The sequence below is a fragment of the Musca domestica genome, unplaced genomic scaffold (genome assembly GCF_030504385.1).
Source record: "Musca domestica strain aabys unplaced genomic scaffold, Musca_domestica.polishedcontigs.V.1.1 2, whole genome shotgun sequence".
Lineage (NCBI taxonomy): Eukaryota > Metazoa > Arthropoda > Insecta > Diptera > Muscidae > Musca > Musca domestica.
The window spans coordinates 26,504,838-26,645,872 of record NW_026712249.1 but is presented as its reverse complement, the minus strand read 5'-3'; the positions used below and the strand labels follow the sequence as shown (position 1 = coordinate 26,645,872).

The following is a 141,035-nucleotide window of genomic DNA, read 5'->3' as shown; positions in this document are numbered from 1 at the left end:
CCACTTTAATTGTTTCAATATTTATAAAAAGTCACTGGGAATAGCGAGTGAGCGATCATAAAAAGGGTAAGCATTCGTGGTTCACTTTAAAAATAAACAAATTTGAAAAAAACACAGTAAATTACTTGGCATGATACGATACGAGGGTTGTTATTTCAGTTGTGGAATTATTGCAAATTATCTTGCAAATTGAGTTTTAAAGAAATGTTTTAATCTGTGTTAATATAAAACCAGTAAAGAAAGTCTTAAAATCGGGCGGGGCCGACTTTATGATACCCTACACCACTTTGCTAATTTAGTAGAGCTCCACATAACAATTAAAAGTTTTTATGGGAGAATTCGATCATACACGCTATGATTATAATTATAATTTAAAGTTCAAAGGACTAAATATGCCGAAGCATTTGCATCTTTTAAATTCGGAATTGTATTGCCCATTTGGTGAACAATTAATTTGAAATCGGATAAAGATATATATGGGAGCTATATCCAAATCTGAACCAATCTCGATAAAATTTGGCAAAGATTTTTCTGAGTTGTATTTGATATATTTCCCTGAATATCGTTGTTACGGAGTGCATATTACGGTTGTGGGTAACAAATATAACAAATCGGACGAATAATATATATGGAAGCTATAGATATATCTGAACCGATCTTCACCAAATTTGACATACTAGCTTCTAGACTCAATTCGGTCGTAAGTGCCAAATTCCATCCGATTTGGACAAATATTAGACGTTTGGTGCACAATAAAAAGTAAATCGGACGAAGATATATATGGGAGCTATATCCAAATCTGAACCGATCTCAATAAAATTTGGCAAAGGTATTTCTGAGCTGTATTTGATATATTTCCCCAAATATTGTTGTTGCAGAGTGCATATTACGGCGGCGGTGGACAAAAATAACAAATCGGATGAACAATATATATGGGAGCTATAGCTATATCTGAACCGATTTCCATCAAATTTGGCATACATATTTTCAGGCATAATTTGGGTCTATATGCAAAATTCCATACAATTCGGGCTGATATTACACGTCTGGTGCACAATAAAAGGCAAATCGGACGAAGATATATATGGGAGCTATATCTAAATTTTGACCGATTATCTGCAATTTCAATAGGGTTCGTCCTTGAGCCAAACAAATGATCTGTGCAAAATTTCATCTGGATCGGGCAATAAATACGACCTGTACTTTGTTTACAAAAATACATGGACAGACGGACAGACGGACGGACGGACATGCATAAATCGAATCAGAATGTGATTCTATGCAGATCATCAAAAGGAACTATGGGTCTATCTCGTTTCCTTCTGCCTGTTACAAACAAATGCACAAAGACATAATACCCTGACCACCTTGTGGTGTAGCGTATAAAAATATAGCGATTGACTAACCACTTTATGACTGACTGACGTTCGTACTAGAATGGCATGAAAAGTACTAAAAGGTACCTTTTTAATTGACGAACCAGTAGAGCTAGAACTGTTAAATTTGGAATTAGGATCCCTGATGGAATGTAGAATGGATGTACCGAAGGGGAATTCACACTATAAGAAAAATTACTACTACTGAGTAGTAGGGTCGATGAAGGGAGCTATAATTGGAAGGGTGTAATCATGTTCAGGAAAAGTACTAAACGGTACTAAATTTGGTTCAATTTGAATTTGGTGGAATGGATGAAGCTGGATTCCTAAAATAACATTACTGGCGGAGTGTAGGATTGGGATATGGAGGTAGTTTTCGAAATTTGTACTAATGTGCACTAATAGTACTAAATGGTACTAATGATACGATATAGCTGGAATGCAGAAATTTGGACATAAACTTACATTCGCATTGTAGTGTTTTTAGCTTAGTACAGGAATGATAAAAAACCGCAACAAAGTCAAACGCCACAATTTTTAAATATACCCTAAACCACATAGTGGTAAGGGTATTATGTCTTTGTGCATTTGTTTGTAACATGGAGAAGGAAACAAGATAGACCCATACTTCCTCTTGGTGATCAGCATAGAATCACATTTTGAGTCAATTTATGCATGTCCGTCCGTCTGTCCATGTATTTTTGTAAACAAAATGCAGTCGCATTTATTATTCGATGGAGTTGAAATTTTCTAAACAACATTTATTTGGCTCAAGGATGAACCCTATTGAAATTTGTGAAAATCGATCCAAATTTAGATGTAGCTCCCACATATATCTTCATACGATTTTAGGTTTATTGGGCACCAAATGTCTAATATCAGGTGTGAATTTTGCTACATCCGACCGAATTCAGCCAACAAGCATGTGCTTCAAATTTGGTGAAAATTGGTTTAGATGTAGTTATAGCTCCATATAGCATATCTTTTATTCGATTTGGTTTTTAAGTCCTCCATATGCGTAATATGCATTCGACTACAATGATATTTGGTACCAGATATCTTATACAGCTCGGAAATACCTCTGTCAAATTTTATCAAGATTGGATTAGATTTGGATATAGCTGTCATATATATCTTCAACTGATTTCGGGTAAATTGTGCGCCAAATGGGCAATATCAGTCCTAATTACCTGAATTTTGGTACATCCGACCGAATTCAGTCTACAAGCAAGTACATTAAATTTGGAGAAAATCGATTCAGATATTGCTATAGCTGCCATATATATGTTTCATCCGATTTGGTGTTTAAGTCCCTCATATTCGTAATATGTATTCAACAACCATGATATTTGGTACAAGATATCTTATAGAGGTCAGAAATACTTTTGCTAAATTTTATCGAGAACGACTAAGATTTGGATATAGCTCGCATATATATCCTTAATCCTATTTCAGGTTTGTTGTGCAAATAATGGCTAATATCAGCCAAAATGGGGTGAATTTCGGTACGTACGTTTTGTTACGGGAGCTCTACTAAATATGCATAGTGGTGTAGGGTATCATATAGTCGGCCCTGTCCGACTTTTGATTTTTTATTTTTAATTTTATTTAATAAAAGCAAAAAATAGTTGGAAATAGCATAAAAATTTAGAATAAGTTTAGATTTGGTCGAATTGGTCACCATTGGCATGAATTATGGCCTTCAAATAACCAATGAAACCGTCACAAGCTGCCCGAATGTTGCTCTGCGGTATTTTGGCCCTTTCCCGGCTAAGCGCTTGCTTGAGGTGATTGAGACTTTGATATTTTTTAGTGTCAACCTTGTCTTCCAAAATACTCCAGACACAATAGTTCAACGGATTGGTATCCGGAGACTTTGGTGGCCATCGTGCGTTGGAAATTAAGCGAGGAACCTCATTTTGCAACCATTCTGAGTGTTGAGTCCTGTTAGAATGTCCGAATGTTTGCGGCCAAAATGATTGCCTGCCCAAAGCTTTAATACACCCTCCAGAATATTTTCGCAATAATATTCGGTATTTATTCTGATGCCACGGTCGATTAATACGAGCGGAAAACGATTATCGGCAGTTATGGGGGCCCACACCATCATCATGGCCGGCGCTTGAGTTCTGGTGGCCAACCGAAGGTGCACATTTTCAGCTGACCTCTTTGGCAAGTAAACACGATAATTTTGTTTGTTTACCAGCTGCTGGACAACGAATGTTTTCTCATCGGAAAAAACCAAATTTGGCAGTTCACCACTTTCGGCCAAGCGAAGCAACTCTTTAGCTCTTTTGAATCTATTTTCTTTCTGTTGCAGTGTAAATTCTTGCACTTTTTGGAATTTCAATGGCTTCATCCCGAGCTTATTTTTCAATATTTGCGAATGGAATATTGCGATATGTTCAGCTTACGAGCCATTTTTCGGCCATATAATAAAATAATTTGAACAGCTGTCGGACGATTGGCTTAGAAATGACAGCAGCATGAAGTTGGTTGCAGTTTTTTCATCTCACCCTGTATATATCATATATCATAACAGAAATGTTTGTATGTATTTAGGAAATTGGAAGATAATTGGGTGCTTATTTCGATGTCTTTGAACGATTTGTTTTTCAAAATTTTGAACCCTATGTGGGGGAGATTCCAGAAGGAATGGTCCAATCTTTACCATCTTTATAACAGATCTTGTGTTGAAAGAAATATTAAGATGTGCCAAGTTAGATTTGAATCGAATTTTCATTTCGCGTTTTTTATTGTCCATTTTCGCACCTGACAAATATTAAGATTTGCAAAGTTGTAGCAAGATCGAATTATCCTTTCTGTTTCTGTGCAGTAAAATCTTTTTTTTTTTTTTGAAAATTTCGACCTGTTGTTGGTGAGGTACCAGAAGGAGGAGACCGATATTGCTCATCTCCGAACTTGATCTAAGTTCGACAAAAATATTACGATGTACCAAGCTTTGACCAAATCGGATACTTCCTTCGTGCGCACCAGCCATACCGATATCCCTAAATGTCCTGAAATGGATTCGGTCCAAAGAGACCTAGGGTCTAATATGGTTATTTAGATGAGACACGATTTTGACGTATAAAATGATATATACCGTGATATGATATGATATATAACCCCGAGGTTTTTCGAAAGACACTATATACCTTAAATGCATGGATTCCAAGGAGTCTTAACTCAAATATTTTCCAAAAATTTAAAAATGGTCGCAACTACCCCGCCCAAGTTTAGTTACCTCCTCTTTCCAATATAAACTTTCAAAACGCCAATTCACATGCCTCATATTTTTAGCTCTACTTTTACAATCGACCTGGCATTCCTGATAATCATTTTTTTGTTACACAGTGTTATCATAAAAGTTAAAGAAATCACAATTTACATATATACAAATGTGTGTATACACAAATATGCAATTCGAGATAAATATATATTTAGTTTATATCGCAAAGCCAAACAATCCAAACAAGCAAATCAGAAATATTTCGCAAATCATTCAATTGGTCAGCTAGCAACGGAATCTCGAATTACACAACGAGAAGATATGTTGCCTAATACAAAAAGAAAATAACAACAACACCTGAGTGGAGATATGTTATTGTATTAATACATACTGACGAAATTTCTTGCCTCTATATAATTTTAGCATTAATATTGATTTTTGCAAATGGGATTATTAATTTTGCCTATATTTGAATATTTTTTGCCACCAGTCTGTAGATAAGAGATTTGCGCACGCGCTTCACATGTTGAAATTTTGTAGAACTGTTTATAAGATCCCATTGATTACGGGCTTTGTTCTATGTGGCGGGTTTAAGTAGATAAATTTGCTTGACAGGCTTGACTTCTTTTGTTATTTAAACAAAACTTGTATTTGTTTACATACATTTTGGTTTCGAATTTTGTTTGTGGGTATAATTTTAAAACCGCAAGCGAACAAAAAATGGCTGTCTGAATTTAAGAGATGTCAAAATTTGAATTTTTCTATTTGTTTTTTTTTTTTACTTGTCAACCCTTTTTTTAAGAGTGCGGGTCTTGCTAGAAAACAACCCTGTACGAAGCTATAAAGGAACCTTAATATAGGATGCGAAAATAGGGTAAAAATCCTTAAAAAGGTATCGAAGCAAGTCAAAATATTCTGCAAATTTGTTAGTTATAAAATGTAACTATAAGTTCGGGTTAAAGCCGTACTACGTGTGAGTTTAAGCAACAAATCTCGTTCAAATCATCATTTGAAAATGCTAATACCAAAGGCAATCCTTTTCGTCATCAAATTGTAGGGTAGATGTACCAAAGGATTTTTTGAAAATTCAAACTTTAGCAATGCGAAAAGTTCTAAAATGGTACTAAACTTTTAAAATTAAACTTGGCATGAGAATTAAGGTTGGAATGTAAGTTGGATATATGAAGATGATTTTGGGAGATGTACTAAGTGTTGAAATTGTACCACATGGTACTGAATTCGGAAAAGTTTGGTATATAGTGAACGGATGAAACTGGAATTTTCAAAATTGTTGGTGGGGTCCATGTACTACAAGTGCAAGTATAGTACTAAATAGTACTATATTTGGTACAATTTGGTATTGAATAAATATTTCATCTGAAATTTGTTGTTATTTACCTCCATGGAAATAAGAATGTGGTTTCGAAAATGTGTACCATAATTGTACGGTAGGTACTTAATGGTACTATATATTTGGTATTTGGCAAAAGGACAGAAATAAAATTCTGCGATTACTGACCGTGTGAGTCCGATATTTGTACGAAAAGTACTAAATGTTACTGATTTTGGTATTGTGTGAAGGAATACGGCTGTAATCCTCAAATTTTATGCTGAGGTCTTTATTGGTATCTGGAATTGAGATATGGATGCGATATCGGACATGTGTGCTATCTTTGTACGAAAAATACTAAATTTGTGTGAAATATAATAGATGTGTGAAATATTAAGAGAATCGTATGCTCATTTCGGATTTTATAATCATTTTGGTTATTTAAAACTTTGTCCTTTGAAAGGGAGGTACCAGAAGAAATGGTCCGATCTCTACCATTTTTATAAAAGATTTTGTGTGAAAGAAATATTGAGATTTGTTAAATCTGAATGGAATCGAATGTTAATTTTCCGTTTTATGAGCTTCATGGATACTCAAAATGTAGACCCTTAGTGGGGGAGGTACCAGAAGGAGTGAACCGATATTGCCCATCTCCGAACTCGATCTAAGTTTAACAACAATATTACAATGTACCAAGTTTGGATCAAATCGGATACACCCTTGGAGAGGGTTAATAAACCTTTGCTTAATAAAAATATCGTGATGTGTGAAGCTTGAAGAGAATCGGATATCTACCATCTGTATAACAGATATTGTGTTTATGGAAATAATGAGATGTGTCAAGTCTGAATAAAATCGGATGTTAATTTTGTGTGTTATGAGTTTGACGAATATATGACCCTTTGTGGGAGAGGTACCAGAAGGAGTGGACCGATATATCCCATCTTCACAGCATATCTTATTGTAATGAGTGTAATTTGAATATAATCGGACTCTAACATCAGATTTTATAAGAGATATAATTATTCAAATTGTTGACCTTTTGTGGGGGAGGTACTTAATTGAGTGGACCGATATTGCTCATTTTCGCACCTGACCTAGCACTGATGCAAATATTAAGATTTTCAATGTTGGAGCAAAATCGGATTATCCTCTCTCTTTCTGTGCAGTAAAATATTTCTTTGAAAATTTCGACCTTTTGTGGGAGAGGCACCAGAAGGAGTGGACCGATATTGCCCATCTCCGAACTCGATCTAAATTTTGCAATAATATCACGATGTACCAAGTTTGGATTAAATCGGATACTCCCTTCGAGATCGTGAGCACCAGCCTGTCTGTCTGGCGGGTCTAAACCGCTATTTCGATGAGCCACGTTTTGGCCGTATCAAATGATATATACCCTCTCTAGCCATATGGCTGAGGGTATAATATATATATAATTTAAGATAGGAAGCCAAAATTTTGCACAGATCCGTCTTTTGTCTGCATGCGGGTCAAGTTCGATATCATATATATAGCTCCCATATAACGGTACCCCCGATTGTTTGCCAAATTTGGTATTCTTGATTGTAGCCAAATTTGTCAACGGAATTAAAAATCCACAAAAGAAGTTCTTTCTAAGTACTCCCTGGAAGAGTATTGTATGTATAGGTCCACGATATCGTATAGCCCCCATACAACGGTATCTCCCTATATTCGATATTTTAATGATATAAGAGACATTATTCCGCGGAGTTATTCAAAATTGCGTATTTAGAGTTCGTAATGGGTACTACAGCCTACAACATAAAATTGCGTATGCAGGCCCACGTCTTCGTATAACCCCAATATAACGGTACCTCCCATATTCGGTATTTTGATTATTTTAGCGAAATTGTTCGCCGTAATTGTTTCAAGTTTCGTATTTAGTGTTCCAAATAAGAACTAAAGAACTGTGAAATGAAATTGTCTATAGCCCCCATACATCGATACTTCCCTATATCGGTATTTTTACGATTTTATGTGCAATATTCAACGGAATTGTTTCAAATTTCGTATTTGAACTTCGTAATGGGTTCTACAGCCTGTGACAGAATATTGTACGCAGGTACAAGTCTTTGTATAGCGCCCATATATCGGTACCACCCTACCTTTAGCTTCTTTATACACCAGATTTTATTTGACGTTTTGTATATTGTAATGGTCTATGACAAAACCTATGCCTATGCAGGTCCACGTCTTCGTATAGACCACAATATAACAGTTATATTTGGCCTTTTTAAGATTTTTACAGAATTTTTAAAGGATTTTTTTTTTTTTTTTGAAAATTTCCAAATTCGTTCCAAAAGCTGGAGGTTATTCAGTTCTATTGACATTATTTATTTCTGTTGCACAGTGAAAATATTTATTAATATTGAATAAACTTATTGTTGGATTTAGTGATAGATAGATAGTTAAACACATTGCAAAAAACCTTATTACCAAATTATTGATTTATTTCATACAATTTTGTACCAGTAACTACTGCTAAACATAGAGATGCCATATACAGCACGTAATTTTCAAATGCCACCCTGTGCCAATCAATAAGTTATTTTGCCCTTTAAACTTTTATGGGAACAATTCATAATTTTTTAACTTATTGGAAATGCAGATGGTATGTACTTCCCTTTTTTATCAAATTTTACTTCCAGAAAAAAATTATTTCGAAATTTTATGTTTATTCACAATTTCTTAGAGAAGTACCAACTGCACGAGAAGCTTTTTCTAATTTTGTATTTACCCAGAAAGTACTCAAATGACAATTCCAACATCAAAAAGCAAAAAAAAAAAAACATGTAAAAATTGCACAATTGACAACGATCATGATATTGTTGTTGTTGTTGATGATACTTTATTATGTTCCCAAATAAATAATACAAAACAGGCGGCAATAAATTGTGGCCATCAGATGGGGGGATCATCATCATTATAATTCACAGCATCAACAACGCTTGGTGATCAGTAACATGTGGACATAAAATAAATAGGGAAAGCGACAATGAGAAGACAACACTCAACAAAAATATGTCAATTGCGGGGAAAAACCACACAATGAGAAATGTTCTGGAAATAGAATTTGATGCCATGTGAAAGAAAAAAAATGGAATTCTTATTCGATAGAAGCTGCGATGGGATATTGACAGCTGGACATTAACGGGAATTTCATATGGTCTAACCCAAAAGATTCCCAACGAACATAGGAAAAATAAGCATGTTACGCTGTATTGAAGTTAATATGAGGACATGGACTTATTTGCAGAATTATAGGAAAAAACAACTAGATTATAAAATATGAACTAAAAATATTAGACACGTATTGGGAATTTGAAAGCTAATGTCGGTATGTTGCCTAAATGAGCGGTGACGTTTCACCCATTTTGAAATTTTTAAAAATATTTGAAATTAACCAGCATAGTGTGTCAGTCAATGTCAGAAAATCGCAAGTTCAGCCCCTACAGATTGAACTCTTGTGTATGAAAAACGATCGTCTGTTTTTTATACCCTTAGACATATGGCTAGATAGGGTATATAATTTGATACGGCCAAACCGTGTCTCATCGAAATAATAAATTGTTAGACCCTCCCTTTGGGCCAAATCCGTTTCAGGAGATTTGGAGTCCATATAGCATCCGTCCATCTGTCTGGCTTGCTGGTGCGCACGATAACTCCCAAAGGAAGTATCCGTTTTGGTCCAAACTTGGTACATCGTAATATTATTAACAAATTTAGATCGAGGTCGAAATTTCAAAAAAAAAGTACTGCACAGAAAGAGGAAAGATAATCTGATTTTGCTCCAACTTTGCAAATCCTTATATTTACGTCTGTGCTAGGTTAGGTGCGAAAATGGACGATATCGGTCCACTCCATCAAGTACCTCTCCTACAACGGGTCAAAATTTTAAATAATTATAAGTCTTATAAAATGTGATGTAGGATTTAGATTGTCTTCAAATTACACCCGACACTATGTTTTTGTTAAGAAGATAGAATATATCAGTCCACTCAATCTGGTACTTTCCCCACAAAGACTCGAAGACTCGAAATTAACATCCCATTCCATTCGGACTTGGCACATCTCACTACTTCTATCATCACAACATCTGTTATAAGGATGGTAGAGATCGGACCATTCCATCTCCCATACAAAGGGTCAATGATTTGTATAACCAAAACGATTATAAAATCCAAAATAAGGATTCGGTTACCTTCATACTTCACACATTCTATTATTTCTACTAACACAAAATCTGATGTGGAGATGGGATATATCTGAGAATCCCTTCTGGTATCTCTCCCACAAAGGGTCAAAAGTTTGAATAACCATGAAGTTCATAAATTTGTCACATTTCAATATTTCCATCAACGCAAGATCGGTCATAAAGATGGTAGAGATCAGACCATTCCTTCTGGTACCTCCCACACAAAGGGTCAAAGTTTTGAATAACCAAAACGATTATAAAATCCGAAATAATCATCCGGTTGTCTTCATACCTCACTCGTCCCATTATTTCCATTAACACAAAATCTGCTGTGAATATGGGGTATATCGGCCCACTCCTTCTGGTACCTTCCCCACAAAGGGTCAAAATTTTCAATATCCATGAAGCTCATAAAATGCGGAATTTGCATCTAATTCCATTCAAACTTGGCACATCTTAATATTTCTATCAACACAAGTTCTGTTCTAAAGATGGTAGAGATCGGTCCATTCCTTCTGGTACCTCCCACACAAAGGGTCAAAGTTTTGAATAACCAAAACGAACATAAAATCCGATATAAGCATTCAGTTCTCCTCAAATTTCACACATTGCATGACTTCCTCTAACACAAAATCTGGTGTGAAGATGGGATATATCTGTTCGTTGCTCTTGGTATCTCCCCCACATAGGGTTCAACATTTTGAAAAACAAAACGCTCATAAAACTCAAAATAAGCACCCAACTCTCTTCAAATTTCACACATTCAAACATTTTTGCTAACACAAGATCTGTTTTGAAGATGATATATATATATCTGCAAACCCCTTTTGGTAGCTCTCTCAAAAGGGTCACGAATTTCAACACTTTTATCTGTTATAACTTGCGTAAGAATTCAGCCATTCTTTCCAACTTACTATATCTAACCAGAAACCTGGGATGACCTAGTATTTGGTAATGAGTTTTTTTACTGGAATGTGCCCACCTTCCAATCAAAGTCCACATGCTGACTCTTATTGGCAGTTAGATGCGTAATTAGTTCTTATGACATGTCCCTGTTAAAATTAGGAGCATTAAACGTGATTAAAGAATACATTATTCGGTAAGGAGATTTCTGGCTGGCCTAAAGTCAACTTTTTTTGCAAGTCAAAACAAAGTACACTTTTCACTTTTTTAAGTGTACGAAAAACATTATGAAACACACCCAAAAAAGGAAGGTATTTTTAATTGCCTTGACATTCAAAAACCATTGCATACAGGTTATTCATAAAAAAACAACAAGAGAAAAATAAAATGGATTATGAATGAAATGAACAAATTTATTATGTTTTATAAAACTGACGACAAACCCTATTTTAGAATGAGGAAATTTTTTCCCGCAAATGTCAAGTTATCATATTAAAAAATCCAAAAAATGGGGGTTTCGCTGTATGATAGCTTTTAAAATAAATTTCATCTCCCCAAAAGTAGTTTGCAATCATTGTATTTGAATAATAGAGTGGGTAAGACCAATGGAAATAAATAATAAATGTTATTTTTTTCGGTTTTGAAATTGTAGAACCAAACCTTAAACCTTAGGCAAAAAAGTTAAGGCCTAAAAAAACACTTATAATCGGTTGTTAAAGTAGATTATATAAGGATCGACAGGCAACGTCTTCGAATTCTAGACTTTTCGAACCCAAAATTCGAGTTACTTATCCCCAATTTATATTGTTCTGTTCCTCTAGTTCCGACTCTGACTCTATAGACAGAAATTTCAAATGTCAGGAATGAGTTGGGAAGCCCTGGCAAGGTAATTGAATATTTTCCAATCAAACATCAGTTGCAGGGTTACTATCAATTATCATAATAACTTAAAAGGAATAATTATCATTGCATCATAATGCATTTTGGTCATGGGCTTAACAAACCGGACATATAATTGTAGGATGAGATAAAAAACTACAACAATAAAAAAAAAATAAATAAAACAAACGCTATAATTTTTATTTTTTTTCCAATTTTATTGAATGAAAGCAAAAAATGTCGAAAAAAGCATCAAATGTTAAAATAAGTTTAGATTTGTTCGAATTCCCCACCTTTGGCACGAATTCTGGCCTTCAAACGGCCAATGAAACCGTCACACGCTGCTCGAATGTTGCTCTGCGGTATTTTGGCCCATTGGTTTCCAAAATACTCCAGACACAATAGTCCAATGAATTGGTATCCGCGGATTTTGGTGGCCATTTGGGCTGGAAATGAAGTGAGGATCCTCATTTTGTAACCATTCTTGGGTGGTGCGTGCTGGGTGCGATGGTGCTGAATCCTTATGGAATGTCCAAGGTCTGCGGCCAAAATGTTTGCGTGCCCAAGACTTTAATACACCCTCCAGAGTATTTTCGAGATAATATTCGGCATTTATTTTAATGCCAAGCGGAGAGCGACCATCGGCTGTTATGGCGGCCCTGAGTTCTGGAGGCCAACCGAAGGTGCACATTTTCAGCTGACCTCTTTGGTTACTTCCTAAAGTGGTCAGCACGATCATTTTGTTTGTTTACAAACTGCTGGACAACGAATGTTTTCTCATCGGAGAAAACCAAATTCGGCAGTACACCACTTTCGGCCAAGCGAAGCAACTTTTTAGCTCTTTTGGGTCTATTTTCTATAAGTTCTTGCACTTTTTGGAATTTCAATGGCTTTACCCTGAGCTCATTTTTCAATGTTTGCCGAATGGAATATTGCGATATGTTCAGCTCACGAGCCATTTTTCGGCCACTGCGACGCGGGTTTCGATAAAGTCGTTTCTTTACTTTTCGAACCATTTCTACTGAGTTGCTTTTTTCTTCCTCCTTGACGTCGGGCTACGCTACAATGGTACGAGACACAAAAGATTTATTCTCATTTAAATGCTGGGGTGCTCTAACGATAGCCACTTGTGGGTTTCCAGTTAAATATATAGAAATCACACTATCACGCTTGAATTTCATCACGAATAACTTTTTTTCTGGAAATTTCTCACTAAAATGTAATGAGCTGTCATTGGAATAATTTTAACAGTTGTCGGACGAGTGGCTTAGAAATGGCAGCAGTCTAAGGTTGGTTGCAGTTTTTTCATCTCACCCTGATAATAACTTATAATAAAAGTAAGGAATGTTTCAGTGGGTTTTAGGTCTAACTTTTTTGGGATCCTGATATAGACTGAATCATATACAAAGTGATATTTTGAGCTAAATTTTGCAATATTTAATATAGAGCATTTTCATTTCATAGAGAGCTTCGGATTACATCAACAATCATTTGTGTAAAAAATAGCTCAACAAACGAACTACTTCCTTATCTAGTTCCGTGGATTTCCGGTCGTTTGTATGAAAACTCTGCGTATGAGTGATACGACAATTTATGAAATCACTCATACGTTAAGAACTGGAACTAGTGTACTGGACTATACACCATATTGACTCAAAACTCTAATTTTTAAATATGTTGGTAGCAGTTATATACCTCATTACTTCCTATGGCATGTCGACGGCAAGACAGAAGATTTGTTGTTATTATTTTTGGAGGGCATATTAAGTTTGTCATTACATTTGTAACACCTCCAAATATACATTTTAGACCCCACAAAGTATATATATTCTTGATCAGCATAAAATTCTATGTCGATTTATCAATGTCCGTCCGTCTATCCGTCTGTCCGTCTGTGGAAATCACTCTAGCTTCCGAACGAAATGAAGTAGGTTGATAAAAATTTACTCAAATGTGTATTATGTCTGCAGGACTTTTGGTATTGAAAATGGGCTATGTAGGTCCACGTATTCGCATAGCACCCATATAACTGTACCCCCCGATATTCGGTATTTTGATGATTTTAGCGACATCATTTAACGGAATTGTTTCAAAATTGGTATTTGAAGTTCCTAATGAATACTACAGCCTCAGATAGAAAATGAGCTATGTAGGTCCACGTCTTCGTATAGCCCCCATATAACGGTACCCTCCGATATTCTGTATTTTGATGATTTTAGCGACATTATTTACCGGATTTGTTTCAAATTTGGTATTTGAAGTTCGTAATGGATACTACATCCCAAGACAGGAAATGTAGGTCCAAGTCTTCGTATAGCCCCCATATTACGGTACCCCCGATATTCGGTATTGATGATTTTAGATACATTATTTACCGGAACTATTTCAAATTAAGTATTTGAAGTTCGTAATGAATACTACAGCCTATGACAGAAAATTGTCTGTGCAGGTCCACGTTTTATAATCCCCATGTTACCATCCTATATTCGGTATTTTGATGATTTTAGCTACATTATAAACAGATTTCAATATATTGTAATAGCTTGTGACAAAACGGCTACATTCGGTATTTTTAAGATTTTAACAGAATTTTCAAGGGATTTAATTTTTTTTTTTTTGAAAATTGCCAAATTTGTACCAAATGGTGGAGGGTATTCAAAGTTCGGCCCGGTCGAACTTACAGCTTTTTTATTTGTTAAAGTGACTTGACTTAAACCCTGATTAAACGTTTACCTCCTCAAAACGATTTCCAGAATTTTTAGGAATGCATTTTTAATATATCCTTTATTGCACTGTGAAGGGTATCACAAGGCACAAGGCTTGTACTTTTTAATCGGTTGTAGTTCTAAATGCCGAACGTTAAAAATGTCACACTTTTGAAAATATTTAAGTATACAAAGCATATATTAAAATTCAAAAACTTACCGATGGATGAATAAGTACCTAAAAATAAGAATAAAAAACATCAATTAATTTGGCAATTTGTAAAGGTATTTTGGTACAACTGAATTCATTTTTAATAATGTCACCATTTTTATACAGAGTAGGAAATAATTTAAACCCTATAGGGTTTATATGGTAGAAGGTATACCTTCTTCACATACCTCATCAGTCAATTCTAGCACACAGAAAATCAAAATATTTTTACCCCATCGAATATATCTCCCATGATTAAAAGCCGCCCAACACCCATTTTATTTCATGTCATCCCATTATGATGTCGGAGGGTGTATAAAATGTATCATTAAATAATTGTGGCTATGAATTTGAAAGACTATGACGGCGTGTAGCTGACGATGATGATCGCGATGATGTTGATGATAATGGATCAAATTTAATTCAATATAATTTTAAACAAAAAAACAACAACAACGTAACGACGATCAGCTTCATAGCGTCATAGTCAGTGACAGGAACAACAGCAGTAACAACGATATCAACAAATTGACCTTTACATGACGGCAACGGCACGCAGTCGGAGTTTGGTGAGCTTTTGTTTACTAAAAAAAAATACAAATCAAAATAATCTGAATCGAAAATAAAAACAAAGTACAAAAACTGCGACAACAACAAAGATAGAGAAAAAACAACAACAGAGAGTTTGTTTACAATTTGTTCGTGTTTCCGTTACATTGGAAACTCATTTGAATGAAATTGAAAACAAATTCAAATCGAAGATAGAGTTGTACTGATGACATTGTGAAAGTTAGAAAAATGGGAACAGACCGCGAGATCGTAAAATAGGTAGACTGAAATATTTTCTCATGGGCGACAAATAGGCTCTTTTATGGAAGAGCAATAGAACATCTCATAGAAGACCAAGAGGTCTTCTCATAAAAAATGAAGAAGGTTAAGAGGTCTTCTCAATGAAGGTCCTTATCTTCTTACAGGTCTCCTTTTAAAGATAGTAGGCTAAGAGGTAAGAGCAATAGGTCTTCTTTGGAAGAGCAGTAGGTCTTCTTTAAAAGACAAAGAGGTCTTCGCATAGAAGACCAAGAGATCTTCGCATAGAAGACCAAGAGGTCTTCGCATAGAGGACCAAGAGGTCTTGGCATAGAAGACCAAGAGGTCTTCTCATAGAAGACCAAGAGGTCTTCTCATAGAAGACCAAGAGGTCTTCTCATAGAAGACCATTCCAGTGACAGCTCATTATATTGTTTACAAGTATACAAAAGCTTTTTGGTGAGAATTTTCCAGGAAAAAAGTTATTCGTGATGGAATTCAAGCGTGATAGTGTGATTTCTTTTTATTTGACTGGAAAACCACAAATGGCTATCGTTGGAGCACTCCAGCATTTAAATGTGAATAAGTCTTGCGTGTCTCGTACAATCGCCCGTTACAGTAATACTGGTAGCGTAGCCCGACGTCAAGGAAGTGGACGAAAGAAAACAGCAACATCAGCAGAAATTGTTCGAAAAGTAAAGATGCCGACAAATGGCTCGTGAGCTGAACATATCGCAATATTCCATTCGGCAAATACTGAAAATTGAGCTCGGGGTGAAGCTATGGAAATTCCAAAAATGCAAGAATTTACACCGCAACGGAAAGAAAATAGACTCAAAAGAGCTAAAGAGTTGCTTCGCTTGGCCGAAAGTGGTGAACTTTGTCCAGCAGTTTGTAAACTAACGAAATGATCGTGTTTACTTGCCAACGAGGTCAGCTGAAAATGCGCACCTTCGGTTGGCCACCAGAACTCAAGCGCCGGCCAAGGTGATGGTGTGGGCCGCCATAACAGCCGATGGTCGCTCTCCGCTTGTATTAATCGACCATGGCATTAGAATAAATGCCAAATATTATCGCAAAAATATTCTGGAGGGTGTATTAAAGCCTTGGGCACGCAAACATTTTGGCCGCAGACCTTGGACATTTCAACAGGATTCAACAAGCAAGAATGGTTACAAAATGAGGTCCCTCGCTTCATTTCCAGCGCACAATGACCACCAAAAATTCCGGATACCAATCCGTTGGACTATATATTATATATATATATTTTGGAAAGCAAGGCAGTAAAAAACAAACAAGGCAGTGTCGATCACCTCAAGCAAGCGCTTTGCCGGGAATGGGCAAAAATACCGCAGAGCAATATTGGGGCAGCGTGCGACAGTTTCATTGGCCGTTTGAAAGCCATAATTCGTGCCAAAGGTGACAAATTCGAACAAATCTAAACTTATTCAAACATTTTATGCTATTTCCGACATTTTTTGCTTTCATTCTATAAAATAAAAAAAAGCGAAAATTATGACATTTGACTTTGTTGCATTTTTTTATCTCACCCTGTACTCATAGAATACCAATAGATCTCTCATAGAACAAATTAATATATTTTATAAATATTAGTAATTAATTTGTATTTAATAATTATTTTTTTAGGCATCGCATGGCAACTTCCACTATATTCTCGTCTCGAACTGTTATCAGTAAAATTAAATTACGAAATAACAACAACAAATGAATTACATAGTTTATTGTTTTTCTTACTCAGCTTTTAAAGAAAATATATGAATGTAATAAGAAGAAAAAAAAAAAAACAAAACAAAATAAAACAGCTGCTTAGCACTGATCTCAAAACACACTTTTTCAGTGTATGACGAACTGATAAACAGGGCGAGTCAGCCAGTGTTCAACGTCTGGATTGGAAAATCAGCAGTTTGAAGGGAAAGGGCTTGGCTGGAAATGTGATTTGAAAAAATGACGTTGAATTATTTTCTTTAGTATCTAAATCATGGGTACAACTACAAGTTGTAACGATAACATACCTCAGCATTACCATCGCTCCACTTTTAATTACAATTGTCATTATTTTTGGCCTCCTGGTAATGAAAAAGGTATGTAATCGTTATTATTTGCAAGTCATTAAAAATTAAAAAAAAATCTTCAGAGGCCCAAATCAAGACCGATAATAATATCAAGCAGATGGTATGAGAAGTTCGAAAGAACTATATCGAATAGCCCCAAAATGTCTTCGAATTAACCACCTCTGAAAATGGAATGAGGATAAATTTAACCACAGGGGCTCCCAAAATATTATTCTTCAACCTAATATTTTAATTTAACCAATTCCCATATTTAAACTGTTCGCCTCATGCTTTGGCGGGAAAGAAAACTACACTTAAAGTGTACTGCAGGTTATTCAACTTCATTCATACTTGAAAAAAATGGCCACTAACTAAATCGGTCATTCAAAACGCTCTAAAGAAACCGAAAGAGAGAGAGAGAGAGAGAGGGAGAGAGTTTATTCTGTCCATTTTCATTCATTCGTCCATTCATAATGGGTCAGCGCTTCATTGAGGTCACCAGCCGGAATGTTAAATAAACGCCACCAACATTAAATTTTTAAATTAAATGTTCAACTCAACATTGCAGTCAACCTAAAAAAGAACAACAACAAATGAAACTCTTTGCAGTAACAACAATAACAATACTTGGGAAAGTCAATCAATTACTGCTGTTGTAAAAAAATCACTCTTAACCCATAAACCCGGGGCGATAATTGAGATTTTTTCTTCTGAGAGAGTGAGAGAAAAGATGAAGTTTAAAAACGACTAGTTTTCTTTGAATCAAGAAAGTGCAAATAAAAAAATTGTCTCTATAGAGTTTCCGGCTACCGATAGGTTAAGGGAACCTACAAATATTTTAATTGGGTTTTGTAGAGGATCAAAGAAAACCAAGCCGATCACAAGTTTAACAATAATTGGCTATTGAGTTAGTAAATATGGGCAGAAATTTTATTTGGAAAGATCTTATGGGAGCTATGACCGCACATTCTTTACAGACTTTTTCAAGGACTATTAGAACTCACAATCACTTACAGGGTGATATAAAAAAACTGCAACAAAGTCAAACGCAATCATTTTTAAATTTTATTGAATGAAAGCAAACAAGTAAAAAAGCTGTACTTTCGGCCGGGCAGAGCTTTGAATACTCTCCACCATTTGAAACTAATTTGGCAATTCTCAAAAACAATAAAATCCGTTAAAAATGTTGTTAAAATCTTAAAAATACCGAACGTAGCTGCTATATTGGGATCTATACGACGACATTGACCTGCATAGGTAACATTTGTCATAAGCCATTACAATATTCAAATGCGAAACTTAAAAAAAATTCAAAACTTAAAAAAAGTCGGTAATAATATAGCTAACATAATCAAAATACCGAATATCGTGAGGTACCGTTATATGGGGGCTCTAAGAAAACGTTGACTTGCACAATCAATTTTCTGTCATAGGTTGAAGCATCTATTAAGAACTTCAAATACCAAATTTGAAACAATTCCGGTGAAAAATGTCAATAAAATGATTAAAATACCGAGAATCGGGAGGTACCGTTATATGGGGGCTATACGAAGATGTGAACCTGCACAGACAATTTTTTTTTGTCTTAGAATGTTGCATCCTATTATGAACTTCAAATATCAAATTTAAAACAGTTCAGGTGAATAATATCGCTAAAATCAACAAAATACCGAATATCGGGAGGTATCGTTATATGGGGGCTATACGAAGATGTGGACCTGCAGAGACGATTTTCTGTCTTAAGCTGTAGTATCCATTACGAACTTCAAATGCCAAATTTGAAACAATTCCGGTGAATACTGTCGCTACAATCATCAAACTACCGAATATCGGGAAGCACCGTTATATGGGGGCTATACGAAAACGTGGACCTACATGGTCCATTTTCAACACCAAAAGTCCTGCGGACTGCAAAATTTTATCAATCTACTTCAATTCGTTCGGAAGCTAGAGCGATTTCTACAGACAGACAGACGGATAGAAGGACAGGCAGACGGACATCGCTAAATCGACATAGAATTTTATGCTGATCAAATATATATATATATATATATATATATATATATATATGTATATATATATATATATATATATATATATATATATATATATATATATATTTGATCAGCATAAAATTTTCATTTTAGACCCCACAAAGTATATATATATATATATATATATACAAAGTATATATATATAATGGCAAACTTAATATACCCTCCATACTATGGTGGAGGGTATACAAATGTCGGAAATAGCATCAAATTTTAGAATAAGATTAGATTTGTTCGAATTGGTCACCTTTGGCACGAATTATGGCCTTTAAACGGCCAATGAAAGCGTCACACGCTGCCCGAATGTTGCACTGCGGTATTTTGGTCCATTCCCGGCTAAGCGCTTGCTTGAAATGATCGGTGATCGACACTTTGGTAATTTTTAGTGCCAACCTTGCTTTCCAAAATACTTCAGAAACAATAGTCCAACGGATTGGTATCCGGAGATTTTGGTGGCCATTGTGCGCTGGAAATGAAGAGAGGAACCTCATTTTGTAACCATTCTTTGGTGGCGCGTGCTCCAAGATCTGCGGCCAAAATGTTTGCGTACCCAAGGCTTTAGTACACCCTCAAGAATATTTTCGCAATAATATTCGGCATTTATTCTGATGCCACGGTCGATTAATACGAGCGGAGAGCGACCATCGGCTGTTATGTCGGCCCACACCATCACCATGGCCGGCGCTTGAGTTCTGGTGGCCAACCGAAGGGGCACATTTTCAGCTGACCTCTTTGGCAAGTAAACACGATCATTCTGGTTGTTTACAAACCAAATTCGGCAGCTCACAACATTCGGCCAAGCGAAGCAACTTTTTAGCACTTTTGAGTCTATTTTCTTTCTGTTGCTGTGTAAATTCTTGAACTTTTTGGAATTTCAACGTGCTCATTTTTCAATATTTGCCGAATGAAATATTGCGATATGTTCAGCTCTCGAGCCATTTTTCGGCCATTGCGACGCGGGTTTCGATCAAGTCGCTTCTTTACTTTTCGAACCATTTCTGCGGATGTTGCTGTTTTTTTACGTCCACTTTCTTGACGTCGGGCTACGCTACCAGTATCACGGTAACGAGCGATGGTACGTGACACAAAAGATTTATTCACATTTAAATGCTGGAGTGCCATAACGATAGCCATTTGTGGTTTTCCAGCCAAATATAAAGAAATCACTCGATCACGCTAGAATTCCATCACGAATAACTTTTTTTCTGGAAAATTCTCACCAAAATGCTTTTGTATAATGAGCTGTCACTGGAATAATTTTAACAGCTGTCGGACGAAAAATGGCTTAGAAATGACAGCAGTCTGAAGTTGATTGCAGTTTTTTCATCTCACCGTTTAAATTATGACCTTTATACGGTGGCTATACGAAGGCGTGACCTGCACCAGTAATTTCTTATTAAGGGCTCATTAAAATCTTCAAATACGAAATTTGGAACAATTCGGTTGGATGATGTCGCTAAGATCATCAAAATACCTAATATCGGGAGGTACCGTTATATGAGGACTATACGAAGACGTCGACCTGCGTACGAAATTTTTAGAATTTTACGCTGTTCCAGAATATATATGCTTTGTAGGGTCTACCGTAAATATTTCAACCAGTTACAAATGGATTGACAATGCTAATATATCCTCCACAGAATGGTGGAGGGCATGAGAACGACTTGTATATTCCGAAACATACAAGTTCCAGAAAATAACTTATCTGTATATAGCTTTCTGGTTCCTAATGGGTTAAAGGAACCTACAAGTATTTCCATTAAATATTTAAATTGAGTTTTGTAGAGGATCAAAGAAAATCAAGCCGATCACAAGTTTAACAATCATGGCTATTGAGTTAGCAAATATGAGCGGAAATTTAATTTGGAAAGATTTTATGGGAGCTATAACCGCGGTATCTTAGAAGATATTTCAAGGACTATTAGAATACACAATCACTTATATTACAGTCAAATCTTCAAACACAGAGGGCCCGGTCCATTTCGTTTTTCTTTACGTTACGGATGTAGAAGACAAATTGCTAGTCTATCAGACTGACGAAACGATGATTCATTGTTATGACGAAACGTCTGGTACTTTTTAAATAGTGAACTTCAATACAATGACTATATAACAATTTTGTCGTCAATTCAAAATTCCAGATTTTTTTCTATTTTCGTTGTTTCTACGAAAACACTTGGTCGTCACCGAAATGACGATAACAATAAACTTAATTACGGGATTTTATTGCAGTTTCAGTTGAAAAATGGAAGAAAATAATTTTATTTAAAACAAACCGCAAAGTGATGACTAAAAATAGCCCAGCACGAAAAGTGGTAATTTAACACGTTAACTAATTATGTCAATAGGAAATCGCATAAATGAAGATGAAGCGTAAAAAGGTTGGGAGAATTAGATGAAATTGATTTTAAGATGCAGTAAAGATAACCACATCTATTGCTAGGCTTGAGAATAACAGGTTTTTTAACTTTGCGGCAAGTTTTAAATAAGTAAAATCTACGTTAAATTCGCTTGAGCCGAATTGTTATACTCTCCACCATGTGAGAAATTGACTTATGGCCAAATTGGTTATGCTAAAAATGCCTAAAATATGAAAGTTCCATTATAATGGACCAATCTATAACAATATTGAATATTTTTTGAGAGAAGTTAAAATATCAACTGAAATTAGATTTTTTCGAAATATGGGGCTCCGTTATATAGGGGCAGTAACAAAATGTGAAATTAAATTGGACACTTTTTAGAGGAGTTAAACTAACCAATGAGAACTCAAATAACATAGAAGTTAGAAATTGGGACAAAAATCTTACCACCACTGGAAACCAAAAATGTAAAACAATACCTGATTTTGGCAGAAATTAATAACGAAATACCGAATATCGCAGATACCTACATACCAAAAGTAGACATTCTTTAGATATTTTTGTCGAACCTTCAAAATACAGAAAATCAAAATGTACCATTTTGTGTGGGTTTATATCTAAATGTGTATTGATATAGTCTATCTTGAATACCATACATTTGGGAGTATAACAAAAATTGATACAAAATTTCCTTCATATATCTGAAAACGTGCCTTATCGAAATAACAGTTTTAGACCCTAGGTCTCTTTGGACCAAATCCGTTTCAGGACATTAGGAGTCGATCTGGCGATGTCTGTCCGTCCGTCTGTCTGTCTGCCTAGCTGGTGCGCACGATAACTCTCGATGGGAGTTTCCGATTTAGTCCAAACTTTGTATATCGCAATATTATTATCAAACTTAGATCGAGTTTCGACATGGGCAATATCGGCCCACACCTCCTGGTACCTCCCCCACAAAATGTCGACATTTTCAAAGAAAATTTTTACGTCATAGAAAGTGAAATGATAATCCGATTTTGCTTCATCTTTGCAAATCCTAGTACCTCCCGCACAATGGGTCAAAATTTTGAATAATTATCACTCTTATAAAATGTGAAATAAAAATCCGATTGTTTTCAAATTTTATTAACCCAAGATCTGTTGTGAAGATGGTAGAGGTGGGACCACTCCTTCTGGTACCTCTCCACAAAGGACCAACTTTTTTAATAGCCGTGGAGCACATAAAACGCGAACTTATTATTATTTATTTCTCAACACAAGATCTGTTGTGAAGATTGTAGAGATCGGACCACTCCTTCATAAAATTCAATATAAGCATCCAATTCTCTTCAAATTTCACACTTTCTCTTCATATTTCCCATATTCCATTATTTCTACTAAAACAAGATATGCTGTGAAGATAGGGTATATCGGTCCATTCCATTTGGTACTTCCCACACAAAGGGTCAAAATTTTGAATAATTGTAACTCTTATAAAATATGTTATAAAAGTCCGATTACCTTCAATTTACACACATTTCAATATTTGTATTAACCCAAGGTCTGTTAAATTATGTAAGTCCATTCCTTCTGGTACCTCCCCCCACAAAGGGGAAATTAACATCCGATTCCATTTAGATTTGGTACATCTCAATATTCCTATCACCACAAGATCTGTTATAAAGATGGTAGAGATCGGAGCCAAAAAGGGTCACAACAAGTCAGAGACTCCTGACAACTTGCTTTATCTAAAGTTTTTCTCTCAGAAACCTAAGAATTTATGATTTCGCATAAAATTAGTCCGAACACTCCTTTTGGTACCTCCCCCACAGCCGGTCATTTTTATTTAATTTTTTTACAAAGGGGACGCATATTGGAAATAACCGTTCGATTTTCTTTACATTTCGCATATCCCGATATTTTTATCAGTATAAAATATTACACTTCGATCTACTTTATCTGGTATCTCACGCAAATTTCAACGTTTTCCAAAAATTACCTTATATCTTATATAAAGTGAAGGAAGTAGTCGAGTCCAACTTTGGCGCTTTGTAATATTTATATCAGACTTATTTCAAATACGAAATGGACAATATTGGAACACTCCTTCGGAACCCCCACCATAAAGGGTTGAATAATCATAACGGAAGTCAAAATATATTTTAAAAATGGGCGGAGTGCACACATCTGTCGGCAAAACCGATTGATACTTTTAACTTGTCAAATTAGGAAGTAAAAGTTCTTTCTCGAACTAAAAATGCGATTTTCTCGAAATTGAATTTTTTTTCGATATGAAATTCAAATTACCCTTCTATTATACTTTTTATGTTTGAATCGCAAAGTAACCTAAATAGTGGGTGGGGGAGGGGAACATCCCCCACCATTGAAATTTTCGAAATAAGATTTTTTGGAATCCTTTAATTTTATGTGTATGATGTCTTCGATAATATTACATATAGCAACGTGAGGATTATTTTGGTTGGAAATTTAAAAACTCAGGCGACTTGAGGCAGATTCCGGACATTTTGTCGGAAATAATTTATTTTTTATAAACCAAAATTGATGATATTTAGGGGTTGAAATGGACCAAAAACAGAAAAAATACTTGATTTTGCAGTTGCTCTACAGGCCATAATTATAGACGGCGCGAAATTTTGCAGGGAGTTAGAGTCAAGGACTATGCAGAAGCGTACAAATTTGGATGGTCATCGGACCACATTTAGTGGGTAAAATAGACCATAACTTTTTTTTGTAAAAAATACGAAATTTTCCATTAAACCGCGAATGTTTTTAATCCTGGCGAAATCACAAATACACGAAAATGTCACTTCTGACCGTTACATTGATGCTTTTAAAGATATTTGTAATTTTGTGGAATATTTTGACTTTTAACAATCCTGTTTTAAGAGAGTAAAAATATTTGATCAAAATAATGATATTGCCAAAGACACTATATACGTTAAATGGACGGATTTCAAGTAATATTTACCCGAAAACGTCAAAAATGTGGAAGAGGGGTCATATTTAGGTTGTTTTGCGATGTAAGCTTTCAAAAGAGGCGATACACGTTTCTTCTATTTTTGGTTCAACTTCTTTAAACTTCTGGATTTTCCCGTTAGGGTCATTGGTGTTTTACAACGCTACTTATTGACTAACTGACAATGCATATGGCATGTGGTTGTATTTTAGCATATTTAGTAATGCTAAAATACGTCTAAGAAATTTTTGCTTTTAATATTTCTTGTAAAACCCGATAAAATCCAAGTCCTTTCACTGGCAATGTCGTTAATTATAAAACAAACACGCTACTAGAGGTGGACATTTAAAGTTCATAAGAATAAATATATTGTTAACACCATGGCAAGATCTGTAATATTTCACTTATTTGTTAATGGATAAAGTAAATATAAACTGTCTTCTAAATATATATTTAAATTTCAAAATTCCCAGTCTCCTAACGGTGTTACAGAGAAATGTACATTCGCACATTTCACTTTTTTCAAACGTCTAAATGCGTAGTTGTCATTTCCCAACTCACAAAGCAAAACTTAGTTAATACGAAAAATTCTCAACTAATTCACATGTCTACATTTCATTAAAGTGCTAACTTATTAATTTCGTAATAGTTTTCGAAACGTTCCTTTTTGCTCTTGTCTGAAATCAATTAACACTAAAATTAACAACATAAATGATAATCATTAGAATGAGTGTTGAAAACTGCGTTCAACAACCTATGTATGATTGTAATTGTTTTTTTTTTTTTCTTTTTTTGGTTTCTAACATTCGCAACCCCATGGTGCCCATAGACAGATCAAACATTCAAATGTACAACATTCCCACGATGCACAAACATTAATAACAATGACCCAGGCCGCCTAGCGTTTTCATGCAACACCAACAACAACGAGAACATGAACATTTATTAATTTTCGCCGACAAATTTCAAGATTCTTTTGTTTTTGCGCCGACCCCAAACAACGATCCATGAAAAAAAAACACAGAGAGAGAAGAGCAAAAAGAATAACATTCGACAAACGAGCATTTTCTTTGTCAGTTGGAGGTTTGTAGTTAATCAGTTAGAGGTGATGAATATGTAATTGTAGGTTGGTATTTTTTATACTACATTTATACCTCCACTGTAAAAAACATGACGTATTTTACTTATCTCCCGATGTAAACTTTCAAAACGTCGATATAAACATCTCCTATTTTTTTTAATATTAATTTAGAAAAAATTGTGAATTTTGCTGCACAGTGTTATTTTTTCCGCGCATTTTTTTAACCTCTACCTTAAAAAGGAGGATATATTAACTTTGTCAATCCGTTTGTAACATTCCTTAATATTTGTCGTAGACCCCATAAATTATTTATATTCATGATCAGCATAAAATTATGTTGAAATTACGATACAGCTCACATTATTTGACGCTTCAATATTTGGCACAACAGTTTGTATTGTGTCTAGGATGGTTGGTATTGAAAATTAGATACATCGGTCCACATTTTCGTATAGCCCATATAAAACGGTACCCCTTGATATTCGGTATTTTGATCATTTTTGCCACCATTAGGAACTAACTAATGGGTTCCAGCTCCGGTCGCGGAACATTGCAGATGTAGGTCTAGGTTTTCGTATAGCCCCGTTTTCGTATAGCCCCCATATAACGGTACCTCCCGATTTCGATATTTCGATGATTTTTGCCACATTTTTCCAAAGATTTGTCGAAAAATTGATACTTGTAGTTTATAATGGGTTCTAGCTCCGGTGGCAGAACATTAAATATATAGGTCCACGTTTTCCTATAGAGCACACCCACCGACACTCTGTATTTTTATAATCACATTTACCAACGACATTTTTTCAAATTTGGTACTTAGATTTGCAACAGATAACCATCCTTGTAGTATGAAATTATCTATACAGGATGAAATGAAAAAACTGCAATCAACTTCAGACTGCTGTCATTTCTAAGTCTCTCGTCCGAAAGCTGTTAAAATTGGTCCAGTGACAGCTCATTATCTTGTACACAAGCGTACAATAGCATTTTTGTGAGAATTTTCCAGAAAAAAAGTTATTCGTGATGGAATTCAAGCGTGATAGTGTGATTTTTTATATTTGGTTGGCAAACGACAAGTGGCTATCGTTAGAGCACTCCAGCATTTAAAAGTAAATAAATATTTTGTGTCTCGCACCATCGCTCGTTACCGTGATACTAGTAGTGTAGCCCGACGTCAAGGAAGTGGACGGAAGAAAACAGCTACATCAGATGAAATGGTTCGAAAAGTAAAGAAGCGACTTGATCGAAACCCGCGTCGCAGTGGCCGAAAAATGGCTCGTGAGCTGAACATATCGCAATATTCCATTCGGCAAATATTGAAAAATGAGCTCGAGGTAAAGCCATTGAAATTCCAAATAGTGCAAGAACTTACACCGCATCAGGAAGAAAATAGACTCAAAAGAGCCAAAGAGTTGCTTCGCTTGGCCGAAAGTGGTGAACTGCTGAATTTGATTTTCTCCGATGAGAATACATTCGTTATCCAGCAGTTCGTAAACAAACGAAATGATCGTGTTGACTTGCAAAGAGGTTGGCTGAAAGTGTGCACCTTCGGTTGGCCACCAGAACTCAAGCGCCGGCTATGGTAAGGTGTGGGCCGCCAAAACAGCCGATCGTCGCTATCCGCTCGTATTAATCGACCGTGGCATCAGAATAAATGCCGAATATTATCGCGAAAATATTCTGGAGGATGTATTAAAGCCATAAACATTCCAACAGGACTCAGCACCATCGCACTCAGCACGCGCCATCAAAGAATGATTACAAAATGAGGTTACTAGCTTCATTCCCAGCGCACAATGGTCACCAAAACCTCCGGATACCAATTCGTTGGACTATTGTGTCTGGAGCATTTTGGAAAGCAAGGTTAACACTAAAAACTACCAAAGTGTCGATCACCTCAAGCAAGCATTTCGCCGAGAATGGGTCAAAACACCGCAGAGCAACATTCGGATAGCGTGTGACGCTTTCATTGGCCATTTGAAGGCCATAACTCGTGCCAAAGGTGACCAATTCCAAGAAATCTATACTTATTTTAAAATTTAATGCTATTTCCGACATTTTTAGGTTTCATTCAATAACATTTAAAAAAATGTTAAAATTATGGCGCTTGTCTTTGTTGCAGTTTTTTCTGATCTCACCCTGTACATTTATATTTATATATATATATATATATATTTATATTTATATTTATATTTATATTTATATTTATATTTATATTTATATTTATATTTATATTTATATTTATATTTATATTTATATTTATATTTATATTTATATTTATATTTATATTTATATTTATATTTATATTTATATTTATATTTATATTTATATTTATATTTATATTTATATTTATATTTATATTTATATTTATATTTATATTTATATTTATATTTATATTTATATTTATATTTATATTTACATTTATATTTATATTACGGTGAGTACCGTATTCTGTCTTTTGATAATCCTAGTCACATTTACCAACTAATTTTTGTCAAATTTTGTATTTAAGAAAATTTGAAAGATGGTAATCCTTGATGAAATTATCTGTAGAGTCTCCCGCTTTGGTATGGCCCCCATGTAAAGGCCTCACCCACTTTATTTTTTTTTTGAAAAGTTGAACAGCATTATCCATACGATCTTACTAGTATTTGTAGTTTAAAGTGGAACATATTTCAATACAGATACTTTTGTGTTAAGATGTTTTCTTTACCCAAAGGTGAAGAGTGTTAAGAGTTCTGTCCGGCCGAACTTAGCTGCTTTCTTACTTGCTCTTTTTTATTTTTATTCCCTTCTCAAACTGCACATATACTGCCCTTTCATAAGAGTAAGCCGGTCGCGTTCTTTTGGAATTTTTTAGTTAATTCTCTTCGTCTTCTTAACTGACCATGACTTCCACGAATACCACCAACCACTGACAATGAGAAGAAACGATTTGCATAATGTTTTATGTTCTATAGCTTTTCGCATTCCCCTGCAACATTTTTTGCCATGTGTTCCTTTCTTTCATCCACGTTGTTGTTGTGTGTACATTGAATGCTGCAGATTATTATCTTTAAAATTTATAGCATTTTTTTTATTTTGAGAAACACATACATCACGTTTTTGTTGAGCTGGTTTCGGAAAAAAGTTAGTTTTTCTTAAAAAATAAAAAAATCTAGAGAGAAAATCAAGAAAGTGAATTGATTTTGAAAATTTAAAAACATGAGTATTTGAAAAATTTAACACAATTTAAACGAGAAGGAGTATTTAATTTAAAAAAATGCGAATAAAAAAAGCTTTTTCATACTCTTATTCCTAATAGGGTAACACTTGTATTTAAGTCTGTCTTTTTTTGTGACACTATTTTATTGACCGTTTGGCTCCTTGGTGAAAAAAACTACTCATTAAACATATCTTGAATATGTAAATTTTTGTTTGTTTAGTATTTCTGGTACTTTTTGAATGATTATTAAGTTTTTCATAATTCTTATTACAATTACATTTTATTTTTTGGAATATCGAAAAAAATACTATATTATTTATATTCCTTAGTACCAAGGCAAATTTTAAATTTTTTGGCCCATTTGAACCCTCAATGTACATCTTCAAAAGCAATATGCTTTAATTCTAACCCTACCCCATGCGTAATTTCGTGAGGATCGGACGATTATTGCGACCTGTATATAAACCCCCAGCACATAGTGTTGCGGGGTGTAGAAAAACTTTAGAAAATGTACAATTCAAAATTGTAAGTCAACTTGAAAAAATTGCATGCGATAAAAAATATAACAAATATTAAAAGAAAAGTGTAACACAAAATGTTAGACTCCATGAAAAATCAGGAAAATTTTCTGTTTTTGGTCCATTTCAACCCCTTAATACTTTGCGATCAGCTCCAGAAACAGCTTTTATTCTGACCCTAACCCCACTTCCATTTTCAATTTCGGGAGGTTCAGGCCATAATTGCTACCTGTAACGTGATTACAAATTAACATGGGCAGACGGCCACATATATATAGAACGACTTAGCTGGGTGTGATTCATATATACAGGCTGAGATAAGAAAAACTGCAACAAAGTCAAACGACATAATTTTTACATTTTTTTCAAATTTTATTATTATGAAAGCAAAAAATGTCGGAAATAGCATCAAATTTTAGAATACGTTTAGATTTGTTCGAATTGGTCACCTTTGGCATGAATTGTGGCCTTTAAACGGCCAATGAAACCGTCACACCCTGCCCGAATGTTGCTCTATGGTATTTTGTCCCATTCCCGGCGAAGCTATTGCTGGAGGTGATCGACACTTTTGTTATTTTTAGTGCCAACCTTGCTTTCCAAAATACTCCAGACACAATAGTCCAACGAATTGGTATCCGGATATTTTGGTGGTCATTGTGCGCTGGAAATGAAGCGAGGAACCTCATTTTGTAACCATTCTTGGGTGGCACGTGCTGAGTGCGATGGTGCTGAGTCCTGTTGGAATGTCCAAGGTCTGCGGCCAAAGGTCTGACCAAGGCTTTAATACACCCTCCAGAATATTTAATATTTTAATATTCGGCATTTATTCTGATGCCACGGTCGATTAATACGAGCGGAGAGCCACCATCGGCTGTTATGGCGGCCCACACCATCACATTGGCCGGCGCTTGAGTTCAGGTGGCCAACCGAAGGTGCACATTTTCAGCTGACCTCTTTGGCAAGATAACACGATCATTTTTTTTTTTTTTTGTTTACAAACTGCTGGACAACGAATGTTTTCTCATCGAAGAAAACCAAATTCGCCAGTTCACCACTTTCGGCCAAGCGAAACAACTCTTTAGCTCTATTGAATCTATTTTCTTTCCGCTGTGGTGTAAGTTCTTGCACTTTTTGGAATTCAATGGCCTTACCCTGAATTCATTTTTCAATATTTGCCGAATGAAATATTGCGATATGTTAAGCTCATGATCCATTTTTCGTCCACTGCGACGCGGGTTTCGATCAAGTTGCTTCTTTACTGTTCGAACCATTTATGCTGATGTTGCTGTTTTCTTCCGTCCACTTCCATGATGTCGGGATACGCTACCAGCATCACGGTAACAAGCGATGGCACGAGACACAAAAGATTTATTCACATTTAAATGCTGGAGTGCTCTAACGATAGCCACTTGTGGTTTTCCAGCCAAATATGAAGAAATCACGCTTGAATTCCATCACGTATAACTTTTTTCTGGCAAATTCTCACCAAAATGCTTTTGTATGCTTGCAAACAATAAAATGAATTATCACTGGAATAATTTTTCACAGCTGCTGGAAGAGTGGCTTGGTAATGACAGTAGTCTGTAATTTTTTCATTTCACCCTGTACAATTGCTAGGACACTATTTTAGCTATCACTACGGTGTATGACTACTTTTTATTAACTACCAATGTTTGAGCTATGATAAGGTACAACGAGCTGAAGCTCCAGCGGAACTATGAGCCGAAACTCCTGTCGGACAACGGGCCAAAGATTCATGTGAAACAGCGAGCCGAAGCCCCCGTGCAAATGAATTACCGACCACGCAATTTAATTGGAGCCAAAAGTATTCCAGCTAACGATTCTAATAGTACCCTTTGACAAGCCTCCTACAGTAGCAAGCTTATCCAATCATAACCAAGTGACTGAGAATTGGTTGCCTTATGCGGTAAACGGCATATTACCGTAAGCTGAATTATCAGTTACGCGGCTAACAAATACTGACGTGGTTGGTTGATGCTGCTCTCATTTCTATCACTCATTGCTGATCCCGTGCTTTTGCAGTTGTTGTTACTATTGATGCCATGGGTGCGGTTGTATGTGCAGACTAAGGAATGATCTGTAGTTTGTGATACTATTAGGCAGAAAACATTCAAACTTCTCTGGCCGTAATTGTCTTTTGAATGGCACCGATAAGCGATAAGCGATATTCTCGGCCGATCGCCTTGGTCGACTTTTATATGGCCTCTTCGGATTAAAAAGAGCCTTACCAGTCGAAAATTGTTCGTATAAACGCTTAATGGTGTTCTTAGAAGGCGCACTTCTCACATTTTTTAATGTTTTAAAAGCACGTTGAGTTTTCACAATTGACTTCTTCTGTTGAATGTAAATTTCAACTATTTCGCGTGGCGTGTATTGGTTAATGGTAAAAATCTGCTTGGACTGACGCTTCAAACGCAGTATGTCATTAAGCGATGTGACATCTCTGTCAAAAGTTATGGCGTTGCCAGATGGGTCCGTTGAATATGGACAAAACAGCATTTTGGCAACCCTCTTTGAAAACGTTGTCTTTTCGTGTCAACTTTATAGTTATAACTAAGTATATATGATACGATCCTCTTAACACCACTGTACCTCTCTTAAAATATTTGGACTACCGTTTCAATAAATCCGACACATGACAAATATTTGCCTATAATTTACACAACGATAAATGTGATCAAGAGGTTCTATTTGTTAACTTTAAACGCTTTCAATGAAGGCAAACACAAGTCTCAAAGACCATTTCACTGGTCTTAAAATAATTTCGTTTTTTCGGGTTTCCTATAAAATTATACAAATTTTAAAAGTAAATATTTATAAATATATAAAGTAAATAAGACAAACTTAAATTTTTTTTGGAAGCAGTCACAATTATAAGAGCGATCGGATCAACAGCAAAAAACAATAAGCATAATCCCTCATTTAACACCATGTGCCAGTAAAAGCTTGCAATGCTTTATGAGCCGTCTCCAATTTATGTTTGAACAGTTTACTTGAATGGGGGTACCCATGGATTTCGTTGACTACAATGAGCCTCTGTTTATGCAATGCCATTTGTCAGTGTTGTGTTAAGTGCTTTTTGTGTGGCGTTTATCTTGTATTTTTTTTAAAGTTTGAATGTGGTAATATGTCAAATGTATTTTTTCTTTTTGCTGTTATTGTAAAATAGCTTGTAATATTTGGAAATGATATTTACAAAAACTTGCATTGCTACAATTGTAAAAAAGACATGTGCTTGCAATTAGCTTCACGTTAAGTGAAATCATATTTGTAAGTAACAAAGTTTTTTTATAGTAAAGTCTATTTGCTTTATTGTCGTCACTAAAAAGTTGACTCTAAAGTAGAAAGATGCCTAAAATTATAAAGAGTCGGAAAAGGTCTCCATAAAAAGATGCGGGACATTTTATGAAACCAACAAAATGCATTACAAACAATACCAAAAATGTCCTTAAAAATTCTATATTAAAGTTCTCGATTATGACTCTGATAGTCAAATTCTTTATAAAAATCCACAATTTGAAACATAGTAGTCCTTAAAGAAATTCTTTATAATAATCCACTTTAAAACTCTGATATTACTCCAACAAATTCTCAATAAAAATCCGTGACGATGGCTCTGATATGCTTTATAAAAATCCACATTTATGGCTCTGATAATCATTGAACAAATGTTTTATAAAAATCCACATTTATGGCTCTGATAATCTTTGAACAAATGTTTTATAAAAATCCACGTTTAGGGCTCTGATAGTCCTTGAACCTATTCTTAATCAAAAACCAAGCTTAGGGCTCTGATAGTCCTTGAACCTATTCTTAATCAAAATCCACGTTTAAGACTCTAATAGTCCTTGAAAAAATTCTTAATAAAAATCCACGTTTAGGGTTCTGACAGTCCTTGAACAAATTCTTCATAAACATCCACGTTTAAGGCTCTGATAGTCCTTGACAATTTTCTTTATATAAATCCACGTTTAAAGCTTGATAGTCTTTTAACCAATTCTTTATTAAAGTCCCCGCTTAGGGTTAAAAAATCTACGTTTAAGACTCTAATAGTCCTTGAACAAATTCTTTATAAAAATCCACGTTTATGGCTTTGATAGTCCTTGAACCAATTCTTTATAAAAATCTACGTTTAAGGCTCTGATAGTCCTTGAAAAAAATTCTTTTTAAAAATCCACGCTCATGGCTCTGCTACTCCTTAGAAAGACTCTGATAGTCCTTGAACAGATTATTTTTAAAAAATCCACGATAAAGGCTCTGCTAGTCCTTGAACCAATTCTTTTTAAAAATCCTCTTTTAGGGCTCTGATAGTCCTTGAACCAATTCTTTATAAAAATCCACAGTTAAGGCACTGATAGTCCTTGAACAAATTCTTTATAAAAATCCACGTTTAGGGCTCTGATAGTCCTTAAACCAATTCTTTATAAAAATCCACGTTTAAGACTCTGATAGTCCTTAAACCAATTCTTTATAAAAATCCAAGTTTCTGGCTCGGCCATACATTGAACAAATTCTTTATAAAAATCCACGTTTAAGGCTATAATAATCCTTGAACAAATTCTGTATAAAAATCCATGTTTCAGGCTCGGCCATACATTGAACAAATTCTTTATAAAAATCTACGTTTAAGGCTATAATAATCCTTGAACAAATTCTTTATAAAAATCCAAGTTACAGGCTCGGCTATACATTGAACAAATTCTTTATTACAATAAACGTTTAAAACTCTGATAGTCCTCGAACAAATTCCTTATTAAAATACACGATGATGACTGTAAGGGTCTATGAACAAATCATTTATAATTTGTTCTCTCAGACATAGCAGGGTTTAGCCTAATCCATTTTTTTTTTTTAATTTATTTCCTTAAATTGTACAAACAAGTTAACACATGATCAATTAAAAAATATTGTCAATAAAAACTCTCCTTATTTTAATTATTTTCGAAATACTTGTTTTAAATTAAAATTTCAAAAAATCACAATATTCAAAATTTACAATTAAAACCGGTTATATATTTCATTTTTAATTAATCATAATTGAAATATTTTTTTTTTATTTTTAACTGAAACACTTTCAAATAACTCATTACCAACCTTTCATATTTCAAGTCAGTCAACAAACAACAAAAACTTAAACTATATCATGTGGTTACAAATCAATAACAAAAAAAAGACTGCAACGAAAATTCCCACATTGACATATATTCGAATTTAAACGGATACAATAAATAAACAAATACACACTATGTTAAGGTTAGTTTTATTTTTGGGGACACCATTAGCCAGGTACCTTAAAACAGGTTAAAATGCAATAAAACACTTTTAATTGCCAGCTAAAACATTGATTTATAACCGCCTCAAAGATATAGATTGTAATGACTAGAAGGGTATCAGAATTATTTGTTGATTTTAACACATTATCTAAACAAATACAAACCAGTAAGGAAAGGTCAAATGTCGGGCGGGGCAGACTATATGATACCCTACACCACTATGTGTATTTAATAGAGCTCCCGTAACAAAAAAGTTATTTTAGGAATCATACCAACTATGAACCTTATTTGAATGGGTATCATGACTTTAGAGTAGTCACAATTTGGGAACTACAAGGTGAGATGAAAAAACTGCAACCAACTTCAAACTGCTGTCATTTTTAAACTGTTAAAATTCTTCCAGTGATAGCTCATTATATTGTTTACAAGCGTACAAAAGTATTTTGCTGAGAGTTTTCCAAAAATAAGTTATTCGTGATGGAATTCAAGCGTGATAGTGTGGATGCTTTAAATTTTGGCTGGAAACCCACAAGTGGCTATCGTTAGAGCACTGCAACATTTAAATGTGAATAAATTATTTTTGTGTCTCGTACCATCGCTCGCTACCGTGGTACTGGCAGCGGAGCCCGACGTCAAGGAGGAGGACTGAAGAAAACAGCAACATCAGCAGAAATGAAGCGACTTGATCGAAACCCGCGACGCAGTGGCCGAAAATGGTTCTTGAGCTGAACATATCCCAATATTCCATTCGGCAAATATTGAAAAATGAGCTCAGGGTAAAGCCATTGCAAGAACCAAAAAGCCAAAAAGTGCAAGAACTTACACCACAACAGAAAGAAAATAGACTCAAAAGATCTAAAGAGTTGTTTCGCTTGGCCGAAAGTGGTGAACTACCGAATTTGGTTTTATCCGATGAGAAAACATTCGTTGTCCAGCAGTTTGACAACAAACAAAATGATCGTGTTTACTTGCCAAAGAGGTCAGCTGAAAATGTGCACCCTCGGTTGGCCACCAGATTTAAAGCGCCAGCCATGGTGATGGTGTGGGCCGCCATAACAGTCGATGTTTGCTCTCTGCTCGTATTTATCGACCATGGCATCAAAATAAATGTCTAATATTATCTCGAAAATATTCTATATATAGGGGTATTTAAGCCTTGGGCACGCAAACATTTTGTCCGCAGAACTTCGACATTCCAACAGGACTCAGCACGCGCCACCCCAGAATAGTTACAAATGAGGTTCATTTCCAACACACAATGGCCACCAAAATCTCCGGATACCAATCCGTTGGACTATTGTGTCAGGAGTATTTTGGAAAGCAAGGTTGGCACAAAAAATACCAAAGTGTCGACCACCTCAAGCAAGCGCTTCGCCGGGAATGGGCCAAAATACTGCAGAGCAACATTCGGGCAGCGCGTGATGGTTTCATTGGCCGTCATAATTCGTGCCAAAGGTGACCAATTCGAACAAATCTAAACTTATTCTAAAATTTGATGCTATTTCCGACTTTTTTTGCTTTCAATCAATAAAATTTAAAACAAAATGTAAAAATTATGACGCTTGACTTTTTTGCAGTTTTTTATCTCACCCTGTATATATGAAAGCTATAGCTATATCTGAGTCGATTTTCACCAAATTTGATGTACGTGCTTCTAGACTGAATTCGGTGGGATGTACCAAAATTCAGGACTTTTGGACAGATGTTGGCTATTTGGTGCACAATTAACCCGAAATCGGTTGAAGATATATATGGGAGCTATATCGAAATCTCAACCGATCTTGATAAAATTTGGCAGAGGTATTCTCGAGCTCTATAAGATATCTGGTACCAAACATCATTCTTGTGGGGTGCATTTTACAAATGTGGAGTATTTAGACACCAAGTTGGATGAAACATATATATGGAAGATATAGCTATATCTCAGCCAATTTTCACCAAATTTGATGAACTTTCTTCTAGACTGAATTCGGTCGGATGTACCAAAATTCAGGGCTTTTGGACAGATGTTGGCTATTTGGTGCACAATTAACCCGAAATCGGTTGAAGATATATATGGGAGCTATATCGAAGTCTGAACCGATCTTGATAAAATTTGACAAAAGTATTACCGAGCTCTATAAGATATGTGCTACCAAATGTCATTGTTGTCGAATGCACATTGCGCTATAGTTATATCTGAACAAATTTTCACAAAATTTGATGTACTTGCTTCTACACTGAATTCGGTCGAATATGCCAAAATTCAGGTCATTTGGACTGATATTGTTTATTTAGTGCACAATTAACCCGAAATCAGTTGAAGATGTATATGGGAGTTATATCTAAATTTGAACTGATTCTCACCAATTTCGATAGAGTTCGTCTTTGGGCCAAACAAATATTGTTTGGAAAATTTCATCTCAATCGGATAATAAATGCTACCTTAATTTTGTTCACAAAAATACATGGACAGACGGACTGACATGCATCAATCGACTCAGAAAGTGATTTTATGAGAATTCTCAAAAGTAACTATGGGTCTATCTCGTTTCCTTCTCCATGTTACAAACAAATGCTTAAAGACATAATACCTTACCACCATGTGGTGTGGTGCCGAACTTTTAGTACCCTCCACCTCTGGGTAAAGGAAACATTAGAACCCATTATGAACCACAAATACCAATTTTTAGACATATTCGTGGGAAAATGTGGCAAAAATCATCAAAATATCGAATATATGGGAGCTTATATCAAAACGTGTACCTATACATACAATGTTTCGCCACCCCAGGCAGAACCCATTATGACCAACAAATACCAATTTTTAGACCAATCTGTGAAAAAATGTGGCAAAAATCATCAAAATACCAAAAATCGGGAGTACCGTTATATGGGAGCTATACCAAAACGTGGACCGATATATCTCATTTTCAATACCAACCATCCTAGACACAATACAAATTGTTCTGCTAAATTTTGACGCTCTACGTCAAATAATGTGGGCTGTATCGTGATTATAACAGACAGACGGAAAGACAGACAGACGGACATCGTTAAATCGACGTAGAATATCTAGGACGAATATCTAGGGATGTTACAAACGGAATGACAAAGTATACACTCTCCTTTCCAAGGTGGAGGGTATAAACATCACAATAAGCCGCAAAGGGGTGTTCAGGGAAATACCAAAGATCATGTGAATCATAATTGAATAATGATTTCTTGTAATTATCACACTAACATTTCCTTAATACCTGCAATGGCTTTAATGTATGGCAGGGAAATGGATTATTGTCTGCCTGCCTTGAAATGTTCGAATCACGCACATGTCACATCACGTTTGTGTCTTAAGTCTTTTGTTTTGACTGTATATTTTGCCTTGAGTTGGATGTGAATGCAAAGGTATGTCGGTTTCAGGTTGCTGCTGTCTTGGTTTAGTTTCTTGTTCCACATACAAAAATGCATTGAAATGGCTGTGATTAATACATCATTTGGGGAAATCACACAGCGATGATGGTGATGATTCATTTTGATGGGGAATTGAAGCAATTTTGGGTCGGCAATTAGTTGATGTTGTTGAAGTTTATTTAACAATTTTTTAAAATTGTAATAAATAAGTCGTTCGAAATTCGTAAAATAAAAATACGCATATCTCAATATTATCCACTGATCTATAAAACTTCAAATTTACTGCACACCAGAATCAAATAACCCTCAATTCTATATATTATTGTCGTCACCTAATATGTCAACTATATTACCAATTTTTAATTATTTTGCAATGTATCCATACCATTTTTTTTTTTTTTTGCATAATTCCCCATCTAACAAAGCGAGAGTGCAACAATGTGTGTTGTAATTCAATAACAGCGTAGCAGTGTTGCAGCAACACGTGAGACACGCAATTTGCAAATAAATTATTAAATAATCTCTTAAGATTTTTATGCCACTCACTGATAGTGGGGAAAATTTATAACTTTATAAAGTGGCAAATATCGGCGGAGCGCTGCAAAGACAACACTACTTATTTTATTTTATGCCGCCAAGGAGAGGTGGAGAGAGACTGAGACTTTCAAACAAAGTAGGCAACCTGACATTGATCTTATTAACCTTTTTTCCTGTGTTTCTTCTTTTCGGTGTCGCGGCAAACATTTCAATGTCTGGACACAAATGAATATAAAAAAGAAATTTTATGTTTTTTCGCAAACCTTTGCTGTTGGATTGCTTTAATGTGCTGCTTTTTGTTTGCTGGTAGCATGCCGCCAATGGTGTTGCAATGCACAGTGGGTCCAACAACCAACTATCATTTAAAATTTATAGATCAGAACTAATAAATGGCAGGTTTCTATCGATTTTTTGACGGAGGCATTTGTGGGAGCTATAGCCCATAGATATATCTGAACCGATTTGTACGAAATTTGATATACTTGTTTCTATTCTCAATTTGGTCGGACGTGCCAAATTCCATCCTATTTGGCTTAATATTGCACATTTGGTGCAGAATGTGATTTTGTGCAGATCGTCAAAAGGAGTTGTGGGTCTAACTCGCTTTCTTCTCATAAAAGACGTTAAGTCATTCAGACAAAGACGTAGGAGAGAAGGGAGAGGTCTGCTTATAAAAGAGAGCAAAGTTCAAATGGGCTTCTCATAGAAGCCCAAATGTGTATTTTTATAAAGAAATTATTCAAGGACTATCAGAGCCTTTATAAAGAAATTATTCAAGGACTATCAGAGCCTTCAATGTGGATTTTATAAAGGACTATCACTTTTATAAGGACTATCAGAGCCATAGTTGTTTCTAGGCCTATCAAATCTTTAAACGTGGATTTTTATAAAGAGTTGGTTCAAGGACTATCAGAGCCTTAAACGTGGAGTTTCATAAAGAGTTGGTTCAATGACTATCAGGGCCTTAAACGTGGATTTTCATAAACAATTGGTTCAAGAACTATCAGAGCCTTAAACGTGGAGTTTCATAAAGAGTTAGTTGAAGGACTATCAGGGCCTTAAACGTGGATTTTTATAAAAAAAAATGGTTCAAGGACTATCAGAGCCCTAAACGAGGATTTTCATAAAAAATTGGTTCAAGGACTATCAGAGCCCTAAACGAGGATTTTCATAAAAAATTGGTTCAAGGCCTATCAGAGCTCTAAACGTGGATTTTTATAAAGAGTTGGTCCAAATACTATCAGAGCCATAAACGTGAAATTGTATAAAGAGTTGGTCCAAGAACTATCAGAGCCGAAAACGTGGATTTTTATTAAGAGTTGGTCCAAGGACTATCAGAGCCATAAACGCGGATTTTATAAAGAGTTGGTCCAAGGACTATCCGAGCCATTAACGTGGATTTTTATAAAGAATTTGTTCAAGGACTGTCAGAGCTATAAACGTGGATTTTAATAAAGAATTTGTTTAAGGACTATCAGAGCTATAAACGTGGATTTTTATAAAGAATTTGTTTAAGGACTATCAGAGCTATAAACGTGGATTTTTATAAAGAATTTGTTTAAGGACTATCAGAGCTATAAACGTGGATTTTTATAAAGAATTTTTTAAAGGACTATCCAAGCTCTAAACGTGGATTTTTATAAAGAATTTTTTAAAGGACTATCAGAGCCCTAAACGTGGATTTTTACAAAGAATTTTTTAAAGGACTATCCAAGCTCTAAACGTGGATTTTCATAAAAAAATCGTTCAGGGACTATCAGAGCCCTAAACGTGGATTTTCATAAAAAAATCGTTCAGGGACTATCAGAGCCCTAAACGTGGATTTTCATAAAAAAATCGTTCAGGGACTATCAGAGCCCTAAACGTGGATTTTCATAAAAAAATCGTTCAGGGACTATCAGAGCCCTAAACGTGGATTTTCATAAAAAAAATCGTTCAGGGACTATCAGAGCCCTAAACGTGGATTTTCATAAAAAAATCGTTCAGGGACTATCAGAGCCCTAAACGTGGATTTTCATAAAAAAATCGTTCAGGGACTATCAGAGCCCTAAACGTGGATTTTCATAAAAAAAATCGTTCAGGGACTATCAGAGCCCTAAACGTGGATTTTCATAAAAAAATCGTTCAGGGACTATCAGAGCCCTAAACGTGGATTTTCATAAAAAAAATCGTTCAGGGACTATCAGAGCCCTAAACGTGGATTTTTATAACGAATTGGTTCAATGACTATTAGAGCCTTAAACGTGGATTTTCATAAAAAATTCGTTCAAGGACTATCAAAGCTCTAAACGTGGATTTTCATAAAAAATTCGTTCAAGGACAATTAAAGCTCGAAACGTGGATTTTTATAACGAATTGGTTCAAAGACTATTAGAGCCTTAAACAAGGATTTTCATAAAAAAATCGATCAAAACTTTAAATGTAGTTTTTTATAAAGAGTTGGTTCAAGGACTATCAGAGCCCTAAACTTGGATTTTTATAAAGAAATTGTTGAAGGACTATCAGAGCTCTAAGCGTGGATTTTTATAACGATTGGATTCAAGGACTATCAGATCCCTAAACCAGATTTTTTATAAAGAATTTGTTCAAGGACTATCAGAGCCATAAACGTGGATTTTTATAAAGAATTTGTTCAAGGACAATCAGAACAACAATCGTGGATTTCAAAAATGTTCCAGGGCTATCAGAGCCATAGTCGTGGATTTTTATAAAGAATTTGATTAAGGACAATCAGATCCACAATCGTGGATTTAAAAAAATGCTCCAGGGCTATCAGAGCCATTATCGTGAATTTAAAAAAGTAAAAGTAAAAATTTGTTTCAGGACTTTCAGAGGCATAATCGTTGATTTTTGAAATATTTGTTCAAGGACTATTCGAGCTATTAAAGTGGATTTTTTAAAAAAAATACTGTTATAGGAATATCAGAGCCATAGTCGTGGATTTTTAAAAAATATTGTTCTAAGAATATCAGAGCCATAATTGTGGATTAAAAAAATGGATTACTAGGGTCATAATCGTGGGTTTTTATGAAGAATTTGTTAAAGGACTATCAGAGCCAAAATTGTGGATTTTCGAAAGTGTTCTAGGAATATCGGAGCCTTATATGTTGATTATTATAAAGAATTTGTTCAAGACTGTCGGAACCCTAAATGTGGATTTTAAAGGACTTTTGGAGCTTTAAACGTGGATTTTTATTAAGAATTTGGTCAAGGACAATCAGAGCAATAATCGTGAACTTCTCAAAGAAGACCAGAGGTCTTTTCACAGAAGACACAGGAGGTCTTCTCTGAGGGAAGAACAAGAGGTCGTCTTAAAGAAGGCCAGCAAGTCTTCTCAAAGAAGACCAAGAGGTCTTCTCACAGAAGACACAGGAGGTCTTCTCTAATTGAAGAACTAGAGGTCGTCTCCAAGAAGGCCATCAGCTCTTCTCTAATTGAAGAACAAGAGGTCGTCTCCAAGAAGACCATCAGGTCTTCTCACAGAAGACCTACTGGTCTGATAGATAGACCTGATAGATAGAAGATAGATAAAAGACCAAACGATCTTCTCTGATAGAAGACTAAGAGGTCTTCCCTGTTAGAAGACTAAGAGGTCTTCTCTGATAGAAGACCAAGACGTCTTCTCTGATAAAAGACCAAGACGTCTTCTCTGGTGGAAGACAGAGAGGTCTTTTCTGGTAGAAGACCAAGATGTCTTCCCTAATAGAAGATCATGCGGCCTTCTTCAATAGAAGACCAAACGGTCTTGTCTAATAGAAGATAAAGATGTCTTCTATGATAGATTACTAAGAGGTCTTCCCTGATAGAAGATCAAGCGGTCTTCTTTGATAGAAGACCAAGCGGTCTTCTCTGATAGAAGAGCAAGAGGTCTCCTGTGGTAGAAGACCAAGAAGTCTTCTCTGGTAGAAGACCAAGAGGTCTTCCCTGATAGAAGGCCACGAGGTCTTCTCTGATAGAAGACCAGGAGATCCTCTCATAAAGAATACCAGAAGGCCCTCTCATAGACGATCACGAGTCGTTCATATAAAAGATGTCGAGTTCTTCCCATATAATACCAAGAAGTCTCCTCATAGAAGACAATTTATGTTCAATAGAAAGTATCTATGCTTTTTTTCATTATTTGTAAATTATTTTTCTTTTTAATTTTTTACCACTGTGTCCCAATCAGGGGACATGTATTTGACCGCAGCATATATTTTTTGTTGTAAGTCTATATTTCTCAACTGGTTAGCCAGCAGTAAGTAAAATACCAAATATATTTATATACATCAATGGATTCTTGTATATGTATGTATGTGTGTACACATATATGAATATATGGATTGCCGGTATCTACACACACTTGCGATAAATGATTAATTTATGGCAATAACCGAAAGCTGAGACAAAACAAGTTGCTGTGGTCGTTGTTGTTTTTTGTTGCTGGTAACAACCATTTCAAACCGAAGTTGTTAAATTTGTCCATAAATGGCGTTTCGAATTAGACTATAAAAAAGCGCACAGACAAGACGATAGTCAAGATTAAACTTCAACGAAAATCGATATGGATGTAAACTGAAAAAAGAGCTTCAGATCTATAAAGTAGTTGGACGAACTAACTTTTTAGTGTGCATAGAAGCGGTATTCATGTGGGTGCCTAGCATGACGCATCCATGGGTCGTGGTCAGGCATTAACTCTGCGTCTGACTGGTATTTATCTTTGGTTATGGGCCAATTTCTCAATGATTCTTAACTTCAAATGTTAACATGCCTACTTCGTATTTTTCGCTGCTAAGCTAATGTCTCTAAAGGGGTTTTTGGTATTCACTGCCGGTTTCATGTTCTTCAAAGATTATGCTCCTCGAGGAAAAAAACACATCCAGTCCGTCCAAGGAGTTGAATGTTCGGCAAGATTCAAAAAAAAAAAAAAATACCAACATCATATGTTTGTTGGCTTGCATTTGTCTGTCTGTCCGTCTGCCTCTTCAAGTGGGGAATGTAAAAAGACAAAACAAGAACAAAAAACACAGAAACAGAAAAAAGACAACTAGGCGGATACACAGCTTAAACAAACATGACAAACGTGCCACACAACACAAACAGATTGTGGAAACCAGTTTGGTTAGATTTGCTGGCTGTTTTTTTTGTTTTTCTCCGCCACTTCGTATGAAATATGCAATCGAACAACATCTTCTCAAGACACAGCTACTAACAGCCAATATTTCGAATTGGCTGCTGGTTTGTCTCTTTGCATTCTTTAAACGATAAATAAGTAGTAGAGGCTGCTAACTGGCTCCATTAAACAAAAGACTTTAGACACATACCTGATTTTTTCATTGAGTCTCTTTCTTTACGAGGTGCCGAAGAAGAAAGGCAATTCTAATCGAATTGGACATTTTTTTCAAATAATTAAAATGTTACGGCTGAAGATTATCGAATAAAGATTTTCGGAAATAGGAGAATTAATGGTGGTGGTATGATTTTCATAGTTTATTGAAAAATGAAAAAATGGGTGACAAGTTCGAGTAGATGGATATTTTTGAGAATTGCCATTTGTGAGAGGATTAACTTTTCACCTTCGAAAAAGAAAAACAATTTTTCAATTTATGGGGGGCTGGAATACCTCAGTTCTAAACCAACAAAAAATTAAATTCACTAAAAATATAAAAAAATGCAATTTCGGAGGAGACCCGGACCACTTGGGCCCTACCTTATTTCTTGAAAAATGGGCCAAAAATACTGCAATGAATTTTCCGACAAAAAAAAAATCAACTATTCCCCCAAACGAAAAAAGCTGTGAGTTTGAGTTTGGCTTTTTTGTCACTATCCATAACTCACACAGATCTGATACTCTTGACAGAGTGTTTAAAAAAGTTCCAACTTTATTGACATCCTCTGGGTGAACGAACTCGACAAATCAATATTTATTTATCTTGGCTAACAATAATATTCTTTGGTAGAATCCTAAACCCTAATCTGCGTTCGAAATCAAATTAAAAAAATCGAAAGGTAACAATGTCCGCCCTCTCTACCGCATTCCGATCATTGAAATGATTCACTTTTTTACAAATTTCATAATTTAACAACAAACGCTGTCATATCTTCATTTCAAAACCTGGCGAAAGAGAAAACAAAAATGAATTCTCATCCACCTTTATCACGCAGAAACAAAATATGCTGAAATAAAAATAAATGTTGTGAAATGACAGGAGTTTTAAAGGCTTTTAATTAATTCGAAGATTCAACAGAAGCACGCACATTGTCATATTTTTTGGAGCATCGCACAAGAGTTACTGAAATTGGATATCGGAGTGAGTCATGGACAATGTGGCAGAGGAAAAACGTATGGCAATGCAAAGAAACTGACACTTTTTGTGATTGGCGGGTACATGATGCAATTTGGATGGATTTGGATAACCCCCAAAGTAGCCTCAAAGTTACTTACAAAAGTTATACAGTTTAGAAAAACTATGGATCGGTAAGCCGGTGTTGGAGAAAATCTGAGAAGAAAATCTTAAGCCCCAGACGAGGACCGGCTACTTACCAAAGTTATAAAATTTAGAAAAACTATGGATCGCGTAGCTGGTATTGGACATACCCTAGAGGTAAAAATCTCAAGGCTTTGCTGAAAGCCTATTTCTTAAAAAAGTTATAAAAATTTGAAAAAGTATTGATGGCGTACCTGGCGTTGGAATACTTTAGAGGAAAAAGTCCGCCTCTTAAAAGATGCTACAAAGGATGATTTTTATCACTTATATGTTCCGGAACTTTGAGAGATATCAGCACAGTTGCCACAATTTTCGAAAGGCAAGATTGTAGGCTATAATTTGGTTTGCAGACATTAGTACCCCATAATGGGTCCATTTTCGATTTTTAGGGGTCATTAAAAAATTTTCCGTACAAAAATACCAATTTTCGTGTATTACCCCGGAACCGGTTCAAGCATATCACCACCTGGTATTTCCAAAATAGGTATTTCCATATGCTTTCAAATGATACCCATTTTGAAGAACCGTATAAATTTTTTGTATCCGATCTTTCGGCCGAATAACAGGGTAATCAGATATTTCTTCCCCAAAAAATTACTTTGCCGTAATAAGGTTAAAAATGCCGAACCCACATAATTGGATTTATGTCCGCAATCGTTTTGATCCGTTACTTTCTGTCAGATTTTTTTTAGAGAACTGAAATTTGGTTGGTTTTAGACTTTGGTCATTGGTACATGACAGTAAATCTTGAACTAATATAGTATCATCGGTTTAGCTCGTCTATGGGGACAACTCATGAAGACTCCTGCAATTGTTTTCCTGTATAATTTCTTCAGTTTTTCTATATAGCCCCAATTTTTCCCATTCCCTCAACGATAGAGATGTGCTAGACAGAGACCTTTAGATGGTCTATAGAGACTCCCTGGAGCCTTCAGCTCGTCTATAGAGACTACCTGAAGCCTGCAGCTCGTCTATAGAGACTCCCTGGAGCCTTCAGCTCGCCTATAGAGACTCCCTGGAGCCTTCAGCTCGCCTATAGAGACTCCCTGGAGCCTTCAGCTCGCCTATAGAGACTCCCTGGAGCCTTCAGCTCGTCTATAGATATATTTATTTTTTTAGAGAACTGAAATTTGGTTGGTTTTAGACTTTGGTCATTGGTACATGACAGTAAATCTTGAACTAATATAGTATCATCGGTTTAGCTCGTCTATAGGGACAACTCATGAAGACTCCTGCAATTGTTTTCCTGTATAATTTCTTCAGTTTTTCTATATAGCCCCAATTTTTCCCATTCCCTCAACGATAGAGATGTGCTAGACAGAGACCTTTAGATGGTCTATAGAGACTCCCTGGAGCCTTCAGCTCGTCTATAGAGACTACCTGAAGCCTGCAGCTCGTCTATAGAGACTCCCTGGAGCCTTCAGCTCGCCTATAGAGACTCCCTGGAGCCTTCAGCTCGCCTATAGAGACTCCCTGGAGCCTTCAGCTCGCCTATAGAGACTCCCTGGAGCCTTCAGCTCGTCTATAGATATATTTATTTTTTTAGAGAACTGAAATTTGGTTGGTTTTAGACTTTGGTCATTGGTACATGACAGTAAATCTTGAACTAATATAGTATCATCGGTTTAGCTCGTCTATAGGGACAACTCATGAAGACTCCTGCAATTGTTTTCCTGTATAATTTCTTCAGTTTTTCTATATAGCCCCAATTTTTCCCATTCCCTCAACTATAGAGATGTGCTAGACAGAGACCTTTAGATGGTCTATAGAGACTCCCTGGAGCCTTCAGCTCGTCTATAGAGACTCCCTGGAGCCTTCAGCTTGTCTATAGAGACTCTCTGGAGCCTTCAGCTCGTCTATAGAGACTCCCTGGAGCCTTCAGCTCGTCTATAGAGACTCCCTGGAGCCTTCAGCTCGTCTATAGAGATTAAGTGGTCTTCAGCTCTTTAATACAGACTTCCTGGCCATTAGCACGTCCATATAGACTCCCTCGCCTTCAGCTCGTTTATAGAGACTCCCCTGGCCTATTTATATTTTGTTTAAGTTACCACCACCATTTCACATTTCTTTTAACATCTCAACTGATGCAGTAAAAAAAAATATCAAAGCGCCAGACATTAAGATCGAATTATACACCTGTTAATTAATGACTTTTGAATTAATTATACAGTGGATGAAAAAAAGTGAGATACTTAGATGTCGTCCTCACGACCAATCGCCAGCAAATTTGTGTGAAAAATTATGATCACAGCCGTAAAAGTAAAACATATTTACAATCTTTAAGGTGGATTCGAATATGGTGGGGGAATTATGACGGTAACAAGAAAAAACAAAAAGGAATTTGTTAAGTCAAATCGAATTATCCAATCAATAACTCAGACAGCTTCCAATTTAAAAATGGGTCATAATAGAATGAATCATATTTGTGAAATATAAGACAATATTGCTAATTCATTTTATTTTTTTTATTGTTTTTATTATTTGGGGGTGAATATTTTTTAATGATTGCCATAATTTGCGTAGTTTGAAGCGGTTTAAACCAGAGACAACTGGTGTACAATTGCGGAATTTTTCTGCAATGTGAAGTGTGTCAAAGGGAATTAATTTTATGTTACATTTTATAAGAGTAACTAGCCGAACCCGGTGCGCTTCGCTACCCCTTTTGATGTTGTAGAGGGTGAGATGAAAAAACTTCAACCAACTTCAGACTGATGTCATTTCTAAGCCACTCGTCCGACAGTTGTTAAAATTATTCCATTGACAGCTCATTATATTGTTTACAATCGTACAAAAGTGTTTTGGTAAGAATTTTCCAGAAAAAAAAATTATTCATGATGGAATTCAAGCGTGATTGTGCGATTTCTTTATATTTGGCTGGAAAGCCACAAGTGACTATCGTTAGAGCACTCCAGCATTTAAATGTGAATAAATTATTTTTTGTGTCTCGTACCATCGCTCGTTACCGTGATACTGGAAGTGTAGCCCAACGTCAAGGAAATGGACGGAAGAAAACAGCAACATCAGCAGAAATGGTTCGAAAAGTAAAGAGGCAATTTGATCGAAACCCGCGTCGCAGTGACCGAAAAATGGCTCCTGAAATGCCTGAACATATCGCAATATTTCATTCGGCAAATATTGAGAAATGAGCTCACCCCGAAATTCCAAAAAAAAACAAGAACTTACAACGCAACAGAAAGAAAATAGACTCAAAAGAGCTAAAGAGTTGCTTCGCTTGGCCGAAACTGGTGAATTGCCGAATTTGGTTTCCTCCGATGAGAAAACATTCGTTGTCCAGCAGCTTGTAAACAAACAAAATGATCGTGTTTACTTGCCAAAGAGGTCAGTTGAAAATGTGCACCTTCGGTTGGCCACCAGAACTCAATCGCCGGCTATGGTATGGCGTGGTGTGGGCCGCCACAGCAGCCGATGATCGCCCTCCGCTCGTGGCATCAGAATAAATGCCTTATATTATCGCGAAAATATTCTGGAGGGTGTATTAAAGCCGTGGGCATGCAAACATTTTGGCTGCAGACCTTGGACATGTCAATAGGACTCAGGACCATTGCACTCAGCGCCACCCAAGAATGGTTACAAAATGAGGTTCCTCGCTTTCCTGACATTTCCAGCGCACAATGGCCACCAAAATCTCTGGATACCAATCCGTTGGACTATGTGTCTGGAGTATTTTGGAAAGCAAGGTTGGCACTAAAAAATGCCAAAGTGTCGATCACCTCAAGCAAGCTCTTCGCTTCGGAATTGACCAAAATACCGCAGAGCAACACTCGGGCAGCGTGTGACGGTTTCATTGGCCATTTGAAGGCCATAATTCATACCAAAGGTGACCGATTCGAACAAATCTAAAGTTATTCTAAAATTTAATGCAATTTCCGACATTTTTGCTTTCATTCAATAAAATTAAAAAAATGTAAAAATTATGGCGTTTGACTTTGTTGCAGTTTTTTTATCTCGCCCTGTTTATGGGAGCTATACCCAAACCTCAACCGATTTCAATATAATTTGGCAAATTTATTTTCTGATCAAATCCCGTCGCACATTCCAAACTTCATTAAAATAGAACATACATATCGTGTTTGGTGCATCAAATAAACGAATACGGTCGAAAAAAAAATATATGGGAGCTAAATCTAACTTTCACGAAAATCTGTTCAGCGGTTTTCGAGTCCATAAATTGCAAACAAACAAACAAAAATGTTCCTCTTTTATAGATATAGATAATTATTCAAATTGTTGGCGCTTAGGTGCTCGATGGTGAAAACGATATTGTACATTTGCAAAGTTTGAACAAACGCGGATGAGAATTTCTCTTTCTTTAAGGTAAAGAATTTTTATTGAAAATTTTGACTTTTTTGTTCATTTTCGAACTTAATCTATGTTTGATGATAATATTACAATGTACCAAATTTTGAACGGAATCGGATACTACCTTCTACAGCCAGACAGACGGAGGAAAGACTGGATAGACTCCAAATGTTCTGAAATGAATTTCGCCCAGACAGAGCTGAGTTATAAATCCGTTATTTCGACGAGACACATTTTGAGTGTATAAACATACCCTCTGTAGCCATAAGGCTGAGTGTATAAAATCTCCAAAAGGTTAAGTAAAGGTAACTTCTTTTAGTTCCTCGCTCCCTTGTTAAAACTTTAAAATATTAAAGATAATCTCTGAAAAATAAAGTTAATAATCTTTGTTTGGAGTCCAAACCCTTTTGCCTGCTTTAAAAAGAAAACTTCGTTGGAAATATTTGCCAAACATTTGTTTAAAATGCCACACCTATGTTACATGAGAGGCAACAAAGAAACATCTACGGCAAACAAAACAAGATTCTGGTTATAACTGGTGTTGTGCGGTTAGACAGTTGTCTTACCCAACAACTTGCCACAGTCTTAGCCTGGAAGGTTTTATAAATTTAAATTTGAATATAACTTCATTAACCATTAGACTTGTCAGATAGCCTCTGTTTTAGATTCGAAAAATGTCCATGTATAGAAGACCAGATTCTGAATTTTTGTACTACGAAATAAAATTTATTTTTTTTTACAATATTTTTCAATGACAGATTTTCACAGAGCAAGAGTTGAGACCCAGAAGATAGAAAACCAACAAAAAGTATTACATCCACAGAAGGTCTGTTAAAAAAATCCTTACGGCCCTGATTACAAATCGGATGGTTAACTCGTACATATTTCATTTCATCGAACAAGACCTAACTAACATCGTGCGTGCAGCAATGCACGCATTGTACACAAAATAAAAGACAGCCATAAAACCACTGAAAATCTTAAAATAAAATCAACTGAAGAAGATGAAAAAAAAGACAAAATAAAACAAACGTGACAATAGTGTGGCAAACATTACACATTTTTCTCAAGAAGTTATTTCTTAAGTCTTTCGTTTTACACGCCACACACACACACCTTAAATAGGCGTGTTCGTTCGTTCGCTTGCTTACAATGGCTAAATTCATTGAAAAGAAAGAACTATAATTTATTCGCTTTATGATTTTACGAAACGGTAACTTAAATCGCCATGGGCTTTGCTTACAACGTGTGGGGTTCTAATTTATATGCCACCCATGGTTTAAGCTGTAACAGCAGTGAAAACTAAACTATTTTTAGTTTCTTTTTCTTTTCTCATTTCTCATTTTGTAAAAAGCTTTTGTTGGGTGTGTGTCTTGCATTTCTAACGAAATGTTCTTTAAATTTACATGTCTTTGGATTTTGCTTCATTTGTACTTTAATGGACTTTGCCAATCTTAACCCTCGATTTTCATAAAACAAAAATATTTTTTCCAATGTGATTTTCATCTTAATTTACTGTTAAGATATTCATAAATTGTCTATGAATTATTAGGGAGGGTCTACGCTGCTGAAGGGAAAGACTCAGGAGACCTGCCCCCTTCCGCTATGGCTACAACTCTGATATTTTTGAAAAAAAAAGGAATATTTATCAGTTGGGCTCCTCCGAAATGGTTTTTAAGGTATTTTTATGTACGTCCTAGGATAAATGGTTAAATTGAAATATGCAAATGCATTTAATTGTTGCCATACCTAATTGGTTCCAGCTCTTAAAACATTGCAATTACTACATAAATGCTTTATAAAGAAATAGGTTTCTTAACATTTATACTCATCTTATGTTGATTTCATTATACACTCAGCCATATGATTCGAGGGGTATATATCATTTGATACGGCCAAGACGTGCCGTACGTAGACCTTAGGTCTCTTTGGACCAAATCCGTTTCACGACATTTGGAGTCGATCCAGCGATGTCCGTCCGTCCTTCAGTGACCTCCCCCACAAAAGGTCGAAATTTTCAAAACAAAAAAATGTGCTACACAGAAAGAGAAGGGATAATCCAATCTTGTTATAACTTTGCAAATTCTAATATTTGAATCAGTTTTTGATCTTGTGCGAAGATGGGATATATCGGTCCACTCCTTATGGTACCTCCCCCACAAAGTATCAGCATTTTGAATACCCAAAAAGCTCATACAACGCGAAATTAATATCCGATTCCCTTCTTGGCACATATCAACATTTCTATCAACACAAGGTCTGTTATAAAGATGGTGCAGATCGGACCATTGCTTTTGGTACCGCCCCCACAAAGGGTCAAATTTTGAATTACCAAAACGAGCATAAAATCCGAAAAAATCAGGCTCTTTTCAAGTTCCGAACATCCCATAATTTCTACTAATACAAGATCTACTGTGAAGATAGGATATATCGGTCCACTCCTTCTGGTACCATCCCTGGCCTTTAGCTCGTCTCTAGAGATTCCCTGGCCTTCAGGTCGTCTATAGAGACTCCCTGGCTTTCAGTTCGTCTCAAGAGACTCCCTGACCTTAAGCTCGTCCCTAGAGACTCCCTGGCCTTTAGCTAGTCCTTAGAGACTCCCTGGCCTTTAGCTAGTCTCTAGAGACTCCCTGGCCTTCAGCTCGCCCCTAGAGACTCCTGGCCTTTAGCTCGTCTCTCCCGCATAGGGTTCCAGATTTTGAAAAACAAAACACTCAAAGAAAGCGAGGTAAGCATCCAACTCTCTTCAGATTTCACACATACAAACGGTTTTGCTAACACAGGATCTGCTGTGAAGATGATATATTTCTGCGAACCCCTTCTGGAACCTCAACCACATAGGGTCACAATTTTCAATACAAGCCAGCGATTCTTTACAATTTGCTACATCTAAATATTTCTCTCAACCAGAAACCTGAGGTGGATATGGAATTTGTGATTTCGCATAAAATTGGATAAAAATGTTCGATTTCTTTGTGAATTTGCCAATACCAAAAGGTTTATCTATATTATATGAAGTATGGAAATGGAATACTTCGGCCGACTATATCTGGGATCTAACGCCCATTTCAACATTTTCTATAAATTATCACATATCTCATATAAAGTGAAGGAAATAACCAATGTAGTCCAAACCTGGCTGTAGACGAAATGGACAATATTGGACCATTGCTTTGGAACCTACTCCATATTTGAATAATCTTAATAGAAGTCTAAATATATTAAAATAATCGAACATTGACTGATACATCTGTCGGCAAAGCCAACTGATACTTTTTAACTTTTTAACTTTTGTTTTCAAACAAATGAATTGAAATATATATAATAAATAAATAACCTCGTCTTTTAATCATGGTTGTACCTTCAACTGCGATTGAGAACATACTATCATGGCCAGTTGAAATGGACCGGAGATATTAAAGAACGATTAACAAGCGTTCTAGTCTGCAAACAACTCAAATCTTTACACTTAAGATATCCGCAGATATTGCAGATAAAAGAAATGTTGATCATCAATCACAATGTTTAAAAAAATGTTATGTTAAAACCACAATGTTTTTACAAAATCTTTGTAATCTTTGTAAAAATTTCTTCCTCATATAATCATAAAATCCTTTTCATATTAATATTTTTGAATATTAAGCCTTCGATGCAAAAAAATTTATGTAAACTTACCTTGACTGATGATCAATAATAATATGAATTGTTCCTTGAACTTAATGATTGTTGATTGATGACTTTAAATGGAAACTTGAATTTTATGTAATGTGAATTTTTCTTGATTGATGTTGATTGGAGAACAAAAAATGCATTATAATTCTTGATGTTCTACAAAACAAAAGAGAACGCCATTGATGGCTTAAAATTAATTAAAGATTTTTAATTAAGATATTTTTTTGTTTATTTTTTAACATTTACCTTAAATAGGAAATTTTGTTCTTAAAATTAAGAAAATTTGTGTTAGTTTTAAATAAGAAATGCCAATAGAATTATTTAGAAGCCGTATTATGTTTTGTCATTTGTTCTGTGTTTACATTCGGACTTGGAATTTGCCAGCCTTTGTAATATATTTAACACCTTTGAAAGGTTTATACTTTTCACCGTACATATCTAAACGATTGACTTTAAGTCCGGATACAGCCATTTGTGAGATGGTAAATTGCACGTTTATGGTGGGATTGGATCCCAAACTAGGTGTGCCCGGAGGAATGGAGACCTGAAATGGCAAACATAAATTATTAAAAATATATTGTAAAAATGGAATTATTGCTCCTGGTTAGTGTTATAAATTTTAAAACATTTAAATTTCAAACAACAAAACTTACCGTTCCCCTAATGTTGGGTAAATTGGTAACATCTATGCGCCCGACTTCCCAGATCAATGTCTTCGATACCGAATCAAATGTATATTTTCCTTGATTTGGTGTCAATATACAATTCAAAACACACTTGGGCATAGCGATTTCCAGTTTTACCTTATCCACCGCACGACCCATAAGGGTACGTGTACCTACAGTTAAATCCAAACGTCCTTGTTCACCAGTTTTTATGGAGAAATTATGACGTATATAAATTGGTATAGCCACCACAGATTGTGAGCTAATGTGATAGGACATTAAACGGAAATTACCATCGGGTGGTATAAAACTCAACAAACGTTCTGCTTCCCAACGTTTGAAACGTACACAGGGATGGAATGAAACATCATCGAATAAACGTGGATTCATAAAGGACAGTGTGAGATCTGGCATTCCCGACAATTTGATACAGCAATCAATCTACGACAAAAAATATTTCGTTAGGCATTATCTCAAGAGAAGCATTTTCATGTACATACATATCCTTGAATTTCAGCAAATACCGTTGATCCAGATTTATCAATTATAGCATCAACTTCTTCTATAACATCAAAGTAGGCCTCATTGTTTGTGTAACGCACGCCACTTCTCCTCCATGGAATGGCGGATAATTGTCCTTGGGGCAAAGTTGTGCTAACACTGAAAAACATAAAAAAATATAAAAACAAGTAAAAAAGCTGTTCAATACCCTCCACCATCTGGAACGAATTTTTCATTTTTCAAAAAACAAAATCCGTTAAAAATTCTATTAAAATCCTAAAAATACCGATTGTAGCCGTTTTATTAGGGTATATACGACGACGTGGACCGGCATAGGCAATTTTTGCCAAAAGCTATTACAATATTCAAATGCGAAACTTGAAAAAATGGGTAAATAATGTAGCTTAAATTCTTAAAATACGGAATATAGGGAGGTACCATTATATGGGGGATATACCAAAACGTGGACCTGTGCAGACAATTTAAGTCATAGGCTGTTGTATCCATTTAGAACTTCAAATACCAAATTTCAAACAATTCCGGTGAATAATTTCTCTAAAATCGTCAAAATACCGAAATATTGTTAGGTACCGTTGTATGGAGCTATACGAAGACGTGAATCTGGACAGACAATTTTCTGTCATAGACTGTAGTATCCATTACGAACTTAAATACTAAATTTAAAGATCTCCGGTGAATAATTTCGCTAAAATCATCAAAATACCGAATATCGGGAGGCGCCGTTATATTTGGGCTATACCAAAACGTGAACCTGCATGGCCCATTTTCAAAACCAAAAGTCCTGAAGACATAATAAACATTTGAGTAAAATTTTATCAACCTACTTCATTTCGTTCGGAAGCTAGAGTGAATTTCATAGACGGACATCGCTAAATCGACATAGAATTTTAATCTGATCAAGAATATATACACTTTGTGGGGTCTAAAATGTATTTATCGGGGTGTTACAAACGGAAAGGATAGGCTGATTAATGCAATATTTTAGAAACTAACAAAAATTAACAATGAGCTAAAACCCTTGTTTACTTTTGCGATAGATCGATGCCAAGTACGAAATGTTGTTATACGGAAATTATAGGTTGCGACTGTAAGGTGTTGATAAGTTTTGGCTGAGCAGTATAAGTGGTATTTATTTATGGTAATTATTTTGCGATTCGGGCGCATTATGAATAGTGGCGTTCGCAACATCCTGATCTCAGTTGTACCCAAAATCACTTTCATTTGTCAAAGCTGCTCTAATTCTTTTCTTTTTACTTTTCTTACATGCCTTGGCAGAGGTTGCTTATTGATCAGATAATGTTTAGTAAGTAATGTTTCTAACACTTAAACAAGTATTGCATTGGCGAGTTTTATTGTGCACGCCTTTGCCTCCTCATATAGATGAAACACAGATGTGATGAAACTGCATCTTGGGACAGCGTTTTAATAGAATTGAATAATTCTCCATTGCTTTGAGCTGACATTGGCATAGACCAACCTTTGGCATTATAAAAGGCCACAATTGTTTTCGTATCAGCTCCCCAAAAGCTGCCGACAAGTGATTTGTATCTACTAAGGTCTTTGGGTAGCTTATGGTCGGAATTCATTCTAAGGTTATATCAACTACTTCTGCCTGAGGAAATACTGAAATTAAATCTTTATATTATAGGTATTCAGATTGATTTTCGAGTGGACAACAACGATTCAACTATTTATATGGGAATACTACATCATGATTCGTTTGTCCCTTGAAATATACTTACTTACTCTTGCCGGTCACAGTATTGGCAATTGTCCGCAAAATATTTGGTGGTTTTATCAACTCCTTTAGAATATTACTTTCAGTAGCCAATGGAAAGCCGTTATCTAACATTTCATCCAAAAGTTCATAGACCAGAACATAGTTTTCCTTGATTATCGACTCGGAACAGTCTCCAAAATAGTCTTCAAATGTGTCTATGACACGATGTAAAAATTCAATAACAAACAATGGTGGCACTTCTTGTTTGCAGGCGGCCACCAATGAAATGCCTTTACGTTGAACCGTAATTAAGTAGTAATGGGGTGTAGGAATTACGGGAGGCACATCCTGAAATAGAAGAAAATAAATGGAATTGTATGTTGGTCACAATATATGTATAATTACAATGAATAAGGTATTGTAAAGGATATATTGGGTCAGGGTGTTTAAAATTTAATAGGTTCAACATCGATGTTAAAAATTAACTGTGGAAAGTATAGATTCCCTTTACAAGAAAATTGAAATTGCAGGAGCAATTTCAATACGATTCCAATAGTCTGAGCTACAATTTGCAAGAAATGTTAGGGCCGTATTATCGACCTTTTACATTTAATAATCGCTTCATTAGTACTAATCATCATTTTCCAACTTACATTTTGGGAATTCCTTTGGGCATCCAAGAAATAGTCACATACGGAACGGGACACAACTGAACGCCAATGTTTTTCAAGAAAAACATCCCTGCCACAATAAAGAATAATAAAATCAATGATTCCGAAATAATCGTTCGCAACTCTCACCCACTATTGTTTACAATAAACACACTGTGTATCATTTTCCACTATTTTTAACAATATTTATCCAATTTTCCTAGATTTTCAGACTCTAAACAAAAAATTTGCCAACAAATTAGAGATGATAATATCGATAACCTATTTTATTGGTTAATAGTTATTATCGATGGATGGTTGTTTTTTTATCGATATTATCGTGTGAAGTGCCAGTACTATCCATACGTTTACAAAGAAGAGTAAAATTAAGTTCAGGTAAGAAGAGTATGGACCATGGTAGAAGAATACAGGTAGTCGCATCGACACAGCTGCTGAGACAATGAACTGTCAAACCGATTTTGATATTGAAAATCGTGAATGAAAAATTATTGAAATTTGTAAAAATTGTTCAAAAATACATATCATTACAACGTCCGATTTTCGTCGTATAAGACTTATTTTTGACAAAGCACTTAAAAATTGTTGACATATCAGTGTTCCCAAGCGTAGATGCATCTACCTATATTCTTCTACCATGGTATGGACAAATAAATTATATGTTCTCATACTTTTTTAAAGGTATATCCATAGTAAACTCAAAAACGTTAAGTCGTATCAAATCAGATTATCCTCCTCTGTATTTTCTGTAATTTACCTTGTAATTTTTCACTGTTTAAAAGACAGGTTCCCATCTCCGATTTCCGTGTATTCAAAAGATATATAAACAAGTAAAAAAGCAGCTGAGTTCGGCCGGGAAGAACTTTTAATACCTTCCACCATTTGAAAGGAACTTGAAAAATTTCAAAAAACTTCCAGAAATTACACTTAAATGAAGAATGTTATATTGAGACTATACGAAGACGTGGACCTGCTTACGAATTTTTTTAGCGTAGGCTGTAGTACCAATTACGAACTTAAAATACCAAATTTGAAAACATTCCAAACGTGAACCCACATTCGATTTTTTATACCCTCAGCCATATGGCTACAGAGGGTATATATCATTTGATACGGCCAAAACGTGCCTAGTCGAAATAACGGTTTTAGACCCTAGGTCTCTTTGGACCAAATCCGTTTCAGAACATTTGGAGTCGATCTAGCGATGTCCGTCCGTCCGTCCGTCTGTCTGTCTGTCTGTCTGGCTGGCTGGTGCGCACGATAACTCTCGAAGGGAGTATCCGATTTGGTCCAAATTGGCTACAACGTAATATTTTTGTCAAACTTAGATCGAGTTCGGAGATGGGCAATATCGGTCCACTCCTTCTGGTACCTCCCACAAAAGGTCGAAATGTTCAAAAATATATTTTTTGCACAGGAAGAGGAAGGATAATCCGAATTCGCTCCAACTTTGCAAATCCTAATATTTGCCTCAGTGCTAGGTCAGGTGTGAAAATGGGCAATATCGGTCCACTCCATCAAGTACCTCCGCCACAAATGGTCAAAATTTTGAATAATTACAACTCTCATAAAATGTTCGATTGTCTTCAAATTTCACACATCCCAATATTTATATTAACCCAAGGTCTGGTGTTAAGATGAACAATATCGGTCCACTCCTTCTGGTACCTCCCCCACAAAAGGTCAAAATGTTCAAAAAATATATTCTTTGCACAGAAAGAGAAAGGATAATCCAAATTTGCTTCAACTTTGCAAATCCTAATATTTGCATCAGTGCTAGGGCAGGTGTGGAAATGGACAATATCGGTCCACTCCATCAAGTACCTCCCCCACAAATGGTCAAAATTTTGAATAATTACAATTCTCATAAAATGTTATGTAAGAGTCCAACTGTCTTCAAATTTCACACATCCCAATATTTATATTAACCCAAGGTCTTGTGTTAAGATGAACAATATCGGCCCACTCCTTCTGTTACCTCCCCACAAAAGGTCGAAATTTTCAAAAAAAAAAAAAAACAAATTTTTTGCACAGAAAGAGAAAGGCTAATCCGAATTTGCTCCGACTTTGCGAATCCTAATATTTGCGTCAGTGCTAGGACAGGTGTGAAAATGGACAATATCGGTCCACTCCATCAAGTACCTCCCCCACAAAATATTGAAATTTTGAGTACCCATGAAGATCATAAATCGCCAACATCCGATTCCATTTAGACTTGGCATAATCTTAACACTAGTCAAAATATATATTTAGATAATCGAACATAGGCTGAGGGTATATCTCTGGCGGCAATACCGACTGATACTTTTTAACTTGTTTTTTTTTTTTTGTCATAGGCTGTAGTACCCATTATGAACATTAAATACGAAATTTGTTACGATTCCGGTGAATAATATCGCGCAAGTCATAAAAATACCGAGTATCAGAAGCTACCGTAATATGGGGGCCATACGAAGACGTGGACCTGCATACATAAGTTTTTGTCATAAGCTGTAGTACCTATTACGAACTTTAAATATGAAATTTAAAATATCTCCAGTAAATAACGTCGCTGAAATCATGAAAATACCGAATATCGGGAGGTACGGTTATATGTGGGCTATACGAAAACGTGGCCCATTTACGAACTTAACCTGCCTACTGGTAAACATGCATGTATACCAAATTTTAGCCTTCTATCTCAATTCGTTCGAAAGATTACAACAGACAGTCACATGGACATAGCTAGATCGTATTAGAATTTTACTTTGATCCAGGATATAAAAACTTTGTAGGGCCTATTAAAAATATTGCGAAGAGTAGAATGGTGGGTGGATGGTATAAAAAGAGTGGTGACGGCTTACCCTTAAATATGAGTGGCGGCGGAATGTCGCCGTTTATTAATTGACTTGCCCCCCTCTGTTCTATGGGCAATCGTTGCTTTTGTTTTGATTTTTTACCTTTATCACACATTCTCTTTTTAGTTATCGTTTCTAAAAACTTTGCATCTGGTAGAGGATTGGTCACATTCCCAACACCCATCCTTAAAATTTAATCATTTTTAATAATTAATTTAACAACAAACAAATCAATATCGCAACTAACGCCGAGTGGGGACCATGGGAAACAAACAAATAAAACAACATTTGGAAACGGCACAAAAGACGGGAATATTGAAGATTAGTTTGCAACGTTTACAGGAACTACCACCGCAGCTGAAAAATTATCCAAATGTTTTGAAAACATTGGATTTGTCACAAAATCGTTTTGAGAAAATTCCCGATGAAATTTGGCGATTTACGTTGATTAAACATTTCAATATGAGTGGGAATCGTATTGTCGATGTACCTGATGCACTGGGCGAGCTGATCAAATTGGAGGTGTTGCTGCTAAATGACAATATGATTGTGAGGATCCCGCGTACTTTGTCAAATTGTCAAAACCTAAAGACTGTAAATTTAAGTCACAATCAATTGACTGAATTTCCTGTGATGTTCTGTGGGCTCAAACATTTGGATGTTTTGGATTTGTCACGCAATAAGATCACCGCAGTTCCAAGTGAGGTAATTTTTGGTTTGGGAATTGTACTTATACAGAGACAATTTAAATTCTATAATTTAATGTTCCTTAGGTGGGCACATTACGTGTTACGGAGTTGAACCTGAATCAAAATCAAATTTCTGTGCTGGCTGAAGAGATTGCCGATTGTCCAAAGCTAAAAACGTTGCGTCTGGAAGAGAATTGTCTACAGGCTAATGCCTTTACACCACGTATACTTAAGGAATCAAAAGTATGCAATCTATTTGTCGACGGCAACCTATTTAATCCCAAAGAATTCAATCAACTCGATGGCTATGATGAGTATATGGAACGTTACACTCAAGTCAAGAAGAAAATGTATTAGGATGTGGTATTTTTGTTTTGTTTTGAGGGACAACTTAAAGTACGGTGGCACCTATTAAATGTTTTATGAATATATATATACACCCAGGACAAGGTTCAAAGTAATAATATTGTTATGAATGTTATTGAAAATAGCAATAACAAATAACCTTGTAATGGGATTAGAGGCGAAAAACTCATACTGGTGTACATACGATAGTTGTCCTTATTTTTTTTTTTTTAGTTTGTTTTCTTAGTATCGAAGTAAATAATCTATAAATAATCACTTGATATAGAATAAATGCAATTTAAGACAAAATACGAAACATATGACTCAAGCACAACCGCCATTGTTGGCCAGTCAACGATACTGCTTTTTTGTTAGCTCTTCACTATGGGTAATAAAACTTAAATAAATATTTGGATCATCATTCATTATTAAATTTTTTCTTAGCACATGTGATCGTCGTATGTATGTCGCCTGATTATCTTTGATATCTATTTTATTTGTATGCATGTATTTAGCTCTATATATTTTATTAAAATTTTATAAAATATATTATTGTATTTATTACAATCTACTGGAAATAAAATGAATTAATAGTCAATGTGAAACAAAAGGCTACCTGGAGAAAATTGCCTTACGCAATTTCTTGTTCTACTTTTTACATATGATAGATTTCGCTTATCCAAAAATCCTTCACAAAACTAATTATAATAAAATCATGTCACTTTTGACTAGAAATTGATTTTTTGGAGCACAAATGTTTAATAAGGATCGTGTCGATCGGAACAAAATATCCTGATTTTCACCAAGTTAAGGGCATATCAAATTCCGGAGAATTGCGTGGTTGTACCGTGGTGCTACGACATTTTTTTAATATTTGTAGGCGTTGTTGTTTTTTAATGTGTCTGTAGGACAGAGTTTCGGATTCCAAGAGGAATTTCAGTCAAAAGTTGTATGAAGGTAGCCGTGTCATGATCTTCCACAGGAGAAGGTTTAAGTAATGACGGAAGGTCCGAAGTGTGTATTCGAAAATGAAGCCTAGTCACACCTTGGCAAATTTTTAACGAAAGAGGATTTCGACTAAGGTCAATTTACACAGAATGCTTAATAATCTTTAAACTGTGATCTAACAGACAAGGACTCTATTTTCCCACTGTTTTATTAATTATTATATCGTCGACTTTACACTCAAAAATGTAAGATGTAGTGTTTACAAATTAACATGGACAGACGGATGGGCGGACATACATAGCTAGATCGACTCAGCTCGGCAGATCCATATATCCTTTCCTATGTCGAGGACCAATATTTCGGGGTGTTACATAATTTTTAGCCCAATCAAACTTATAATACTCCAACACATAGTGTTGTAGGGTACAATGATATCGACTTCAATCGTAAGTGTGCATGAGATCCATATAAATATTCTTCCAACAATGTAGTTTTCAGTAAAATATTAGCTTCAGATCAATGAGGAGGACCCGGTCTTAACAGCTTTTTAACTTTATTCCAAATACTATTTACTTTAAAGTTATTAATAAACTTCAGCAAAAGTTTCAATATTTCCCAATATACGAAAATATCAGAGTTTTATTCGTCCAAGGTGTCAACTTAGCCCATTCTGTAACAACAGTGGGCAAATATTTTTTTTTCAAATTTTAATATATTTTTTCTGTTTTACGGAGAGACATCTATTGACAGGAAAGTTCATTATTGATTCTGTTTCAGATTTGTGTCTGGGCTGGCCGTTATTACACACATTCACAATAGTCGATAAGTGTGAATAATTATTAAAGCCGTAAGGTATGCTTTAATAAAATAAAAAATATTTTCCTATTTTGTAAGTATGGTACAACAACATTGCACAAATTTTCAATAACATCATAAGCATGAGACGTAAAACCAAGCGAGCCTTAATCTCTTTCAAACATATATCAATATTGGAGATAGGCTTATATTTTCGACCATAGTGTATTTCCTGAAAAATCAATTTCTTCTCCCTTGCAATCGCACATCCAATGAGCGATTTTGAGTCCTCAACAGAAAGTAAGTTGCAAATAAGCAAAATATTAAGTTTGCTGAATAACACGAGCTCGGTCAGCAGTCCAATTGTTAAAACAATCATATGTCTACATAGGGTATATATCATTTGATAAGGTCAAAACCTGCGTCATCGAAATAACGGTATTAGTAGGTCCCTTAGGACCAAATTCGTTTCAGGACATTTGGAGTCGATCTAGGCGTGTCCGTCTGTCTGGCTGATGTGCACGATAACTCTCGAAAGAAGTATCCGATTTGATCCAAAATGGTACATCGTAAAATAGTTGTCAAACTTTGATCGAGTTCGGAGATGGGCAACGTGGTTCACACCTTCTGATAGATCCCCCACAAAAGTTTAAAATTTTCACAGAAAATAATTTACTACATGGAACACTAAAGGATAACCTTGTACAAACTTAGCAAGTCCCACTATTTGTATCTGTTTGTTATCTTTATTCTTGAAAGGAAACTTAATGTATATATTTACGAAACAAATCAAACATTTCACAAGGGTTGATAAATGTTACTTCAAACATATACATGTTGTATGGCGGATAACCAACTTCAACAGTATCAATTCTATGACAGGTGCGAAAATGGACAATATCGGCCCACTCCATTATGTACCTCCCACACAGAGGGTCAACATTTTCAGTATTTATAACTGTTATGAAATGTGAAATAAGCATTCAATTTTCTTCAAATTTCTCACATTTTAATATTTCTACTAGTACAAAATCTGATGTGAACATGGAAAATATCGATCCACTTCCTATGGTACCATCGCCACAAAGGGGTCAAAATTTGAATAACCATAAAGCTCATAAAATGCGATGTGTGCTTCCAATAACTTTTAAATTTGGTATTTATTGCAATCAACACAAGACCAGGTGTGAAGGTGGAATGCACCGGACCACAACTTCTAGCTCCTCCCCCACAAAGGGTCAAAATTTTGAATAATTACGACTCTTATGAAATGTGATGTAAGAGTCCGATTGTCTTCAAATTTCACACATTCGAATATTTTTACTAACCTAAGGTCTGGTGTGAAGATGGGCAATATCGGTCGACTCCTTCTAATACCTCCCCCACAAAAGGTCGAAATTTTCAAAAATATATTTTCTGCACAGAAAGAGAAACGATAATCCTTATTTTCTCCAACTTTGCAAATCCTAATATTTGCATCACTGCTAGGTCAGGTGCGAAAATGGACAATATCGGTTTACTCCATCACGTACCTCCCCCACAAACGGTCAAAATTTTAAATAATTACAACTCTTATAAAATGTGTATTGAATTGTGACATCCCAATAATTTTATTAATCCAAGGTCTGGTGTTAAGCTGGAATACATCGGTCCACTCCTTTTGGTACCTTCTTCACAAAGTGTCAAAATTTTGAATATTCATGGAGTCCATAAAATGCGAAATTATCATCTGACTCCATTCAGACTTGGCACAACTGAATATTTCTATCAACACAGGATCTGTTATAAAGGCTGTAAAGATTGGACCATTTCTTCTGGTACCTCCCCCACAAAGGGTCAAAGTTTAGAATAACCAAAGCGTTTAAAAAATCCGAAATAAGCATCCGGTTCCCTTCATATTTCACACATCCCATTATTTCCACTAACTAAAGATCCGCTGTGAAGATGGGATTTATCGGCCCACTTCTTCTGGTACCACAATTTTGAATATCTATGAAGCTCACTAAAGTTGTCCAAAAGTTGAGACTTTATGAGAGAGTAATGTCCCCTTGTTAAACAAAGGCTGATCTAGACAAAGAGAAAACCATTTCATTTTGTGAATTGGACACCGATGCTATAAACAGTCCTACTCAAATCGGCGTGCTAGCACATGAGCCAAAAAAATATATATTTAAGAGAACAATAACAATTCTATTTTTCTTTATATTTATCCATTCATTACAATTGTTTTTAAACCTGGATGTTTTGCAAAATTATTAATAAACCTAATTAAACCTAATTAAACACTAAACACTGTTTTTTTTTTGTTAATTGAAAAAAAAATGAGAAAAAGTGGACTGTTGAGCGAGTTTTTGGTTTTTTTAGCACCACTGCTATAAAGCCACCTTCAGCTTATCTAGAAAGACTTCATTCACCTCGTTTAGAAAGTTCAGTTCCTCTAGACATGTTTTAAAAAAATTTCGTTTACATCAAAAGGTCAAAGCAATTAACACCGAGTTAAGATGCAAAACTCGTTTGTTTAATGAAAAAGTTAGAATATTTGTTTTTGTTTTTTTTTTTTAATTTCTTGGAATATCGTTGACCGCTTACGTCGAATTTGTTTACATTGAATATATATTATATAATATATATATTTAAATATATACGTCAGTTAAATTGCGGAAAATAACCAAAAAAACAATATAATTCGATTCGATTTCGACAAAATTCGATGGACAAAAATAAACATTGTTTGAAAAATATTTATAGGTCAAGAAATAAACTGTTCTGTCTCTGAGGGGTTGATGAGGTAGATGAGTCCCGAACCAGTTCTCATCTCGTCGGAGAATTAAATAAGATTGTTTTTTGTTAATATCTAATTCATTAATTAATAATAATATTGAATCAGCAAACGTGTGACTTCTGTTGTGGTTGATCTATAAAGCAAGATTGATTGAGGCAGACAGAAAGGAAAATTACTCGAAATTATTTTTTTTTTTAAATGTTTAATTGAAATTTTTAACAAAAATGCTTTACTTTTGCGTCAATAAAAATAATTCCATCGATGAAAATAAAAATAAATGCGACAGATGTAATGAATTATGAAGAAAAAATAATAAATAAATAAAAAATGATAAAAAAGCAAATTAACAATTTTTACAATCTGTGTGGGGTCTTGTCAATCAGATTGAATGATTTTTTTCGATATTTAGAACAGTTTTAATTTAATTTGGTGGAAAACGAGCTTTTTGCCAACTATGAAAACTCTCTTAGTCGGGTATTGCCGACGGATGTATACCCTCAGCTTTTGTCCGATTATTTAAACATATTTTGGCATCCGTATTTATTATTTATCATGTTGAGCCTTTATAGTGGATGTTCCGAAGGAGTTGGCCAATATTGTCCAAATCCCCTCTGATATATGTCTGATATAAATATTACACCGAGCCATGTTTGGACTATATCACTTGATATGAGATATGTGATAATTTTTAGATAATGTTGGGATGCCAGATATAGTGGATCGATTCATCATATATCACTTCATCTAATATTAATAAAAAATATTGGGACCTGCAAAATATAAAGAAATCAAACATTGATCTCAAATTTATGGGAAATTTTAACTTTTTGTTGAGGAGGAGGTATCAGAGGGAGTGGGCAGAAAAATTAATTCACATCACATCTCTAGTTTAGGGAAATAGTAATATATACCAGGTTTGAATAGAAACGCTGACTTGTTTCGCAAGTTATGAGAGATTTAAGTATTTAAATTGTGATCTTTTGTGGAGGAGGTACCACAAGCTGTAGGCCGATATCATATTCCCACAATATCTTGTGTTAGTAGAAATATTGAGATGTGTTGGGGAGATACCAGAGTAGATCGATTTTCATCTTCACACCAGATATTGTGTTAATAGATTGGGATGTGAGAAATTTCAGTCGGATGCTCCTTTCGTATTTCATTAGGGATATAATAATTCAAAATGACCCGTTGTGGGGAGGTACCAGAAGGTGTGGTCCGATTTCTACCATCTTTATAACAGATCTTGTGTCGATGGAAATATTGAGATGTTCCAAGTCTGAATGGAATCGGATGTTAATTTCACGTTTTATGCGCTTCGTGGACATTCAGAATTTTTTCCTTTTGTGGGGGAGGTACCAGAAAAAAGTGGACTGATATATCCCATCTTCACAGAATATCTTGTGTTAGTAGAAATATTGAGATGTGTGAAATTTGAAGAGAATCAGATGCTTATTCCTCGTTTTATGAACTTCATGGATAATCAAAATGTTGACCTTTTGTGGAGGAGGTACCAAAAGGAGTGGACCGATATATTCCATCTTCACACCAGACCTTGGGTTAAAACAAATATTGTGATGTGTGTAATTTCAAGAGAATCGGATGCTCTTTCGGAATTGATAATCATTTTGGTTATTCAAAACTTTGACTCTTTGTAGGGGAGGTACCAGAAGGAATGGTCGAATCTCTACCATCTTTATAACAGATTTTGTATTGATAGAAATATTAAGACGTGCCTAGTCTGAATGGAATCGGATTTTAATTTCATGTTTTATGAGCTTCAAGAATATTCAAAATGTTGACCCTTTGTGGGGGGAGGTACTTGATGGTGTGGACCGATATTGTCCATTTTTGCACCTGACCTAGTACTGATGCAAATATTAGGATTTGCAAAGTAGGAGCAAAATTGGATTATCATTTCTTTTTCTGTGCAGTAAATTATTTTCTTTGAAAATGTTAACATTTTGTGGGGGAGGTACCAGAAGGAGTGGACCGATATTTCCGAACTCGATCTAAGTTTGGATCAAATCGGATACTCCCTTCGAGAGTTATCGGGCGCAACAGCTAGACAGGCGGACGGACGGACATCGCTAGATCGACTCAAAATGTCCTGAAATGGATTTGGTCCAAAGAGACCTAGGGTCTACAACCGTTATTTCGATGAGACATGTTTTGGCCGCATCAAATGATGTATACCCTCTTTAGCTATATGGCTGAGGATATACAAATTATTTTATGCTTGACAATGGGATCTCAATTAAGAACGACATATTATAAGTACTTTCAATTTCAATTACATAAACACGAACCTCAGTAGACGCAAGCATCTAAGGAGGCCATTGTCACTTTGTCTGGCAGGCCATTGAAATGAAGCGTTTAGACTGGCACGCGCAATTAAATACCGACTTCCGGTTGTTTTCAAAAGTAGGGTAGTGGATCCAACTTTTTATTTGGGTTATTTTATGATCTTTAAGATCCTGTCAATTTTCTTTTTACCTTTTGTTGTAAAGGTTCTATTGAAAGTGAAAATAATGAAAGGAAATGAGATGAACGAACGCCTGTTCTAAACAAATGCTCCGTGGAAGACTTCCGTTCAACAAGTGTTTTTTCAAAATAAAACCAAAATTAAAAGGCATCACCGGGCGCATAAAATTATAGACCAATGAACGATGAGTTCTAAAGTTCATTTTAAATGAATGTGAAACAAAATAAACCAAAAAAAAAAAAATACAAAAAGAGAGAAACAAAGAAATTCAATTTAAGGTAGCCAGGAAAAATATCAAATTCGAATAATGAGACAGCAAAATAAAATACTCGCGCATAATTTTCTAACGAATGTCCAATTGAACTTCAAACAACATAGAATACTCTGTTGAAATCATTAACACTGGGGCGTGAGGCCGGAATATATTTAAATATTATGTTTTTCATCAATGACCTACGTTCACCATTTGAATTCTAATATATTTTGGAAGAAAGCTTCACAGTTTTACGAACATAATAAGAATACTTTTGAGCTGACAGAAAAATTGTCTTCGAATTACAAAGCAATGGCCTTGATGATGACGTTATTGAAAAATATTAACACAAAATGTTTTTAATTGCTTAAAATTACTTCAAATTTTGTGGGTATTTGTCTCCGACCTACCAGAAACGACTCAGGATTGCACGATGAACATTGACGTTTTATAATACATTTACATACATCATTATCGTGTAGTGAAATATACCTGTCAATTGATTGTCCGAACATATCAATCGACTTTGATTTTTATTGCGATGTGTTTTTTGCTCACAGCTTACACTTGTTTTTCAAGACAACTTGTTTTGTGTACCTCTAAGATTTTAGATTTGGGAGTGACAATTTCTAAACACAATGGTTTTTATTTAAAAATCCAGGACCAGAGACTTTATCTTGGTAGGACACTTTGGGATCAGGTCACCTCCGACGAGGCTATTTTTAAACCCTCCGCAATACAATGGAGGATGTATAAACTTTGTCATTCCGTTTTTAACTCCTCCAAATACTCATGTCAGACCCAACAAAGTGTATATATTCTTGATCAGCGTAAAATTCTATAGCAATGTCCATCAGTCTGTCCGGAAATCGCTCTAGTTTGACGATTTATGTCACGGTGTTTACCGGAAATTTTTTAAATTTGAAATTTGAAGTTCCTAATGGGTAATATATCCTATGATAGAAAATTGTCCATTTGATATATATGGGAGCTATATCCAAATCTGATCCGATCTTGATAAAATAGGCAAAGATATTTCTGAGCTGTTTTCATATATTTCCCTGAATATCGCTGTTACGGGGTGCATATTACGGCTGTGGGTAACAAATATAACAAATCGGATGAACAATATATATGGAAGCTATAGCTATATCTGAACCGATCTTCGCCAAATTTGACATACTACCTTCAATTTCGTCGTAAGTGCCAAATTTCATCTCATTTGGGCCAATACTAGACGTTTTGTGCACAATAAAAGGTAAATTCAACGAAGTTATATATGGAAGATATATCCAAATTCGAACCGATCTCGATAAAATTTAGCAAAGGTATTTCTGAGCTGTATTTAATATATTTCCCCAAATATTGTTACAGAGCTATAGCTATACCTGAACCGATTTCGATCAAATTTGGCATATTTATATTCAGGCCTAATTTGGTTGTATGTGCAAAATTCCATACTATTCGGGCTGATATTACACGTTTGGTGCACAATAAAAGGCAAATCGGACGAAGATATATATGGGAGCTATATCTACATTTTTACCGATTATCTCCAATTTCAATAGGGTTCGTCCTTGGGCCAAACAAATGATTTGTGCAAAATTTCATCTGGATCGGGCAATAAATGCGAACTGTACTTTGTTCACAAAAATACATGGACAGACGAACGGACAGACATATATAAATAGACTCAGAATGTGATTCTATGCAGATCATCAAAAGGAACTATGGGTCTATCTCGTTTCCTTTTGCCTGTTACAAACAAATGTACAAAGACATAATACCCTGACCACCTTGTGATGTAGGGTATAAATATAGACTCAAAAGAGCTAAAGAGTTGCTTCGCTTGGCCGAAATTCGTGAACTGCCGAATTTGGTTTTCTCCGATGAGAAAGCATTCGTTGTCCAGCAATTTTTCAACAAACAAAATGATAGCACTCAGCACGCGCCACCCAAGAATGGTTACAAAATGAGGTTCCTCGCTTCATTTCCAGTGCACAATGGCCACCAAAATCTCCGTATACCAATCCGTTGGACTATTCTGTCTGGAGTATTTTGGAAAGCAAGGTTGGCAGCAAAAAATACCAACGTGTCGATCACCTCAAGCAAGCGCTTCGTCGGGAATGCGCCAAAATACCGCAGAGCAACATTCGGGCAGAGTGTGACAGTTTCATTCGTCATTTGAAGGCCATAATTCGTGCCAAAGGTGATAAATTCGAACAAATCTAAACTTTTTGAAAAAATTGATGCTATTTCCGACATTTTTCATTTTCATTCAATAAAATTTAAAAAAAAAATAAATAAATAAAAATTATGGTGTTGACGTTTTAAAATTTCTGTTTATTTCAGCCTGTATATATACTTTATGGGATCTATGACGAATCTTTAAAGGTGTTACAAGCAAAATGACAAATTTAATATACCCTCCTTTCCAATTCCAAAGGGTTTGGGTTCCCAGGCCAAACTTTTTTGAGCGGCCATTATATAAAGCCTTAACCATACGCCTACAAGGGCCTCAAATAATTTGCTCTATACATCGCAACATTTAAGATAGAGCTTTTATATTTGATACAAGTCTATGGATTACATGTAGAATCATTTCAATATGAGTAATGGCTGTCCATGTTTTAGTATGGTCCGCATTAAAGGGTATAGCGATTTGAAGTATTTTTTTTCATTTTAGCTATATATTTCATATCGATTTCGACAAATTTAATAATTTTCATTCCTAGTATGAAAAAAGACCGCCCATGCAAAAAATTATCAATGTAGATCCACATTTTGATATGACCCTCATATAAAAGTATTCCCTGATTTCAGTTATTTCCGAGATCTTGGTCAAAATTTTCAATTGTTTTGTTTTTAAGGGGGTAAAAACCTTGAGGTTCTTGACCACATTTTCTAGTAGTAAAACAATGAAGTTCCCCATAAAATGTCAACATTTTGAATAAAAATAGATTCATACGATTTGAATTTTTTTCTGATTTCCTGAAAACTTTAAAGACCTCATTGTTTTTGTTCACATTTTATCTAGGATATAGATGGGGAAATAAATTATTATAATATATCTTCGATACACGATAAAAATTTTGTAAAAACGAAAATTGAATATCAGGCACAAATTCTTGAAGCCACATTTTCGAAATTTGGAAAAATTTGTGGTATTTTGTTTGTTTTTTTTTTTCGATTGCTTAAGTCTTGAATATTTTATTTATTATTTTATTATTCATTAATTATTTACTACATTTTTGTAGTTTTACACACATGAATATTTGTAGCACACATTTATGTGGTATTTCCCATTGAAGGGTTGGATTTGCTGTCCGAGTTTTTCTAATATTTTTCTAAATTAAAAATACTTTTTTTTTCATTCCACGAGGACATGTCCTACTTAGCTGCGTTCGAAGTCTTTCGCATAGAATGACACAATCATGTATGAAGTGAATAATTGTTTTTGCATTTTGAAAACAAAATATTCCATTGTTGATCTAAAGAATAAACAACAAAAGACATTAGTCTTGATTTTGTATCGTACACATACATACCAATCACGATTTTAATAAATTAATTAAAGAATATAATTAGTGCAAGAAGGCGACTCTAAAGAGAGTTGCCACTTTCAAGAGAATGATGAATAAATGGTCGGAAGATAAAAGGGAAAAATTCTAAAGAACATTTTTAAAAGTTGTTCTGCCTGGGAAGGTCGTGATTTTTATTTCTGTTTTTTTTCTGTAATTTCTATTTCGAGGATGTTCATTTTTTTCAATTTTCAGAAAATGTCTTTAAGTCCCAAAATGGCATTTTTATATATTACAAACCAAGTCAATGGAAATCAACATTATTTTCTCATTTTCGATTTATTGTTGTATTGGCAGTTATGAATCTTGATTTTGGTTTTGAAAATATCTTCCATTTTGGTAGAAAATTTCAACCTCAAGTGGCAACACTGTCTCACCCGAATCTGTTTACGATAAAGTGGTTTGACAAACCCAATGCGTACGAATTAAATTTTCCAAAATAAATAATAAAAATTTAAAATCCAAAACAAAAACAAAGTGTATAATTAACGCAACATTGCAATACAATTTAATTTGTATGCAAATGCAATGTAAAATTCTGTAAACTCTGTACTTTGAGAATTTAATTAACGTATGGCTCTGCCATACTTTGACGGGCAGACGATTGACTAACCGATCGATCGATCACTTATCGGATATTATAAATATCCAAACATATTAGGCATAAAACAACAGTTAGGAATTCACCTTCGGATAAGCTGTTCACGCGATTGAGAGGATCCGTTCGGTGAAAAACAAAAAATTTAAACAAAGCAAATCAAATCGAAAAGAATTATAAATAAAATTAAAGAAAAAAAATAATAGAATAAAAATGACAGCGGATACATTGGTGCTGGAAACAATGGATAGTGCAAACAATTCAACTGCGGGACCCGCAACCGTATTGAACCCAATTTGGACTGCTCTTTTGGGTATTGCAGTGGTTGTGAGTTTGTACGAAATATGGCTAAGGAATACCAGGAAATATAAATTAACGGCAAATATGCCAAACCCACCTATGCTGCCACTCATCGGAAATGGCCATTTGGTGGCCCATTTGACAAATGCCGGTAGGTTTTGGATTTTGAGATAGAGGACGAAGTATGTCATTTAAAAAAGGATACAAGATTTGATCTTCTACTGTGGAGTAGATGAACAATTTGGTCATCAAGAATAGAATAGATGAACAATTTTGGTAATCTTCTGTGGAGTAGATAAACAATATGGTCATGTACTGTAGAGTAGATGAACAATATGGCCATCTACTGCAGAGTAGATGAACAATATGGTCATCTACTGTAGAGTAGATAAACAATATGGTCATCAACTGTAGAGTAGATGAACAATATGGTCATCCACAGTAGAGTAGATGAACAATATGGTCATCTACGGTAGAGTAGATGAACAATATGATCATCTACGGTAGAGTAGATGAACAATATGATCATTTACTGTAGAGTAGATGAACAATATGATCATCTACTGTAGCGTAGATGAAAAATATGGTCATCTACTGTAGAGTAGATGAACAATATGGTCATCTACTGTAGGGTAAATGAACTGTAGAGTAGATGAACAATATGGTAGAGTACTGTAGAGTAGATGAGCAATATGGTCATCTACTGTAGAGTAGATCTGAACCATATGGTCATCTACTGTAGAGTAGATGAACCATATGGTCATCTACTGTAGAGCAGATGAACCATATGGTCATCTACTGTAGAGTAGATGAACCATATGGTCATCTACTGTAGAGTAGATGAACCATATGGTCATCTACTGTAGAGTAGATGAACCATATGGTCATCTACTGTAGAGTAGATGAACCATATGGTCATCTACTGTAGAGTAGATGAGCAATATGATCATCTACTGTAGAGTAGATGAACAATATGATCATCTACTGTAGAGTAGATGAACAATATGATCATCTAATGTAGAGTAGATGAACCATATGGTCATCTACTGTAGAGTAGATGAACAATACGGTCATCTACGGTATAGTAGATGAACAATACGGTCATCTACGGTTGAGTAGATGAACAATACGGTCATCTACGGTAGAGTAGATGAACAATATGGTCATCTACGGTAGAGTAGATGAACAATATGGTCATCTACGGTAGAGTAGATGAACAATATGGTCATCTACTGTAGAGTAGATGAACAATATGGTCATATACTGTAGAGTAGGTGAACTATAGGGTCATCTACTGTAGAGTAGATGAACTATAGGGTCATCTACTGTAGAGTAGATGAACTATAGGGTCATCTACTGTAGAGTAGATGAACAATATGGTCATCTACGGTAGAGTAGATGACCAATATGGTCATCTACTGTAGAGTAGATGAACAATATGGGCATCTACTGTAGAATAGATGAACAATATGGGCATCTACTGTAGAATAGATGAATAATATGGTCATCTACTGTATAGTAGATGATGAAATGGGACATCTATTCTAGATTATATGACATACTTAGCCATCTACTGTTAAATGGATGGATCTACTTTGAAACGTTTCGATTCTCATTTTCCATTTTTATCCCCTCCTTTCAGAAATCCTTGCCCGTGGCATTGGCTATATGCAAACCTATGGTGGTGCTATGCGTGGCTTTTTGGGTCCCATGTTGGTTGTATTCCTCTGGAACGCTCCTGATATTGAATTGATTCTCAGTACCCACACCCATTTGGAGAAGTCAATTGAATATCGTTTCTTCAAACCCTGGTTCGGTGATGGTCTACTCATTTCGAATGGTCACCATTGGCAACATCATCGCAAAATGATTGCTCCAACATTCCATCAAAGCATTTTGAAGAGTTTCGTGCCAGCCTTTGTACAGCATTCCAAGAAGGTGGTGGAACGTATGGCCAAGGAATTGGGCAAGGAATTCGATGTCCATGACTATATGTCACAGACCACTGTGGAAATTTTGCTCTCCACTGCCATGGGTGTTAAGAAGGTGCCCGAGGACAACAAGAGTTTGGAATATGCCAAGGCTGTGGTGGATATGTGTGACATCATCCACAAGCGTCAATTGAAATTCTTCTATCGCATGGATGCCCTCTACAATTTGAGCAGCATGAGCGAGAAGGGCAAGAAGATGATGGACATTATTTTGGGTATGACCCGTAAAGTGGTGACGGAACGTCAACAGAATTTCAATGCCGAATCGCGTGCCATTGTCGAGGAGGATGATGAAATAAGCAAGCAGAAGCAACAGGCCAAGAAGAAGGAGGGTTTGCGTGATGATTTGGATGACATTGATGAAAATGATGTGGGTAAGTACAGAGGTGGCACAAAAACCTGCCGTGGAAAGCAAATAATGTTTTTTGCTATTTTTAGGTGCCAAGAAACGTTTGGCTCTGCTAGATGCCATGATGGCCATGTCCAAGAACCCCGATGTTGAGTGGACCGACAAGGATGTCATGGATGAAGTCAACACCATTATGTTTGAGGGCCATGATACCACCTCAGCTGGTTCCAGTTTTGTCCTCTGCATGTTGGGCATCTACAAGGATATCCAAGAGAAGGTCTTGGCCGAACAAAAGGCCATCTTTGGTGACAACTTCCTGCGCGACTGTACCTTTGCCGATACCATGGAAATGAAATATTTGGAACGTGTGATTATGGAAACTTTGCGTTTGTATCCACCAGTACCCCTTATTGCCCGTCGTGCTGAGTTCGATGTAAAATTGGCTTCCGGCCCCTACACAATTCCCAAGGGCACAACCGTGGTGATTGCCCAATTTGCCGTGCATCGCAATCCCCAATACTTCCCCAATCCCGAGAAATTCGATCCTGACAATTTCCTACCCGAACGTATGGCCAATCGTCATTACTACAGTTTCATTCCCTTCAGTGCCGGCCCCAGAAGTTGTGTCGGTCGCAAATATGCCATGCTGAAATTGAAGGTCCTGCTCTCGACCATTATTCGTAACTATTCAGTGCAGAGCAACCAACAGGAGAAGGACTTTAAGTTGCAGGCCGATATTATCCTAAAGATTGAAAATGGTTTCAACATCATGTTGAACCGACGACCCGAAGCCATGAAAGCTATGTAAAGTAAAGTAGAGATGAGTGTGTGAAGAAGTTTTTTTGTCCCAACTATCCTAAGAACGACCCGTATCTGTGTATGTGGTTTCCATTTTATTGATAAGTAAAAGAAAAAAGAAACTAACCCCCCGCATTATACCAAATAATAAGAAATAACGAAACTACTAACCAACGTGAGAGTGTTAAGTTTTATCCTATTGTTATTGACTAAAATGTATGTTAAGATTTTTTTTTTTTTATAAATTTTATTGTTTTTGAAGAAAACACAAAAATCTTGAAAAAAAATAATAAAGAGCATGCCAGTTTAAAACTGTAATTGTGGGTTGTTGTACTTTCGAAAGGTTGAAAAAAATGTCCGAGGGTATAACTCAAATCAAACAAAATAGTTCAGAAGAAACAAGTAAAAAAGCTGTAAGTTCGGCCGCGCCGAACTTTGAATACCCTCCACCATTTGGTACAAATTTGGCAATTTTCAAAAAAAAAAAAAAAAAAAAAAATCCGTTAAAAATTCTGTTAAAATCTTAAAAATAACGAATGTAGACGTATATTAGGGTCTGTACGACGACGTGGACCTGCATAGGCAACTTTTGTCACAAGCTATTACAATATTCAAATGCGAAACTTGAAAAAAATCTGTTTATAATGTAGCTAAAATCATCAAAATTCAGAATATAGGGAGGAATCATGGGAGTTGTAAATCGTGGACCTGCACAGACAATTTTTTGTCATAGGCTGTGGTATCCATTACGAACTTCAAATGCGAAATTTGAAACAATTCCGGTAAAAATATCGCTAAAATCATCAGAATACCGAATATCGGGAGGTACCGTTATATGGGGCTATACAAAGAAGTGGACCTACGTGGCTTATTTTCTGTTTTATGCTGTAGTATCTATTACGAACTTCAAACACCAAATTTGAAACCATTCCGGTAAATAATGTCGCTAAAATCATCAGAATACGGAATATCGGGGGGCTATACGAAGAAGTGGACCTGCATGGCCCATTTTCTGTTTTATGCTGTAGTATCTATTACGAACTTCAAATACAAAATTTGAAACAATTCCGGTAAATAATGTAGCTAAAATCATCAAAATACTGAATATCGGGGGGTACCGTTATATGAGGGCTAAGACGTGGACCTACATGGCCCATTTTCAATACCAAAAGTGCTGCAGACATAATACACATTTGAGTAAAATTTTATCAATCTACTTCATTTCATTCGGAAGCTAGAGTGATTTTCACAGACAGACAGACGGACAGACGGACGGACATTGATAAATCGACATAGAATTTTATGCTGATCAAGATATATACTGTATAATGTATATTTCGAGGTATTACAAACGGTAGGGAATTCAGCATTTTCCATGCAGTTTCCCTACCGAAACCGCCACTTTGGTTAGAAAATCGAAAAAATTCGATTATCTGAAATCAGTTGGGAATATAAGGCATATATAGCCAGAAAGTACTCCTCGAGACCTTTCATTTAAGACCCGCCTCAATGACGCAGCTAGCATAGTTTTTGTGCAATTCAGCATTTTCCATGCAGTTTCCCTGCCGCCAACTCCACTCTGGTTATTCGTCCTCGTCGGGAAATTGTGTCATTTTCCTGTTAAATTAATTTAATTAATTAATTTAATTTAAATTAATTTAAAACAAGTAAGCAAAGGCTACAGTCGAGCGGGGCCGACCGTTGAATACCCTACAACACTATAATAAATGATACAGTTTATATAGGCGAGATAGTCGAAAGAATTCCACAAGATATTGTGACAGATAATAAAAGAAAACCATCAGGTTTCGTTCTCTTATTTTCGAATAATAGCAACTTAAACTAATTTTCTCATTCCCAATTTATTGGTAAATGGTCTTCCAAGATCTGGAACCAATATTTCCCAAAGACCTATAATCTCTCAGAAGTGGCAAAAGATTAACATTTATTATTGATTTTGACTGAAACGCATCTATATGAGATACAGACATTTGACTATATTCAAATCAGCCTTAACGAAATAGTCAGAAGTGCGTCTTTCCTGTACTTGTGAATTCTCCAAAAAGTCGCTGGAATGGATATTTTCGTATTTTGTCTACAAAAGTTGGCAAACTATTTCGTACATTGAATATTTTTGGATGGCCATCCAAAACTGCTTGGCTTTTGCAATGTCCGGTAACCCCCATTCAAATGTGCGTGAGGATCGGGCGATAATTACGACCTGCTGACAATTTTGCAGTTTTTTGGTCCATTTCAACCCCTAAATATATGGCGATCATCTCCAAAAAGAGTAGGCTTATATTCTGACCCTCATCTTATCCCCATGCAAAATTTCGTAAGGATCGGGCCATAAATGCGATCTGTATGTGATATCCTGATATCCTAACTACTTAGTTTTGTTAGCTGTAGAAATATTACCAAATGTTTAATTCAAAATGAAAATATGCCAAAAATATGACAAAATTGAAAAAATATGAGAAAATTTTAAAAAATCAATATTTTCATCTTTAGAGAGATATTTTTATGCGATTTTTTTAGACGTTTTTTCTTTCCTGCCAAAAGGCCATTCTGAATTAATGAGAACTGTCGAAATCAGTTCAGCCGTTCTCGACATATAAGAGATTTTTCAAGCATATCTTCTTTGATATATATATATATATCGCACATATTTTGCTATACATTCGATTTGTTGGATCTTAACATCAATGTAAAGATCAGAAGTAACCTTGTCATGGCTTTGTGATTTCGCCGGGATTTAAAATATTCGCGATTTAAGGAAAAACGTTGAATTTTTTCAACACAAAAGATATGGTCTATTTTACCCGCTAAATATTATCCGATGACCAACCAAATTGGTAGGCTTCTTCCCCGCCCTAAATTCTAGCTACATGCGAAATTCCGTGTCGGTTGGTCTATAATTGCGACCTGTATAGCTACTGCAAAATCCGACATTTTTTCAGTATTTGGTCCATTTCAACCCCTAAACATTTGGCGATCATCTCCAAAAGAAATAGGGTTCTATTCTGACCCTAGCCCCACCTGCATTCTAAATTTCGTGAAGATCGGGCCATAATTGCGACCTGTAGAGTGATTACAATTTAACATGGACAGACGGACAGACGGACAGACGGACGGACGGACATACATAGCTAGATCGACTCAGCTCGGCGAGCTAGGAAGATCCATATATACTTTCCTATATGGGAAACCAATATTTCGAGGTGTTACATAATTTTTGGCCCAATCAAACTTATAATACCCCCAACACATAGTGTTGTAGGGTATAAATACGTTGATTTATCCAAAAAAAAAAAAAAAATAGTAAAAATCATTAATATTAAAAAAAAAACTATTTTTCAATTAACCCCTTGCGCACCAACACATTGCATTTATATTTTAAAATTTATCTTCACGGGCATTTCAGTATATTGATATTATGTTTTCAGTATTAAAAACTACTTCGCACAGCCGGTGTTGGACATTCCTAGAGGAGAAAAAGGCATACTACGTATCAAGAATAACCTTGGTTCGTTGTACTGATCGGGTTGCCATGGTTCAAAGACCCATTTCTCTGGATTCAGAAAAGATAAAATCGCATATGGTAGGAGGTAGGAGTGTAAGCTATAATTATATTTTTTATGCTCACAACGGGCACTTATTCGACCTTTTAGGATTATATAAAAAATTCGGGTCAAAAAAATCTATAACTTAGATATCCTTTTTAATAACTCCACCATATGATTTCTAGTAGGTCCGGGCCTAACCCAGATCTTGGATCCACACTCTCGGGTCAAATATTGCGATATCGAGGTCTATCAAAAAAAAAAAAAAAAAAAAACGTTTCCTGAATAAGGGTACAAATACCTACCTCTATCCAAGAATTTTTACAAAACTAGAGTTGTTTCGTGTTTTGTTTCACCGTCAAACTTCTTCAGTTTGCTCTATAATGATATCACAGAGGGTATATATCATTTGATACGGCCAAACGGTGCCTCATTAAAATAAAGATTTTAGACTCTAGGTCTCTTTGAACCAAATCCGTTTCAGAACATTTGGAGTCGACCTTAGGGTGTCCGTCCGTCCGTCTGTCTGGCTGGAGCGCACGATAACTCTCGAAGGGAGTATTCGATTTGACCCGAAAATGCACAATATCGGCCCACTCCATTAAGTACCTCACCCACAAATGATCAAAATTTGGAATAATTATAACTCTTATAAAATGTGAAATAAGAGTTCGGTTGCCTTCAAATTTAACACATCCCAATATTTTTATTTACACTAGATCTGGCGTGAGAATGAAGCTCGTAAAACACGAAATTAACATTTGATACTTTTAAAACTCGGTACATCCCAATATTTCTACAAACTCTAGATCTATTGTAAAGATGGCAGATATCGGACCACTCCTTCAGGTACCTCCCCCACAAAGGGGTTAACATTTGGAATAACAAAGTGCTCATAAAGTGCAGTCATCGTCCGATTCTCATCAAATTTCATAACGTTCAACATTTACATTAACACAAGATCTGATTTGGGATATATCGGTTCACCCCCTCCGGTACCTTCCTCGGAAAAAGGGTTAACAATTACCGAAACGCTCATACAATTTGAAATAAGGATCCGATCATTCTTCACATTCTCTTCAAATTTCACACATCTCCATATTTCTGTTATCGGACCTCCTTCTAATATCTCACCACAATGTGGTCAGAATTGAAATATAAAATGCGAAATAAGCCACCGATTCTCATCAAACTTCAAATAATTCAATATTTTTACTTATGAATGTGGGCCGATTTGCCGCACTTCTAGTGCCTCCTCCAATATTAATATTAATTTATATTATTTCTCCTATTTTTCTCAGCCAGAGATCTAGCGTGAATATGAAATATATCGGCCACTCCTTCTGTTCTTCCGACAAAAGTTTAAAATTTTGATTTACAAATATTCGCATAAAATTGGAATAATTATTCAATCTTCTTTAAAATTTGCACATCCAAATATTGTAATCAGTATTAGAGAAAATTAATACATTAGGCCACTATATCCGGAACCTCACGCATATATCAAAATTTTATAAAAGTTATCACGTGTATTATATTGAAGAAGTAGTCGATACAGTCCAAATCTGGTACATTGTAGTATTTATATCTGCTTAGGTCAGATCCGAAATTGACAATATTGGCCCACTCTCTTGGAACTTCCCCCATAGAGGGTCATCAGTTTGAATAATTATAACACAAGTCAAAATATATTTAAAGAAACGGACATTGGTTAAGGGTATACATCAAAGTATAATCTCTAGGTCGCTGGTATCCAGAATCCTTATTCGGATATCTACAAAATTCTACTTATCCAATATATATCATTATGAATTTTTTTCAAATATTTGTATGCATTTTACCGAGTGTGATATATTCTGTAATAATTTAGTACTAAAACTTGCATTAATAGAATATATATTTTATATATAAGTATATTATGAGCTCTAGCGACCATTCAAATACCCTAAAAATCTAATTTCAGCATCGACGATATTGAAAAACAAATCATTTCATATTTGCCTCTGCAAAATATAGAAATTCTTATATTGTCTAAAGTCTACCAAATCATGTTGCATTATTTTGGTGGGGTTATCCCAAAACGTGCCGGACGGAATTATTAATTTTATTGTGTTAAAGACTCTAGCGATTAGTCAGCACAATTTTGAATAATAGAATCAGTTTTATTTGTTTTCTAAACAAATTTCTTTTTTTTTAATTATTCAATAAAAATTGGAACAAGTTATTGATATACAGCATCCGAAATCAATGTTGTTGTTTTCAATTGGATGTACAGTGAGCGTATGTGGCGAAAATGGTAAACATTTCAAAAACAATAGTCCAGATAAAAAAGGCCGTTATTCGGTCGATTTAGTACAAATTCTGTTTTAAATGGATGAAGTGGATCATTTCCGACCAGTCCTCCCATAAAGCGTTAAAATTTTGCAAATATATGTCGTATTCAGATATTTTTTTTATCAAAGTGTGAAAACTGAAAGTATTGTTTTAGGTTTTCTTGTACCTTCTTTAACATGGGAAACAATTTATTTCGTTAGTGTACTAAAAAGTGCTAAAAATTACAATCATTGCATTGCTCAAACGAATAGAGGTAGAATTCTTAAAAATTTTTTGAAGGTCGCTAATGGAGTGTGGGATAGATGCACCAAAGGTTTTTTTAATTTGAACTTAAAAAAATACTATATTTTTTATCATTCGGTATCATGTGAACCTATAGAGCTAAAATGTAGAAATTTGGTACAAGAATTAAGTAGGGAAACTAGGATTAATATAAGGAGTTAGTTTTGAAAATTTGTACTAAGAATAAGAACTACCACTAAGTACTAAGTTTGGTACATCGTGGAATTGCGTGAAAGAATTTGAAACTGAAATGTAGATATTGAGGTCACGGTTAGTGTGTAAGGTTTAAGATTTGGTTTTTTGAAATATGTACTAAAAAGTTCGAAAAATACTACAAGTAAAGAAAAATAATACAAAATAATACAAGTAAAAAAGCTGTAAGTTTGGCCGGGCGAACTTTTAACACCCTCCACCGTTTGGTACAAATTTGGCAATATCAAAAAAAAAAAAAAAAAAAAAAATGCGTTAAAAATTCTGTTAAAATATTAAAAATACCGAATGACTATACGACGACGTGGACCTGCATAGGCAACTTTTGTCATAAGTTATTACAATATTCAAATGCGAAACTTAAAGAAAAATCTGTTTATAATGTACCTAAAATCAGCAAATAGGGGGTACCGTTATATGGGGGCTATACGAAGGCGTGGACCTGCACAGACAATTTTCTGGCATGGGCTGAAGTATCCATTACGAACTTCACATACGAAATTTGAAACAATCCCGGTAAATAATGTCGCTAAAATCATCAAAATACCGAATATCGGGGGGTACGGTATATGGGGGATATACGAAGTCGTGGACCTGCACAGATAATTTTCTCCATTACGAACTTCAAATGCCAAATTTGAAACAATTCCAATGAATAATGTTGCTAAAATCATCAAAATACCGAATATCGGGAGGTACCGTTATATCGGGGCTATATGATAACTTAGACCTACAAGGCCCATTTACGAACTTAACCTTTCTACTGGCAAAATATACATGTGTGCAAAATTTTAGCCTTCTACCTCAATTTGTTCGAAAGATAGCGTGATTACAACAGACAGACAGACGGACAGACAGACATACAGATGGACATGGCTAAATTAGAATTTTACGCTGATCAAGAATATATATACTTTGTTGGGTCTGGCATGAGTATTTCGAGGAGTTACAAACGGAATGACAAAATTAATATACCCTCCATAGTATAGTTGAGGGTATAAAAAGCAGGGTTGATATAAGCTTGTTTTGGAAAAGTGTATAAAGTGTAAGAACTATAGTAAATGGTACAAAATTTGGTACAATTTGGTTTTGGATAAATGGAAAAAGATGGAATATTAACATTTAGTAAAGAAATTGGCTTTTCTGGAAATATGTACAATAAGTGTACGAAATATACTAAGTGGTACATATAGAATGTGAATAAAAGTGGTGTTTTACATGTTTGTGTTAGGAATTAGAGGTCGAATTTGGAAAGTCCAACAGGAACGTCCATCTTGGTGTTTAGGTTATGGAAACTCATACGAAACGTACTAAAGTATATTAAACATTTAATACTTTGTATTGGACAAACGCAATGAGCTAAACATTTGGAATGAGATTCGCTGATAGAGTGCAGGATAGATGCAAATAAAGGGTATTTAAGGCTACGAAAAGTTCTAAAATGGTACTAAACTTCTAAAATTGAAACAGACAAAGCTAAAATTTGGTATGGTGTTAGGGTCGTTGTTTATGTGTTTATGTTTTCAGAAAAGTGTACGAAAAGTACTAAATTGGGCATTGGGTGAAAGGATAGAATTGGAATCCTAAATTTGATATTGAGGGGTTTGTTGGTATATGGAATTGAGATATGGTGATGGTTTAAGAAATGTGTACTATAATTGTACGAAATGTACTAAAAAGTTCACAAGTAGTTTCGGGAGAAGCGATATGGCTGGAATCCTCAAATTTGATATTGAGGTCTCTGTTGAGATATGGAGGTGATTCTGGAAATGTGTACTATAATTGTACCAATAGTACTAAATATGGTATTGGATGAAGGAATAGAATATGCCTTTGTTGGCTTCTAGGATTTATATACAGAGACGTTTTGGACAGAACAATTGGATGTGAATCCATTGTGCACTGGTTTTACTAATGTTCTGATCGGTAGACATCAAAGAGAATGATTTTGAAGACTTCTTTCCGAAAAAGGAGAGACTTAAATATATATTAAACTTCGATAGTCTGAAAAGTTGGTACAATGCATGAAGTTTCTTAACACGAATTGTTGGAACAGTTTTAAGGTGAACTTTTCGCTGACAATGTAGCAGGCACTTCCTAGTAATTATTAAAAAGGTGAATATTTGTTGCTGGGGGTGGCAGAAGGAGTGGACCGATATATGCCATCACCTCACTGTTCTTGGTTTAGGTTGCGCCAAAAAGCGGGTTTTCGATTCGCGTTTTATGTGGGTAGGTAGAAGTGGACAGTTCTACTCGTTCCACAAACCAGATTTTTTGTTGGTACAAATATTGGGATATGCAAAATTTGAAGACAATTGGTCTCTAATTTCATATGTTATAAGACTTAGGATTATTCAAAACGTTGGGCCTACGTGGGGTATGTACTTGATGGAGTGGGTTGATATTGTTCATTTTTTTTGAAGAGTTTGAACAAAATCAGATGATTCTTTTTTGTTCTATGAGGTAAATTATTTTGTGTGAACATTTTGACGTTTAATTGGAGAGCTACCAGAAGGATTTGGTCTAAAGAGACTTAGAGTCTAAAACCGTTATTTCGATGAGGCTAAAGTAAAAAATTGTTTTTTTTTTGGGGAATTTATGCCCAGAAATCTTGGGTGACGTCAAAATGTTTTCAGGAGTTTCTTTTTAAAAAGAACCGCTAGTCTGATATCATTCAACGACTTTAAGGATGCTTTGATCCATTTTTGACAGAAGCCCTTTTCAATTACAAATATGTTTAAACATATTGCTGTAGGCCATAACACAAACGACTCTCTCCTGCCTTACATCCAATAATGCATCCAATTTTTTAGTACACAAGTACTAAATTTCCATAAAAATTATTGCTGTTTTGTTAAATAGCCTATTTATTCATTAGCTTCCAGGCTGAAATATAAATTCGCGTCTGCAGGTAGATGGTTAAGGCATTGAAATATTATGTAAAATGAAGTCGATCTTGTTGTTCGATTACTTTTCGGATCTCGCAGACATTTAGTACCCATTTATTAACGAAGAAGACGAAAAAATATATCAAGCCACCCCATCGGAATTTTATAAAAAACCAGATTATATTCTAGAACACCTACCAGTAGAGAAGGAACATTGCAATAAGTTAATTCTAAATCTTTTTTTGGGATCATACGGATTAAGAAATCAATTTCGAAAATAAGGAATTAATTTAAAAAAAAATCCATAGTTATCAAAAAAACAAAAAATAAAAAATAATAGAAAAACAATGTCGGCGGATTCGGTAATATTTGAAAATGCAAAGAATGTTCCGGACATTGGTGTGTCATCAGCAACAATTTCGTCTTCAAATCCTCTGTGGACGGCCTTAATGGGTTTGGCGATTATATCAATACTATTTGAAATATGGCTTCGAAGTACACGTGAATATAAGTTAACGGCAAAAATGCCAACACCGCCAAGGCTACCGATTCTTGGTCACGCCCACAGAGCTTTGTATCTTTCCAATGCTGGTAAGTTGCGGGACTCTAGTTATCATAGATATGGAGTAGTCAAAATCTCTTTTAAATGGCCCAAGAGGGGAATCTACTGGTGATAATGAGTTCAGATTTGGATATATGTACATTCTCCGTTTTTAAGCAGATAATGTCTGCCACTTGATTAACGTATTCGACTGATTTTTCGATTGTTATTTGTGTATATTTATGTATATCCTTTATATGTGTTTAATCGAGGCTACCATGGTTTTATAGGCAATACCAAGAATCGAGAATGATAACAGTCCTCGTCGCATTTGCCATTTTTTACGGGTTTTAGAGTTGTGAACTGTTTTATAGACCCATTTATTGTCGTCTGATGGTTTGATGCATCTGGCTTAACAAATGCAGTAAAATATTAGATTCGTTAACAGTTGATTATTACATAGCGTCTAGGTGTTTGTTGGTGTTAGTGCGCGTGCGGTTGAAGTTAAATGATTAAATTGGGCTTGCGCAGTATATAATTGTTTATTAGGGTAGACTATGCAACGAGTGTCTGTCTCAAGTGATTAATACAGTTGAAGTTATTTGGTTCGTTAATTGTCGTCTGGTGGCTGAAGGTTCGTTGATGACCCAGTTTTAAATATTGGATTGAACGCAAAATATGTCGGAAATAGCAGCAACTTTTAGAATAAGTTTAGATTTGTTCGAATTTACCTTTGGCACGAATTATGGCCTTCTAACAACCAATGAAACCATCATACGCTCCCGAAGGTTGCTCTGCGGTATTTTGGCCCATTCCCGGCGAAGACCTTCGTTGATGTGATCGACACTTTGGTATTTTTTTAGCGCCAACCTTACTTTCCAAAATACTCCAGACACGATAGTCCAACGGTTTGGTATCCTGAGATTTTGGTGGCCATTGTGAGCTGGAAATGAAGCGAGGAACCTCATTTTGTGACCGTTCTTGGGAGGCGCGTGCTGAGTGCGATGGCCCATTCCCGGCGAAGAGCTTCCTTGAGGTGATCGACACTTTCGTATTTTTTAGCGCCAACCTTACTTTCCAAAATACTCCAGACACGATAGTCCTACGGTTTGCTATCCTGAGATTTTGGTGGCCATTGTGAGCTGGAAATGAAGCGAGGAACCTCAATTTGTGACCGTTCTTGGGTGGCGCGTGCTGAGTGCGGTGGCTCATTCCCGGCGAAGAGCTTCCTTGAGGTGATCGACACTTTGGTATTTTTTAGCGCCAACCTTACTTTCCAAAATACTCCAGACACAATAGTCCAACGGTTTGGAATCCTAAGATTTTGGTTGCCATTGTGAGCTGGAAATGAAGCGAGGAACCTCATTTTGTGACCGTAATTGGGTGGCGCGTGCTGAGTGCGATGGTGCTGAGTTCTGTTGGAATGTCCAAGGTCTGCGGCCAAAATGTTTGCGTGCCCAAGGCTTTAATACACGATCGTTGTGTTTGCTAACAAAAGGCTGGACAACGAATGTTTTCTCATCGGAAAAAACCAAATTCGGCAGTTTACCACTTTCGGCCAAGCGAAGCAACTCTTTAGCTCTTTTGAGTCTATTTTCTTTCTGTTGCGGTGTAAGTCCTTGAACTTTTTTGAAATTTCAATGGCTTTACCCCGAGCTTATTTTCAATATTTGCTGAATGGAATTTTGCGATTAAATATAGTCCGATTACCATCCAAATTGGTTAGCTTCTGCCCTGAACTCTAACTCCATGCAAAATTTCCCGTCAATTGGTTTATAATTGTGGTCAGTAGAGCAACAGCAAAATCTTTTTTTTCGGTTTTTGGCTCATTTCAACCTCTAAATATTTTGCGATCATATCCTAAAACAATAGGTATCTATTCTCACCCTGACCCCACTTCCATTTTCAATTTTGTGAGGATCGGACAGTAATTGCGACCTGTAGCGTGATTACAAATTAACATGGGTAGACGGACGGACAAACATAGCTAGATCGATAAGCTCGGCGAGATAGGAAGATCCACATATAGTTTCCTATGTCGGGGACAAACATTTCGAGGTGTTACATAATTTTTGACCAATCAAACTTATAAAACCCCAACACATAGTGTTGAAGGGTATAAATATGTCAATACATTCCAAATTTCCAAAACTATGGTAATCACATTTCCAAATTTCAGAATTCCAGATCTATCGGTTCGCCACAATTCCAATCTCTACTAAATTTATACCCATTTCGTACATAATGATACAAATTTTCATGGCAACCTGCATCATACAATTCAATATAAACCTTATTTCCCAATTTCAGGATTCCAGCTCTATCGGTTTACCCACAGCCACATTATACCATATTTGGTACTATTTAGTACACATAAGTACGAATTTCTAAAACTTCACATATCACACTCCTACAATGCAATATTAATGATATTTCCAAAATTCCAGATTCCAGTTCTATTGGTTAACCCATACCAAATTTAGTACAATTTTTAATTTTTCGTGCACAGAAGTGCAAATATCGAAAACTTCCTCCATATCTCAATCCTAGACTCCGCCAGTTTAATTAATTTTAAATTTCAGGGTTCATCCGTTCTTTCAAATTTAGATTGTACCAAATTTAGTACCATTTAGTACTTTTTGCATACATTAGTAGAAAATTTCGGAAACTACCTCCTTACATCGAACCTACTCCTCAACCTTGATTCCCATTTAAAATTTCCAGTTTTTCTAACCGTTCACATGATACGAAATGGTACCAAATATTGTACATTTAAATACTTTTCGTACACTTATAGAACGAATTTTCAAAACATCTTTGGTACATCCACCGAGACCTTAATTCCAAATTTACCCCTAGATCTACTGGTTCGGCAAATACAAAGGGTACCATATTTACTAGCTTTAAGTACTTTTCGTACCGTTCTAGTACCGTTTTGACACCTTCGGATCAAAAATCAGCCGTTTCGTCTGATCGTTCATTAATCGTTAAGTCAGACAGTTACTTTACTCTTTTATTACTATAGATTGAATAAGAATTTAATAATATTGCTTGCATAATTTTAAATATTTAATATAATTTCAGAAATCATGGCCCAAGCGAAGAAATATATTCACACTCCGGGAGCAGTGATTCGTGCCTTTTTAGGTCCCATAGTCGTGGTGGGTTTATGGAACCCCATTGACATAGAAATAGTACTGAGTTCTAGTACCCATTTGGAAAAGTCATATGAATATAAATATTTCAAGCCATGGTTTGGTGATGGTCTACTCATCTCCAAAGGACATCATTGGCAACATCATCGTCGCATGATTGCGCCCACCTTCCATCAGAGTATTTTGAAAAGTTTCATTCCAACATTTGTGAAACATTCCAAGAGTGTGGTACAACGTATGGCCCTGGAAGCGGGCAAAGAATTCGATGCCCATAAATATATGTCCCAGGTGACGGTGGAGATTTTACTCTCCACGGTAATGGGAGTGAAAAAGCTGCCCGAACCAAATAAATGTTTGGAATATGCCAATGCTGTGTTGGATATGTGCGATATTATCCACAAACGTCAATTGAAATTCTATTATCGCCTGGATGCCACATTTCGATTTTCATCACTTCATGACAAGGCCCGGAGAATGTTGAATACAATTTTGAATATGACACGGCAAGTTGTGGAGGAGCGTCAGAAAAATTTCAGTGCTGATTCGAGGGCAATTTTCGAAAATGAAGCTGAGGCTGCCAAGCGCAAACGAGAAAATGTGAGGGCCGAAGGATTGCGTGATGACTTGGATGACATCGATGAGGATGATGTGGATGAGTTTGAAGAGTTAAATATCTAGAATTGAAATCCAAAAATAATTGATATTTAAGGTGCCAAAAAGAGGTTGGCTTTATTGGATGCCATGATGGAAATGTCTAGAAATCTTGAAATTGAATGGACCGAAAAAGATATTATCGATGAAGTCAATACAATTATGTTTGAGGTAAGGATCCTGAAAAAATTCAAGAATTCAAATAATGTAGATAATTTGAAAATTAATTTCATATAGGGCCATGATACCACATCGGCTGCCTCCAGTTTTGTCCTCTGCATATTGGGCATTTATCAGGACATGCAAGAAAAGGTATTGGCCGAACAGCGAGCTATTTTTGGTGATGACCTCATGCGTGATTGCACCTTTGCCGATACCCTGGAAATGAAGTATTTAGAGCGTGTAATAATGGAAACTCTGCGTTTGTATCCACCAGTACCATTGATTGCACGTCGTGCCGAACATGACATAAAATTGGCCTCCGGACCCTATTCCATACCCAAAGGCACCACAATTGTAATCATACAATATGCCGTACATCGTGATCCCAAATCATTTCCTAATCCAGAAAAATTCGATCCTGACAACTTCCTGCCCGAACGTATGGCCAAGCGGCATTATTACAGTTTTATACCCTTCAGTGCTGGGCCACGTAGTTGTGTGGGTCGTAAATTTGCCATTTTGAAATTGAAAGTTTTACTCTCGACCATTTTGAGAAATTTCGTTGTGAAATGTAATCAGCAGGAGAAAGATTTCCGTATGCAGGGCGATATTATTTTGAAAATGGAAAAAGGTTTTAATATTATGCTGGAACCACGAGCGGAAGCCAAGAAGGTTATATAGTTATAGGTATTTGTGATAAGTCAAAAGATCTCTAAGGGAAATAAATTTCGAAAATAATGCTAATAATTTGTTGTATTTTAAATTTTTATTTGAAACAAACAAAACAATTTATATTGAACTAGTAAAAAAGCAGCTACGTTCGGCAGCTCTACATTCTACAATTTGGAAGGAACTTGAAAAATTTCAACAAATTCTGACAAATACCGTTTAAAGGATAAGCTTTATACGGGAGCCGTAGAAAGACGCGGACCTGTATAAGTAATTCTTTCATTAAGACCTTCAAATACTAAATTTGAAACAATTCCGGCGAATAATATCGCTAAAATCATTAAATCAAATCCGAATAAAGGGAGGTACCGTTATATGGGGGCTATACGAAGACTACCCGATGCGAACTTTCAATATGAAATTTGAAACAATTCCGGTGAATAATGTCGCTAAAATCATCAAAATACCGAATATCGGGAGGTACCGTTATATGGGCCATTTACGAACTTAACCTGCCTATAGGGAATATGCACATGTGTGCTAAATTTTAGCCTTCTATCTCAATTCGTTCGAAAGATAGCGTGATTATAACAGACAGGCGGACATCGCAAAATCGTCTTAGAATTTTACGTTGATCCGGAATATATACACTTTGTAGGGTCTATCATGTTACAAACGGAATGACAAAACTTATATAACCTCCATAGAATGGTAGAGGGTATAAAAATAGCAGAATCAAACATTTTGGTGATTTTTTGAAATAAAGTAAAAATAGTAACTGGATTATAATTTATCACAAGACTGGACTTCTTAGATGTCCGGACATAATTACCACTGCATTTATAAGGATTATGCTCGGATTGGCCTTAGGTAGGTGAGTAGGTTTTAATTTTTAACCTGATTACGGCAAAGTAATTTTAAATATCCGAAAATGAACCCATTATTGGGTTTTACGATCTACATTATAGCCTACACTCTTGCTATTCCAAAATGGTTGATATCTCTTGTAATTCCGTAGATATTGACTTAAAAATTGAAGGCCGGCTACTTACAAAAGTAAGTATTCGATGTTGGACTTATCTCAGAGGAGAAAATCTCAAACCCCCGCCGAATTCCGGCAATTAACACAAGTTATTAAATTTAGAAAAACTATGGATCGCGTAGCCGGTGTTGGACGTTCCCCAGAGGAGAAAAGCTAAAGCCCCGGCCGAAGGCCATCTATTTAAAGAGCTATAAAGGTTAGGTAAATATTAGTGGAGAAAATCTCAATCTTCGGAACTATAAAATATATCAGCATGCTTGGTATCATTTTGAAAAGGCAAAAATGTAGGCTTTAATGTATTATCTAGATTTTAATACCCCATAATGGGTCCATTTTTGACTTTTTCGGGGTTTTTCAAAAAGTTCCCGCACAAAAATACTAATATTCTTGTATGGCTCCGGAACCGGTTTAACAACCCCATCATATCACAACCCATGATACCCATTTAACACAAATCAGTTTTGTAGAATCGGATAAAGCTCGTAACTCGAACTTTCGGGTCGAATAACTGAACAACTGGGTATATCCTTCACAAAAACATTACTTTGCCGCATTCAGGATAAAAATACCTACCCAGGGAGTGACCTTCTGATTTTCTACAAGAAGACCTTGTGGTCATCTACAGGAAGACCTTGTGGTCTTCTATAAGCAGACCTTGTGGTCTTTTATAGGCAGACCTTGTGGTCTTTTATAGGCAGACCTTGTGGTCTTCTAGAGGCAGCCCTTGTGGTCTTCTTTAGGAAGACCTTGTAGTTATTATAAGGAAGAGAAGAAGACCTCCTGGTCTTCTATGAGAAGACCTCCTTGTTTTATTTATGAAGATCCTGTTGCATTCTATAAGAAGACGTTCTGTGGTCTTCTATAAGAAGACCTTCTGAGGTCTTTTATATAAGAAGAATGTCCGCAATCGTTTTCGATAAAATCCTTATTATTGTGTGGATTATGTCCGCTTCTTTCTGGGGAATATCATTGATTTTTATTGGATATAATCCCTATTTCATTATGTGGGTTATAAACAAAAAAAGGTCCGACTTCTTATACCCTCCACTGTGTGGAGAATACAAATTTAGAGATTAATAATAAAACATTTGAATGCTGCAGAAAAAGAGTATTTAAAACTTGAAATATGCCTATAAAATTATGTTTTTGATGAAAATTCACTATTGAATCTAAACGGAGAGACCTTAATCTCTGGTTTATGAGATCTCCTGAAGATATTACATTTTACTAGTTGCAGTTTTTTTTTATTATGAATGAAAGACAATACATACCGAAAAGGTACGAATTTTCAATCTTAATCCGAAAATTTTTTAAAAATGTGGAAGAGGGGGATCTCGACTCTTTTATTTAGGTTACAATGCAAAGTAAACTTTCAAAACCATGATATCTAACATTTAACTGTTCCACTTTCATAATCTACTGAACATTTCCAGCCCCCGATTTACGAATATTTTTTTTAAACATGTTTTTGTACAAAATCACAATTTTCTCTGAGAACTCTTTAAAACCCACACTTTTTGAGAGAGAGGTCTTGAAAAAAAAAAAATAATAATAAAAATTAAAATTTTAATTGTATAAAGGTTATTAGAATATTTCAGCAAAAAATATAATAATTAAGCATTGGTATTTTCAAAAACGTCAGTCTAGGTTGAGTGGATGCTGACATGAAAAAAAAAAATATTTTGGCTTGTTTTCTTCACACACTTTTAGGCATTGGTCTTTTTTTCAATTGCCCCAAAAGCACATCTGCCGAATATTCTAAGATAACAGCGAGTAAAGCTGTTTTTTTTTTTTTTTGGATTTAAAGTCAAATCCGTATACCACGGGCGTACGCAGAGTGGGGCTACGAGGGACTGGGTCTTTTCTGAAATGTTTTTTTTTTGTGTATTAGGGATTTTACGTGCAAAAGTTCTTTTTTGCTAGTTGGGCTCCACGGAATGGCTTCGAAATGGATTGATGTGCACGTCCCTGTCATATATAGCAATGGTCACGCATTATAAACTTTATAAACCAATCCAAAAAATTAAAGTGTCTCGTATTTCCATGTAAATCGAATAAATTTATAACTTGTCACATAAAAATCACAGATCCTTGATCTATTTAGTCTCTTAACATTACCGGATCAGTCTAGTTATTTACATGTTCTCGACCTTCTTTTGAACTTTTGTACGACTTGAAAAAAACATTTCAAACTCAAAGTGCAATAACCAAGCATACGTCACTTCAAATATTTGAATATTCGTATTTAATGTAGGTTCAACGTTTTGTTTCCCAGTAGATCGGATAACTTGATTTTGAATCTATAAATCGATTGTAAAGATGCTACGATTAATATGTTTTGCATCGCAATATAGAAGACATTTTTCATTTGTTATTTTGCGACAGTCTATACAAGTCAATGAAAATTCCGCAATCTTTGTTTATAAAAAGTGTAAGGTTATTGACAGACTGACGGAAATCCTATTGACGTCCATTCAAACGATTGGCCGAAAGTGGTGAACTGCCGAATTTGGTTTTCTCTGATGAGAAAAAGAATATTTGTAAACAAAGAAAATGATCGTGTTTACTTGCTGAAAATGTGCACTTTCGGTTGGCCACCAGAACTCGAGCGCCGGCCATGGTGATGGTGTGGGCCGCCATAACAGCCGATGGTCGCTCTCAGTTCGTATTAATTGACCGTGACATCAGAATAAATGCCGAATGTTATCGCGAAAATATTCCGGAGGGTGTATTAAAGCCTTAGGCACGCAAACATTTTGGCCGCAGACCTTGGTCATTCTAACAGGACTCAGCACCATCGCACTCAGCACGCGCTACCCAATAATAGTTACAAAATGAGGTTCCTCGCTTCATTTCCAGCGCACAATGGCCATTAAAATCTCTGGATACCAATCCGTTGGACTATTGTGTTTGGAGTATTTTGGAAGAAAGTTTGGCACTAAAAAATACCAAAGTGTCGATCACCTCAAGCCAGCGCTTCGCCGGGAATGGGACAAAATACCGCAGGGCAACATTCGGGCAGCATGTGACGGTTTCATTGGCCGGTTGAACGCCATACTTCGTGCAAAAGGTGACCAATTCGAACAATTCTAAACTTATTGCAAAATTTGATGCTATTTTCGAAAATTTTTGCTTTCATTCGATAAAATTTAAAAAATATGTAAAAATTATGGCGTTTGATTTTGTTGCAGTTTTTTTATCACACCTTGTAATTCTAAATTTCATGACTTCAGTTTTAAAAGTTTAGTACACATAAGTATGAATTTCCAAAAGTTCCTACATAACCCAATATCTCAATTCCAGAATATCTCAATCCCAGATTTCAAGTTTACAGCTTTGTCGGTTCACCCTAATATAAATTATAAAAAATTTGATACAATTTAGTGTATACACGGTAATTCTAATTCAAAATTTCAGGATTCCAACTCTATCGGTTCGCTCAATTCCAAATTGTACCAAATTTAGTACCATTTACTACACATAAGTACGAATTTTCAAAACTACCTACATACTTTAGGCCTACAATGCAATAGTAATGCTTTTTCCAAATTTCAGCATTCCAGCTTTATCGCTTCACCAAAATCGAAATTGTACGAAATTTAGTACCATTTAGTACTTTTTGTGCACATAAGTACAAAATTCGAAACTACCTCTATATCCCAATCCTTCCAGTAATATTGATTTCAAATTTCAGGATTCCAGCTCCATCGATTGCTCTAAGTTCAATTTGTACCAAATTTAGTACCGTATAGTACTTTTCGTATACATGAGTACACACTTCCAAAACTACCAAAATGACCCTACTTCTCAAGCTTCATTCCTATTCCTAGTTTTTAGTTCTTACCGTTTACATGATAAGAAATGGTACCAAATGTTGTATATTTTAGTAAATTTCCGTAGACTTCCGGTGCGAATTTTCAAAAAAAACCTTTGCTCGTCCATCATGTACTCCATCAGTGCCCTTCATTCCAAATTTATGAGTTCTAGCTCTACTGGTTCGTCAAAAAAAGGGTACCATATTCAGTGCTTTTAGTATCGATCTTGTAAGAATTTCCAAAATCACAGATTTAACTGACACCTTCGGACAAACAAGAGTGAACCCCACCCACAATTTTCACGATTCTAGTTTCAGCCGTTTCGTCTGAGCGTTGGTGAATCCTTAAGTCAGACCATCTGTCAATTACTTTACTATTTTATTAATATAGATTATTATTCGTACAATAAGTTTTCAATTAAAAAAAAAAATAAATAAATAAATAAAAATAAAATAAATAAATAAACGTAGAGTACAAAGCCCTTGAAAGAAAGTATGATTTGTAGCAGTAAACGCCAAGATCTCAGTGTGATTCCCCCTTCTCTGGATACACCATTAAAATGCATTTGCAAAATTCTGTGGGCCTATTGCTCCACATTATAAATTTTATTATCAAATCGAAATGTTTAGAAAGTACTTTTGAAAGACAAACACCGTATTTCCTCCCTTCCTTCTAAGGATCAACTCATTATAAATGCTAATACTAAAAATGATTAAAATATTTTCTTGAATCTGTTTAATTGTCGATGATAATTTTTTACAAATGTATTTCATTAAATATCTCGATCTATATATCTAATATATGATGGTTATTACTGTTACGTCTGAGTAATGCAGTTAAATCAGGTTGAAATTGATAACGTCGTTAAATTCGGGTGCATTATGGAAGTTGATTTTATTGATGTTCAATAACACTGTGCAACACAAAAAGTAATTACAAGGACGACAACTCATCATTGATTAGCACTGATTGAACATTGAAATTATATAGAAATTTGCAGAAAGTTAGGTATAGTGCTAAATTTATAGAAAATGAAACAGGGTTTTAGCAATCCTAAATTGATGATATTTTGCATGGTACATATTAGGTATTGAAGTTTTTGTTCCTACATTTAAAATCAAATTTTATCTAGAATATTTCTTCCTTTGACACTTTCTCGAAAATATTAAATATTAAGGGAGACATACTTAGAATGAAAACGTGTTTAATTGGCAGTGAAAAATGTAAATTCATAATTTCCACATAAAATTTTGTGTAGAATATTTCTCCTTTTCGTATTTTCTGTCTAAAAGAATTTTTTTCTTATATTAATGCATCAACTCGAAAAACTAGTTAGGAACTATTGACCAACACTATTAGGACATTTTTTCGTTTCGTTTGTGGCAAAATTGATGCAGATATTTTCTTGATTTGTAATGGAAATGGGGATTCATTTTCTTCATTGACTTGTTGTGAATTTTGATGAGGAATTATTTGGTCTTCAACGATTTGGCAATTTTCAAAAAATTAAAATCCATAAAAATGCCGTTAAAATCTTAAAAATACCGAATGTAGCCGTATATTAGGGTCTATACGACGACGTGGACCTGCATACACAACTTTTGTCATAAGCCTGCACAGACAATTTTACGAACTTCAAATTCAAAAATTGAAGTAATTCCGGTAAATAATGTCGTACCGTTATATGGGGGCTATACGAAGACGTGGTCCTATATGGCCCATTTTCTGGTTTAGGCTGTAGTATCCATTACAAACTTCAAATACCAATTTTGAAACAATTCCGGTAAATAATGTCGCTAAAATCATTAAAATATCGCATATTGGGAGGGACCGTTATATGGGGGCTATACGAAGATGTGGCCCATTTTCAATACCAAAAGTCCTGTAGACAAAATACACATTTGAGTAAATTTTTATCAACTTACTTCATTTTGTTCGGAAGCTAGAGTGATTTCCACAGACGGATAGACGGACGAACGTTGTTAAATCGACACAGAATTTTATGCTGATCAAAAATATATATACTTTGTGGGGTCTAAAATGTATATTTCGAGGTGTTACAAACGAAATAACAAACTTTATATACCGTCCATACTATGGTGGAGGGTATAAAAATATCGAATACTGGGAGTAACCGTAATGTTGGGCTTACGAAGACGTGCACCTGCGGGGGCAATTTTTTCACATATGGCAGATGGCGAAATTTGATAAAATTCCGATGAATAATGTCGCTAAAATTATGAAAATACTGAATATAGGAGGTACATTTATATGGGGGATATACGAAGAGCTGGACCTGCACAGACAATTTTCTCTCTTAGGCGGTAGTATCCATTTTGAACTTTAAATACGAAATTTAAAACAACTGAAGTGGATAATGTCGCTAAAATGATCTAAAACCGAATATATACTTTGGTGGGTCTAAAATGTACATTTCGATGTGTTACAAACGGAATGACAAACTTACTATGGTGGAGGGTTACAAATTTGTAGAATATTTTGATCTATATATCAGGTACATGTCACTGATATTACTAAAGACACTACATACCTTAATTGCAATTATTTCCTGGAATCCTAATCAGAGACGATACACATGTCTTCAATTTTTATGCCCTCAGCCATATGGTTACAGAGGGTGTATATCATTTGGTACGGCCAAAACGTGCCTCATCACCTTTAGACTCTAGGTCTCTTTGGATCAAATCCATTTGAGGATATCTAGGGGTGTCCGTCCGTCTGTCTATCTGGCACGGGTGTACGATAATTCTCGAAGGGAGTATCCGATTTGATTAAAACTTGGTACTTTGTAATATTATTGCCAAACTTAAATCGAGTTTGGAGATGGGCAATATCGGTCCACTCCTTCCGTGTAGAAGAAGAAAGGATCTTCCAAAATGGGTAATATCGCCTTACTCCATCATTTACCTTCCACAAAAAGCCAAAATTTTGAATAATTATAACTTTTATAAAATACGAAATAAGCATCAGATTCATTTCAAATTCAGCACATCACAATATTTTAATTAATGCAAGATCTAGGGTGAAGATAAATCGATCCACTACTTCTGGTACCTCTCCCAAAAATTTTGCATAATTATAAAGCTCATAAAACGCAAACAGAACATCTGATTATTTTCAAACTTGGCAAATTCAAATATTTCTATCAACACATAATAATTTAAAAAGATGGAATATGTCAGACCACTCCTTCTGGTACCTCCCCAACAACGGGTCAACGGTTTTTTATTATCCCGATTCCCTTCAAACTTTACACATCCCAATATTTTTATTAACGCGAGACCTGGTGTGAAGATTATATATATCGGCCCACCCTTTCTGGTATCTTTTCTACAAAGGGTAACAATTTTCAATACTTATATCTCTAATGATTTTGCAAAGCAAGTCAATTTATTTTAAAATTTGGTAACCAGAGATCTACATTTTTCAAAAAGTACAAAAAATATCTGATTTAAATGAAGTAGTCGATATAGTCCATATCTGGCACTTTTATATCAGACCTAGGCCAGATACGAAACGGACAACATTGGCTCACTACTTTGGAACTTCTCCCGTAATGGGTCAACACTTTAAATAATCATTACACAAGCAACAAGTAAAAAAACATTAAGTTCGGCCGGGTCAAACTTTTAATACCCTCCACGCTAGGGTAAAAGAAACATTAGAAGAAATGTGGCAAAAACCATTAAAATGTCGAATATCGGAAGGTACCGTTATATGGGGGCTACACCAAAACGTGGACCTATAATTACAATGTTTCTCCACACGAACTAGGACCCATTATGACCCACAAATACCAATTTTTAGAAAAATCAGTGAAAAAATGTGGCAAAAACCATTAAAATACCGAATATCGGGAGGTACCGTAATATGGGGGCTATACCACAACGTGGACCTATACATGCAATGTTTTGCCACACGCTCAGGGACCCGTTATGACCAACAAATACCAATTTTCAGACAAATCCGTGAAAAAATGTGGCATAAATCATCAAAATACCGAATATCGGGAGGTACCGTTATATGGGGACTATACTAGAACGTGGACCGATATATCTCATTTTCAATACCAACCAGCCTAGACACAATGCAAATTGCTCTGCTAAATTTTGGCGCTCTACGTCAAATAATGTGGGCTGTATCGTGATTTCAACAGACAGACGGACAGACAGACAGACAGACGGACATCGTAAAATCGACTTAGAATTTTATGCTGATTATGAATATATATACTTTATGGGGTCTAAGACGAATATTTAAGGATGTTACAAACGGAATGACAAAGTTAATATACCCTCCTTTCCAAGGTGGAGGGTATAAAAATATATTTAAATAAACCAACAGTAGTAAAGGGTATACATTTGTCGGCAAAACCGAGAGATGGTTATAATATTTTGATAAAATTTACAAAAGTAATGACAAATAATGACATCGCTCAGTCCATTGTGCACAAATTATATTAACAATTTCCCTAAACCAAATCGTTATATTTTTTTCACATTAAATCAAGTATATTTTGCCTAATTATTATTATTCTACGTAAGCCATTATACTTTATACATATAAATTTTCAATTAAAACCTGTACTAAATTTTAAAAAACAAAAAACAAAAACTCGATTGGACGAAGATCGCTCCAAAGCTATGATCAGCGAATTATCAAAAACCAAATTATGTCTCATAGTCTGCATCAGTATAAAAGCGACATCGAAATAGATTAATCCAGTCATTTTTTTAGAATTGTGATAATTTTCATATTTGCGGAATTGCATTAACCGCAAAAATATGTCAGTGGAGTCCTTGACACTTGAAAATGTGGATAAAGTTCCAGAATTCGACTCCTTGCCGGAGACAATTTCAACATTTAATCCTTTGTGGACACTCGTAATAGGTGTCGCGATAATAGCAATGCTATATGAAATATGGCTGAGGAATACTCGTGAATACCGGTTAACGGCAAATATGCCAACGCCATCAAAGTTACCGATTCTTGGACATGCTCATTTTGTTTTAAATTTAAATAATGCTGGTAAGTTGGAAAAATTGACAAAATAAAACCAATAAAGAAAGACCAAAGTGGGGCTGGGCCGACTTTATGGTACCCTAAACAAGTGTGCATATGTAGTAGAGCTACATATAACAAATAAATGGTAATACATGGCAGACTATGATCGTAATCTACAAAAGTTGACGAAGACATTCATAAACGTGAAATCGGATGAAGATATATATCGGAGCTATATTCAAATTTCTATAAAAGTTAGCAGAGGTATTTCTATGCTGTAGTTTTACGGGTGTGATGTGATAAAATACAAAATCGGATGAAACATTGTAAGGGACCTAGAGCTATATCTTAACTGATGTTCCATTTGGTGCGCAATAAACTTGAAATAGAGTAAATATATATATGGAAGCTATATCCAAATCTGAACCGATCTCGATAAAATTTGGCAAATGTATTTCCGAGCAGCATGTCTGAATATCGTTATTACGTAGTGCGTATTATGGCTGTGTAGGAGTAATTTAACAAATCGGATGAAGAATATATATTGGGTGCTATGCTATATCGGAAACGATTTCCACGAAATTGGACACACCAGTTTTTAGGCTCAATTTGGTTATAGGTGCCAAATTCTATCCTATTTTGGCTAACGTTACACATCTTGTGCACAATAAAAATAAATCGGGGGAAGATATATATAAGATATACAGGGTCAGATAAAAAAATCGCAACAAAGTCAAACGCCATAATTTTAGGATTTTTTTTTTAAATTTTATTGAATGAAAGCACAAAATGTCGGAAATAGCACCACATTTTAGAACAAGTTTAGATTTGTTCGAATTGGTCACCTTTGGCACAAATTATGGCCTTCAAACGGTCAATGAAACCGTCACACGCTGCCTGAATGTTGCTCTGCGGTATTTTGGCCCATTCCCGGCGAAGCGCTTGCTTGAGGTGATCGAAATTTTGGTATTTTTTAGTGCCAACCTGGCTTTCCAAAATACTCCAGACACAATAGTCCAACGGATTGGTATCCGGAGAGCCACCAAGGCCACTGTGCGCTGGTAATGAAGCGAAGAACTTCATTTTGTAACCATTCTTGGGTGGCGCTTGCTGAGTGCGATGGTGCTGAGTTCTGCTGGAATGTTCCAGGCCTGCGGCCAAAATGTTTGCGTGCCCAAGGCTTTAATAAACCCTCCAGAATATTTTTGCAATAATACTCCACATTTATTCTGATGCCACGCTCGATTAATACGAGCGGAGAGCGACCATTGGTTGTTATGGCTGCCCACACCATCACCATGGCTGGCGCTTGAATTCTGGTGGCCAACCGAAGGTTCACATTTTCATCTGACCTCTTTAGCAAGTAAACATTTTGTTTGTTTTGAAACTGCTGGAAAACGAATGTCTTCTCATCGGAGGAAACCAAATTTGACAGTTCACCACTTTCGGCCAAGCGAAGCAACTCTTCAACTCTTTTGAGTCTATTTTCTTTCTGTTGCGGTGTAAGTTCTTACACTTTTTGGAATTTCAATGGCTTTACCACGAGCTCATTTTTTAATATTTGATGAATGGAATATTGCGATATGTTCAGCTCATGAGCCATTTTACGGCCACTGCGACGCGGGTGGTTTCGATCAAGTCGCTTCTTTACTTTTCGAACCATTTCTGCTGATGTTGCTATTTTCTTCCGTCCACTTCCGTGACGCCGGGTTACTCTACCAGTATCACAGGAACGAGCGATGCTACGATACACTCCAAAGATTTACTCACATTCAAATGCTGGAGTGCTCTAACGATAGCCACTTGTGATTTTCCAGTCAAATATAAAGAAATCACACTATCACGCTTGAATTCCATCACGAATAACTTTTTTTCTGGAAAGTTCTCACCAAAATGCTTTTGTACGCTTCTAAACAATATAATGAGCTGTCACTGGAATAATTTTAACCGCTGTCGGACGAATGGCTTGGAATTGAGAGCAGTCTGAAGTTGGTTTGGTTGGTTGGTTTTTTCATTTCACTCGGTATACAAAGGGACCCCCACAATATGAGATATATTTCGCAACATTTAGGAAATATTTCAAATTGTGAAGGGATCTTTGGATTACACCGAGAATCATTTGAACAGGAAATGGGTTATATTCGTCCACTTTTTTGGAATAGAACGCATGTAAGAATAACTGCAGTGTCAAATATTTTTTTTATGTTTTGATAGTGTTATTTTGAGTTCTTATTATGTAGAAACGCTATCAATATAGGACCACATTTTGGCGTAGCTTTCATTAAAAAATACCTCGTACTACAGTATGCTGTAGGATACAAAAAAGTTTTTTTTGACATTTTACTTCGAGTGTATAGAGAATTTTATTTGTTTCCTTGACCTGTTTCAAAGTATTTCCCAAAAAATTGCATACTTATTAAAAAAAACCCGTTGTACAACTTAATAAATTTTGTTCATAATATTATTTAATTTATTTTTTCTATCCAGAAATCATGGCCAAGGCCATCGAATACATTGACACCCCGGGAGGTGTGCTACGTATCTATTTGGGTCCCGTACTTATTGTGGCGTTATGGAATCCAGCGGATATTGAAATTGTGCTCAGTTCTAGCAGTCATTTGGAAAAATCTTACGAATATAAATATTTCAAGCCATGGTTTGGTGATGGTCTACTCATCTCCAAGGGACATCATTGGCAACATCATCGGCGAATGATTGCGCCCACCTTCCATCAGAGTATTTTGAAAAGTTTCATCCCCACATTTGTCCAACATTCGAAGAGTTTGGTGCATCGCATGTCCTTAGAAGCGGGCAAGGAATTCGATGCCCATAAGTATATGTCCCAGGTGACGGTGGAAATTTTACTCGCCACTGTTATGGGAGTGAAAAAATTGCCCGAACCAAATAAATGTCTGGAATATGCCAATGCTGTGTTGGAAATGTGTGATGTGATACACAAACGTCAGTTGAAGGTATTTTATCGTCTCGATGCCATGTTTAAATTTTCGAAACTTCATGAGAAGGGTCATAAAATGTTGACCACAATTTTGGATATGACACGCAGAGTGGTGGAGGAACGTCAAATGAATTTCAATGCTGATTCGAGGGCAATTTTCGAAAATGATGCAGAGGTTGCCAAGCGTAAGGAAGAAACAATAAAAGCCGAAGGATTGCGAGATGATTTGGATGACATCGATGAAAATGATGTGGGTGAGTATTAAGGATGAAGTTTTTGATTATGGCTTGAGTCTAAATCATCAAATGATAAATATTGAAGGTGCCAAGAAGAGATTGGCTTTATTGGATGCCATGATGGAAATGACCAAAAATCCTGAAATCGAATGGACCGAAAAGGATATTATCGATGAGGTCAATACAATTATGTTTGAGGTAGGGATCGACAAATAATTTTTAATTTGAAAATCATAATTAAAATTTGAAATTAATTTTTTTAGGGTCATGACACCACATCGGCTGCCTCCAGTTTTGTTCTTTGCATATTGGGCAATTACCAAGACATACAAGAGAAGGTGTTGGCCGAACAGCGAGCCATTTTTGGTGATGACTTCATGCGTGATTGTACCTTTTCCGATACCTTGGAAATGAAATATTTAGAGCGTGTAATAATGGAAACCCTGCGACTGTATCCACCAGTACCCCTCATAGCACGTCGTGCTGAATATGACATCAAGTTGGCATCTGGACCATATTCAATACCCAAAGGCACCACCATAGCAGTAATGCAATATGCCGTACATCGTGATCCGAAATCATTCCCAAATCCCGATACATTTGATCCTGATAACTTTCTGCCCGAACGTATGGCCAAGAGGCATTATTACAGTTTTATACCCTTCAGTGCTGGACCGCGCAGTTGTGTGGGTCGTAAATTTGCCATGTTGAAGTTGAAAGTGTTACTCTCGACCATATTGAGGAATTTCGAAGTCAAGTGTAAGCTAAAGGAGAAAGATTTCCGTATGCAGGGTGATATTATATTGAAAATGGCAGATGGTTTTAATATAATGCTGGAACCACGAGCCGAGGCTAAGAAGGTGTTATAAGTAAGGGGAAACGAGATAAGGGGTGGGGAAAATAAATTAGAGAATACTAATACAAATTTCATTTGGTTTTATTTAAAAGTTTTTATATGGTTGTAGTTGAATATTTGAAGGTCATTGTCACACAAGGTCATTGCTTATCGAGTTCCGAAAAATGTGTTTTGATTTCAGTGCTATTGGATCAGAGATCAAACTAATTCGAAGTTAATTGAGTTTTATTTGATTATACAAAACATCGAAAATTAATATTAATGATACTGGAATATAATTTAGCATGTGCTATAGCTTCCGCAATTCCAGGCATAAATTCGATGTATAGCAATTCTTTTGAAAAATTTTGATGAATTAATTGCATACACCATAATAAATGCACGTTTAGTAATCGGTAAAAGCCCAATAAATCCATTTTTAAAGTCGTGTCTTAGTATAAGTTGGAGAAAGTAGTCACATTGCTTTCCTACTTCAGACAGTTGAAAGTTATACCCTGCACCATTGTTCTGGCACTAAGTCAGGAAGCCCACATAAAAATGTTATTACAAATTCCGACTCTGAAGTTCTTTAATTATATCCTACCCGTGTATAGTGGGAAGGGTATTATGTCTTTATGCATTTGTTTGTAACATGGAGAAGGAAGTGAGATAGACCATATGTTACTTTGAGGGATCTACATAAATTCACTTTCTGAGTCGATTTATGCATGTCACTCCGTCTGACCATGTATTTTTGTGAACAAAATGCAGATCGCATTTGTTATCCGATTGAGATGAAAATTTCCAATCAATATTTGTTTGGTCCAAGGACGAACCCTATTGGAATTGGTGAGAATCGGTTCATATTTAGATAGAACTTCCATATATATCTTCAACCCATTTCGGGTTAATCGCGCACCAAATGGCCATTATCAGTCCAAATGATCTGAATTTTGACACATCCAACCGAATTCAGTTAAGAAGCAATTATATGAATTTGGAGGAAAATCGGTCCACATATAGCTTAATTCCCATATATATGTTTAATCCGATTTGGAGTTTTATGTCCCATAAGAATGATATTTGGTATCATATAATTTATGGAGCTCAAAAATTCTTTTATCAAATTTTATCGAGATTGGATTAGATTAGGATTTAGCTCCAGTATATAGTATATAGATTTGTTTTGCAGCAAATGGCCAATATCAGGCCAAATGAACTGAATTTGGCATTTCCGACTGAATACATCTTAGAAACCAGTACTTAAAATTTGGTGAAAATCGGTTCAGATATAGCCGTAGCTCCAATATATATGTTTCATCCGATTTGGGGTTTTGAGTTCCTCACATGCGCAATATGCACTGGAAAACAATAATCTTTGGTACAAGATATCAGATAAAGCTCAGAAATAAGTTTTTCGAATTTTGTTAAGATCGGATCAGATTTGGACATGTCTTCAAAATATATCTTTTTCCATTTTCAGATTTTTTTTGTGGCTAATATCAGCCCAAATGGAGTGAATTGTGGCACCTCTATTTTGAGTCTATTTTCTTTCTGTTGCAGTGTTAGTTCTTGCATTTTTTGGAATTTCAATGGCTTTACGCCGATCTCATTTTTCAATATTTGCCGAATGGAATATGCTCAGCTCACAAGCCATTTTTCGATCACTTCTTTACCTTTGGAACCATTTCTGCTGATGTTGCTGTTTTCTTCCGTCCACTTCCTTGACGTCGGGCTACGATACCAGTATCATGGTAACGAGCGATGGTACAAGACACAAAAGATTTATTCACATTTAAATGCTGGAGTGTTCTAACGATAGCCACTTGTGGGTTTCCAGCCAAATATAAAGAAATCACACTATCACGCTTGAATTCCATCACGAGTTATTTTTTTTTTCTGGAAAATTCTCACCAAAATGCTCCGTACGCTTGTAAACAATAAATGATCTGTTACTGACGAGATAACCATTCCCATAGTTCCTTTTGATGATCTGCATAGAATCACATTCTAAGTCGATTTATGTATGTCCGTCCGTTCGTCTGTCCATGTATTTTTGTAAACAAAGTACAGGTCGCATTTATTGCCCGATCCAGATGAAATTTTGCACAGATCATTTGTTTGGCCCAAGGACGAACCCTATTGAAATTGGAGATAATCGGTCAAAATTTAGATATAGCTCCCATATATATGTTCGTCCGATTTACCTTTGTATGGAATTTTGCATATACGCCCAAATTAGGCCTAAAAATAAGTATGCCAAATTTGATCGAAATCGGTTCAGATATAGCTATAGCTCCCATGTATATTGTTCATCCGATTTGTTATTTTTGTCCTCCACAGCCGTAATATGCACTCTGCAACAACAATATTTGGGGAAATATATCAAATACAGCTCAGAAATACATTTGCCAAATTTTATCGAGATCGGTTCAGATTTGGATATAGCTCCCATATATAACTTCGTCCGATTTATCTTTTATTGTGCACCAAACGTCTAATATTTGCCTAAATGGAATGGAATTGGGCACTTACGACCGAATTGAGTCTAGAAGCTAGTATGTCAAATTTGGTGAAGATCGGTTCAGATATAGCTATAGCTTCCATATATATTGTTCATCCGATTTGTTATATTTGTTACCCACAACCGTAATATGCACTCCGTAACAACGATATTCAGGGAAATATATCAAATACAGCTCAGAAATATCTTTGCCAAATTTTATCCAGATCGGTTCAGATTTGGATATAGCTCCCATATATATCTTTATCCGATTTCAAATTAATTGTGCACCAAAAGGGCAATACAATTCCGAATTTAAAAGATACAAATGCTTCGGCATATTTAGTCCTTTGATCTTTAAATTATAATTATAATCAAGGGTGTATGATTGAATTCTCCCATAAAAACTTTTAATTGTTATCTGGAGCTCTACTTAATTAGCAAAGTGGTGTAGGGTATCATAAAGTCGGCCCCGCCCGACTTTAAGACTTTCTTTACTGGTTTTATATTCAATTGAATTTGGCCAATTGGTGAAACTCGGTCCGGTATTAAATATTTTTTTAATATAATTCTTATCGAAGTCAGAAATTCAGAGTTGGTATGATCTACTTCACATAAATTCTTTCTTTAAATCTTACCTTACTTTCGAGTCTATAAATTACAAACAAAATTTTTTCCCAATGAAAAAAGTCTATATTTTGTTTTCAAAAAAAAAAAAAATTTTATGAAAAAAAAAAACTTTTACACTGAATATTTATTTACCTGCGTGAAATAATTCAAAATTAATAGAAACAAAACCCAATTAAATAAATAAACAATCATTTTAAATGATAATCAAAGAATAATGACAAGAAAGCGGAATTCCATTTCGAACAATGTTGCAGTATTTAGTTGGCATTCCAACAATATACTTGAAAATTTTCCATTGAGTACGAAATATGTCAGCGCGATCGGTAATAGTCGAAAGTATGGATAAAGTAAACGAAGAAAATGTCATGCTGCCGGAGAAAATTTCATTATTAAGTCCTTTGTGGACGATCCTAGTGGGTACACTGGTTATAGCAATACTATTTGAAATATGGCTACGCAATACTCGTGAATATAAGTTAACAGCAAATATGCCAACACCGCCGCGGGTGCCGGTCCTTGGCCAGGCCCATTTGGTTTTCAATTTATCAAATGCAGGTAAGTGCGATGGGGTTATTAAAATATGAAAAAATAAAAGGGAGAGTGAGAATTGACAGAGAGTTAATGGAACACTAGTATTAGGGTTTTGGTTATTTTGGGGAGATATGAGACGAAGTGCAATTATATTACAATGGTGTTCTTTCTGTTCTGACCAAAGATCATTGTTAATTTTAACACAATTTTTTGACTTCCTAACAAATTTGGTGAATTTTAAAAACAAATTTTATGAAACCTCCAAAAAATCGTGATTTATAAAAAAAAATACGAGAAAGGATCAAAGGCGTTCTGACCAATAACCATAATTTTTGTAACGGGCCTGGACAAGAAATAGTGTATATTTTTAAACTAATTTCTGGGAACTGCAGATAAAGAACTGTGGATTTTTCAGAATCTTCAAGACTAAAAATCAGGGACTTTATATGAAAAATGTCTAAAGCCTCATCAACCAAAACGTTTGGGACTTTCTGATCAAAATTTTTCAATTTTTATGACAATAACCAGTAAGGGAAGGTCAAAAGTCGGGCGGAGCCGACTATATGATACCCTACACCACTTAGCATATTTTGAAGAGCTCCGGTAACAAAGAATTCTATTGAATATTAAATCTATACCATTTGGGCTGATATTAGCCATTAGTCCATTCGGGCTGATATTAGCCATTTTGTGCACAATAAACCTGGTATGGGATAAAAATATATATGGGAGCTATATCCAAATCTGAACCGTTTTGACAAAATTTAATGCACATATTATTCAGGAGTGCATATTATGCACATATACATGAGAGCTGTAGCTATATCTCAACAGATTTTCACCAAATTTGATGTGCTTGGTTCTAGACTGAATCAATTCAGATGTGACAAAATTCAGGCCATTTGGACTGATATTGGTTTTTTGGTGTACAGTTAACCCGAAATCGGTTGAAGATTTCGGTGAGATAAAAAAACTGCAATAAAGTCAAACGCCATAATTTTTACATTTGTTTGGTGCGATGGTGCTGAGTGCTGTTGGAATATCCAAGGTCTGCGGCCAAAATGTTGGGGTGCCCAAGACTTTAATACACCACCACCACTTTCGGTCAAGCGAAGCAACTCTTTAGCTCTTTTGAGTCTATTTTCTTTTCGTAACGGTGTAAGTTCTTGCAGTTTTTGGAATTTCAATGGCTTTACCCCGAGCTCATTTTTCAATATTTGCCGAATGGAATATTGCGATATGTTCAGCTCACGAGCCATTTTTCGGTCATTGCGACGTGGGTTTCGATCAAGTCTCTTCTTTACTTTTCGGACCATTTCTGCTAATGTTGCTGTTTTCTTCCGTCCACTTCCTTGACGTCAGGCTACGCTACACAAAAGATTTATTCACATTTAAATGCTGGAGTGCTCCAACGATAGCCACTTGTGGTTTTCTAGCCAAATATAAAGAAATCACACTATCACGCTTAAATTCCATCACGAATAACTTTTTTTCTGGAAAATTCTCACCAAAATGCTTCTATACGCTTGTAAACGATATAATGAGCTATCACTGGAAGAATTTTAACAGCTGTCGGACGAGTGGCTTAGAAATGACAGCAGTCTGAAATTGGTTGCAGTTTTTTCATCTCACCCTGTATATATGAGAGCTATATCTAAATCTGAACCGATTTTAACCAGTATTGTCCTTTGACCAACCAAATATTGTGTGGAAAATTTCATCTCAATCGGATAAAATATGCGGCCTGCATTTTGTTCAAAAAAAAAAAAATACATGGAAAGACGGGTGGACGGGCTGACTGGCATGCATAAATCGACTTCGATAGTGATTTTAAGAAGATTCTGAAAAGTAACTGTGGATCTATCTCACTTCCTTCTCCATGTTACAAACAAATGCACAAAGACGTAATACACTAACCACTATGTAGTGTAGGATATAAAAAGTCTCGAACCTTCTGACCAATAACCGCGAATTTTTGAGTCGGCTCTTGATCACAAATCATGGATGTTTTTAAAACTTATTTCAGGGAAATATCGACAGAGAACCGTGGATTTGGAGGATCTCTCAGATACTTTTTAAGAAAAATATTTATTGGCTTCCTCAACCAAAATTGTTCAGAACTTCTTGACAAAAATAGTGGGCTTTTATGAAAAAAATGTCAGAGACTTTCTCAAGGATGGAATCAGGGGACCCCTGACAAAAAATTGTGGATCTGACAAATAATTTGTAATATCTATTGATTTTTTAATAAAATGTTTTGAATATTATCACAAGTCTTATTTTGATAAAAATGTTGGTTTTTTTATTTTTCTTGACCAGAAATCATGTCGACAGCTCTCCAATTCATTGACACCCCGGGATCGATACTGCGTGCCTATTTAGGTCCTATACTCATTGTGGGTTTATGGAATCCAGTGGATATTGAAATCGTGCTCAGTTCTAGCAGTCATTTGGAAAAATCAAAAGAATATAAATATTTCAAGCCATGGTTTGGTGATGGTCTGCTCATCTCCAAAGGACATCATTGGCAACACCATCGGCGAATGATTGCACCCACTTTCCATCAGAGTATTTTGAAAAGTTTCATTCCAACATTTGTTCAACACTCCAAGAGTGTGGTGCATCGTATGTCTCTGGAAGCGGGCAAAGAATTCGATGCCCATAAGTATATGTCCCAGGTAACGGTGGAGATATTACTCTCTACTGTAATGGGAGTGAAAAAGCTGCCCGAACCAAGCAAATGTTTGGAATATGCCAATGCTGTGTTGGATATGTGCGATGTGATACATAAACGTCAAGTAAAGGTATTCTATCGCCTGGATTCCATATTTAGATTATCGAAATTTCATGAGAAGGCCAATAAAATGTTGGATATAATTTTGAATATGACACGAAAAGTGGTGGAGGAACGTCAAAAGAATTTCAATGCAGATTCGAGGGCTATATTGGAGAATGAGGCCGAGGTTGCCAAGCGTAAAGAAGAAACAATAAAAGCTGAAGGATTGCGTGATGATTTGGATGACATCGATGAGAATGATGTGGGTGAGTATGAAAGATGAAGTTTTTATTATGGCTTGAGTCTTAATCTTCAACTGATAAATATTAATAGGTGCCAAGAAGAGGTTGGCTTTATTGGATGCCATGATGGAAATGTCCAAAAATCCCGAAATTGAATGGACCGAAAAGGATATTATCGATGAAGTCAATACAATTATGTTTGAGGTAAGGGTCCTGAAGAAAATCCAAATATTTGAATAATTAATTGTATTAAAAATTGATTTTCTCTAGGGTCATGATACCACATCGGCTGCCTCCAGTTTTGTTCTCTGCATATTGGGCATTTATCAGGACATGCAAGAAAAAGTACTGGCCGAACAGAAAACCATTTTCGGTGATGACTTCATGCGTGATTGTACCTTTTCCGATACCATGGAAATGAAATATTTAGAACGTGTAATAATGGAAACTCTACGCTTATATCCACCAGTACCAGTGATTGCCCGTCGCGCTGAATATGATATAAAATTACCATCCGGACCATATTCAATACCGAAAGGCACTACCATTGTCATACTGCCATATGCTATACATCGTGATGCGAAATCTTTTCCCAATCCCAATAAATTTGATCCGGATAACTTCCTACCCGAACGTACGGCCAAGCGTCATTATTACAGCTTTATACCATTCAGTGCTGGACCGCGCAGTTGTGTGGGTCGCAAATTTGCCATGTTGAAACTGAAAGTTCTGCTCTCAACCATATTGAGAAATTTCGTCGTCAAATGTAATCTTAAGGAGGAAGAGTTCCGCATGCAGGGTGATATTATCTTGAAAATGGAAAATGGTTTCAACATAATGCTGGAACCAAGGCCTGAGGCTAAGAAAGCGCTATAAATAAGTATAAGCATGGTACAATGAAGAGAAGGTAGGTCAACTTTGAAAAAATTGCAAGTATAGAGGTCTACCTGTTTGGCTTGTAGTGTCAGAAATAGTATCAAAACAATAACAGAATCAAACAACTTGTTGCATTTATTTTGAAAAAATAATTGAAAAAACGCGATAACTGAATGAAAAGTCAACACTTATTTTCAAAATCATGTACTATATATCTCTAAACGATTATTTCGCTGCAAAAACTCTAGATTTTGTCGATGCATACGTTGAAATAAACATCTTGAAAACATCCGAATTTGAATGTTTTCTGAACAATTTTTTTGTTATTGAAAAGAAAACATATACATAAACAAATAAAGTTGACATATTAAGCCAAGAAAATAAAAAAATTGAAATCATATGGTATCATAGCCCTACCTTGATATCATTGTACCATGAGTATAAGTATGTAAATTAAGGGGTGGGGTCTTTGGGGGAAAATATAATTTAAAAATAATTCCTATAAAATATTGTTTTATTTGATATTATCAACAATTTTCATGAATGCAAAATTGAAGGTCGCTTCAAAATTAAATTCTTGTTTGAAATTCTGAAAATTTCCTTAGGATCAAAGTATTTTGTTAATTTATTGGATTTTATTCGAAATTAGTGAGACAGTAATAACACAAAACAAGACTCATGATTTTAATTTTAATATTTGCATGCATTGATTTCTTTGAATAACACTCGGAATTTTGGAGATTCATGTTAAGTAAATAGTAGTGTCTAAACTGACAAAGAATGGTGAGTAACAAGATGATCAAATATGTAATTTCTATTGTAACACCTATAAACATGCACAGGGGCCCCATGGTGTGTATATTCATAATCAGCAGGAGGTTCTAAATCGACTAAATATAAGTCAATTTTTTTGAACAGAACACATATATTTTCTTAACATACCAAAGAAAAAGAAAAGTGTCATATTCTAAATGGAAAAAACATTACAAAAAATTAAGAAGTCCACGATTTTTTTTAAGTAAAACAAGTAAAAAATCTGTAAGTTCGGCCAGGCCGAGCTTTTAATACCCTCCATCATTTGGTACAAATTTGGCGATTCCCACAAATAAATAAATAAAATCCGTGAAAAATTCTGTGAAATCTTAAAAATACCGAATGCCTATACGACGACGTGGACCTGCATAGGCAACTTTTGTCATAAGTTATTACAATAACTACATGCGAAACTTGAATAAAAATGTGTTTATGATGTAAATCGTAAAATCATCAAAATGCCGATTATAGGGATACTGTTATGTGGGGGCTATACGAAGACATGGACCTGCACAGACAATTTTCTGACATGGGCTGAACTATCCATAACGAACTTCACATGCGAAATTTGAAACAATCCCCGTAAATAATATCGCTCTAATTATCAAAATACCGAATTTGGGGGGGGGGGGGGGGGGTACGTTATATGGGGGCTATACGAAGACGTGAACCTACATGGCCCATTTTCTGTTTTAGCTGCAGTATCTATTACGAATTTCAAATACCAAATTTGGAACGATTCCGTTAAATAATGTCGCTAAAATCATCAAAATACCGAATATCGGGGGGTACCGTTATATGGGGGCTATATGAAGACGTGGACCTACATGACTCATTTTTTGACTTAGGATGTAGTATGCTTTACTAACTTCAAATACCAAATTTGAAATGATCCCGGTAAATAATGTCGCTAAAATCATCAAAATACCGAATATCGGGGGGTACCGTTATATGGGGGCTATACGAAGACGTGGACCTACATGGCCCATTTTCTGTTTTAGCTGCAGTATCCATTACGAACTTCAAATACCAAATTTGGAACGATTCCGGTAAATAATGTCGCTAAAATCATCAAAATACCGAATATCGGGGGGTACCGTTATATGGGGGCTACATGATAACATGGACCTACATGGCCCATTTACGAACTTAACCTGCCTACTGGAAAATGACAAAATTAATATACCCTCCATAGTATGGTGGAGGATATAAAAACATTATGTTCGACCCGACCGAACTCGGCCTCAAAAAATCAGATTGATGCTCTCTAATTTGAGGTATGCGGAATTAGTGGAAAGTCGATAAACAATTTTACATTTTATAAAGTTATTTTCAGTAGAAATTTTGTATGAGAAATAGTGGGCAATATTTTCCAAGTTTGTACTAAAGCGAGTACTCCGTTCAAGGGCCTTACATCGTCCACCTTAACATTTTGTATGCATATAAAAAAATTAACAACCTTAGACACTAACAGTGATGCAAAATCAGTACTATTCGAACACTTGTAGCACATATTTCCAAACCCACCTCCATATCCCAATTCCACATACGAACAGTAATCTCAATATCAAATTTCGGAATTTTAGTTCTATCCCTTCACCCAATGCCCAATTTAGTATCACTTAGTACTTTCGAAACAGTTATTGTAAGCGTTTGTAAAACCACCGCCAGATACCAACAGAGACCTAAATATCAAATCTCAGGTTCCTACTTGCCTACATTCATCAAAACCTAACTATTTAGTACTTTTCCCAATCTCAGATACCAACAGAGACCTTCATCAAATTTTAGGATTTCAGTACTTTTCGTACAATTTCAATACACATTTCCAAACCACCATATTTTAATCCCAGATACCTCAATTTCAAATTTCGGGAATCCAGTTCTATCCCTTCACCAAATACCTAATTTAGTACCACTTAGTACTTTTCGTACATACGTTCACTGCATATTTCAACCCGAGATACCAATTGAGACCGGGTTATTAAATGTCGGGATTCCAGCTCTATCTCTTCACCCAATACCCAATTTAATATCACTTTCTATTTTTTAACCTTTATTGTACGCATTTTCAAAACCACGGCCAGATCTCTACACTAATAGACACCTTAATAAAAAATTTGTGCATTCCAGCCCCATCCTTTCACCCAATACCAAATTTAATATCATTTAATACTTTTCGTACAAATATAGGACGCATTTCCAAACCACCGACAAATCCTTCAGGAACAGCGACTCAAATACCAAATTCCAGATTTCAAATACTATCTGTTCACAAAATACCAAATTGTGCCATATATAGTACTATTTAGCATTTTTCGTGCACTTGAAGTACATATTTCTAAAACCACCTCTTTATCATAAACCAACCAACAACAGAGACCCCAATATAAAATTTCAAAATTTCAGCCTTATTCGTTCACCCCAAACCAATGAGCTTTGCAAAAAATTGTAGTTTTGGTTATATGCCCGAAATTATATTTAAATGTTTAATGACAAGAAAATATCCAAATAAAAAATTTGGTCATATCATAATTTGGCATGTATTTTATTTAAATTTCGAATCAGAAAGTTCTTAGAAAAACACCCTTTAAATGTAAATTAACATTATCACATTTTTGCCATATTTCATATCGTCCTTAGTCATAGGACCGAGCATAAACAAGTTAAAAAGCATGAATACCCTCCACCATTTGGAACGAATTAGGAAATAAAATCCTTAAAAAATTCTGTTAAAATTTTAAAAATACCGAATATAGCCGTTATATTGGCGCCTATACGACGTGGACCTACATGGGCATTGTTTGTCATAAGTCATTACCATATTCAAATTCGAAGCTTGAAGTAAACGGTGAATAATGTAGCTAAAATCATCAAAATTATCGTATATAGGGAGGTAGCGTTATATCGGAGCTGTGCGAAGACCTGCACCAGCATAGACAATTTTCTTTCATAGGCTGTAGCATCCATGACGAACTTCAAATACAACATCTCAAACAATTTCGGTGGATATTGTACCTAAACTAGTCAAAATATCGAATATAGGGAGGTACTGGTATGTGGGGCCTATACGAAGACCTGGACCTGCATAGACAATTTTCTGTCACAGACTGTAGTTCCCATTACGAGCTGTAAATACGTAATTTGAAACAATTCCGGTGAATAACGACGCTTTAATCTTTAAAATTACGAAAATAGGGAGGTACCGTTATACGGGGGCTATACGAAGACATGAACCTGCACAGACAGTTTTCTGTCTTAGGCTGTAGTATGCATTTCAAACTTCAAATACAAAATTTGAAACAATTCCGGTGAATAATGTCGCTAAAATCATCAAAATACCGAATATGGGGGCTATATGAAAACGTGGACCTACATGGCCCATTTACGAAATTAACCTGCCTACTGGAAAAATAAACATGTGTGCAAAATTTTAGCTTTCCTTCTCAATTCGTTCGTGTGATTACAACAGACGGACATGGCTAAATCGACTTAGAATTTTACGCTGATTATTGATTGAGGAGTTACAAACGGAATGACAAAGTCAATGTACCCTCCATAGTATGGTGGAGAGTATAATAAAGGATTATGGAAACGTGGTGAAGATCAACTCGGGACCTCTAAGATATGATAAGGTTTTAAACATTTTGCTTCTAAATGCTCATATTTTGGATATTTGATTCGATTAAGACGTCGTCTCAGGCTATGTACTATAGGGTCACAAGAAGTCAAAAGTTTAACTCAGGGCTAATCTATTTTGTGTTCAGTGTTCTTCGTTTATTCACAAAGATTTTTTAGCCTTAAAATAAATTGTCCTCCAGCACCATTCTTCTATTATTCTCTTACTCTCAGCATGCTTATACTCGTTTCAATTGAACTTTTGCACATGCAATAGAAATGTCTGAACAACTTTTGTTATGGCATCTTAATTTATTCATAAAATACCGATGAAAAAAAAAAAACTAGATTTTTTGGTAATAACTGATACCAATTCACTTTAAAGTTGGCCAAGAACCAGATTCCTGACAAATAATTAAATTGCCAGACAATCAAAATATTATAAAAATCTAAATGCTATTCCTCAATTACCAGTCAGTTAGAAAATCGCCTTCGGATAAAGTGTTTCGAATAATGCGCATCGGTTAATAATAATTTGGGATTAAAACAAATAACAAAATAGAATAAAATTAAAAAAATAAAATAAACTCCTACACTCCCGGAAATATTGGAGAAAATGGAGAACGTCGACCAAGATGCATTGCCCGCGATTGTGGATACGGTTTTGAACCCTTTGTGGACAGCCATAATGGGTCTTGTGGTGATAGCTGTGCTCTTTGAGATTTGGCTACGTAACACTCGTGAATATAAGTTAACAGCAAATATGCCAACACCACCCCGGCTTCCTGTTATTGGTCACGGTCACATAGTTTTTAATCTGACAAATGCAGGTTAGGTTCATTATAAATAACTGGACCGGTTTTAAATTTTTTTATTGTTACAATTAAGTTTAAATTATTATAGTTTCTATAAATTTTATTGTAAAATAATAATTTTTAAATAAAATTATAAATTTATTTTAAATTAAATAAAATTATAAATTTTATTTTTTAAAATTATAAATTTATTTTATAAATTAAAATTATAATTATTTTAAGTATTTTTGAAAATTAAATTATAGAAAAAAATTTAATTAATTTAAAATTATTATAGTTATAATTATTTTATTTTTATTATATTTTTTATTTTTTTATTATAATAATTACTAATATTTTTATTACTTTTTATAATTCCAGAAATCATGGCTGAGGCTCTCAAGTACATTAACACACCAGGTTCCATAGCACGCGGCATATTGGGTCCCATTATTGCAGTTGCCCTTTGGAATCCGGTCGACATAGAAGTCGTTCTTAGCTCCAGCCGCCATTTGGAAAAATCCTACGAATATAGCTATTTCAAACCATGGTTCGGTGATGGCATTCTCATCTCAAGTGGCCAACATTGGCAACATCATCGCAAAATGATTGCGCCCACCTTTCATCAGAGTATTTTGAAAAGTTTCATTCCAAAATTTGTCCAACATTCGAAGCGACTAGTCGAACGTATGGCCCAAGAACAGGGCAAGGAATTTGATGTGCACAAATATATGTCGCAGGTGACGGTGGAAATATTGCTCGCCACTGTTATGGGTGTGAAGAAATTGCCCGAACCCAATAAATGTCTAGAATATGCTGGGGCCGTTATAGATATGTGTGACATCATACAAAAGCGTCAATTGAAATTCTATTATCGTCTGGATAGCCTTTTTAAGTTTTCCAAATTGAGCGACAAAAGTCATCGGTTATTGAATATTATTTTGAATATGACACGGAAAGTTGTAAGCGATCGCCAGGTGAATTTTAATTCTGATTCGAGGGCCATAGTGGAGAATGAAGCCGAGGCTGAGATCCGTAAACGAGAAACTAAAAAGGCGGAAGGTTTGCGTGACGATTTGGACGATATCGATGAGAATGATGTGGGTAAGTGAAAGTATAAAATATTTGTGTGTGTTGGTCGAGTGGTCGAAATTTTGTATTAAATTGGGAATAGAGAAAGAATAGAAGCCTATGGCTTTGGAGATGATGGCAAAATATTTAGTGGTTGAAATGGATCAAAAACAGAAAAATTTCCTGACTTTGTTGTAGCTCTACATGTCACAGTTATAGACTATTGATGAGAATTTAGAATGGGGTAAGAGTATAAGACGGGACAGAAGCCTATCAATTTGGGTTGCCAGGGGATAATATTTCGCGGGTGAAATGGATTATAACTTCGAAAATTTCCGTTCTACTGCGAATTTTTTATTCCCAGCAAAATTTCATATAATCGAAAGGTGATTTTTGACCATCACTCTCTAAAATCGTACGAAAAGTACTAAAATGTACTAAAAATTGAATACTTTTTATTGGACAAACGGAATAAGCTAGAATTTGGAAATTTTAGAATGAGAGGATATACAGAGTGAGATAAAAACAAGTAAAAAAGCAGTATGATCGACCGGGTCGAACTTTGAATACCCTCCACCATTTGGAACGAATTAGAAAATTGTCAAAATAATAAAATCCATTAAAAATCTCTTATATGGGGGATATACGATATTGTGAACCTATAAAGACAAATCTATGTCTGGGTGTAAAGTACTCACAAGGAACTCCTTGTGCGGATTTTCAGATAATTCCATTGGATGAAGTGGCAAAATCATCAAAATACCGAATATCGAGGGGTACCGTTATATGCGGGATATACGATATTGTGGACCTATATAGACAATTCCCTTTCAGTGGGTAAAGTGTTCACAAAGAACTCCTTGTGTGGAATTTCAGACAATCCCATAGAAAAATGTGGCTGAACTCATCAAAATACCGAATACCGGGGGGGTACGGTTATATGGGGGCTATATGAAATCGTGGATAAAATGTGGGTAAAGTCATCAAAATACCGAATATCGGGGGGGGGGGGGGTACCGATGTATGGGGGATATACGATATCGTGGACCTATATAGACAATTCTCTCTCAGGGGGTAAGGTACTCACAAGGAACTACTTGTGTGGGGATATACGATATCGTGGACCTATATAGACAATTATCTCTCAGGGGGTAAGGTACTCACAAGGAACTACTTGTGTGGATTTTCAAACAATTCCGTTGAAAAATGTGGGTAAAATCATCAAAATACCGAATATCGGGGGTACCGTTATATGGGGGATATACAATATCGTGGACGTATATACACAATTCTCTTTCAGGGGATAAAATGCTCACAAGGGACTCCTTGTGTGGAATTTCAGACAATTCCGTTGAAAAATGTGGGTAAAGTCATCAAAATACCGAATATCGGGGGGCTATACGATATCGTGGACCGATATAGCCCATCTTCGAACTTGACCTACCTGCAGATAAAAGGGAGATCTGTGCAAAATTTTAGCTTCCTATCTTAATTTATTTAGACTGTAGCGTGATTACAACAGACGGACGGACTGGGCTAAATCGTCTTAGAATTTAACGCTGATCAAGAATATATATACTTTGTTGGGTCTAAAATGATTATTTCGATGTGTTAAAAAAGGAATGACGAACTTAATATACCCTCCACACTATGTATGGTGGAGGGTATAAAAAAACTGCAACAAAGACAAAAGCCATCCGTCACACGCTGTCCGAATGTTGCTCTGCGGTATTTGGCCTATTCCCGGGAAGCGCTTGCTTGAGGTGAAATGATTCTGATTATGCGCTGGAAATGATTCTTGGGTGAGTGCGATGGTGCTGAGTCCTGTTGAAATGTCCAAGGTCTGCGGCCAAAAAAAGACTTTAACACACCTTCCACAATATTTTCTCGATAATATTCGGCATTTATTCTGATGCCACGGTCTATTAATACGAGCGGAGAGCGACCATCGGCTGTTATAGCGGCACACACCATCACCATGGCTGGCGCTTGAGTTCTGTTGGCCAACTGAAGGTATACCAAAGGGCTATATATGTACCAACGTGATATATATGTACATAAGGTTACAAAAAATTCTAAAATTGTATTACAATTGTTAAAATGTTACCATTTGGTACTATGTGAAGGGATAGAGAGATATGAGAATAAAGGTTGGAAAAAATTTGTTGGAAAAAGTTGGTTTTGGAAATGTGTACTTAGTGTGCGAACTCTACCAAATGGTACTAAATTTAGAGCAGTTTATTTTAGGGTGAATAGATGAAACTGGGATTTTGAAATTTTTTATTGGTTGGTTTTCTATTAAAGTTGGTTTGAAAATGTTTACTTCAATAGTACTCTATTTGGTACAATTTGGTGTTGGGTGAACATGTAGTGCTAAAAATTCTGAAATTTGGTATTGGGTCGCTGTTCTTGTGCAGCCTGGTCATATGGAGGTGGTTTCTGATATTTTAAATTCAGATTACTGATCTTATCTTTTTTTGGAGATTTGGCGGTGGTTTCTAAAATGCATCCAATATTTGTATGAAATTGTACTAAATTTGATATTGGGTGAAGTGATGTGACTGGTATTCCGAAATCTGATATTGAGGTCTCCCTTGGCATCTGGAATTGAGATATAGAGCTGGTTTTGGAAATGTGTACTATGATTGTTCAAAAAGTACTAAGTGGTACTAAATTTGGTATTGGATGAAGGAATATAGCTGAAATCCTCAAATCTGATATAGGTGTCACTGTTGATATCTGTGGATGGAATTTGGAAATGTTTACTATAATTGTACGAAAAGTTCTAAATTTCGTATTGGATAAAGGGATAGATCTAGAACTCCGAAATTTGATCTTGAGGTCTCTGTTGATGTCTGGAATTGAGATATGAAGGTGGTTTTTAGAAATGTGTACTAAAATTTTATAGAAAATACTAAATTGTGCTAAATCTGTTATTGTGTGAAGGACTGGAATCTTAAAATTTGATATTGAGGTCTCTGTGTGTATCTGGATCTGCGATATGGAGGTAGTTTTATAAGAGTGTACAATGATTGTTCAAATAGTACTAAATTTGGTATTGGATGAAGGAATAGAGCTGAAATCCTGAAATTTGTCATAAGTGTCACTTTTGGTGTCTGTGGTTAAGATATAGAGGTGGTATGGAAAATGTGCACAATAACTATACGAAAAGTTCTAAATTACACAAAATTTGGTATTGGATGAAGGAATAGAATTGAAATCCTGAAATTTGATATAAATGTCACGGTTGGTATCTGTGTTTGAGATGTGTACAATAATTATGCGAAAAGTACTAAATGGTACTAAATGTGCTATTGGGTGAAGGGATAGGTCTGGAGTCCTTAAATTTGATAATGAGGTCTCTGTTGGTATTTGGAATTGAGCTATGGAGGTGGTTTTGAAATTGTGTACCATAATTGCACGAAAAGAACTAAATTTGGTATGGGTGAAGTAATAGACCTGAAATCCTGAAATTTGATATGGGTGCCAATGTTTGTTGACGTGGTTAAGATATGGATATGGTATTGGAAAGGTGTAGTATAATTCTTTGAAAAGTAGTACTAAATTGAGAATTGAATGCAGATATAGAGCTGGAATCCCGAAATTTGATATTGAGGTTTCTGTTGATATCTGGTAGTGATTTTGCAAATGCGTACTATAATTGTTCGAAAAGTTACAAATGGTACACATTTTGAATCACTGTTGGTGTGTAGGATTGAGAGATGTAGATTGTTTTAGCTATGTGTACTAAACTTTACTGAATTTGGTATTAGGTGAAGTTCTAAAATCCAAAATTAGATATTGAGATCACTGTTGATTTTTAGATTTTATATACGGAGACGTAGAAAAAGTTTTGGACTTAGAATGGGTTTACTAATATCGTTCTCGGTTAACTTCAGAATTATAGATTTCAAACACTTTTTGGTGTAAAAGGAAAACATTTTCCTATTGTTCTTTCCGAGAAAAGGAGCATTATGAAACCCTGGAAGTCTGAAATTTTAGTACAATAAAGTTTTGATTAAACAGTTTTTCAAAATGAAAACATTTTGAGTACTAAAAAGATCTTACACGAACTGTCGGGACGAATCTAAAATTTTAGGGTGGACTTTTCGCTGACAATATAGCAGAACACTTGCTAGTATGGGATAGAGATATACAATAAAAAGTTGCGGATTTATAGGTAACAACCTAAATAAATTAATATGTTTATTTCCCAAGTTTTGTGAAATAGGTCAGTAGGGGAAATAAAAAAACGGTAATAAACTTTGCTATTTTGAAACATAAAATCTGTTGAAGTTAATGACATAAATAATTTAAATTTTTAATTTCGTGTTTTCGTATTTTTGTGAGTTTTTTTTCACTTTTTGTTTATGTCTCTTAATGTTCTGGTTCTGTTATTTTCCTTTCTTCTTTAATTTATGCAGTATAAATTATTGTTAGTGTATTTTGACATTTGATTATTTACATATTCTTCGTCATAGTCGGAGACTTCGTAGAAATTAATTAGCATATCTAAACAAATGTTCTACGGCAACAACAAGAATATTGGAACTGGATATTGTGAATAACCAAAAAATAAAATAGAAACATTTTTGGGTAGAAATTTTGACTACTTCCATTTGTTTATCAATTTATTCGAATAAATTGAATTAATTATATGTGTTATACAATTACCTTACTTGAGACAAATAAAATGTGATACTATATTGAAGTAATTTACCCAAATCGGGTTCTATCCAGTAAAGGAAACAATATGTGATCCACCAAGTCAAAGTCCTGGAGTAACAGGAGAAAGCTGAAATAAGTACTTGGAGACCGAAGGCTTTGTTTCTTCTTATGGCATTTACATTCTAATAAATAGAAAATTAATACAAAAAAAAAACAAGTAAAAATAGCTGTAAGTTCGGCCGGGCCGAACTTTGAATACCCTCCACCATTTGTTACTTTTCAAAAAAATAAAATCCGTTAAAAATTCTGTTAAAATCTTAAAAATACCGAATGTAGCCGTTATATTATGGTCTATACGACGACGTGGACCTGCATAGACAACTTTAGGCATAAACCATTACAATATTCAAATGCGAAACCTGAATAAAATCGGTGAATAATGTAGCTAAAATCATCAATATAGGGAGGTACTATTATATGGGGGCTATACGAAGACGTGGACCTGCACAGACAATTTTCTGTCATAGGCTGTAGAATCCGTTATGGAATTCAAAAGCCAAATTTGAAACAATTCCGGTGAATAATATCGCTAAAATCAACAAAGTACCGAATATCGGAAGGTGGTGTTATATGGGGGCTATACCAAAACGTGGTGCTACATGACCCATTTTCAATATCAAAAGTAAAATTTTTTCAACTTTTTCCATTTTGTTCGGAAGCTAGAGTGACATCGCTAAATTCTGATCAAAAATATGTATTCTTAGTGGGGACTAAAATGTATATTTCGAGGTGATACAAACGGAATGGCAAACTTAATATACCCTCTATACAATGGTGGAGGGTAAAAAACATTCAAAACTTCTAAAACTCATATAAGAATAAAAACAGGCTAACTTTACTCTCACATCTCGTTTTAAGTTATTAATTCACAATCCTCTCTTACTTAAGGTGCCAAAAAACGTCTAGCTCTGTTAGATGCCATGATGGAAATGTCTAAAAATCCCGAAATAGAATGGACTGAAAAGGATATTATCGATGAGGTCAATACAATTATGTTTGAGGTATAGTAAAAAACTAATTTCAAAAAATTATAATTATTTAATATTTTTAAAAATAATTTTTTGTACAGGGCCATGACACCACATCGGCTGCCTCCAGTTTTGTCCTGTGTATATTGGGTATTTATCAGGATATGCAAGAGAAAGTATTGGCCGAACAGCGAGCCATTTTTGGTGATGACTTCATGCGTGATTGTACCTTTGCCGATACGCTGGAAATGAAATATCTGGAACGTGTAATAATGGAAACTTTGCGTTTGTATCCACCAGTACCATTGATTGCTCGTCGTGCTGAATGTGACATCAAATTACCATCCGGACCATATTCTATACCCAAAGGCACTACAATTGTCATTATGCAATATGCCGTGCATCGTGATCCCAAATCTTTTCCTAATCCAGAAAAATTTGATCCCGACAACTTTTTGCCCGAACGTATAGCTAAACGTCATTATTACAGCTTTATACCCTTTAGTGCTGGGCCACGTAGTTGTGTCGGACGTAAATTTGCCATGTTGAAATTGAAAGTTTTACTCTCAACAATTTTGAGGAATTTTGTGGTCAAATGTAATCTCAAGGAGGAAGAATTCCGCATGCAGGCTGATATTATTTTGAAAATGGAAAATGGTTTTAATATTATGCTGACACCACGTACGGAGTCTGCGAAAGCCATGTAGAGTAAGGTTTTGTATAAAATAGCTGTTTAGGATTATTAATGCACTTAAATATATTTTAAAATATAAACAAATAAACAATAACAAAACATGTTTACGTGTTTGATTTCTCTTTCGAGACGAGCTTAATGATCTGAAATTTGCAGTGAAAGGGAAAGCCAGATAGACACTATCACATTTTTACATTTTTAATTAATAATTTCTTAAAAATTGGCATGAAATTGTATTTGGCTTGAAGGAAAATGTAATAATTCTCTAGAAAAAGAAGGCAAGACAGTTGCATATCTTGGAGGGACCAAATTATTACTATCCGAAATTAACAATCTTGCAGAATTTTATATATTTTCAAATATACTCGTCTTTAAACCCACAATGAAAGAGTTTAACTTTCGTGACATGTGGTTTCAATAAGACGGTAACATTGGATTTTTGAGAAGCTAGTTCAAAGAACATTTAACGTTTAAGACTGGTCAATTTGCCGCCTAAAAGATCGTGTGATTTAACACTTTTACACCATTTTTGTTGGGCCATGTTAAGATTCATATCTATACAAACGAACCCGCTTTAATTGACGCATAGGAAGACAACATTAAAGCATTTATTAGTGAGATACCGTCTGAAATGTTGGAAATAGTATGTCAAAATTGGACTAAGCGGATGGACCATTTGAACGATAAGAAAACAAGCCCAACTTTCCGAGTACAAGAGATATTACACAAATTCCATTCCCGAACCTCCACCAAAATTGTAAATTTGTAGATGTATTCAAAACATTTAGCTTATCTTATCGTTCTATGGAGGGTATATTAACTTTGTAATTTCGTTTGTAACTCCTTGAAATTCTCATGATAGACCCTTCATAGTATGTATATTTTAGATCAGAGCAAAATTCTAAGTAGATTCTAGAGCATAGAGATTCTAGAGCCTGTCTGTCTGTTGTAATCACGCTTTTTTTTTCCAAAAGAATTATGACAAAAGGCCAACATTTTGCCAGTAGGCCCCTCCAGATATTCGGTATTTTGATGATTTTAGATGCATTATTAAGAGGAATTGTTTCAAATTTCGTATTTGCCCCCGTATAACGCTTTTCATGTAAGCGGTATTTTTTAGATTTTTTGAAAATGTTCAAGTTCTTTCCAAATGGTATGGTGGTAATGGTATTAAAAGTCTGAAGTGCCCGAATTTGGCTGCTTATTTTTACTTGTTTTTTGTCTGGAGCTATCGATCTTGGGGTAGAACAATATGGGACATTTTAGATTTATTTAAGAAAAAAGTAAGGAAAGGTCAAAAATCCGGCAGGGCCGACCATATGATACCCTACACCACTATGCGTATTTAGTAGAGTTCCCGTAAGTTTATATTGGGAATTTATGTGAAGTAGATCATACCAACTATGAACCTTATTCGAATGAATACCGCCTCTTCAGGGTTATCACAATTTGGGTACTATATCCAACTCTTAATCGATTTTCAACAAATTTGATGGAGGCTTTTGTACCTCTAGTGCCAAATAACATTGCTTTATAGTGCATGATATGACTTCGATAAAAATTATCTAAAAACAAGTAAGCAAAGGCTACAGTCCTATAATAATAATAAACGATACAGTTTATATAGGCGAGATACTCGGAAGAATTCCACAAGATATTGTGACAAATAATAAAAGAAAACCATCAGGTTACGTTCTCTAATTTTCGAATAAAAGCAACTTTAACTAATTTCCTCATTTCCAATTTATTGGAAGATGTTGGTCTTCCTAGATCTGGAACCAATATTTCCCATCATCGATCATCTCCAAAAAGAGTAGGCTTCTATTCTGACCCTCATCTTATCCCCATGCAAAATTTCGTAAGGATCAGGCCATAAATGCGATCTGTATATGATATCCTGACATCCTAACTACTTAGTTTTATTAGCTGTAGAAATATTACCAAATGTTTAATTCAAAATGAAAATATGCCAAAAATGTGACAAAACTGAAAAAAATATAAGAAAATGTTACAAAATAAATATTTTCATCTTTAGAGAGTTATTTTTATGCGATTTTTTAGACGTTGTTTCTTTCCTGCCAAGAGGCCATTCTGAATTAATGAGAACTGTCGAAATCAGTTAAGCCGTTCTCGACATATAAGAGATCTTTCAAGCATATCTTCTTTGATAGACATATATATCGCACATATTTTGCTATATATCCGATTTGTTGGATGTTCATCATCATCCATCCAATGTAAAGATCAGGAGTAACCTTGTCATGGCTTTGTGATTTCGCCGCGATTTAAAATATTCGCGGTTTAATGAAAAATTTTGAATTTTTCAACACAAAAGATATGGTCTATTTTACCCGCTAAATATTATCCGATGACCACCCAAATTGGTAGGCTTCTACCCCGCCCTAAACTCTAGCTATATGTGAAGTTCCTCGTTGATTGGTTTATAATTGCGACCTGTATAGCTACTGCAAAATCCGACATTTTTTCAGTTTTTGGTCCATTTCGGCCCCTAAATATTATGCGATCATCTCCAAAAGAAATAGGGTTCTATTCTGACCCTAGCCCCACCTCCATTCTAAATTTCGTGAAGATCGGGCCATAATTGCGACCTGTAGAGTGATTACAAATTAACATGGACAGACGGACAGACGGACGGACGGACATACATAGCTAGATCGACTCAACTCGGCGAGATAGGAAGATCCATATATACTTTCCTATGTGGGAAATCAATATTTCGAGGTGTTACATAATTTTTGGCCCAATCAAACTTATAATACCCCCAACACATAGTGTTGTAGGGTATAAAAATTATTGTAGCAATAAAAATACCGGACCGAGTTTTACCAAATGGAAAAATTCGGCTGAATTGAAAAAATCTATCCAGCGAGCAATAACCATAAAATCGGAGGTATATCGAAGGTATATACAAATTTAAACCGATCTCGATAGAGCTATATCTTATATCCTCTAACAAATATCATATATGTGGGCGCTATAGCTATATCTGATCCGATTTTCACTAAACAAGTTCTTGTTTCTACTATGAATTTGGACGGAGTTGCCAATATTCAGTTCATTTGGGCTTATATTAGCCATTTGGTGCACAATAAACCTGATATCGGATAAAGATATATATGGGAGCTATATCCAAATCCGAACTGATTTTGACCAAATTAAGGCACTTTTTTTGAGCTGTATCTGATATCTGGTGCCAAATATCAATGTTGTGGAGTGCATATTACGCATGTGAGGGACTTAAAACCCCAAATCGGATGAAATTAATATATATGGGAGCTATAGCTATATGTGCACCGATTTTCACCAAATTTGAAGTACCTATTTTTGGGATGAATTCAATGGGATGTGCCAAAATTCAGGTCATTTGGACAAATATTAGCCGTTTGGTGGTGGGATCCACATTTACATTTTAACCGATTCTCACCAATTTCAATAGGGTTCGTCTTTGGGCCAAACAAATATTGGTTGGAAGAATTCATTTCAAGCGGATACTAAATCCGACCTTCTTTTTCACAAAAATACATGGACAGACTGAAGGTCTTATAAATCGACTCAGATAGTGATTCAATGAAGATCCTCAAAAGTAACTTTGGGTCTATCTCGCTTCCTCAAGAGACGAATACATCCAATGCTCGGCAGCTCTGTATTAAATTATGCTTATGGTCCTATGATGGAAATTTATATGGGTTGGCGTTTCTTGGGTAAGCAGCAATATTAAAGAACAATATTGTCCCTCCTTTTTGCGAAGTATAAAGCAAAATGCTTGAGCAGCAAATTGTCGCTCAGTGCTATCACCAAGTTCAATAGGGTTAGCCTTTGGGCCTAACAAATGAACTGTGCATCTCATAACAATCTTACAGTAAATACGACCTGTACTTTGCTTAAACAAATGCAGAGGCTGCCGTACATGCATAAATCAACTCAAAATGTGTTTCAATAGAGATCACCTAAGGGAACTAGAAACATATCGCGCTGCCTTCTTCATATTTCAACCAATTGCACGAAGATATACTACCTTTTAGTACAATATGTATTAAACGTTTTTGGAAAAAATGCTATATTTTTAAATTTCGTTTAATTTTGCAATCAAATTTTACTAGTTTTTTTTCAGGCTCCAAAAGTCAAGTTTTAACAAAATTCCTTTAAGTTTGAAGACTTCTTAAAAATAAGTAAATTGTTTATGGCAATGCGATTGAACCGAACTCCAAGTTGGCAATGCTGTGTGTATGAGGAATATGTTCTTATTAACTATTTTAAAGCATACTTTGCGGATCATGAAGAATAATAGGCTATTCAAATATTCGGCTGTAATTGATGGAATATGAATATATTTTTATTTATTCAATTTTACCATTTTATTTATTCAAAGATCTTAAAATGAAAATTTGATGCGAATCGCCGATCTCCATGGTTTTGTCCCTTTAATGTTGTCACTGTGGTAGAAGAATATTATCAAATAAAATATTTAATATAAATAATATTCGCCGAAGTTAGTAATTTTAATATGTACTAGTTATTCGGTCGGACAACTAAAATTATGCGTTGCAATAAAAATAAAGCATACTTTTTGGACTAGGCAATTGTTGGATTTGTTAGATGTTGGAATCTATATCTATAAAAGAGGAACATTTTTGTACGTTTGCTGGTTTGTTTGTAATTTATAGACTCAAAAACTGCTAACCAGATTTTCCTGAAAATTTTGAAATTTCACTTGAAAAATAAAGTTAGATTTTGTATGTACATATCTACGAGTATTGAGGCTAAGATTATTAGGGGGAAATGTAAAAATGTGCGTGAGGGACCAGATATAGTCCACCGAAAGTATCCCATTTTCATGCTTCATATAATATAAATGAAAATATTGCTATGGAAAAAATGAGAATAAAATCGAATATTCATATCTAAATGTATGCGAAATTACAAATTACATATTCGTCTCGGGTTTCTGCTTTTGAGAAACATTTAGATATAGCAAGTTGTAAAGAATCGCTGACTTGTTTCACAAGTTATAACAGATAAAAGTATCGAAAATTATGACCCTTTGTGTTAAGGTACCAGAAAGGTTTCGCAGATATATATCATCTTCACAACGGATCTTGTGTTAGTAAAAATATTGAACCTTATGTGGGAGAGGTGCCAGAAAAAATGGTCCGATCTCTATTGTGTTGATGGAAATATAGAGATGTAACAAATCTGAATGGAATCGGATGTTAATTTCGCGTTTTATGAGCTTCATGAATATTCAAAATTTTGACCCCATGTGGGAGAGGTGCCAGAAGCAGTGGGCCGATATATCCCATCTTCAAAGTAGAACTTGTGTTAGTAGAAAAAATGGGATACTCCATCTTTACCCCAGACTTCAGGTAAATAAAAGTATTGTGGTGTGTGCAATTTGAGAACAATCGGACTCTTACATCACATATAATATGCAAAGTTGGAGCAAAATCGACCAATCCGTTCTCTTTCTGTGCAGTAAAATATTTTTTTTGAAAATGTCTACCTTTTTTGGGGGAGTGGACCGACATTGTCCATCTCCGAACTCGATCTAAGTTTGATAATTATATTACGATGCACAAAGTTTGGACTGAATCGGATACTCCCTCGTGAGCTATCGTGCGCAAAAGCCAGACGGACGGACATCGCTAGATCGACTCCAAATGTCCAGTAACAGATTTGGTCCAAAGGCCTTGGGTTTGAAACCGTTATTTCGATGAGGCACGTTTTGACCGTATCAAACGACATACAGGGTGAGATAAAAAAACTGCAACAGAGTCAAACGCCACAATTTTTACATTTTTTTTAATTTTATTGAAGAAAGCAAAATATGGCGGAAATAGCATTAAATTTTAGAATAAGTTTGGATTTGTTCGAATTGGTCACTTTTGGCACGAATTATAGCCTTCAAACGGCCAATGAAAACATCACACGCTGTCCGAATGTTGCTCTGCGGCCATTTTGCCCATTCCCGGTGAAGCGCTTGCTTTAGGTAATCGACACTTTGTTATTTTTAATTTCTACCTTGTTTTCCAAAATACTCCAGACACGATAGTCCAACGGATTGGTATCTGGAGATTTTGGTTCGCTGGAAATGAAGCGAGCAACCTCTTTTTGTAACCATTCTTGGGTGGCGCGTGCTGAGTGCGATGGTGCTGAGTCATGTTGGAATCTCCAAGGTCTGCGGCCAAAATGTTTGCGTGTCCAATACACCCTCCACAATATTTTCGTGATAATATTCGGAATTTATTCTGATGTCAATTAATACGAGCGGCGAGCGACCATCGGCTTTTATGGCGGCCCACACCATCACCATGGACGGCGCTTGAGTTCTGGTGGCCAACCGAAGGTGCACATTTTCAGCTGACTTCTTGGTATAACGAATGTTTTCTCATCAGAGAAGACCAAGTTCGGCAGTTCACCACTTTCGCCCAAGCGAAGCAACTCTTTAGCTCTTTTGAGTCTATTTTCATTCTGTTGCGGTGTAAGTTCCTGCACTTTTTGTCCCGAGCTCATTTTTCAATATTCGCCGAATGGAATATTGCGATATGTTCAGTTCACGAGCCATTTTTTCTGCCACTGCGACTCGGGTTCGATCAAGTCGCTTTTTAATTGTCGAACCATTTCTGCCAATGTTGACGTTTTCTTCCGTCCACTTCTTCCTTGACGTCGGGCTACGCTACCAGTATGACGGTAACGAGCGATGATACGAAACACAAAAGATTTATTCACATTAAAATATTTAAGGCAAATATAAAGAAATCACACTATCACGCTTAAATTCCATCACGAATAACTGTTTTTCTGGAAAATTCTCACCAAAATGCTTTTGTACGCTTGAAAACAATATAATGAGCTGTCAATGGAATAATTTTAACAGCTGTTGGACGAGTGGCTTAGAAATGACAGCAGTCTGAAGTTGATTGCAGTTTTTTCATCCTACCCTGTATGTATTGAATGATTACGTCGACAAACACAACAAATTTTATATGCCCTCTATGGCGGAGGGCATAAAAATGATATATTTAAAGATTCTTACTACCAATGGAAAGTGAATTTCTAAATTTAATAAAATACAATTCAAAAAACATCTCACTTCTCATAAAAATCTATGATCCCAATATTTTCACTTGATTGATCGTTTCGGTATTCAAAAAGTCGTCAAGTACGCCCACACTTTAAACACGTGCAATTACGACAATAGAAATTTGCACAAACCGATGTACCATTTCATTTCCTACTTTTCAATTGATTTATCTATTGTTGTTGGAACAATGCAAAATTTAATTTTTTGTGGTTTTGCTTCATTCAAATGAAAACGAAATGAAATTCATTCAAATTGATTCTCATTCATCTTAATTTATTTCCGGTGCGATTTATTTTAGCATTTGGACAAAAGATCTTCGGTTTCCATTTTCATCCAACGGGGAGGGTGAACAAGTGTGCCACAGAGTATTGAGGTTCGGTTCAAATGGTATCCTAGCATTGTTGTTGCCAGACCATTGTCTTTGCGCGTTTTACTTTTTTCTTTTGGGTAGAAACAATGATATTTCGAAGCTCGTATGTCTGTCTGCCTGTCGTATTCTTTAAGCAACCGACACTTGTTGTTCTTTCTTTTCTTTTTCGTTCTTTTACTTGGATTCTTTAAGTTCTCGATTTAATTGTTGGATTTTGTAGTTTTTGTTCATTAACATCCTGTGGTCGTCAATTTCATTATTCGAGCGGAAGTAGATTTGCTACCTCGCGTTTAATGTTCTGCTTTGTGAATTGAATTTGCATAGATTTCACTTTCACAAAAAACAAATATAACAAAAGAGAAGAGAAGCCAAAGAACCTTTGACAGGTTGTACCTCCTTGTACTCAAAACTAATGTTGCACGGAAAGAGGCGACAGCGTTTATTGTAGGTATTTGTAAAAAGTTTTTATAGGGTCATTTAAATTTTGAATTTTTAAATTTGAAATTTTGATTTATTCATAATAAATATTTAAATATTCATTTATTAAAATCATGCTTATTTTTATCTCTATCTACAAAAATAGTAGCGTACAAATAAATTTACTTCTGAATGCTTTATTGTTTTTTTCCAAAATGAATCGCGGCTATTTAAAAAAAGTCTAGGACCTCCTAAAGAAAAAATATTTGATTTTCCTTTAATAACTGTTAAGGTTTTCTAGAAATTTTCAAGAACTTCCTCTAAAAAATGTTGTGTATCAAGAATTTTTCTTTGAACAAAAATCGTAGTTTTTTGACAATTTTTTAAAGGATCTGCGACTTAATATCGCGGATTCTTAAAACGAAAACTCCAGCAATTTTCAGAAAATCGTCAATTATTTAAACAAAATATGTTTGAGGACCTCATGACCAAAAAGTTTTACTTTTTTTTTCAAATAATAACAAAAAAGGTGGTTTGGTTATTGAAATTGAGAATTTTTAATGAAAATAGTTGCAAGGTCTTCCAGATCAAAAATTGTTGATTTTTTATGAAAATATATTCAGGTTCTAGATCAAAATAGTGAATATGTGTGTGTGTGTGAAATATCGTGGAAGGACAACTAGGTCAAAAATCGTGGATTTTTATCGGAAAATAGGACCTCCTTCAAGTACCACTTGACGAGTACTACAATCTGTGACAGAAAATTACCAATGCAGGTCTAGGCCTTCGTATAGCCTCCCTATATTCGGTATTTTGTTGATTTTACCTACATTATAATGGACACTATATCTTGTGACATAAAATTATCTAAGCAGGTCCACGTCTTCGTATAGCCCCCTAGATCGATACCTCCCTATATTCGGTATTTTGATAGTATTTGCTATATTATTCACCGGAATTATTTCAAACTTCGTATTTGCACTTCATAACGAGTAATACAACCTGTGACAGAAATCCAGGTCTTCGTATAGGCCCTATATATCGGTACCTCCCTATATTCGACATTTTGATGATTTAAACTAAATTATTCACCGTAATTGTTTAAAATTTATTATTTAAACTTCCTTTTGGGTGCTGCAGTCTATGACAAAAAATTGTCTATGCAGACACAGGTCTTCGTTCTTCGGTTTTCGATATTTTGATGTTTTGGCGACATTATTCACCAAAATTGTTTGAAATTTCGTATTTGAATACTATAATGGCTATGACAAAATCAGAATTGTTCAGGGATTTTTTTAGTTTGAAAATTTCCAAATTCTTTCCATTTGGTGGAGGGTTTTTAAAGTTCGGCCGCGTCGAACTTTCTATACCCTACACCACAAGATGTTCAGGGTATTATGTCTTTGTCCATTTGTTTGTAACAGGCAAAAGGAAACGAGATAGACCCATAGTTCCTTTTTATGATCTGCATAGAATCACATTCTGAGTCGATTTAGCATGTCCGTCTGTCCATGTATTTTTGTAAACAATGTACACGTGGCATTTATTTCTCGATCCAGATAACATTTTGCACAAATTATTTGTTTGACCCAAGGACGAACCTGATCGAAATTGGAGATAATCGTTCAAAATTTAGATATATATCACATATATATCTTCGTCCGGTTTGTTTTTTTTTTTGGTGCACCAAACGTGTAATATCAGCCGAAATAGTATGGAATTTTACATATACAACCAGATTGGGCCTGAAAATAAGTATGCCAAATTTGATTGAAACCGGTTTAGATATAGCTATAGCTCTCATATATTTTGTCATCCGATTTATTATTTTTGTCCTCCGCAGCAGTAATATGCACCCGGTAATAACGATATTTGGGGAAATATAATAAATACAACTCAGAAATACTCTTGCTTAATTTTATCGAGATCGGTTCAGATTTGGATATAGTTTCCATATATATCTTCGTCCGATTTGCCTTTTATTGTGCACCAAACGTGTAATATTGGCCCAAATCAAATGGAATTTGGCACATACGACCAAATTGAGTGTAGAAACAAGTATGTAAAATTTGGTGGAAATCGGTTCAGATATAGCTATACATCCCATATATATTTATACCCTACACCACATAGTGGTATGGGTATTATGTCTTTGAGCATTTGTTTGCAACGATGAGAAGGAAACGAGATAGACCCTTAGTTCCTTTGGTGATCAGCAAAGAATCACATTTTGAGTCGATTTATGCATGTCCGTCCGTCTGTCCATGTATGTTTGGAAACAAAATGCTGGTCGCATTTATTATTCGATTGAGATGAAATTTTCTAAATAACATTGGTTTGGCTCAAGAACGAACCCTATTGAAATTGGTGAAAATCGGTCCTAATTTAGATATAGTTAACATATATATCTTCATCCGATTGTAGGTTTCTTGTGCACCAAATGGCTAATATCAGTCCAAATGGTGTGAATTTTGGCATTTCCGATCGAATTCAGTCTAGAAATAAGTGCTTTAAATTTGGTGGTTCAGATTTGGATATAGCTCCCATATAAAACTTCGGGCGATTTGGGGTTAATTGAGCACCAAATGGCCAATATCATCCGAAATATCAGTCTGAAGTTTGGCACATTTGGCACATCAAAAATCGGTTCAAATATAGCTATATACCCCATATATATATGTTTCATCCGATTTGGTGTTTAAGTCCCTCAAATTCGTAAAATGCACGATAGAAGAATAATATTTGGTATAAGATATCAGATACAGCCAAGAAATAGCTGTTTGCAATTTTACTGTTTTTTAATCCGATTTGTTGAATTTGCCCTGCACAGCCGTAATATGGACATCGTAGTAACGATACTTGGGGAAATATACCAGAAAAACACCTTTGCCAAATTTTATCGAGATCAGTTCGGATTTGGATATAGCTCCTACATTTATCTTTATCCGATTTCAAGTTAATTGTGCACCAAATGGGTAATACAAACCCGAATTGAAAAGACAGTTTTAGTAGAAATCGATGCAGAGGAGGATATTCCTCTCATAAATTAGTTCCTTTGGACTTTTAATTATAACTATAATCATAGTTGGAATGATTTAATTCTCACACATTCCCTATAAAAACTTTTATTTCTTGTGTGAAGTTCTACTAAATATGTGAAGTGGTGTATGGTATCATAAAGTCAGCCCGCCCGACTTTAAGACTTTTTTTACTGGTATAATTTTTTTTTCTACAACCTTCTTGTATTCTCTCAAATCTAAGAAATGAAGTTCCTTTCCATCCAATATAAAATTCTATATACACCCAAAGCTGAATTCATATAGAATGACTCAAAAGGTTAACGATTCAAAATATATAAAGGTTCCAATGTCGATCTTTTCAAAAAATACATATGCTTTCAGAAAATATCCAAATCATGCAATTTCGGATGAATAATAAAAAATTATCGAAAGGTGCCTTCTTTCTTCAAATGGTACCTACTGCTTATCCAAAAAGAGCTTCCTTCTGCTTGTTTTTATAGACTTTCTTCTTTGCGGCAATTTCAGTTTCGGAAGATTAGTCTGAAGAAAACGTTAAGAATATTGCAGATGAGAGGTGATTATTTTTTAATTTCAATTTTTTCCTTTTACTTTTTTTAGTATTATTTCATATGAATACAGTTTAGGTCATTTCCCACGTAAGTTGCAATGTATAATAATGAATTGAATTCAATTAAATTTCCCACGAAAAACTTCTCATGTTGTTGTTTTTATGGCACCAGTCCACTCGACGGCTGATGTAAATATTGTCGTTGGATTCAAAATAACGTCATCGTTTTCATATCTCAATACTATTCATATTGGCAAAAAAAGAAAAAAAAACTATGCAAATATAATTCAATAAAGGAAAATACTACTTATCACCATTACGAACGAAAAACGCATGTCTGCTACAAAAACAATCACAAAATAAACGATTGGGTAATGAAATCAAAAAAACGCATATTCCGTATTGTAAAATGTCGTGGACAAATGTCCATTTGTAAATGAGGTGCAAGAAAATATTAATTCACTCAATATTTTTCGAATTGCATATTCATCGAAAATATAGTTTTCATGTAATCCAGTGGTCTGACCAGAACCTTATAATAACACGAACTAAGGCTGCCATGGACAGTTCCACTTGAGCCGTGCAACAACAGAGGTTTACAACGAAACCAAGTGTGTTATATCGGGATAAGAAATTTCATATAACAACAGCAACAAGGATACAAATTACCAAAGAGGAAGGGAAAAAATTTAAAACAATTGTGAATTAGTTTAGTGAACTAAAAATATGGAAACACTACAACAGGAAAGTTCTCAGCTTCCTTTGGGAGCTGCCACCAGTTCGGCTGGCACCTGGCTGAGCTTGGTCTTCGGAGTGGGTGTTATTGCCATACTCTATGAATACTATCGCCGCAATACTCGTGCCTACCAATTGATGGATACCATTCCGACTCCCAAACAAATGCCCCTCATCGGCAATGGCCACATGGCATTTGGCCAAAATAATCATCAGATTTTGAAGCTGATAAGCCAGGTCTTCAAGGATTGTGGTGAAACTGTGCGAATCTTATTGGGTCACATGAATATTGTGTTCCTTACGAATCCAGCCGATTTGGAAATCTTCTTAAATGGCTATAAACATTTGGAGAAATCAGTGGAATATCGTTACTTCCAGCCCTGGTTTGGAAATGGTCTCTTGATCTCAAAAGGCCATCACTGGCGTCATCATCGCAAGATGATTGCCCCCACATTCCATCAAAGCATTCTGAAGAGTTTTGTGCCCACATTTGTCAAACACTCCAAGGCGGTGTCGGGACGTTTCGCCTCAAAGGTGGGCCAAGAGTTCGATTGCCACAAATACATGTCGGAGACCACTGTTGATATTCTGCTGACCACTGCCATGGGCTGTAAACTTCAACCTGAAACCGAGAAGAGTGCCGAATATGCCCAGGCTGTAATGGACATGTGTGACATCATCCATAATCGCCAGCTGAAATTGTTCTATCGTCTCGATTCCACCTATAGTTTTACCAAGCTACGTGAGCGTGACAATAAACTGATGAACGTCATCCTGAGCATGACACGCAAAGTTGTGGAGGACCGTAAGAAGAACTTTAATGCCGAGGAACGTGGTATTGTTGATCGTACCGCCGAAGATGCTAAGCTCAAGGCTAAGGCGGCCAAGAAGGAAGGTCTGCGCGATGATCTGGATGATATCGATGAAAATGACATTGGCGAGAAGAGACGTTTGGCTTTGTTGGATGCCATGATGGAAATGGAAAAGAATCCCGATATTAAGTGGACCGATAAGGATGTGATGGATGAAGTCAATACAATTATGTTTGAGGTAAGATGGTGGGAGAGGATTTATAATATATTTTCAAGAACCTAAGAACTAAGACTTTGGAGAACATAATTTCAAGGACATTCTGGCTAAAAATCATGAATTTTTAAAGAATTCTTTTCAATATCGGCTTGAATTTTCCGAGCATACATCTTTAAGAAAATATATTCAGACACCTGTTCATTTGTTAAGAATATATTTTTAAGCACCTTTTCAAGGACCCCCAGAAGATAAAGTGAGGATTTTTTAACATATTTTCAAGGACATCTTGAATCAAAAATCGTGTTTTTTTCAAAAGCCTTATTCAAGGACGATATGACCAAAAAAGTGGATTTTTCCGAAGATAGTCAAAAAAATATTTTCAAAAACCTTTTGACAAAAAATTGTGTAGGAATATATTTTCAAGGATCTCCAGACCGTAAGACGGGGATTTTTTTCTCAACTTCAGGGATCTCTTGAACCAAAAAATGGTGGATTTTTTCAGTACTCTTGTTCAAGGAAAATATAAACAACAAAAGTAGATTCTTCCAAACAATTTTTTTTTGGAAATTTTTTCAAGGACCCCTTTGACAAAAAATTGTTGATTTTTTAGAAAATATTTTCAAGGACCACCATACAATAAAGCTAAGCTTTTTCCTGAAAATATTTCCGAGGGTCTCTTGAATGAATAACATTTGATTTAAACGATCTCCGAATTTCAACGACCTCCTGAGTAAAAATTGTGATTTTCTGGGATTTTTTTCAAAAAAAAAAAAAAAAAAAAAAAAAAAAAAAAAAATTTTAAACGCGTTTCAAAATAGTTTTTTCAAGGGCTTCCTGACTAAAGGTCTCGGAAAAAATGTCGTTTTTGTAATAAAATAATTCAGGAAATTCCAAATCAGAAATTGTGTTTTTTTAAGAATATAAATTTTTGTTTAAGAATATTTTTTCAGGAATATATTTTTAGAGACCTTCTGACTTAAAATCGTTGCTTTTTTAAATCCAGGATTTTTTGGGACAATTTTCCAGTATCTCTTGAACGAATATCGAAAATTATGATTTTTAAAGAAAAAGATTTCAACGATTTTCGCACCAAACATTGTAGATTATTGCAAAAAATATTACAGACCTCCTGAGTAAAAATCGTTGATATTTTGCATTATTTTTTGCAGAAAATAGGAATTCCAGACCAAAATTCTCGGATCAAATATTTCAAAATGAGTTTTTTAAGAAAATAATTTCAATGAACCCTGACTAAAAACCGAGAGGTTTTAATAAAATATTTTCATGGAACTCCTGATCGAAAAGTGGACCTCCTAGACCAATTGAATCTTGAACCAACGCTAAAATATAGACCGGTTTTTAAATAAAATATTTCCAAGAAATTGCAAATCAGAAATTGTGATTGTTTTAAGAAAAAAGTGTCAACGACCCCTGATCAATGATCAAAAATTGGACCGACATGACCCATATTTTTTAACAACGTTACTTCATGTATCCAATGCTCTCTATAAATCTAAAAACCTCTATATTAAATTTTGCAAAATATATCTCAAAATATTTGGGTCTCTTTGTATATTTGTATATGAAAATTGTCCCAAGGCTACATAAGGGTCTTAACAAAGTTTGGCCTGAGAACCCAAAACCGTTTTAGGATTTTGCAATCACATCCACTTGGAATTTTTCACAATCCGCACTGGCTATTCGACGATGAAACAATAAGAAAATTAGCAGCAAATTCAGACTTGAGAGTTAAAATTCTCCACCAACATGGTCCTCGTATTGTTGGTAGTAATATTGCTGAAGACACTATATATTTAAAATCTTAATCCTAATGTTTCAAAAATGTGGTAGAGAAGGAAACTGACCCCTCTATTTAGGTTAGTTTGTCCCAAAACAAAACCATGTGTCTCTATTTTTAGCCATTTCTAACAATTTAATATAAATAAACCAATTTTTCCATGTTCAAAATTTCTCTAAAAAATTCCATATTTTTCCTTCCCAATACAGGGTCACGATACCACAGCAGCCGGTTCCAGTTTCGCCCTTTGTATGCTGGGCATTCATCAGGATGTGCAGCAGCGTGTCTTCGAGGAGCAACAGGCCATTTTTGGTGATGATCTCAATCGTGATTGCACATTCGCCGATACCTTACAAATGTCCTATTTGGAACGGGTTATTTGCGAGACACTGCGTTTGTTCCCACCAGTCCCCTTGATTGCCCGTAAAGCGGAAGAGGATGTAAATCTGAAATCTGGACCCTATACCATCGCCAAGGGTACCACTGTGGTGCTGCTACAATACTTTGTTCATCGTCGTGCCGACATCTATCCCGATCCTGAGAAATTCAATCCCGACAATTTCTTGCCCGAGCGTACTGCTAATCGTCATTATTACGCTTACATCCCGTTCAGTGCTGGACCACGTAGTTGTGTTGGCCGTAAATTTGCCATGTTGCAACTGAAGGTGTTGCTTTCGACCATCATACGCAACTATCGCGTTAGCTCCACCCGCACCCAAAAGGACTTCCAATTGCAGGGTGATATTATTTTGAAAATGGCCAATGGTTTCAACATCACCTTAGAGAAGAGACCCACAGCTAAGGTTTGAGGATTTGCTTATGGCAATGGATTAACTCGATTCTGCAATGGATGGCTTAAATCTACTTAGGTTGAACTGTCTGTAGTGATTTATTCTTGAAGTTTTTCCAACTAACCCCCCATTCAAAACATACTAATTTTTGCGAACGATATCGTGTACTTTGATATATTGCAAAAGTTTTTTTTTTTTGAAGTTATTATCCTTATTATCATTTGTTAACAACTTTACATTTTACATTATTTTACTAACCCCAACATGCAACTTAAAAAATGTTTCCATGCGAATACAAAAAAAAAAAAAAAAAATTAAATAAATATCTGGGCATGCACAGTACAAAACTGTCAAAAAAAAATTGAGGTACTCATAGAATTATTTAATTCTGAGTTCTGGAAAGCACTATATGATACCCTACACCACCATGCGTATATAGTAGAACTCCCGTAAGAAAAAACTTTTATGTTGGTTTTTTATGAAATAGATCATACCAACTGTGAATGCGTATCATGGCTTTAGGGTAATCACAATTTTGGAACTATTTCCAAATTTGAATATATTTTTAACAAATTTGATATAGGCTTTTGTACCTCTAGTACCAAATAACACTACTGTATAGTGCATGATATGACTTCAATAAGAATTATATAAAAAATGTTTATAATGGAGCAATAGAT

General features: G+C 35.4%; 8 protein-coding genes across 8 annotated transcripts; 7 read left to right on the top strand and 1 right to left on the bottom strand.

The window, feature by feature from the left end:
* Positions 1–53,944: 53,944 nt before the first annotated feature.
* LOC101888233 (AP-3 complex subunit mu-2) lies at positions 53,945–57,438 on the bottom strand. The gene is made up of 6 exons (XM_005176296.4): positions 57,299–57,438; positions 57,152–57,239; positions 56,521–56,846; positions 54,757–54,916; positions 54,245–54,697; positions 53,945–54,135 (listed from the first exon to the last, which is right to left on the bottom strand). Exons 1-6 carry the CDS (start codon positions 57,331–57,333, stop codon positions 53,950–53,952), a joined length of 1,248 nt encoding a protein of 415 aa, XP_005176353.1. The 5' UTR covers positions 57,334–57,438; the 3' UTR covers positions 53,945–53,949.
* Positions 57,439–60,119: 2,681 nt separating this feature from the next.
* On the top strand, positions 60,120–61,647 carry LOC101888050 (leucine-rich repeat-containing protein 57). Its single transcript, XM_005176295.4, has 2 exons — positions 60,120–60,708; positions 60,777–61,647. The coding sequence occupies exons 1-2, from the start codon at positions 60,265–60,267 to the stop codon at positions 61,047–61,049; spliced, it is 717 nt and encodes a 238-aa protein (XP_005176352.1). The 5' UTR covers positions 60,120–60,264; the 3' UTR covers positions 61,050–61,647.
* Positions 61,648–72,722: 11,075 nt separating this feature from the next.
* On the top strand, positions 72,723–75,927 carry LOC101887882 (cytochrome P450 4g1-like). Its single transcript, NM_001286897.1, is given in 3 exon segments — positions 72,723–72,930; positions 74,422–75,144; positions 75,209–75,927. Coding segments are annotated over 3 exon segments (1,650 nt in total).
* Positions 75,928–85,513: 9,586 nt separating this feature from the next.
* Positions 85,514–90,450, top strand: LOC101888747 (cytochrome P450 4g1). The gene is made up of 4 exons (XM_059122026.1): positions 85,514–85,785; positions 88,820–89,542; positions 89,600–89,712; positions 89,779–90,450. The coding sequence occupies exons 1-4, from the start codon at positions 85,542–85,544 to the stop codon at positions 90,382–90,384; spliced, it is 1,686 nt and encodes a 561-aa protein (XP_058978009.1). The 5' UTR covers positions 85,514–85,541; the 3' UTR covers positions 90,385–90,450.
* Positions 90,451–99,949: 9,499 nt separating this feature from the next.
* LOC101888923 (cytochrome P450 4g1-like) lies at positions 99,950–104,371 on the top strand. Its single transcript, XM_005176300.4, has 4 exons — positions 99,950–100,278; positions 102,742–103,464; positions 103,532–103,644; positions 103,710–104,371. Exons 1-4 carry the CDS (start codon positions 100,035–100,037, stop codon positions 104,313–104,315), a joined length of 1,686 nt encoding a protein of 561 aa, XP_005176357.1. The 5' UTR covers positions 99,950–100,034; the 3' UTR covers positions 104,316–104,371.
* Positions 104,372–107,636: 3,265 nt separating this feature from the next.
* Positions 107,637–112,300, top strand: LOC101889105 (cytochrome P450 4g1). Its single transcript, XM_005176301.4, has 4 exons — positions 107,637–107,969; positions 110,265–110,987; positions 111,055–111,167; positions 111,234–112,300. Exons 1-4 carry the CDS (start codon positions 107,723–107,725, stop codon positions 111,837–111,839), a joined length of 1,689 nt encoding a protein of 562 aa, XP_005176358.1. The 5' UTR covers positions 107,637–107,722; the 3' UTR covers positions 111,840–112,300.
* Positions 112,301–116,825: 4,525 nt separating this feature from the next.
* Positions 116,826–124,597, top strand: LOC101887719 (cytochrome P450 4g1). Its single transcript, XM_005176293.4, has 4 exons — positions 116,826–117,100; positions 117,446–118,168; positions 123,752–123,864; positions 123,933–124,597. The coding sequence occupies exons 1-4, from the start codon at positions 116,887–116,889 to the stop codon at positions 124,536–124,538; spliced, it is 1,656 nt and encodes a 551-aa protein (XP_005176350.1). The 5' UTR covers positions 116,826–116,886; the 3' UTR covers positions 124,539–124,597.
* An 11,952-nt stretch (positions 124,598–136,549) lies between these two features.
* Positions 136,550–140,535, top strand: LOC101887550 (cytochrome P450 4g1). Its single transcript, XM_005176292.4, has 2 exons — positions 136,550–137,787; positions 139,774–140,535. The coding sequence occupies exons 1-2, from the start codon at positions 136,729–136,731 to the stop codon at positions 140,371–140,373; spliced, it is 1,659 nt and encodes a 552-aa protein (XP_005176349.1). The 5' UTR covers positions 136,550–136,728; the 3' UTR covers positions 140,374–140,535.
* The last annotated feature ends 500 nt before the right edge of the window (positions 140,536–141,035 follow it).

What these genes read in the sequence shown, in the direction of transcription:
- LOC101888747 (XM_059122026.1), top strand. Translation starts at nt 85,542, where the DNA reads ATGTCGGCGGATTCGGTAATATTTGAAAATGCAAAGAATGTTCCGGAC. An exon ending in TTTGTATCTTTCCAATGCTG is followed by an intron (nt 85,786 to 88,819) that starts GTAAGTTGCGGG and finishes ATATAATTTCAG; the next exon opens with AAATCATGGCCCAAGCGAAG. An exon ending in CATCGATGAGGATGATGTGG is followed by an intron (nt 89,543 to 89,599) that starts ATGAGTTTGAAG and finishes TTGATATTTAAG; the next exon opens with GTGCCAAAAAGAGGTTGGCT.
- LOC101887719 (XM_005176293.4), top strand. Translation starts at nt 116,887, where the DNA reads ATGGAGAACGTCGACCAAGATGCATTGCCCGCGATTGTGGATACGGTT. An exon ending in TTTTAATCTGACAAATGCAG is followed by an intron (nt 117,101 to 117,445) that starts GTTAGGTTCATT and finishes TTATAATTCCAG; the next exon opens with AAATCATGGCTGAGGCTCTC. An exon ending in TCAATACAATTATGTTTGAG is followed by an intron (nt 123,865 to 123,932) that starts GTATAGTAAAAA and finishes TTTTTTGTACAG; the next exon opens with GGCCATGACACCACATCGGC.
- LOC101887550 (XM_005176292.4), top strand. Translation starts at nt 136,729, where the DNA reads ATGGAAACACTACAACAGGAAAGTTCTCAGCTTCCTTTGGGAGCTGCC. An exon ending in TCAATACAATTATGTTTGAG is followed by an intron (nt 137,788 to 139,773) that starts GTAAGATGGTGG and finishes TTCCCAATACAG; the next exon opens with GGTCACGATACCACAGCAGC.
- LOC101888050 (XM_005176295.4), top strand. Translation starts at nt 60,265, where the DNA reads ATGGGAAACAAACAAATAAAACAACATTTGGAAACGGCACAAAAGACG. An exon ending in TCACCGCAGTTCCAAGTGAG is followed by an intron (nt 60,709 to 60,776) that starts GTAATTTTTGGT and finishes AATGTTCCTTAG; the next exon opens with GTGGGCACATTACGTGTTAC.
- LOC101889105 (XM_005176301.4), top strand. Translation starts at nt 107,723, where the DNA reads ATGTCAGCGCGATCGGTAATAGTCGAAAGTATGGATAAAGTAAACGAA. An exon ending in TTTCAATTTATCAAATGCAG is followed by an intron (nt 107,970 to 110,264) that starts GTAAGTGCGATG and finishes TTTCTTGACCAG; the next exon opens with AAATCATGTCGACAGCTCTC. An exon ending in TCAATACAATTATGTTTGAG is followed by an intron (nt 111,168 to 111,233) that starts GTAAGGGTCCTG and finishes GATTTTCTCTAG; the next exon opens with GGTCATGATACCACATCGGC.
- LOC101888233 (XM_005176296.4), bottom strand. Translation starts at nt 57,333, where the DNA reads ATGATACACAGTGTGTTTATTGTAAACAATAGTGG. An exon ending in CCCAAAGGAATTCCCAAAAT is followed by an intron (nt 56,847 to 57,151) that starts GTAAGTTGGAAA and finishes CTTCTATTTCAG; the next exon opens with GATGTGCCTCCCGTAATTCC. An exon ending in ACTGTGACCGGCAAGAGTAA is followed by an intron (nt 54,917 to 56,520) that starts GTAAGTATATTT and finishes TATGTTTTTCAG; the next exon opens with TGTTAGCACAACTTTGCCCC.
- LOC101888923 (XM_005176300.4), top strand. Translation starts at nt 100,035, where the DNA reads ATGTCAGTGGAGTCCTTGACACTTGAAAATGTGGATAAAGTTCCAGAA. An exon ending in CATCGATGAAAATGATGTGG is followed by an intron (nt 103,465 to 103,531) that starts GTGAGTATTAAG and finishes TAAATATTGAAG; the next exon opens with GTGCCAAGAAGAGATTGGCT. An exon ending in TCAATACAATTATGTTTGAG is followed by an intron (nt 103,645 to 103,709) that starts GTAGGGATCGAC and finishes TAATTTTTTTAG; the next exon opens with GGTCATGACACCACATCGGC.